At 45.0% G+C, this 144179-nt stretch overlaps 1 protein-coding gene across 16 annotated transcripts; it reads right to left on the reverse strand.

The window, feature by feature from the left end:
• Window positions 1-16270: 16270 nt before the first annotated feature.
• LOC109778470 (uncharacterized) lies at window positions 16271-58919 on the reverse strand. 16 transcript variants are annotated; one of them, XM_073503239.1, is made up of 20 exons: window positions 58638-58919; window positions 58143-58184; window positions 57686-58022; window positions 55157-55248; window positions 42925-43089; window positions 42446-42833; window positions 42244-42362; window positions 40015-40087; window positions 39726-39937; window positions 39585-39629; window positions 39322-39400; window positions 32000-32188; window positions 31357-31460; window positions 31169-31259; window positions 30445-30576; window positions 30073-30210; window positions 29563-29733; window positions 17733-17792; window positions 17466-17655; window positions 16271-16638 (listed from the first exon to the last, which is right to left on the reverse strand). In XM_073503239.1, exons 1-19 carry the CDS (start codon window positions 58712-58714, stop codon window positions 17521-17523), a joined length of 2649 nt encoding a protein of 882 aa, XP_073359340.1. In that variant the 5' UTR covers window positions 58715-58919; the 3' UTR covers window positions 16271-16638; window positions 17466-17520. The 16 variants fall into 16 exon arrangements, with proteins under 16 accessions (XP_073359340.1, XP_020192626.1, XP_073359343.1 ...); XM_020337037.4 differs by having other exon boundaries at window positions 29461-29733; XM_073503242.1 differs by lacking the exon at window positions 29563-29733.
• Between the last annotated feature and the right edge of the window lie 85260 nt (window positions 58920-144179).

Below are 144179 nucleotides of genomic sequence, written 5' to 3' on the forward strand. Positions count from 1 at the left end.
TCTTGTCAACCATCAACACTTGATGCTTTTTCTTGATTTCTACCTTCGCCGATTTCAGCATCGTGAAGAGCTTGGGAATCGTTTCTGTTATCCCTTGCATACTATAATTCATCACGGAGTTCTAGTAACTTAGTGATAGTGACTAGAGAACTCTGTCAATCACTATCTTATCTGCAAGATTAACTCCCACTTGATTCAAGTGATTGTAGTACTCAGACATTCTGAGCACATGCTCACTAGTTGAGCTATTCTCCTCCATCTTGTAGGCTAAGTACTTTGTCAGAGGTCTCATACCTCTCGACTCGGGCATGAGTCCGAAATACCAATTCCAGCTCTTGGAACATCTCATATGCTCCGTGGTGTTGAAAACGTTTTTTAAATCCCGGTTCTAAGCCATATTGCATGGTGCACTAAAATATCAAGTAGTCATCATACCGAGCTTTGTCAAACGTTCATAACGTCTGTATTTGCTCCTGCAATAGGTCTGTCACCTAGCGGTGCATCAAGGACATAATTCTTATGTGCAGCAATGAGGATAATCCTCTGATCACGGACCAAGTCTGCATCTTGCTACTATCAACTTTCAACTGATTTTTCTCTAGGAACATATCAAAAATAAACGGGGAGCTATATCGCGAGCTATTGATCTACAACATAGATATGCTAATACTACCAGGACTAAGTTCATGATAAATTAAAGTTCAATTAATCATATTACTTAAGAACTCCCACTTAGATAGACATCCCTCTAGTCATCTAAATGATCATGTGATCCAAATCAACTAAACCTTGTCCGATCATCATGTGAGATGGAGTAGTTTTCAATGGTGAACATCACTATGTTGATCATATCTACTATATGATTCACGCTCGACCTTTCGGTCTCCAGTGTTCCGAGGACATGTCTGCATATGCTAGGCTCGTCAAGTTTAACCCGAGTATTCTACGTGTGCAAAACTGGCTTGCACCCGTTGTATGTGAACGTAAAGCTTATCACACCCGATCATCACGTGGTGTCTCAGCACGAAGAACTGTCGCAATGGTGCATACTCAGGGAGAGCACTTATACCTTGAAATTTAGTGAGGGATCATCTTATAATGCTACCGTCGTACTAAGCAAAATAAGATGCATAAAGGATAAACATCACATGCAATCAATACAAGTGATATGATATGGCCATCATCATCGTGTGTCTTTGATCTCCATCTCCAAAGCAACGTCATGATCACCATCGTCATCGGTGTGACACCTTGATCTCCATCTTAGCATCGTTGTCGTCTCGCCAACTATTGCTTCTACGACTATCGCTACCGCTTAGTGATAAAGTAAAAATAATTACAGGGCGATTGCATTGCATACAATAAAGCGACAACCATATGGCTCCTGCCAGTTGTCGGTAACTCTGTTACAAAACATGATCATCTCATACGATAAAATTTAGCATCATGTCTTGACCATATCACATCACAACATGCCCTGCAAAAACAAGTTAGACGTCCTCTACTTTGTTGTTGCAAGTTTTACGTGGCTGCTACGGGCTGAGCAAGAACCGTTCTTACCTACGCATCAAAATCACAACGATATTTCGTCAAGTGTGATGTTTTAACCTTCAACAAGGACCGGGCGTAGTCACACTCGATTCAACTAAAGTTGGAGAGACTGACACCCGCCAGCCACCTGTGTGCAAAGCACGTCGGTAGAACCTGTCTCGCGTAAGCGTACGCGTAATGTCGGTCCGGGTCGCTTCATCCAACAATACCGCTGAACAAACTATGACATGCTGGTAAGCAGTATGACTATTATCGCCCACAACTCTTTGTGTTCTACTCGTGCATATAACATCTACGCATAGACCTGGCTCGGATGCCACTGTTGGGGAACGCAGTAATTTCAAAAAAAATCCTACGATCACGCAAGATCTATCTAGGAGATGCATAGCAACGAGAACGGGAGAGTGTGTCCACGTACCCTCGTAGACCGAAAGCGGAAGCGTTAAGTAACGCGGTTGATGTAGTCGAACGTCTTCGCGATCCAACCGATCCAAGTACCGAACGCACGGCACCTCCGCGAACTGCACACGTTCAGCTCGGTGACGTCCCTCGAACTCTTGATCCAGTTGAGGCCGAGGGAGTGTTTCGTCAGCACGACGACGTGGTGACAGTGATGATGAAGTTATCGGCGCAGGGCTTCGCCTAAGCACTACGACGATATGACTCAGGTGTTGAACTGTGGAGGGGGGCACCGCACACAGCTAAGAGATTGTATGTTGTTCTTTGGGGTTCCCCCTTGGCCACGTATATGAAGGAGGGAGGAGGAGGAGGCCGGCCAAGGAGGGGCGCGCCTATAGGGGGAGTCCAACTAGGATTCCCAATCCTAGTTGGAGTCCCCTTCCTTTTCCAAGAGGGGAGAGAGGGAAGGAGTAGGAGAGGGAGAAGGAAAGAGAGGGGGGCGCCGCCCCCTCCCTAGTCCAATTCGGACTTGCCATGGGGAGGCGCGCGGCCACCCCTTGAGGCCCTTCTCTCCTTTCCCGTATGGCCCATTAAGGCCCACTACTTCCCCCGTCGAATTCCTGTAACTCTCCGGTACTCCGAAAAATACCCGAATCACTCAGAACATTTTCGATGTCCGAATATAGCCTTCCAATATATCGATCTTTACGTCTCGACCATTTCGAGACTCCTCGTCATGTCTGTGATCTCATCTGAGACTCCGAACAAACTTCGGTCATCAAATCACATAACTCATAATACAAATCGTCATCGAACGTTAAGCGTGCGAACCCTACAGGTTCGAGAACTATGTAGACATGACCGAGACACATATCCGGTCAATAACCAATAGCGGAACCTGGATGCTCATATTGGCTCCTACATATTCTACGAAGATCTTTATCGGTCAAACCGCATAACAACATACGTTGTTCCTTTTGTCATCGGTATGTTACTTGCCCGAGATCCGATCGTCGGTATCATCATACCTAGTTCAATCTCGTTACCGCAAGTCTCTTTACTCGTTCCGTAATGCATCATCCCACAACTAACTCATTAGTCACATTGCTTGCAAAGCTTATAGTGATGTGCATTACCGAGAGGGCCCAGAGATACCTCTTCGATATACGGAGTGACAAATCCTAATCTCGATCTATTCCAACCCAACAAACACCTTCGGAGACACCTGTAGAGCATCTTTATAATCACCCAGTTACGTTGTGACGCTTGATGGCACACAAGGTGTTCCTCCGGTATTCGGAAGTTGCATAATCTCATAGTCTGAGGAACATGTATAAGTCATGAAGAAAGCATAGCAATGAAACTGTAACGATCATAATGCTAAGCTAACGAATGGGTCTTGTCCATCACATCATTCTCCTAATGATGTGATCCCGTTCATCAAATGACAACACATGTCTATGGTTAGGAAACATAACCATCTTTGATAAACGAGCTAGTCAAGTAGAGGCATACTAGGGACACTTATGTTTTGTCTATGTATTCACACATGTACTAAGTTTCCGGTTAATACAATTCTAGCACGAATAATAAACATTTATCATGAAATAAGGAAATAAATAATAACTTTATTATTGCCTCTAGGGCATATTTCCTTCAAGAACATCGACACCGTCAAAACCAAGCTACATTTGTGCAAGCACAAGAACGGCAACGTCAACGCCAACGAGAAGAAGAGGAACGAGCGCGACAACACCAGGATGCACAAGATGCCGAAGCACAACGTCAAGAACAACAACTACGTGAAGCTCAAGCACTTGAGGCGCAACGTGCCCTTCGAGATTCAAGTCGAGCTGTAGCCATGCGCAACTAACAAGCTCATGAGCAACAAGAAGCGCTTCATGGTGAAATTCAAGAGAGGATTCATCAATCACGTGTGCATCGTCAAGTTCCTCAAGCTCCTCGTCAACCTCAACAAGCTTCACCACAAGCTCATCAAGAACATCAAGTTCACCACGAGCAAGATAACAATGGACATCCTCCCAGACAATAGCAACATGAGGCCGACAACCCTCCTCGCCAAGAGCAACATGAGTTTGTCAATCCTCAACGACATGGGCGTCATCATCCTCGACCCCAACACAATGAAGAACAACGCTACGGCAAGCTCAAGTTCACCATGCCCAAGTTCACCAGAAGCAATGACCCCGAAGAATACATATCATGGGCATTGAAGGTCGACAAGATTTTTCGCTTGCACAACTATGAAGAAGAGAAGAAGATCGTGATGGCATCCCTTGAGTTCCAAGACTACGTCCTCATTTGGTGGGAACAAGTCCTTGAGCGCCGAGCGGCAAGAGGTGAACCACCCATCACTATTTGGGCGCAAATGAAGGATGTCATGAGAGCACGCTTCGTGCCTACCTACTACAACCGCGACCTCTTCAAGAAACTCCAACTACTCAAGCAAGGAACCAAGAGCGTTGAAGAATACTATAAGGAAATGGAGATTGCCATGATACGAGCCAATGTCACGGAAGATGATGAGCAAACTATGGCACGTTTCTTGAATGGACTCAATCATCCTATCAAGAAGATCGCCGACTTCCAACCATACTCGAACCTCATCGAGCTAGTGCATCAAGCTACCAAAGCGGAACGTCAAGTGCAAGATGACTTCAAGTACGCCAAGTTCTCATCCAAGTCCTACGTCTTCTCCAACAATCAAGCTTCAACGACTCCAACACCTTCTACCTCAACCAAGCCACCTACAAGCAACGGCGACAAGTCAAGTTACAAGAAAACTTCAACAACCTCAAGTCGTCTTCCTACTACAAGCAACGTCAAGCCGAGAGCTTCATCATCATCTACCCCAACCGATGAGACCATCAAGACGAGTTCCTTCAAATGCTTCACATCCGGCGGACGAGGCCACAAGTCCTTTGAATGTACAAACAAGCGCACCATGATCCTCAACGACGACGGAACATATGACTCCATGAGTGAAGGAGAAATGGAAGCCCTTGAGAAAGTGTCCATGCACCGGCAAGTGAACGACGATGAAGATGATCAAGTCTTTTGTGACGAAGATTCGAGCCCCGCTCTCGTTGTCTCCAAGGTCTTGACTCTTCAACAGCAACAAGACGAAGACCAAAGATGCCATATCTTCCACACCAAGGCCGGCATCAATGGAAGGTCCATCAAGGTCATCATCGATGGAGGGAGTTGCCATAACTTAGCAAGTGAAGAACTATGCTAAAAGCTCCAATTGGCCAAGATGAAGCACCCTCACCCCTACAAAGTTCAATGGCTAAGCGACAACGGCACTCTCCAAGTCGAGCATAGGGTACAAGTCCCCTTCAAGATCGGAGCATACGAAGACACTTTGGAGTGCGATGTTGTTCCTAACCGTTTGCCACCTCCTTCTTGGACGGCCATGGCAATCCGACCGAGGTGTCATCCACAACGGGCGTACAAATCACTATAGCTTCAAGATGAAAAGAAAGGAGTATGTGCTACGACCTATTTCTCCAAGCCAAGTGATCGCCGACAAGCAAGCCACCCATCGTGGAGAGAATGGTGAGAGAGCGAACCACCAAAAAGAGAGTGAGTGCCACAAGCCAAAATTGAGTGCCTCCACGATGAGCTACAAGAAGAACTTAGTCCTATTTGCCACCAAACGTGAGATGAGAGAAGTGTGTGAGAACCCATCAAGTGTCATGCACTATGTCCTCTTGTGCAAGGACGAGGCACCAAAAGCTAACACCTCTCACAATCTACCTTTAGTGTTATCTTCTCTATTGCAGGAATTCCAAGATGTTTTCCCCGACGAGCTACCTCCGGGTCTACCTCCACTACGAGGCATCGAGCACCGCATCGACCTCATCCCTGGAGCACCACTTCCGAATAAGGCCCCATATCGCGTCAACCCCGAAGAAACCAAAGAAATACAAAGTCAAGTAAAACATCTCATAGACCATGGAGATGTGCATGAAAGTTTGAGTCCTTGTGCCGTACCGGTCATTCTTGTGCCAAAAAGAGACGGTAGCTTTCGCATGTGTTCCGATTGTAGACCTATCAATGCTATCACCGTTCGCTATAGGCACCCCATTCCACGCCTTGATGATATGCTAGATGAACTTAGTGGTGCCACTATTTTTTCCAAAATTGATCTCAAGAGTGGTTACTATCAAATACGCATACAAGAGGGTGATGAATGGAAAACCGCTTTCAAAACAAAGTTTGGTTTGTATGAGTGGTTAGTTATGCCTATGGGTTTATCGGAAGCACCTGGTACTTTCATGCGTCTTATGCATTATGTGTTCCGACTTACATTGGTGAGTTCGTTGTGGTCTACTTCGACGATATCCTTGTTTTTAGCAAATCTCTCAAAGATCATGTCACCCACCTTCGAACCGTGTTGCAAACTCTTCGAAAAGAGCGTCTCTATGCTAACATGGACAAATGCCTTTTGGCGTTGATAAGCTTGTTTTCTTGGGTTTTGTAGTATCTTCTAAGGGTGTTCATGTTGATGAATCTAAAATCAATGCTATTAAAACTTGGCCCCAACCAACCAACTTGCAACAAGTGCGTAGTTTCCTTGGTCTAGCCGGTTTCTATCGTAGATTTGTGAAGGATTTTAGCACCATTGCATCTCCTTTACATGCTTTGAGCAAGAAGAACGCATCCTTTGTTTGGGGACCATCTCAAGATAGCGCATTTAATGAGCTTAAGAATTTGCTTACTCATGCTCCCGTGCTTGCATTACCCAATTTTGACAAACCCTTTGAAATTCATTGCGATGCTAGTGGTAATGGCATAGGAGGTGTGTTAACGCAAGAGAAGCGCCCCATAGCATACTTTAGTGAGAAACTTTCTGGAGTGCAACTCAATTACCCCATCTATGACAAAGAGCTATATGCTTTAGTGCGAGTTTTGTGTGAATGGGAACATTACCTTCGCCCTCATGAATTTGTCATCCATACCGACCATGAAACACTTAAGTATCTTAATGGTCAAACTAAGTTGAACAAGTGTCATGCTAAATGGAGTGAGTTTATTGAGTCATTTCCTTATGTCATCAAGAATATTAAAGGCAAAGAAAATGTTGTGGCGGATGCACTTTCCCGTATATGCATGCTTGTTACTAAACTTGAATTGAATGTCATTGGCTTTGAGCACATAAAAGACTTGTATGCGCATGATCCTACTTTTGCTATTCCTTATGCCAAGTGTTTGACGCATACATCTTGGGAACGCTATTACATCAAAGATGATTATCTTATGAGAGCTAACAAACTTTGCATCCCCGAGTCTTCTCTTCGTTTGTTGCTTTTGCAGGAATCTCATGGAGGAGGACTAATGGGACACTTTGGACGCGACAAGACACTTGCTACGCTCTCCAAGAACTATTTTTGGCCCAAGATGTTTCGCGACGTCAACCGCTTCACCAACCGATGCTCTACATGCCGCATAGATAAGTCTAAAGCTCAATCTCATGGACTCTATATGCCTCTACCAATTCCATATCAACCATGGGAGGATATTAGCATGGATTTTGTGCTTGGTTTGCCTAGAACTAGAAATGGAAAGGATTCCGTGTTTGTTGTTGTGGATCAATTCTCTAAAATGGCACATTTCATACCATGCAACAAGATAGACGATGCTTCACATGTTGCAAATCTCTTTTGTAGGGAAATCTTGCGACTACATGGAGTGCCAAAGACGATTGTCTCGGATCGCGACGTCAAGTTCTTGAGTTTCTTTTGGAAGACCTTATGCGCCAAGCTTGGAATCAAGCTCTTGTTCTCTTCGGCATACCATCCTCAAACCGACGGCCAAACGGAAGTGACGAACTGTACACTCTCCACTCTACTACGTGTGTTGACAAAGAAGAACATCAAGGAGTGGGAGGAGTGCCTACCAATCGCCGAGTATGCCTACAACCGTGCAAGACATTCGACTACCGGCAAGTCCCCCTTCGAGGTCGTAGTACTCAAAAGAATCGCCACAATACACCCGGACAATTAGAATTCAAAAAAATTTGTCGTTATTGTCGCAAGCATACGACTCATCACGAAATAAAGAAATAGGAACACTGGACATGGACCGAACTGTCTCACGACGTTCTGAACCCAGCTCACGTACCGCATTAATGGGCGAACAGCCCAACCCTTGGAACCACCTACTCAAAATAAAAATAGATGTTTTACTACCAGTCACAAGCTTTATGTTAGGCGCAGTACTCATGCAGGAACTTATGAGCAAGAATTGTTACGGCTTCAACGCATTGTCCCCATTGGACATTCTTCCTCTACCACTACAAGAGCGCACCAACATGGACGCGAGTGCACGAGTGAACTTTCTCAAGAAGATGCATGAAGATACAAGGCACACCATCGAGCGCCAAGTACAACGACTCGCGACCAAGCTCAACGTCAACAAGCAACCCATGATATTCAACATCGAAGATCTTGTGTGGCTACACCTTCGCAAGGACTGCTTCCCCAATGAACGCAAGTCCAAACTTGTACCACGAGCCGATGGACCCTTCAAGGTGCTTGCACGCTACAACAACAACGCCTACAAGATCGACATCCCACGCGACAAGTACTCCGTGAGCGACATCTTCAACGTCAAAGATCTCTCCCCATACCATGGTAATGAGGATTTTGATGCGAGGTCGGATCTTTCCCAAGGGAGGGGAGATGATGCGGAGCATCCTATGGTCATCCCCATGGACCTACCATCGTCTCACCAAGTGCCAAGAGGACCGATGACACGAGCACGAGCTAGAGCTCTCGAGAACGAGGTGACTTCCTTCCTTAGTGATATCACATATGATCCACTCGAGACATGGCTACTACCCAAGTCCGAGATGTTGTGCATGATTAGGTATCAAGAGGACCCTTCCGAAGATGCACGTGAAGACGGACAATTCCCCAAGTTCATGGACGAAAAGAACCAACGGAAGGAGTCAAGAACAGCTTCCAGACCCCGGACATCCGGCCATGACCCCGGACATCCGGCCCCTGAAGCATTGCCCACAGTAGCCGCCAAGCCGCCAAGTACCTACAGGCCCCGGACATCCGGCTCGAAGCCCGGAAATCCGGCACCCTCTATCCAGAGAGCACAGAGGCCGACTCCGCCAGTCCGGACATCTGAACCCCCAGCCCGGACATCCGGCCCGTCCCGAGCCTCCGGACATCCGGCCCATCGCCCGGACATCCGGACCCCGCCTATCCAGAGAGCATCAAGGCCAGCATCGACCACCTGGACATCCGGCGCCAGCCCGGACATCCGGCACCTCGCGAAGGCCCGGACATCCGGCCCGACGCCCGGACATCCGGCCTCCCCTGTCTGCGCACAGTGTAAGGGCCGAGGCCCATGTACCCCTTCGCCCACCTAGACTATATATACTCCTCCTCCTCCCTCTTTCTAGGGTTAGCGTTGTGATAGCTCATTTGTGAGATAGAGCCTCACTATCCATACGAATCTACTCCTTGAGAGAGCGCGACCCCTCTTCGAAAAAGATCCATGTTGGATTCAAGACCCCCTCTTGGGTGGCCCCATCAAGACCTCCTCACGGAGAAGAACCGGTTACCCTTTGTATCATCCTTTGTTGATCGTGGATCTTGTATCTCCTCTTGTGTTTCGAGGATCTAGCATATGTGTGACCATATCTTGTTGGTTTGAGTGATTCTCTTGTGTTTTCCCTCGTGTTTCCCCTCGTGTTCTTCGTGTTCTTAGTTGGGATCCGCTCCTTTCGTGAAAGATCGACCGTCTAGGGTTCCACCCTACATCAACATGCCTAAGTTCTCCTGAAGCAATGATCCCGAAGACTGCCTCTATTGGGCATTGAAGGTCGACAAGATATTTCGTCTTCACAATTATGAAGAGAAAAAGAAGATTGACATGGCCTCACTTAAGTTCCAAGACCACGTCCTTATTTGGTGGGAGCAAGCCATAGAGCGGCGCCAAGCTAAAGGCGACCCACCCATCACAACATGGAATCAAATGAAGGAGATCCTGTCGCCGCCATCAGCCACACGGGCTCCACCCGTCGGCGCCTTCCGACGACGATGGGTGGGGAGAAAGGGTTGGCACCGGCAGTTGCGGGTGGGGAAGCTGCCCTCATGTCGCCCTTCGTAGGGGCGATCGATGGGTGCGGGGGAAAAGAAGATGTGTAGAAATAGAAGTCCCACCAGAAAACTCATAAGAGATGCTTGATCGCAAGCATAGTTAAAAAAGGCATGCCTAAGCGGCGCTTAAGCGCGCCTAGGCTCTAGGCGTTGGCAAAACGCATTGCGCATAACTACGCTTAATCTGCACATAATTGCGCATAAGCATACGCTTTGGTCAGTAAAGCGTAAGGCGGTGGCAAAACGCACAATTTACGCCTGGTGCTTTTTTGAACTATGATCGCAAGTAGAGTTAGTCCGCAAGGTGGGCTCAAGTCGACTATGATGAGGAACACTAGATGAGAAGAAAGAAAACACATGCCAGATCTGTTTGGCTACTTCTAGATGCTTCCACTCTAGTGTAGTATTTCTTTCCTTTTCTTTTCTATCCTATCTACTGTTTTCTAGAGTCTTCGAGTTGTGAGTAGCTATGAGTAGAATTGTGAAACTTACATAATGTTTTCAAGAGTACTCCAGCTATAAATAGAAGTATGTGAAGGCTTCCCAAAGCCCTATAAATAGAGGTCCTCGCCTCTACTTTGGAGGCAGACTATGTACCCCTACCTATAATAGAACTTGTTGTTCTTATCTAAGATCTTGAAGTAGATCTTGTGCCCTAGGAGTTCTGGATTGAACTCTTGCTGCCCTATCAACCTACATTCGCCTCTAGAGCGATATCTAGCGCAGCACGTTGAAGTTGTTCCTTCAACACTTGTGTTGTACACATTGTAGCAGCAAGGTGGAGTTGCTCCTCCACAAACTTTGTGCTGCTTCAGGTGGTATCAGAGCCTCGTTGACCCATACTAGTTCTTGATGTCCTCTTCGAGAGTAAGTTGCAGCAAGCAATGGAGCAATTGGAGAAGAGGATGGATGCTGCTGAACAACAAATCAAAGAGCTGCGTGAAGATCTTAATAGGAGATTTGACCAGCTGGTTGAGATGATAAGAAAGGGTGTCCCCCCTGCTACCAATGAAGGAGATTCATCTAAAGAAGAGGAAGATGTTCATCAAGGAAGAAGGAGAGGTAATCTTGGAGCAAGACCGCCACGACAACATGTTGTTCAACGTGCTTCAAGAAGGCCAATTTATGTTGAGGCTTCTGAAGGTGAAGAATATGATGATGCCCTTGAAGAGCCAAATCTCTACGCATATCGGAGAGCACCCAACCCTACATATGCAAGAGATACATACAAGGTGAAAGCTGAGATCCCAAGTTTTAATGGAAATGTTGACATTGAAGGGTGCCTGGATTGGTTATATGAAGTGGAGACTTTCTTTGAGGTCATGGAGGTTCCGGAAGATCATAGAGTTCCTTTGGTCGCATACAAACTGAAAGGAGGAGCCGGTGCATGGTGGCATCGCGTTCAAGAGGAGCGCAGGCTCAGAGGAGAACCTCGTGTTAGAACTTGGCGACAAATGAAAGGCCTCTTGGAAGGGAGATTTTTGCCCGCTGATTATGACCAGATCCTATTTATCCAATTTCAAAATTGTGCTCAAGGAAATAGGACTGTTTCAGATTACACGGAGGAGTTTCTAAGGCTACAAGTGAGGTGTAACCTTGCTGAAACTGAAGAGCAACAAGTTGCAAGGTACATCAATGGTCTCAATGATGCTATTCAAGATCGATTGATGATGCAACAAATCTGGTCCGTTGATCAAGCACAAGCTCTAGCCTTAAAGGCCGAGAGGTTTGTGAGGATGAGAAAGACAACTAAGGCTCCATATCCTCCATATCCTCATACCGAAGGCTCATCTAGGAGCCAACCTAATAGAGTGAAAGAAAGACCACTCCACCAAAGACAAAACAGCCCATCCCGAAGCAAACTAGAGGCAAGGGTAAGGCAAATGAAGGCCCAAAGTGCTATAAATGTGGTAAAGAGGGACACATATCCAGCGGCTGCCCACTAAGGAAATTTGTTAACACGACTATCCATGATGGTGAAAGCAATGAGGAAGAATACGAATCTGAAGATGTAGACGGACAAGAGGTTTGTCAAGAAGAAGGTGAAGAGGTGGTATGTGTGATCTAGCGTGTCCTATGTTCCACACTACAACTCGATGACACACAACGGAAGAAAATTTTTGAGAGCAAATGCACGGTGAATGGCAAGGTATGCAAACTAGTGATTGATAGTTGCAGCTGCGAGAATCTTATCTCCCAGAAGTTGGTGGACCATTTAAAGCTTGAAACCCATGATCATCCAAATCCCTACACTATTGGATGGATCAAGAAAGGAGTGAATATGAGGATCACCAAACAATGCAACCTGCCACTTTCTTTGGGTAAGCATTATCGCTCAAATGTGTTGTGTGATGTGGTTGACATGGATGCCAGCCATGTTCTTCTTGGAAGGCCTTGGCAATTTGATGTGGATACTACACACAAGGGCAAGGAAAATTCTTACTCTTTCATTTGGAACAAGAGAAGGATCATTATCTTACCAAACAAACCCGAAGGTAATACCTCTAAGGAGGAGGGGAAAACTATGTTAACTATCTCCCATACCTCTCATGAGTTTATGGAAGACTTGAAGGAGGCAGATTTGTGTGCTGCACTTGTTGTAAAGGGAGAAGAGCACCTGACTGTTGAAATTCCAGCAAAGGTACGTGGTTTATTGGCAGAATTTCAGAACATACTTGGGGAGCCACATGGCTTGCCACCGATGAGAGGAATTCAACATAGAATTGACTTAATTCCGGGAGCAAGTCTTCCTAATCTTCCACACTATCGAATGAGCCCAAAGGAGCATGGTATATTGAAGGAGAAAGTGGAGGAATTGTTGCAAAAGGGGCACATTCGAGAAAGTATTAGCCCATGTGTTGTACCAGCCCTACTCGCGCCAAAGAAAGATGGATCTTGGCGCATGTGTACGGACAGTAGAGCCGTTAACAAGATCACCGTAAGGTATAGATTCCCTATTCCGTCTGGATGATATGTTGGATCAGCTTAGTGGAGCAAGAGTGTTCACAAAGCTAGATTTAAGAAGTGGATATCATCAAATCCGTATAAGACCCGGGGATGAATGGAAGACCGCCTTCAAGACAAAGGAAGGGTTGTTTGAATGGCTAGTCATGCCATTTGGACTCTCAAATGCACCAAGTACCTTTATGCACTTAATGAATCAAGTCCTTAGACCCTTCTTATCCCACTTTGTTGTGGTCTATTTCGGTGACATCTTGATCTATAGCAAGGATGAGGATGAACACTTTGATCACATTCGGAAGGTGCTAGAAGTACTAAGGGAAAATGAGCTCTACGTCAACTTGAAGAAATGTGTTTTCCTGCAAACACAACTTCTTTTCCTAGGATTCGTCATAACATGTGACAGCATTCGTGTTGATGATTCTAAGGTTGAAGCAATCCGAGAATGACCAACTCCTAAGACCATTTCTGAGGTAAGAAGCTTTCATGGCCTTGCAACTTTCTATAGGCGATTTGTTAAGAATTTCAGCACTATCATGGCACCAATTACCGAGTGTTTGAAGAAAGGAAGGTTCCAATGGGCAGAAGCAGCTGAAGCTAGCTTTAATGAGATTAAACAAAAGCTATCACAATCTCCTGTCTTGGTACTACCTGATTTCAACAAGACTTTTGAGTTGGAGTGTGATGCAAGTGGAGTAGGCATTGGAGCTGTCCTATCTCAAGAAAGGAAGCCCATTGCTTTCTTTAGTGAGAAGTTAAGTGAAGCTAGACAGAAATGGAGTACCCATCAGCAAGAATTATACGCCGTTTTCAGAGCCTTGAAAACTTGGGAAGTCTATTTGCTGCCTAAAGAGTTCATTGTTTATAGCGACCATCAATCCTTGAAGCATTTTAGAAATCAAAAGCATGTTGACCGCATGCTAGCAAGATGGGCAGCATATCTTGAGAGATTTAACTATCTCATCGTGCATAAATCTGGAATAACTAACATAGTGGCCGATGCTTTGAGTCGTCGTGCATGCCTCTTGACTTCTTTTGAAGCTGAACTTCCGGGCATGGGTCAAATAAAGGAGTTGTATGAGGGTGACGAAGACTTTGGCCATGTTTGGGTAAAGCACGCAAGGGGCCAACCATTAGGTGATGACTATTTGATGCAAGATGGATATCTCTTCAAAAATGATCGTTTGTGCATTCCAAGAAGTTATCTACATGACAAGCTGGTTAGAGAGCTCCATTCAAGTGATCTTAGTGGCCATGTTGGACGGGACAAGACTATCGCTAACCTGGAAGCTCGCTACTTTTGGCCATAACTAAAGAGAGATGCTAGAAAGTTCGTTCAACGGTGCCCCGTATGTCAGACCTGCAAGGGCCAAGTCCAGAACACAGGGTTATACATGCCTTTGCCTGTTCCTGTTGCTCCATGGGAGGACATTTCTATGGACTTCGTCTTGCGCTTGCCAAGAACAAGACGAGGAAGTGATGCTGTATTTGTGGTCATGGATAGATTCTCTAAGATGGCTCATTTCATCCCATGCCGCAAGACAACGGATGCTCATCATGTGGCAAACCTATTCTTTCGAGAGGTGGTCAGACTTCATGGAGTTCCAAGGTCCATTGTCTCAGACCGTGATAGCAAGTTTCTTGCTGCATTTTGGCTCACTTTGTGGAAGCAATTCAACACTGAATTGAAATTTTCTAGCACTGCTCATCCACAAACAGATGGACAAACGGAAGTGGTGAACAAGTTTTTGGGTAATCTGATCCGTTGCATTTCTGGAGAAAGAAAGGGGCAATGGGATTTGGCTTTATCTCTTGCATAGTTCTCCTACAATAACTCCAAGCATAGATCCACAGGAAGGAGCCCTTTTTCCATTGTCTACACTAAAGTTCCAACACATGTGGTGGACCTGGTGAAGCTGCCATCAAGGGGAAACTCAAAATCAGCATTGTCCTTTGCTGATAATTACACCGAGTTATTTGAAGAGATTCGCGGCGCGTTGGAAGCACAAAATCAGAAATATAAACAACTTGCTGATTGCAAAAAGAGGCCAAAATCATTCCAAGTCGGTGATAAGATGATGGTCTACCTCCGAAAAGAGAGGCTGCCTTTAGGTGTTAAAGGAAAACTTAGGCAGCGAAGGTATGGGCCCTTCTCTATCATGAGAAAGATAAATGATAATGCTTATATGATAGATCTTCCAAGTGACATGGGTATCTCCAACACTTTCAATGTTGCGGACTTGACTCTCTACCATTCAGAAGAAGCGCTCTATGAAGATAACTCGAGGGCGAGTTCCAAACAACCAGGGGAGAATGATGAGGAACACTAAATGAGAAGAAAGAAAACACATGCCAGATCTGTTTGGCTACTTCTAGATGCTTCCACTCTAGTGTAGTATTTCTTTTCTTTTCTTTTCTATCCTAACTACTGTTTTCTAGAGTCTTCTAGTTGCGAGTAGCTATGAGTAGAATGGTGAAACTTACATAATGTTTTTTAGAGTATTCCAGCTATAAGTAGAAGTATGTGAAGGCTTCCCAAAGCCCTATAAATAGAGGTCCTCGCCTCTACTTTGGAGGCAGTAGAGGCAGACTATGTACCCCTACCTATAATAGAACTTGTTGTTCTTATCTAAGATCTTGGAGTAGATCTTGTGCCCTAGGAGTTCTGGATTGAACTCTTGCTGCCCTATCAACCTACATTCGCCTCTAGAGCGATATCTAGCGCAGCACGTTAAAGATGTTCCTTCAACACTTGTGTTGTACACATTGTAGCAGCAAGGTGGAGTTGCTCCTCCACAAACTTTGTGCTGCTTTTATATGAAATCACACCCACTGCAAAGTTAATTGATCAACTAATGCACTTTTGGCGAACTAAGTCTAACTCACATGGTTAGGTTACTTGTGGTGAAACCAACCCACTAGGGTTCAAATCCTAGACTTTGCACTGCTGCTCGCATTTTAGTTTAGGCTTTCCGACGATGTTTATTCTGTGTGAGTAGATGTTCCCGTCGACTACATAGGCTCCTATAGTATTTTCATCAATCTAAGATGATGTGCCAGCTCAGTCTCTCAAAGGAGCTCATAGGGGTAAAGTGTGCATGCATGTGTTTATAGAAGTGAGTGTATGTGTGTATGTATGAGCGCCTACGTCTATTGTGTCTGAAAAAACTAAAGCGATTTTGCGACATGTACGAAATTGCAGGTCCTAGGCAAGTTCATGTATGAACAGCTAATTATCTCAAATATAAATACATGGGCTTACATGACAACATGTGATGCACAAATATCTAGCTAGGTATTCGATCCACTTGTCAAAATGCCTACTCTACAAAGCCATTATGCAAAAGGAACTTGGACGTTGATCATAAATGCTGAGTGGGCACCAAATACTCTTGTAAGTTGTAACTGTTAAGTATGGACAAAGATCTACGAAGGCATATAACTTTAGGAAGAATAGCCCCTCAACGTATGCCCATGCATCGTATGGTTGTAACATGTGTAGCTGTACTCCCATCAGCATGCACTGAGAGGTCTTCTAGGAGTAGAGTATAAGGAAACGAACCCTCCCACCTCTTGTTCAAAAACACTACACAAATGTTGAGAAAATGGTTCAGAGCATCATCTGTATAGGCAAAAGCGCTACAAAGGAACAACATCTTTAAGTGAAACAAAGAGCCTTTTTGAATTTGAAGTCTCGGAAGAAGAGGACCTATATGAGTTGTATCTCTTTGTAAAAATCATATACTCTGGTCCCTCTTAGTTGAAGCATGCTTTGTACTCCCTCCGTACAGACGGACACAAGCATGAGTTGTACTACTTTAGTAGTGATCCAAACACTCTTATACTCCCTCCGTTTCAAAATAGATGACTCAACTTTGTACCAAAGTTAGTACAAAGTTGGGTCATCTATTTTGGAACGGAGGGAGTATTAGTTTACAGACTGATATTATGTATGTTGCAGACTTTAACATGTATGTATAAGTGTAACTCAGAAAAATTATGATGTTTTGAATGTATTTTTCAGAAGAAAGTAAAAGTTATCATTTTTTCACATGCACTGTTTGCAAAAATAAATCCTCCCTCCAATCCATATTAATCATTGAAGCTGGTTTAGTACAAAGTTGTACTAACTTTGACCTAACCCAGTGTCAATTAATATGGATCATAGGGAGTAAATACATGTACAACTTCTGTTAATGCGCATTACGAGAGGCTGTGTTGTGTTGTGAACCTACAATTAGTAGTCATACTTAGAGAAATTCATCGCAGGCAAAGGACAAACATTTGTAAGCAGATAGTGTGGTTAACTAAGTGGAGCAGTTTTAGTTCTAAGGAAGCCAGAATGCAGGCAGTTACTAAAAACAAGGAAATGAAGAAATGCAACAAGCGTGCACAAGTCAAATTGTTACTTACTCTTTACAGAAAAGACAATCAGAAATATACTTGTGTCCGTCTGTACATGGTCAGCTTATTTCACTTGGTCACCTCTCAAACCTATTGCGTCAGAAATATCTTCACTGCTGCCTTCAGGCAATTTCATTTCCTTCACTTCCTCAAGCTGCCTGAGGAGATCTAACCTCTCGGGGCCATATGTGGATGGGATCTACAATACACAAATATACACTTACATTTACATGTTGCAACGAAGGGAGTAACAAGGGTTTGTACAGAGTTACAAACCATGGAAGGCACATATCTCTGGATGAAAGCCAAAATAGCAGCATGCCCAACAGCAGTAACCTGGAAACAAAGGCACCTGTTTATAATGCTCTGACATGGACACAACTGCACTAAAGACGAAATTCACAAGCTAAGAAATATGATTCAAACTCTTAGGCACACAAAACAAAATCCTTGACCATCACAACTTGGTGTTAAACGAGATTGGATTGTCTAGTCAGTATGGATAACAATGGATGAAGCAAAGAGATTACAGGATTATGGCACAAAACTGGAAGAAAGAAACAGTATGGACCTCTGGAGACTTGTTCTCCTACACCTTGATTTGTGGGAACGCAATCAGTAGGGGAGGATTAGATTAGGATCAATATGGGAGCACTTGGGAGCCATTGAAGGGAAGATGCAGCTAGGGCTGGAGGCCCTAGGTGCAGATGTTATGTGTGAGGAGCCGAGGGGCAGAGAAAGAAGGGGTGTCTTCTAATTCTCTGCTTCATTAAATCTCACGGTGGCTACCTCATTTTTATTTTATATATAATATATAGAGGGTCTGCCTTACAAACCGACTCTGAGTCTCTGACTATTGAACAAACCTATGGTCTATTCATAGTTTCATACGGACTAACCTATTGCTTTCCTATCAATAGTAATAAGTCTACCTAAGGACTCTAATAGGAATTCCTCCTGATGATGTGTTCCCCTAATCTGGAGGATTACCAGGAGAGGCTCCATCTTGTATTGGTGTTATCTCTGAACTAGACTGCGGAGGCACCGAGTGGCAACCATGACCATGACCCGTATATGTCTGCCCCTACATAACATCTCTCCTTCCGTCGACGAACAGCTCGTCCTCAAGCTGGAACGCAATATAAAGACGCTTGAAAGCTTCAACATCTTCCCATGAAGCATCTGAAGCTGGAAGGCCTTCCCGCTGAATAAGCACTTGCCACACACCTCTGTACAGCTTGGCTCGAAAGACCTTGGCTGGCGAAGGAACCACACTACCATGGTTTGCGGTGGCCACCGAAAGGTCTTCCTGAGGGTCCTCTCTCCAGATTCAGTGGTTGACTTCAGTGGGGAGTCATATATGGGTCATATACGAGAGGGCAGGGGCCCCTCTCCAACAGCTTCAGTGGGCAGCCGCGGTCGCACATCGCATGTAGCTGCTGGGATCGTGGAAAAGTGATGGCAACAACACATAAGTGACGTCGATGGTAGTGCTACTCGAGCACCCTAGGTCTGACATGAGTTAGTTATACCTCGCAATGGCTATGTTTTTACGTTGTTACCTTGTTGAAGGCATCGCTCAGATATATGGAAAATGGCTTTCGCGCAGCTTTACATATAAAGCAACACAGCCAAACTCATGGTGATGAGGAGAACCTCTTACAAAGCAGATCGAAAGAAAGAAAGAAAGAAATACAGGAGAATCCACACCCTACCACAAAGCACCCTAGACTACCGACGAAGAAGATGACTAGCCACCAGGGGAAATCACCGGACCTCAGTCCACCACACTCACCAAGCTGTTGTCGGAGAGGGCCCCCTGCCCTCCTGCTCCGGATCGTGGAGCCCGAACCTGCAAGCGAATAGCGAGGACCGTGGGTGCAACCACCCACGCCAGAGTCGAGGAGACCTCAAGTCAGGATCCGAATAAGTCTGCCAATGACAACTCGGTGTGCTGGAGGAAACCTGGGCTCCACGACGACACCCTCAGGAGGAAGACGAAACTGCGCGTCATCGCCGTCGAGACCAAGTAGTCAGTCCGGAAGTAATGCGCTCCCTTGAGTTTGTCCAGAAGTTCTTCCACTACAGGAATAGGATACTTGTCCTTAATTGTTCCTTTCGATAGTCCACACATGCGCCATGATCCATCATGCTTTTTGACAAGGATGACTGGTGCTGATAACGCAGAATTGCTTAGGCGGATGAGCTATTGAGCTAGGAGCGCAGAGCATTGTCGTTCTAACCCATCCTTCTGTAAGGCTGGATATTGATAAGGCCGCACCAGCATGGCTGTTGTGTCAGTGTGCAAGTGGATGCGGTGGTCGTGACTGCGCTCAGGAGGAAGACCTGTGGGATCGTCTAAGAGGGAGTCAAACTCGAGAAGAAGCTCCGTTGGGAGGTCCAGGGACTGGCCCAGAAGTTGTTGCAAGGCGAATTGGGTTTGTCAGTATGACCTCCCCATTCCATGCAACTTGATGGTCGGCCACACCAGAAGGACATCCGGAGACGTTTGAAATCCCAAAGGACGGGACCCAATATGCCCAGCCACTGCACACCGAGGACAACATCGAGCCCACCGAGTGGTATTGCAAATAAGTTGATGAAAAATGGCTCCATGCCAATGACACTGTTGATATTAACCTCAGTGTATCTGCACTTGATTTTTTGCTTTATTTCCTTGATTCACATAAGGACGGTCATATGCATGATGGATGTTTGCATGCTGATCGTCTCTCACCAGAAACGTGCTGAGTTCACGTTCCGGTGGTTAGTTTTTTTGGTTCCTAGTTGATAGGCTTAGCTGGTAGCTTATGACTCGGCACGATTCAGGCTCGTGGGATGGCACGCACAACTGTTGGATCGTGGCGAGCTTTCAGTTTTCTGTTAGCGACTGAATAAAAGGAAAGACAGAAAATGACGCAAGTTTTTACGCGTCGCAAAAGCTCTTTCTCTGTGGCTGCGTTCCTGCTCTCTGTTCCCTTCCACCTCGTGTGCGTGTGTTGTATCATTCAGAGAGAAAAGATTCAGAGAGAGAGCGACTAGATCACAGCCTCAAAACCAACAATTGGTATTCAGAGCTTTAGGGTTAGGACCTTGGGCGTTTGGCGGCGGTGATCGGAGGTGGTTTTTGGCGGCGGCGATGGGGGATACGTCTCCCAAGAAAGTCGACGGGAAGAGCAGCAGCGCCGGCGGCAGAAAGTACACGCCACCGGCGGCAAGGAAGCCCAGCGCAGGCGAAGAAACTGCCGTGGTGCTGGCTGCATCGTCGAGAGCCACAAACGTGCCGATACAGTATCCGATGCTGACGGACACGAACTACTCTCTGTGGGCCATCAAGATGAAAGTGTTGATGAAGGCGCTCCGCGTCTGGTCGGCGATTGACGGCTCCGGCGATTACGACCAAGCGGCGGATGAGGGGGCCTTTGCGGCGCTCTCTCAGTCCGTCCCAGATCATGTTATGCTGCAGGTTGCAGACTGCAACACCGCGCAAGAGGTGTGGGAGATGATCCGATCTGCGCGCGTCGGGGAGGATCGCGTGAAGAAGGCGCGCGCGCGGCAACTGAAGAGGCAGTTCGATCGCCTCGACATGGCGGACGGGGAAACTATCCCGGAGTTTGCCAGGAAACTCACCACGTTGGTGAGTGAGATCCGCTCCCTCGGCGTCACCCTTGGGGAGGAGGCCGTGGTGGAGCAGTTGTTCAGTGCTGTGCCGGATCGCTTCGCCGACATCGTCAACACCATCGAGCAGTGGGGCGACGTCACCACGATGACGGTGCAGGAGGCCGTCGGACGCCTCACGGCGTTCGAGGAGAACCAGCGGGGGCGCCGCCAGCGCCGTGGCGACAACAGCGAGCAGTTGATGCTCGTGACCCGCGCGCTGGAAACCCTTATGAAGGGGAAGAAGTTCGTCGACAACAACGGGGCCTCCAGCTCTGGTGCAAAGAAAGGAGGCAGCCAGAGCGGTCGCCAAGGCGGCGGGCAGGACAAAGGCCGTGGTGATCGCGGTCAGAACAATGGAAAGGGCAAACAGAAAAAGTATCGTAAGTTTGACATCTCAAAAGCAAAATGCTTTAACTGTGATGTGAATGGACACTTTGCCTCGGACTGTCCGGAGCCGAAGCGGGAGCGTGCAAACCTGGCGCAGAAGCAAACTGATGAAGATCCAGCCTTGCTCATGACCAAGGTGTGTGAACTTGTTGAGAACACCGAAATCACAAGAGACAAGGTCATGTTGCACGAAGAAAAAGTTATGCCGAAACTGACAGGGTCATCAGACAAGTCTTGGTATCTTGACACTGGAGCAAGCAACCACATGACAGGCTGTCTGGACAAGTTCGCCGAGCTGGACCGAAAGATCACCGGTTCAGTTCGATTCGGAGATGGATCAGTTGTGGGCATTGAGGGATGCGGCTCAGTTCTCTTTGTTGCACACAACGGCGAGCACCGGCTGTTAATTGAAGTTTATTTCATCCCGAAGCTGAAAAGTAATATAATCAGTCTAGGGCAGCTGGATGAATTTGGTTGCAAGTACTCCGTCGATGAAGGTTTGATGACTGTGCTGGATAAAGAGAGAAAGGTCCTTGCAAAAGTTAGAAGAACACCAAACAGGCTCTACATACTGAATATTGAGCAGTCTGACCCAGTTTGTCTATTGTCCAAGACTTCAGAGGTTCCCTGGTTGTGGCATGCACGCTATGGGCATATAAGTTTTCATGCTTTGAGACTGCTAGCAAAGGAGGCCATGGTGCGTGGCTTACCAATGATTGATCAGATTGATCGTTTGCGTGAGAGCTGCTTGGTTGGCAAACAAAGAAGAGCTCCATTCCCTGCTGAAGCCTCATACCGAGCAGATCGAGCACTTCAATTGCTGCACGGGGACCTTTGTGCTCCTATCTCCCCTCCAACCTTTGCCGGGAAGAATTATTTTCTGCTGCTAGTTGATGACCACACAAGGTACATGTGGGTTGTGCTGATCAGAAGCAAAGATGAAGCACTTGAGGCAGTTAAGAAGATAAGAGCAGCAGTAGAGGTTGAACTTAATCTGAAGGTGATGGCACTCAGGACAGATCGTGGAGGGGAATTCATGTCAAAGAATTTTGCTCAATTCTGTGAAGGCCTTGGGATCAAGCACTACTTGACGGCGCCATACTCTCCACAACAGAACGGCGTTGTTGAGAGAAGAAATCAGACTGTTGCTGGAATGGCTCGAAGCCTTCTGAAAGCCAAGGGAATGCCTGGACAATTTTGGGGTGAGGCAATAGCTACAGCAGTCTATCTACTGAATCGTGCACCAACAAAAAACATGCACGGGATGACACCTTATGAGGCCCTGTACAAACGAAAGCCTAATGTCGAGCACCTTCGTACATTTGGGTGTATAGGGCATGTGAAGAAAGTTGGACGGCACCTCCCAAAGTTGGCCGACCGGAGTACTGAAATGGTGTTGATTGGGTATGAACCAAATAGTAAAGCATACAGACTGTTCGACCCACACATGAAGAAGCTGTGTGTGTCTCGAGATGTTGTGTTCGAGGAGGACAGATGCTGGGAATGGACCACCGACGATGCTGAGGGGATCTCGGAGACTTTCTCAGTACAGTATAATGTACACCTTGATGATGCTTGTCATGTAGCCCAGCCAAAGCATACTGTTCACCATCCGACAAGAACAAGTCTGAAGGAGAACAAGCTGGCAGATGAAGAAATAGCAGCAGGGTTCAGACCAGAGGATTTTGTTACCCCAGCTAGAAATGAAGCACCTACTGGACCTCGGTTTGTGTCACGTCCGACCGGTGCCTCGACACCGACGAGCACCGAGGGACCACGCAGGTATCGCCTCATGGAAGAAGTCATCGAAGAAGCACCATTTGCAGCTGTGCCGGACACATGCCTTCTTGGTATAGAAGAACCTGAATCTGTGTTAGAGGCAAGAAAGGAAGAGGCATGGAGAGAAGCCATGGACTCAGAACTCAGGTCAATCGAGAGCAATGAAACCTGGGAACTCACTGACTTGCCAAAGGGACAGAAAGCAATTGGTTTGAAATGGATTTACAAACTAAAGAAAGATCCCGATGGCAAGGTCATCAAACATAAAGCAAGACTGGTTGCAAAGGGCTATGTTCAGCGTCACGGTGTAGATTATGAGGAGGTGTTCGCCCCTGTTGCACGACTCGAGTCAATCCGGCTTCTCATCGCAGTTGCAGCACAACAGAAATGGGAAATACATCATATGGATGTTAAGACCGCGTTTCTGAATGGTGAACTGAAAGAGGAGGTGTACGTCGCTCAACCCCCTGGATTTGAGATCAAAGGGCAAGAGCAAAAGGTTCTGAAGCTGCACAAAGCCCTCTATGGCTTAAAGCAAGCGCCTAGAGCATGGAATGAGAAACTGGACAGAACTTTGATTGATTTGGGATTTGAGAAATATCCACTTGAGCTTGCAATGTACAGAAGAGAAAAACTTGCTGTTGGAGTATATGTGGATGATCTTATAATCACAGGACCAAGCTCAACTGAAATAGAAAAATTTAAGGAGCAAATGAAGAACATGTTCAGTATGAGTGACTTGGGGCTCCTGAGTTATTATCTTGGCATAGAAGTGAAGCAACTGCCAAATGGAATTTTTCTGAATCAATCCAGTTATGCGGGCAAGATCTTAGAGAAAAGTGGGATGATCGACTGTTACTCTGCTCAAACCCCCATGGAAGCCCGCCTGCACTTGAGCAAGTCCAGCACCTGCAAACCAGTTGAGCCAACAATGTATCGCAGTATTATTGGGAGCCTGAGGTACCTGACACATACTCGTCCTGATATAACTTATGCAGTGGGCATAGTTAGCAGGTATATGGAGAAGCCTGCTGCAGATCATTTGGCTGCTGTTAAGCACATCCTGCGGTACATAAAAGGTACTTTGAACCTTGGTTGTTTCTATGGAAGAGAAGAGGGAATGACCATGCAGCTGTGTGGATACAGTGATAGTGATCATGGTGGTGATGTGGACGATCGAAAGAGCACCTCTGGAGTATTATTCTACCTCAACTCGAGCCCTGTGAGTTGGACATCACAGAAGCAGAAAGTAGTTGTGATATCTTCTTGTGAAGCAGAGTATGTTGCTGCTGCTTCGGGCGCCTGTCGGGCAGTGTGGCTGAGCAGATTGCTTGCAAGTCTGACAGGAGATGAGGCGGATCAGGTGACACTGAAGGTGGACAACCAGTCGGCTATTGCATTAAGCAAAAACCCCGTGCACCACGAAAGGAGCAAACATATTGATATTAAGTACCATTATGTTCGTGAATGCGTCGAGAATGGAACCATAGCAGTTGAATATGTGCGCACAGTTGATCAGCTAGCTGATGTGTTGACGAAGCCACTTGGAAAGCTGAAGTTTCTGGAGCTCAGAGACAGAATTGGGATGCGCACACTTGAGCAGATACTGCAAGGTTAAGGAGGTGATTGTTGATATTAACCTCAGTGTATCTGCACTTGATTTTTTGCTTTATTTCCTTGATTCACATAAGGACGGTCATATGCATGATGGATGTTTGCATGCTGATCGTCTCTCACCAGAAACATGCTGAGTTCACGTTGCGGTGGTTAGTTTTTTTGGTTCCTAGTTGACAGGCTTAGCTGGTAGCTTATGACTCGGCACGATTCAGGCTCGTGCGATGGCACGCGCAATTGTTGGATCGTGGCGAGCTTTCAGTTTTCTGTTAGCGACTGAATAAAAGGAAAGACAGAAAATGACGCAAGTTTTTACGCGTCGCAAAAGCTCTTTCTCTGTGGCTGCGTTCCTGCTCTCTGTTCCCTTCCACCTCGTGTGCGTGTGTTGTGTCATTCAGAGAGAAAAGATTCAGAGAGAGAGCGACTAGATCACAGCCTCAAAACCAACAGACACTGCTAGTGTTACAGTAAACACCGCTGCTGATCACATGTTCGCCATTGGCAACTGCAACCCGGATCCCAGCACGGAGGTTAAGTACCGCACCCACTTTGCCGATTAGCTCCTCGGTGAGAAAGATATGAGTCGAACCGGAGTCAACAAGAGCAAGAAGGAAGACACCACCGATGTCGACCCGAAGTTGCATGGTACTGGAGCTCCAGATACCCGTAAGGGCAGCAAAATTTGTGGCGGTTCCTCCTGTTGGGTGTTGTTAGTTGTCTCCTCGTCATCATCGGACTCACGTATGATGTGACGCATGAATAGCTTCTTATAACGGTGCCCTATTTTCGTCGCAATTGTAGCAGAGGCCCTATCATCGGCGCTCCTCCATCTCAGGTGGTGTCAAGCATTTGAATGCTCGTGTTGATCCTGTGACGCCAGCAGATGATGTAGTTCTTGCTCCTGCTATGGTAGATGAGCTACCCGCGTAAGTTATGGAACGACTAACCCAGTCACTTGCTAGAGGACCACTTGCTGGAAGATCGAGGACCTGTGTCCAGGGACTCCAAACGCTGAAAAGCACGAGTTACACTCGTAGCTTCTTCTAGATCAAAGAGCTCCCGGAGCTCAACATGCATCCTGATCGGATCTTGCAACCCTGCAATGAATATTTGCATTTCATGCTGGAGGGATAGGTTGGTCGTGCATGCCGAGAGGTTGAAAAAATTGTTGATGTAGTCCTCCAGGTACCTGCACCCCTCGCAACTCGATCAAATCCCCAATGAGGTTGCGCCAAGTGGATGGCCCAAAACGCTTGCTTGCAAGAGCAGAAAAACGATCCCAACCTGGGCGACTGTCCTCAGCACGTAGAAGGTGCATGTACCACTTGCGGGCCTTGCCAGACATGTGATAGGATGCCATCCAGACCTTATCGTTGGGGTGTGTGTCCTAGGCTCCAAAAATTGCTTGCACAAATTTAGCCAAGTTAGAGCATCTACAGCCGGACTTTGCAAATCCCGCCCCCTAAACGTCCACCGACGAGCCCAGGCGTGACCCCGAACAGCGCCGGACGGCCCCTCATATGTCCTGTCGGACAACCACACTCCTCATATCAAAACCCTCAAATTCATCATATGTCCTGTCGGACAGCCACACTCCTCATATCAAAACCCTCAAATTCATGCAAATTCATGCACGTCGATCATACACATGAATATCACACATAAATAACATTTGTTCATAGGGAAAATACATAGTTCAAACATAAAATTTATTTGAAGTGCATATTCAAACATTAAACTTTTTGGGTTTCCTCCTTGGTTTTCATTGTGGGTCAACATATGCTCCACAAGATCATTGAGTAGCTACACGTGCACCTGTTGATCTCAAAGATTCTGATACATATGCAGAAAATTCAGACTCTGATCTGCATCTTGCTTCGGGATGTGGACTTGTTCTCGAGACTTCCTGAAATCATGGATTCAGGCTGCCCCTTCACCCTCTCCTCCTCGACAATCATATATTATGCAAAATTACACAACATGTCATCAGCTGCCACAAAGTCTCTGATTCCCACATCATTGCAGCTCCACGAACAATACCCCAACAAACTTGGAGCACTCTGAATGCCTCTCCACTGTTAAGCTTCATGCACTAGCAAACGCAACCAAAAGTCTGAACTGATGGGAAGGGCTAGGCAATCCAATATACACTTCCAACACCCCCTCTAACGTGACACAGGAAGTCAACATGTGAATAGACTCATAGGTATGGCTCAAGAGGCCTATACATGGACAAAGAGGGGGGCAACAACATTTTTTTTAATAAATTGCAAAAGCCAGGACTTGAACTCAAGACCTTAGACCCTAATACCACGTTACGCTTCATGCACTAGTCAACGCAACCAAAAGTCCGAACTGGTGGAAAGGGCTAGGCAATCCACATATACACTTCAACATCCACATCCTTCTTAGTTGCTTCTTCCATTGTTGCAAAGTGACTTTATTTGTTGCCATGGGGATCGAATATGGTCTTCACAAACGCCGCACTACTGAGGATAGATACCATCGGCAAGGTAGTACCCCATGTTGTAGTCGTGCCCATTGACTGTGTAGTTGCACGGTGGCGCTTTCCCATTACAAAGTCTCCTGAACAGGGGAGATCGCTGGAGCACATTGATGTCATTGTGAGAACCAGGCATGCCAAATCCGCAAGTCCCTTGATGCCACTGCGTCGAGTATGATGGTGGTTTCTTTTATCTGACCTTGGTACATCTCGCGTAAACCTTTTGAGGCAGTTCTTCCAAAGTCAATGCATGCAATCAACTGAACCGAACATACCTGGAAAACCGCTCCAATAGCCATCAACCTTGCTGTGTCTTGCACATTTGGTTTTATCAGATACTCTACTCCAAACACCTTCACCATTATTCGGGTAAATCTCACAGTGGTCTTCAGGCATGTGCTCTCTCCCATCCGGACCAGTTCACCAACGGCATAGATGGCGGAACCTAATGCAAGTATCCTCAGAGCAACCGTGCATTTCTGCTTAGGAGAGAACGAGAGTTGTCTGCAACAATCCTTGTTGAGCCTGAAGTACGAATCATGTGCCTCCACTCCCTCCACCACGCGCAAGAACAAGGGTTTGCGCAAACGAAAGCGTCGACAAAAAAATTATCAGGGACTATTGGGCCGGGCTTAAAGTAGTCCTTATAGAGCAGCCGTCCTCCATCGACCCTACCCTGGTTGAAAACTCTTCTCCCTTTGATCATACCCTTGAAGTTCAGAATGCACCCCACCTCCCTGTCCATTTCCTCTTGGATGCTCATGATCATCATCATCTCGGCATCTCCGTCCGACTCCGACGAATCGAAGAACTCCTTTTACATTAATTCATCAAGTTCCTTGTTAACCCTCCGAATCTATCATTTTGCCTATCATTTTGCCTACAGAAGAACAAAAAAGACTGGTCGGACAATTTGCCGAACACATGGAGGGCATGGTACAGTCCGAGAATAGCCAGACGTACCACTGGGGCGGCGTCCGAGGCGGTAACAATGTCTGGGGCGGCGCCGAGGGGTCAGGACGGCGGCAGGGCTAGGGCCGGCGCGGACGAGGGAGAAGAGAGGAGAGGAAAAGGGTTGATCCAGCAAGGTCGGGGGGGGGGGCGGATTTGGTGAAATTTGTGGTGGGTCCTGTCTGTCAGATCCGCCAGATCCGACGTAACGGACGCGCCCGGGCCTCCCCATATCCATCCTAGATATGGGTTGGATATGAGGTGTGCCGGTCAGGAACGATTTTGTGACCGATCACAGACCAGGCCGTCCGCGGGCGCGTTTGAAGAGCCCGGTTGTAGATGCTCTTAAGGCATCCTCCGTTCTGCCAAAGGATGCGAACGACATCTTGAAGACGCCAAAATGCTGGTGGCCTTGCTCTCCTCAATCGTACGAGGTGGGCAGATCGCCGGGGCCCACCAGCTTGTCTCCAGCGGCTGCACTCTCCGCGTCTTCCTTGTCGGCATCCGTGCCGATTGGCTGGCGTCTTCAATACGTGCCAGACGAGTACCATGGCAGTCCAGATGCTTGGCGAGGGAGTCAAGCAGGCCATCATGGCTGTCCAAACGAGCAATGGTGTCGACAAGACGTTGGTTCGTCGCAGCCATCAACTTCATGAGCTGCATGAGCTCTTGTTTCCAAGCATCGTCACTGTCGTTGGTCCCCATGGAAGAAGGAACGGCTGGCTCTGAAACCAAAATGTCACAACTTGATTTGTGGGAACGCAATCTGTAGAGGATTAGATTAGGACCAATACGGGAGCACTTGGGAGCCGTGGAAGGGAAGATGCAGCTAGGGCTGGAGGCGCTAGGTGCAGATGTTGTGTGTGGCTACCTCATATATAGAGAGGATCTGCCTTACAAACCGACTCTGAGCTCTGACTCCATGTCTAATACGAACGAAACTATGGTCTATTCTATACGGACTAACCTGTAGCTTTCCTATCAATAGTAATTCCACCTAAGGACTCTGCTTGCAGTAGCAATCCCCCCATCAATAGGAATTCTTCCTGATGATGCGTTCCCCTAATCTGGAGGGTTACCAAGAGCGGTTCCATCTTGTATTGGTGTTACCTCTGAACTAGACTGTGGAGGCGCCGGGTGGCAACCACGATGCTTATATGTCTGCCCCCATGTAACATGTTCAGAAGGTACAAATCCGAAAGAAATACTCACTGGTAGAAGCATGAGTATTCCTATTGGAACAACAGATGCCAAATCTGTCAGGGTTCTCTGAAGAGCCTGCTTCTCCTTCTGAGTTAGTTCCTCCCCAATAAGAGATCTTTTCAGTAAACCCATAGCAGCTCCTGTGTCAATTGCTAAGAGCTGTGTCCCTTGCAACACAATCTGTGCAGCACAAAGAAGATGAAATAGACTTTAACCCTTTAATACTATTATTAGTTTAATGCAAGGAATGAAAAGAGGCAACAGCTACTTAGACTATTAGATTCCCTACCAAAATAATTCGCAATCATATCACTCAATTAATACTGTTGTGTGTTGTCAAAATTTATCACCATAGAAAATATTAACACCCTGTGATGCCATCAAGCACCGTTAGTGTCAGAAAACAACACAAAATCTGGTAAGAAATGGCCAAATGCACAAGTTGTTTTGAATGTTTGTGGAAGTAACTATGTTACAGGATTTTCTTATGCAGGATGAATAAAATTCAAATTGTCATACCGTTGTACTCTCCTTAACTTTCTCTACCGATTTTGTAATAACATTTTCTTTCTTGATTACTGAACCAGAAGGCCCTGACAGAGGGGTTGCTGACTCAGAAGGGCTCATTGTTTCATCTGGAACCTCCGTTTCCTGGAACTGAAAATAGGACATGGCTGGATGAATAACTCGTCAAAGCTGAAGAAACTTCTACAATAACAAAGCCAGCCATTATGGTATGGTCATGGTATGTAACAGAACTGCAAATAGAACATGACTGATTGATCGTCATGTCGTTTCCATGGAGGTTGCAGAGTCTCAGGTTCAAGTGTTGGCTCAAATACCAACTGCATTCTCGTTTGCTATCTAAAAATATATCTTAAACAAGCATACCTCCTCTTTTCTAGCACCATCTGTACTCTTCTGCACTCTCCTTTCTAACTCAATCAACTCACGTCTCAACTGTTCGAAGCGGCGGATGTCATTTGACTCCATGTCTATTTGATCCACCTTGGTAGCAGAAGCCTTCCACAAATGAAAAAAACAGGGAAATCCTATAAGAAAGTTTACATGGTGCAAGAAAACATCTTTTGAGATAAAATTGTTGAAGATAGATATTATTTTCCAGTAATATGTACTTCTTACAAAAACTCATTTGCATAATAGGTGATGATGACTAGAAGAAATGGCGCGCTCCGCCGCGTCCAGCTATAGGAGCATAGTTTGCTGCTGATTTTAGTTGTGCCAGCCCCACGTAATGTCATTGATGGGTAAGGCCTGTGTATGTGTGTTGCCTATTTTTTCTCTTCTTTTACGTGTGTGGGCGGTCAACATGAGTTGGAGACTGATTGGTAGCCAAAATGTGGGCGCTTTCCTACGAATAATTAAACATGGGCACTGATATGGTGCGGGGAATGTAGTCAGAGGTGTGAACGTGTGTGGGGCTGCGTGGTGACTGCATGCTGTCCCAGTACCAGCAAAGCTGTGTCCCCCCCCCCCCCCCCCAATTGCGGCAGCTCAATGACCCACCCAGCGACCCCACAAACCATAGAGGAGAATCACGCTGCCCCGAATGCAGAGAAATGATGTAGAGAAGATATAATGCACAAATTCATACATCCTGATCCACAGCTTCTTGTGCTGGCACAATTTTCCTTCCTGAAGTCGTACCAAAAATGTCCCAAAACGGACGACGATTGTTCTCCATCCTAACATAATAAAAATAACAAAAACCGGAAATCATTTATTTTCACCGTCAAATCACCTATCACAACCATAATGGAATTAGTTACAAGAGAATATCACCTATTTACTGGTTTTTGTGGTGTTAAAACCTCATTAACCATGCTGCCCGTCTTTCCGTGTTCTCCCTCGCCAGCAGGAGGTAACACTCTGCTAATAGTATCAGCCTAGCCAACCATCAAAAACTTTAGCACATGTATCATGGTTGTGTAAAATCGTTATTGTCTCACCCTATGATATTATTGACTATACAATTGGGGTTCATGTTTGCGTGCCTTACTGGAATGGTAGTCAACCATCAAAAACTTTAGAGTCATGGTAGTATTACTGGAATCAACTAAATAACTTCATGTTCATGATATAAACCATGTACAATTGCAGCATGTGGAAGGATGGACAAACGTTTTCAAACAAATAAATCATCCCCAGAACCAGTCAGAAAGGAGCTCAGGAGCCTAAACTACTTCTATTGGAAAACCAAAAGAAATGAGATCTAGTGTTCTCTTCAAAAAGTGCAAGGAACAATGAGTCCTTCATAGCCACCATAGTTGGTGGAATGCTCCTCAACCCTTATGCAGTGAAATACCTCAAGAAATCACTGTGATCACGTTACTTGTATGCAAGACTGACTATTTTCAAATAGGAAAGTACATGTCTACTGCAGATAATTGCAGTAGAAGAAAAATAGTAAAAATACTAAGCTCACCTCCAGATATTCTGCTTTTGCTCGAAAGGAAGCCTCAAGAAATTCTGCTTCCTTCTTCAGTCTTCTGATCATTTCTAGATCAGAACATGCAGCCTTTAGATCCTCCTTACCAGAGTTGGAACTGGAAAGATGCAATTCTTGAAGCAAATTTTCTAACTTAACCAAAGCTTCCTCGACACTTTCAAGTGACTGCAATAATTGAAACTATGATCATCAAGCTTTACCAAGAGATAGCATTATTCAGGGAAGCGTAACTCCCACTTTGCACCAAGTAGATTGCCACGTGTGGCACACATCACCACTTTTTGCAACAATAAACACAAAACACCATGGTAGAGGGAGTAATATTGCACTTTGCACCACCTCTGGAACACCGCTGCACAGATCATAGCACTTCTAACTCCTATGAAGCCCTCTGTTCTCTCCCAAGATTGGCATGGTCCTCCTTTCTTTCCTCACCAGCTCCGCTTTGCACAAGATGAGATTCCATAGAGCCTTTCTTCCCTCTTGTTGAGACCTTGCCCTGCTAAGGCTACTACATGAAAAATAGGATGGGGCAGAACTAGAAGGCAAGCCTTACATGTGGGGCCTTGGTTACTGGCTCACAAGTGGTTCACATATGTAGATTCCCTTAGGCGATGAGAAGTAGCAGGGAGGTGGTACATGTTAAGGAGTATTAGTATTGGTCTAGGAGTCCGTATTAGGCTCTGTGTCCTTCCCTGTACCCCAAGTCTTGTGTAATAGTCCCTCCGTCCCAAATAACTGTCTCAATCTTAGTACAACTTTGTACTAAAGTTAATACAAAGTTAAGACACTTATTTTGGGACGGAGGGAGGGGGGGGGGGGGGGGCACCGTGCAACTCGTGCTTTATCCCTGAATTGATCTCAGTCTCCCCTGTTGGTTCGTGCGCATCTCATCTTCTCGCACACTGGTCACGCCAGGTAGCCATCCCGATTTGGATCACCCATCTCCTCCTTGGACTGGGCTGCTACTTCCTTTTCCTGTACTAGCGCTCGTGACGAGGAGCTTGTAGTCCCCAGATTGACGTTCCCTCCTCTCCCCAAGACGGCTGCTGATGTCAACTTCAAGCTCCCGGTTGCCGCTGCTGTTCACCAGGAGACTGCCCAGTGCGCCGCTCCCGCTCCCTGCTGCACCTGCTCGCCACTGTTTCCTCTGACCACTGGACCTGCTAGCTGGCACTGGGCCTTTCTCCACCGTTCGCTAAATCTGCAGTCTGTGGTCCTTTAGCCGCCAAAAGGCTCCCCCTATCCAGATCCGTTGGCTGTAAAAAGAAATAGGCACAATGTCGTCATCGTCGGGATATGTTTCAGTCCCTCGTGTTACCAATGGTGGAGACCATCCTCATCGCCATCGCCTTGGCCTCTTTTTGCATTGAAAATCTGCGCCCATTCTCTTGCCGCCGAGCTTCTTTCACCGCCGGTTTTCTTGGGCTATGATTTTATGCGCAATGCTTCATTCCTTTGATGTGCCATCTTCTTTTGACAACACATCTTCTCTTTGATACTTATCTTGTATCTTCTACTGATGTGGTGTCTTCCTCTGATGCGCCATCTTCTCGTTATTCCTATTGGCTTGACTTGACAGGTTTTAAAGACTCTCCATGCTACAACGACACTCTCAAGACGCGGATTTTGGATTATTATTTTCTTCTAGTGTTACACTTCTTCAAATGCAATGCAATTGCATATGCTTTGCATTTAAGGGTAGTGTGTATTAGTATTCCTATTGGCTTGACTCGACAGGTTTTGAAGACTCTCCATGCTACAACGATACTCTCAAGCCGTGGATTTTGGATTATTATTTTCTTCTAGTGTTACACTTCATCAAATGCAATGCTATTCCATCCGCTTTGCATTTGAGGGGAGTGTTAAGGAGTATTGCTATTGGCCTAGGAGTCTGTATTCGGCTATGTGTTCATCCTTGTACCCCAAGTCATGTGTGATATATAGTGTTATGTTATGCTCCAAATTCAAGTATAAAGAGAAAGGCCAACTTCTGACGAGCGAGCGGAGTGAGGCCTGTTGGAGCAAGATCACCACAACAATGTGCAATTCAGCGTACTTCAAGAAGGCCATTTATGTTGAAACTTCTGAAGGTGAAGAATATGATGATGCCCTTGAAGAACCTGATCTCTATGCATATCGGAGAGTACCCAACCCTACATATGCAAGGGATACATACAAGCTGAAAGCTGAGATCCCAACTTTTAATGGAAATATTGATACTGAAGGGTGCCTTGATTGGTTATATGAAGTGGAGACTTTCTTCGAGGTCATGGAGGTTCCGGAAGATCGTAGAGTTCCTTTGGTCGCGTACAAGCTGAAAGGAGGAGCCAGTGCATCGTGGCACCGCGTTCAAGAAGAGCATAGGCTGAGAGGAGAACCTCGTGTGAGAGCTTGCCGGCAAATGAAGAGTCTTTTGAAAGGGAGAATTTTGCTTGCTGATTATGATCAGATCCTATTTATCCAATTTCAAAACTGTATTTAAGGGAATAGAACTGTTTCAGATTACACGGAGGAGTTTCTAAGGTTACAAGTGAGGTGCAACCTTACCGAAATTGCAGATTACAAGTTGCAAGGTACATCGATGGTCTCAATGATGCTATTCAAGACCGATTGATGGTGCAACAAATCTGGTCCATTGATCAAGCACATGCTCTAGCCTTAAAGGCCGAGAGGTTTGTGAGGACAAGAAAGACAACTAAGACTACATGTCCTCATGTTGAAGGCTCATCTAGGAGTCACACTAATAGAGTGGAAGAAAAGACTGCTCCACCAAAGGCAGAACAGCCCATCCCGAAGCAAACTAGAGGCAAGGTTAAGGCGAATGAAGGCCCAAAATGATATAAATGCGGTGAAGAGGGACACATATCCAGCGGTTGCCCATTGAGGAAATTTTTTCAAGAAAACGCAAAAGCTTTGATTTCTTTGCATTGAAAAGTGAAAAGTTAAGTTACAGACGTCCGCCATTGAGGAAATTTGTTAACACAACTATCCATGATGGTGAAGGAAATGAGGAAGAATACGAATCTGAGGATATAGATGGACAGGACGTCTGTCAAGAAGAAGGTGGAGAGGTGGTATGTGTGATTCAGCGTCTCCTATGTTCCACATCACAACCTGATGACACACAACGGAAGAAAATATTTGAGAGCAAATGCACGGTGAATGGCAAGGTATGCAAATTAGTGATTGATAGTTGTAGCTGCGAGAATCTTATCTCCCAGAAGTTGGTGAACCATTTAAAGCTTGAGACTCGTGAATCCAAACCCCTGCACTATTGGGTGAATATGAGGATCACCAAACAATGCAACCTGCCACTTTCTTTGGTCAAGCATTATCGCTCAAATGTGTTGTCTGATGTAGTTGATATGGATGCCAGTCATGTCCTTCTAGGAAGACCTTGGCAATTTGATGTGGATACTACACACAAGGGCAAGGAAAATTCTTAGTCTTTCATTTGGAACAAGAGAAAGATCATTATTCTACCAAACAAAACTGATGGTAATATCTCTAAGGAAGAGGGGGAATGTATGTTAACTATCTCCCACATCTCTAATGAGTTTATGGAAGACTTGAAGGAGGCAGATGTGTGTGTTGCACTTATTGTAAAAGGAGAAGAGCACCCGGTTGTTGAAATTCCAGAAAAAGTACGTGACTTATTAGCAGAATTTCATAACATACTTGGAGAGCCGCAAGGCCTGCCACCAGTGAGAGGAATTCAACATAGAATTGACTTAATTCTGGGAGCAAGTCTTAATAATATTCCACACTATCGAATGAGCCCAAAAGAGCATGGTAATATTGAACGAGAAAGTGGAGGAATTGCTGCAAAAGGGGCACATTCGAGAAAGTATTAGCCCATGTGTTGTACCAGCCCTGCTCACGCCCAAAAAAGATGGATATTGGCGCATGTGTATGGACAGCAGAGCCATTAACAGCATCACCGTAAGGTATAGATTCCCAATTCCCCGTCTAGATGATATGTTGAATCAGCTTAGTGGAGAAAGAGTGTTCACAAAGCTAGATTTAAGAAGCGGATATCACCAAATTCGTATCAAACCCAGGGATGAATGCAAAACAGCCTTCAAGACAAAGAAGGGTTGTTTGAATGGCCAGTCATGACATTTGGACTCTCAAATGCACCAAGTACCTTTATGCAATTGATGAACCAAGTCCTTTGGCCCTTCTTATCCCACTTTGTTGTGGTTTATTTGACATCTTGATCTATAGCAAGGATGAGGATGAACACTTTGATCACATTCGGAAGGTGCTAGAAGTACTAAAGGAAAATGAGCTCTACTCAACTTGAAGAAATGTACTCCCTCCGTTCCAAAATAGATGACCCAACTTTGTACTAAAGTTAGTATAAAGTTGAGTCATCTATTTTGGAACGGAGGGAGTAGTACTTATCAGCAAGAATTGTATGCCGTTTTCAGAGCTTTGAAAATTTGGGAACTCTGTTTGCTGCCTAAAGAGTTCATTGTTTACAGTGACCATCAATCCTTGAAGCATTTTAGAAATCAAAAGCATGTTGATCGCATGCTAGCAAGATGGGCAATATATCTGGAGAGGTTTAATTATCTCATCGTGCATAAATCTGGAACAACTAATGGAGTGGCAGATGCTTTGAGTCTGCGTGCATGCCTCTTGATTTCTTTCGAGTCTGAACTTCTAGGCATGGATCAAATAAAGGAGTTGTTTGAGGATGACGAAGACTTTGGCCATGTTTGGGTGAAGCACACAAGCCGTTAGGTGATGACTATTTGGCGCAAGATGGCTATCTCTTCAAAAATGATCATTTGTGCATGCCAAGAAGTTCTCTACGTGACAAACTGGTTAGAGAGCTCCATTCAAGTGATATCTTAGTGGCCATGTTGGACGCGACAAGACTATCGCTAACATGGAGGCTTGTTACTTTTGGCCACAACTAAAGAGAGATGCTGGAAAGTTTATTCAGCGGTGCCCCATATGTCAAACCTGCGAAGGCAAAGTTCAGAACACAGGGTTACACATGCCTTAGCCTATTCCTGTTGCTGGGAGGATATCGCTATGGACTTTATCTTGGGCTTGCCAAGAACAAGACGAGGGAGTGATATTGTGTTTGTGGTCGTAGACAGATCCTCTAAGATGGCTCATTTCATCCGATGTCACAGGACAATGGATGCTCATCATGTGGCAAACCTATTCTTTCGAGAAGTGGTCAGACTTCATGGAGTTCCAAGGTCCATCGCCTCAGAACGTGGTAGCAAGTTTCTTGCTGCATTTTCGCTCACTTCGTGGAAGCAATTCAACACTAATTAAAAATTTCCAGCACTGCCCATCCACAAACAGATGGACAAACTTAAGTGGTGAACAAATTTTTGGGTAATCTGATCAGTTGCATTTGTGGAGAAAGAAGGGGCAATGGGATTTGGCTTTATCTCTTGCAGAGCTGTCCTACAATAAAGCATAGATCCACAGGAAGGAGTCCTTTTTTCATTGTCTGCACTAAAGTTCCAACACATGTGGTGGACCTGGTGAAGCTACCATCAGGGAAAACTCAAAATCAGCATTGTCCTTTGTTGATAATTACACTGAGTTATTTGAAGAGATTCATGGTGTTTTGGAAGCACAAAATCAGAAATATAAACAACTTGCTGACTGTAAAAAGAGACCAAAATCATTCCAAGTTGGGGAGGCGATGGTCTACCTCCAAAAAGAGAGGCTGCCTTTAGGTGTTAAAGGGAAGCTTAGGCAGCGAAAGTATGGGCCCTTCTCTATTACGAGGAAGATAAATGATAATGCTTATGTGATAGATCTTCCAAGCGACATGGGTATATCTAACACTTTCAATGTTGCGGGCTTGACTCTCTACCACCCAGAAGAAGCGCCCTATGAAGATAACTCGAGGTCGAGTTCCAAACAACCAGAGGAGAATGATGAGGAACAATAGATGAGGAAAATAACAATAAAATCATATATCAAATCTATCTGGCTGCTTCTATGTGGTAGTATATATACTACTTTATCATTTTTAGTCTGTTAAATGTACAATCTAAAATACTCCAAAGCGAGGTACATGAAAAATTTACAACTGAGCCCATAGTCTTTACTATATTTGTGAAATATGTACACATTTGTACGTAAAAAGGAGTATGCAAAAAATATGATGCATAGACGAATTTAGGTATATACTCCTGGGAGTACATACCGCTCCTCATATACCACATAGATGAATTGGTTATACCTCTTTATCGTTTTTAATATACTTCATTAACAATTACTCCCTCCATCCGAAAAAGCTTGTCCCAAGCTTGTCTTTCAAATGGATGTATCTAGCATGCTAGATACATTCATTTGAGGGACAAGCTTTTTCGGACGGAGGGAGTACTAGATACCCAGAATGAGTTTGATGAAAAGTTACATTTGAGACCATATATTTTATTTTATTTTATTTACAAGTAAATTGCATTTTTGTACGTAAAAAATGTATACAGTACATATTGAGGGCTTCGATGATATTTATTCATGAAACTTGTATTGAGGTACATTAGAATAATTAATAAGGTATATTGAGAATGATAAAGAGGTATAATATTTGTTTAAGATGTATATTTGTACGTGGGGGCACATACTTAATAGAGATAAGGTGCATCCGTAACAGTATGAAGTGCAATTTTATTCCCTCTACCCTGGTACTTGGTGTTTATTGCTACAAAACAGGTGCAGTGTGAGACAAGTGACAATCTACCAGTAGAGTGCAATTTATACTCTCCAGGGAATCACCATTATAAATTAAAAATGATTTCAATGGTACAGTAAGTACAAAAGAGCTCATAGAAATCAATTGCTTATGTTTTTTAATGAGTTCTCCAAAGGAAACAGAAAATTACCTCAACCTAAGTCTGTACAAGAAACATACCATATACCACATCTAACATATGATTACTGTCCATTGGAAGAAAGCTAACGAAGAGAAGCATATATGTGTAAACTGGATCCATCCTCTCTCTCCACTAGATCTTAAAATACATCTAATGAGACATGTAGTTTATATTCATAAAGGAATCTCATGTACAGAGCAGGGCATCTAATTATCTGCACAACAGTTTATTGTAGAAATTTGATAATCGGACTTATAACTTTGAAATCCCAAGGACATTGATATTTAATATAATCAGTAATATATTTCCAGTAACATCTCAGAACATATAGAAGGAAAAGAACTTCATCAATACAGAAGAACATTGCTTTAGTTGGGGTTTGCAAAACAATGAAAAACATAATAGCAATCCAGAAGTGGATTCTATAACAAACACCTTGTCAATGGAAGCTAGCTCAGTCGCATCAACCAATACTCCAGTTTCTTGAAAACTTCGGTCTTTAGGCATATTATTTCTGTCATGTAGCGAGTAAATATATCATATAAAATATGGACATTCTACACAATATGTAAAATAAGCATATATCAAATATTCCCTCCATGTGGAAATAAGCATATCAGGTATTCTAGAAATAAGTGACCACGTCGCTTATTTCCGAACGGAGGGAGTAGCAGATACGACTGGACATTCCTGCTTACTTTGCTATGTCAAGCTCAGTCATGCAGTCGCTCAACATGGCATGCCTACCAAAATTTGTTGACATGTATTAATGTTAGTTGCAAATCCATATCTGTAACATAAGGTGAGAGAATTATCGCCAAAACTGAAGGTTGACATACCCCTTAGATAGGAATCGTGCTGCCTTTACATTTAAGGGGTTCTCAAGCCATGAGCTATACTTTATAAAACTAGTCATCCAATAAGTGCAGACATTTAGCACCCTTGATATCAGTTCTCTTTTAGGCATTTCTTCTCTGCCTTGAGTATCAACTATTGCCGTTGGCACATCTTCATAGTAAAATGGAAGCCACTCAAGCTCTTCACAAACAACCTGAAGACAAGAAAGTCATATTAACCATTTGAAAAGCGAATTAGCATCAGAGCTCACTCTGTTGCATGCATACTTACCTCCACATACAACTGATAAGAACTAATCGAGGACAACTGTGGATAATATAGGACGCTCCCACCAATAAGGTACCTGGATGACCATAAGCTGATAAGTTAAACACTAACATTTTTTTTTTGGAGAAAATGCAAAGCTTGCTTCTTGATGCATCGATAGAAAGAAAGATTTACAATCATACAAGCCTAAAAGTAGACCGAAACTATTGAGCACATAAGACAAGACTAAAACAAAAAACATTACACCACCAAATAAATCCCGGCCTAGATGCCATCCACACAAGCAAACACGACGCAAACTCCATGACAGGAAGCGAGATTCCAACTCTGAGGAGACACAAAGTTGGGTCGCTCCCGCTCTGGAGCAGACAGATGGCGCTGCAGACCGCCGGCCTCACACGGCCGCCGGCACCGCCAGTTTTCAAAGCTGCACCACCACACATCGCCACATCCCCTATCTGTTGCAGCATATGCCAGCATCCGTAAATTGAAACCCATCGAGTGCCCCCATGCGACCAAAACGCCACAGCATGGGATCCTCCACGGTCGAAACCCATCGAGTGCCCCTATGCCACCCACGGTAGCCGCATTGGCATGTTGCGAGCGTACCTGGATCTACCAGATAGAGCCAAAGTGTACTCCACCGCGCAAGCCAACCTAGGGTCAGACCTCCAAGAACAACGCCTCCATGAAAATGGTGAAATCTTCAATGCCGCATCGTCAACCCGGCAAACCAGATCTAGGTTTTCACCGACGCCATGGACTTGGGCTCCTCGACGATGCCAACAAGGAGGTGACGGCCCCTGAGAACGCCCTCAGAGGCAGCACCGACAAAGGTCTTGTAGAGCTTTCGCTCGAAGCACCAAACCACAACTCACGCCTCGGCTACAACCAAACGAAGACACAACAGCAAGAACCTAGCACCGCCTACAACCATGCCAATTTGTTAGCATGGATGGCCCACCACCCCGCCAACAGAGGCCAGCACACGTTATGCATCAGGATCAGCATGGACCAACCATGGTTCCGCCTACAAAAGGAGCCAGCCTATGGCCCAGAGGGCCCGTGCATCAGCCGACCGAGATCTGCAGCAAGAGGCTCAGATCTGCGATATGAAGCCAACGCACATAGCAACACCCACAGCCACATCAAGCCAAGCTCCACGCCGACCGCAAGGGAGGCGGAAAGCTAGTTGCACGAATCCAGGCACTGCCGGACAAGGTACCAACCGACGCCATGCCGCCAACCACCGCGTCAGGGCACCAACCAACGCCAGCCTCCCGACGGATGTCGGACCACCCACACACAGCAAGCCAAGCCAGCCAGCACGCCAAGCACGCCTCTGATACCACCAACGCCGTTGTCTCGTCTGCTGCCGAACAAACCAGCGCAGCCAACCAGACCAGCCAGCACTGCTCGCCCCGATGGCCGCAAACGACCCTCAACGAACGACCCATAAAGCATACCCAGGCGTCGCAGTGGCACCACCATCCGGTTTCTGCGCAGACATGGCAGGGAGCAGCACTACCTCAAGAAGCGGTCTTGCAACCCCTAGGAAAGATGAGTGGCCATACCAGCATCTAGGGCGCACCGGCCAGCACAAAGGGGTGGACAGATCTGGCAGCAGCGCGCCAGCCCAACAGGCCACCACATGCCAGCCATCAGAAGCAGTTCAAGGTGCCTTGCACTGGTAGACCGCCACGAGGGCGTCGTTGCCGAACACCACAGCACAACCACCGTGTCCTCAGCCCAGATCCAAGGCGATACAAGTGCGAGAGAGGAGGACGAGAGAGGAGGACAGGAGCTGCCGGTCGCCGAGCCACCTAACACAGCTAGCTATGCCAGCCACGAATCGCTGCCCCGACGACTGATAGCCACCTCAAACTGAATTTGGATCACCGGAAACAGAGCTCCATGTACTGCACTCAGGCTGCAGCATGTCAACCTCCAAGGATGAGGGGCCGCGAGAGAAGGGGCAGGGAGGGAGGGAGGAGTAGACCGAGGAGCCCCGCCCCGCCACCGGCTGACCGGCGGCAACAAGGAGGGAGGTGCTGGAGATGCCATTTAGCGGCAGTGGAAGTCGCTAGAGCGGTTCACTTCCTACCTGATTTTGGTCAAGACTACAGCTTATGTAGTACTCCCTCTGTAAAATTCACGTCTATCGCACCTTACAGAGGGAGTAAAATTCAATTTCACTGAGAGAAGATTATCTAAAATTCACATCTATCGCACCTTACAATACTATTGATAGAATCATTTGAATCTGTATGACTTTTGGAAGACAGGTATACTTGTGTACTTCTGCCTAAAGCAATGAAAAAACCAAATATCGCTAGGTCCTTTTCCAAAACCTGCAGCAAGAAATAAACAAATTGGGTTAGATCAAATCAGAGAGGATTTTAAGACTAGAAATGAAATATTGTTGGGTTCCAACCTCAATAGTTTCACTTGTTGTCAGTCTTGACCATATCTTTTCACGATCAAGAGCCCTTAGTAATTGTTTCTGAACCAGATCAATCCAAAATGATATCTCAAGTCCATGATCATTAGCAAACTTAGGAACAGCAGCACGAGGACCAAAATTGCACAAGAATTCTCTCTGAAGACCAATATCTTTCGTCAAGGTATACGCTTTACTTATAGGAACAAATTCAAGAAGCATATCCAGGAATCGGCCAATAATATCAGGGACCATGGAGAAAAACTGCTGACAAGAAACTTTTGCTGATCCTAGCTTCGTAATAGCAGCAAGACAGAACAGACCAAGCACAAGCAAAGAAAGGTCACTTTCACTAGTATCCATTGGCTTGCCTTCGCTGCATCTAAGAACATACAAAACAAACATATATGTGAGCCACATATTACGCATTGTACAGTAAACATATTACATGAAAAGAAATTGATAAAACATACATTGCTGTTGCAGAATTAAATCGTCGATCATTTTCAAAAGTGTTCACAAATGTCCTCACCACCAATGGATTTTGATTAGATGAATACCACTGATATAATGAAGGTTCCCTTTTAGCCAATTCATTCTGTATAACACCATCTAGAGAGCTGAGAAGGCGGGATAAACTGCAACCAAATATACATCGGTTACGCGAATTTATTATCAAATCCATTGTCAAATTAACCCTGAGCTAACAAAGCACAAATACAGCCTTCCTAAACAAAATATAAATACAGCCTCACATGGTAAACCTTGGAAGTTTATTTCTTCATGAATCATGATAGATCAATTGATGAAGCAACTTTGTTAGGAAGATTCCAGTCAGTTTAGAGATCGTATTGAGCTTGAATAGATTTACCAGCTTGTTGGTCAATTCTTGTCTACTATATAAAAGGGCCAACCCCTCTCAATAAAGCAAATAAGAATATTGTCATTTACTTTTATCTACTTTTCAGTAATTACGGTTATGTCAGTAGCAGGTCCTTCCACGAGTACTATCTAAAGATAGAAAAGCAGTTTTTTGCTACAAGATATTTAATGCTCACACACGTATGAAACATATGTAGGAATTGAATCACTCAACCCCCCCCCCCCCCCCCCCCCCCCGCCTCTTCCTGAGATATGCTTCACACACTCTCAGAGACACACAGAACTACTAGTAGTGAGCCTTTATTGATAGTATCTCGTACACCTAACACTGAAGCTTAGCTCTCTCTCTCTCTCCCGCCCTCCCTCCCTCTGAGAAAATCACTCAGCTCCTCTCTCACTTTCTCTGTGTTGTTTATCACATGTACAACACAAGCTGTTTTGGTGACTTGTTGCCTCACACAGCCAAAGCCTTTTTCTTGTTGATGCACTACAAGCTTATCTTACAAAGATGGCATACATGTCTATTTATAGGCTACATCAACCTGACCTTGACCTCCAAGGCTCCAAACGGACCTGAGCAATACAGCTCAGAAGCAGCTAGCTATACTACTCCACCACCAGTACAAACAGCTGATTTACTGCTGTCATTTATAGCTCTAGCGCAGAACAAGCACAAACCAAATTGACTACTAGCCGACTGCATACTTTTCTCTACTATTAAAGGGGAACCTGCCGTTGTCGTCATGATGGTTTGACCTCATCCTTCCCACGTACAACAACCATCGACCGAAAAACTCTCAGGCGCAAGGGCCACGATCGTAGGATCCCGCACGGGGCAGAAAAACGCTGGAAAAAAAAAAGAACCACACGTTCTCCATCTCCTCCACGATCTCCATCTCGACTTTCTCGAGATCTCTCACCAGAAAATGAACCACCCGGCGCCTCCCTCTCCCCCCATCACCAAAACTGCGGGTGGTGGTATGACCGCAATCCAATGCAAGGGTGGGGAGGGAGGTCGGGGGGGTCCGTGGTGTGGCGCAGGCCGAGGAGGAAGAGGAGAGGTACGCTGGCGGTGGATCAGGTCGAGGATGAGGAGGGGAAGTGCGGTCCGGTACTGTGGGCAGGTGCTCGCCGGAAAGCCACGCAGATGGGCGCCACCGCCATCAACTCGAGCAGCACCGCGGCCACCACGCTCTGCCTCTTCACGCGTGACGATCTGAAGGGTGCGCCGTGTGCTCTTTTTGGTCTGCGATTTTAGTTTTAGATGCACGAGTGACGGCGTTGCGACGCGTTTGCGGCAGGAGCTGCGGTGCGAGGAATGGATCTGGGAGCCCTCCTGTGCGAGAGGGCGATGGCGACAGTGACTCCTCGAGTGTGCGTGGATTTGGCGTGTGGTTGGCCTCGGCCTAGCGTGGTAGTGGCCCGAGGCATGCGTGGTTACAGTCGTTAGATGGTTCTCCGCCACAAAAAAGGTATACCACTTTCTAGCCTTGTCATTTGATTTTAAGTAGTCTTCAGTCACCTATTTCTGCTTTCATTCCATATCGGTATTTGTACTTTGGACCATCGTCAAACATTATGCTCGTTCTTTGGATCCTAATAATGGGCACACATTGTGGATGGCTTAACTGGCTCTATAGAGGAGGTTTGATCTGAAGTACTCTATTCTTTGTAAAGGTATTCATTAGAGTGCAACTAATTCAATGTTTACCTGCGAGCATAAACTTGGTGTCCAAGCACCTAGAATAGACAGGAAAGAAAAATATGGTGATCCGGCTCATGGTCATGGTGCCATTACTTGAGTGATATACATTTCTCTCTATATTTTAGAAGCAGCAAACTCATATTTTCTTACATTTGTTTTTCTGGTCTTCCCAAGAAGCTGAGGTTTAGTAACAGATGTCTCAGGAAATAATATGGACGGAGATTACTTGATCTTGACAAAGGCATCATCGCCACAAATAAGTACTCCCTCCGTAAAGAAATATAAGAGCGTTGAGATCACTAATGATCTAAACGCTCTTATATTTCTTTAAGGAGGGAGTAGTTGATGCCATCATTCATGAAGTCTGTCCAGGATGACATCAAGGAGAAATATAAGGCCTCTTCCTCGTTGTTGATGTCGGATCGATAAAAAATGATGATTGCAATGCTACCTCCTATTCAGTCTTGCCATGTTGATGCATGCACGCTATTGCTCACATTCGGGGCACTGTAATTACCTGCAGGATTGACATACGCCGCACTTAACTCTCCAAGTACAGTCAAATTTGCAAAGCCTCTGAGGAAGTTATTTATCTTGATGGCATGCTTTCATTGGAGATGACAATGCATATGATTTATTAGTAAAGGGGTGTATATGGACGTAGATCAGATTAGTTCTAGGTGGCATTATTATGGGTGTATTTCGATATCTGTTGTACTTGAAAATCACGGAACAACCCCTCCATCTTGAAAGGATTTGTGGGTGTTTCCATTTTGTTTTATATCATAAATCATCAATTACATTGCTGCCGTAATATTGTGAAGTTAGCAAATGCATGCACCTTTTAGCTTTCTTGATGTGGCAGCTTGCCCGTGTGTTTTGGGTTACATTAAATAGTGTAGATACACCAGTGTTGTTGAATCACATCAGTCATCCTATTGAAAGTCAGTAGGCTCCCTTGTGTACTCAATGGTGTTTGTGTTGCAATAACTGATCAAATATTTTACCTGGATGTATATCGAGTAGGATTATACGTCTATCAAATATGATTTCAACATTTAATGAGTCGAAAAGGTCAGTGTCAGCATCTAAATATTCAGTATCCACCCTTGAGTTTGATACACGGTTTATATACTTATGTGTGTTTTCTCCTGCAGATTGGTATTACTAATATATGCTTATACGCTTTTAAGGTCTCGAGCATGTCCACTTCCAGAGGCCCTTGGGAATAAACTATCATTTGAGATAGCTGCTGGACTGAAAGATCGAGTATAATCATGATTCCGATTTGTCCTTTGCCAAGTAATGTCATTCCTGTATCAAGTGTAATTATACAGTCTGAATCTTTCAGTCGCATACAACAAAGTGTGGTGGGAAAACTCATGGTTGTAAGTCAGCACGTTAGTTTGGTTCAAAAAAAAGTTCAAAGTAGAAAGATAGGTCGATGGTGCATTTTCAGTACTTTCGAAAGGTACCGCATTTTCATTTGTCTGTCCTGGTAAAGATATAAACAGTTTGTTCTCCTTGGAAAATTTGCACTATGATAAATGTTCTAACTACTACAGATATCACCTGAGATTTTTGCATTTGCTTTCTCCCACTGAGTAGTCAATAGTGCATTTTCCTGTTGCCCGATTTCCAGTTTGTGGTTATATGATGTATCCATTATTTTACATGCCTATAACTTGTACAACTGAATGTGGACTTTTGGGAAAATTTTACAGTTAAACTTAGACCTCTCAGTTATAAATATGTACTCTTCCATATTTGCTTTCTCACTGGATCACTGAATACCATGGCATATTCTTGCTTGTCATGGAGCAATATCATAATTTGTTCCACTGGGAAAATGAGAAAATTGGCACTATTGTCTCTTGTTTGCTGTTCTTTAGTGAGAGTTGTGGGAAATTGATTGCACCTTTCCTTGCAGGGAGCAGGACATACTCAGGCACTGTGGAAGGATTCTGAATTATTGTTTATTAAACGCTGCATATGATTCTGCAACTGGAAAATTTGCACTATATGTTTCTTAATTAGTCATTATCATGTACCTTAGCAGGGAGTAGTAGATGGATGACGTAAATAGATGCATTAAAGTAGTTGGTTCTTTTCCCCGAAAAAACAAGTAGTTGGTTCTTTTTTGGTGATGTAGAGCTAAAGCAACCTATAGACTGGTAAACATTTTAAATCACGAAGTGGATCTTGTACTTTGTAAAATGAGATTTGCACAAGCTGAGAGCTGCGTTGCTGAGATATTCTCCTCCCCCACCAGTTGGTATAGTGCTGAATCCAGGGGAGAAGCAGAATAGAAAACCCTTCTCTTGAGCGCTGACCAATAAGATTAGTTCCTTTTTTTAACTACTAGCAGATAAGGCGCTTCCTACACATGAACCAGATTCTTGCACTCTCATGTTGATCCTTATTGTTCTTCAACACTGGGATACTTTTTATCTTTATCTTACATGCACTTTGGACATAACGACATTATGTATTTTGTTGTAACGCATTGCCATGAGGAATACGGAATTAACATAGATATTCAATCTCAAGTTTCCTTAGAAATCCAATTTCAATAGGATCCCCATGCCTCATTAGCCCCTACGGATCAATTGCAGTTGAGCAATCACGAATGAAAACGAGCAGGTGTATAATATCCCATCATCTCTCGCAATATGCGAGGACCGTTTCATATACTCCCTCCGTCCCAAAATAAGTGACTCAACTTTGTACTAGCTTTAGTACAAAGTTAGTACAAAGTTGAGTCACTTATTTTGGGACGGAGGAGGTATTTTCTAAAGTTCTAAACAGGTGCCAAAACCATGGTAAAACAAGATGAAATTTTTTTGAAGTGACGACGGTGTGCTTGAGCAGGCGTAGATGAAGAGAATAGAAAATGAGGGAAGGAGGGACAGAAAGAAAGAAGTTGCTTAATCTTCTTACAAGGAGAGTGTGGTTAAGATGACATGACAACCGCCTAGGAAATAAGCAAGAGATAGTTATTGCTATATGGAAGGAAACTACACGTCGTCATGCTCAACAAACTTTCAAATTATAACATTTTTATCACTTTGTGTATATATCTTGTTATCCCTGTTAGGAAGTATTAGTATAGGTCTAGGAGTCCTTATTAGTCTATGTTTAGTTTCCCTACACCTCAAGTCTTGTGTAATATATATATGCCCCTTGGGCCTTCAATAAAGATAAGTTGCTTTCCTAACATGGTATCAGAGCCTAGGTTTAGGTCCCCTCCGGCGCCGCAACTCGCCTCATGATCGGTTTTTTTTTCTCCCGTAATCTATCTTCGATCGATCCCTGGATCGATCTCATGCCGCTGCTGCCATCGATACTAGATCGATCGAGTCCAGAAATAACATGCCCGCTGTTGCTCCCTCCAAGACGTGCGCTGACTACCGCCTCACCCGATCGCCATCAAGATCGACGCCCAGGCCGCTCCATGCCGCCCGGCAAGCCTACTGGATCGATGCGCCGTTGGGCCTCTACACGTTCACTATTGGGCAGCCATGGGCCGACTCCTGGATTTGGACCCTCAACAAACGTCCGTGTTCTTCATCGACGGCCGCTCCTGCCCTCCCAGATCGACGTGCCCTACAGCAGGTCTCCCATCCGGATCGATGCACCCGCCTGTTGGATCCCGTCGCTGTACGCCTGTATGCTTTGCATCCATCTGATTCGGGCCGCCTGGCGGCCTTCTGTCCAGATCGAGCAGAGCCACCGATGGTCACGTCTCCAGATCGGGTGTGCTGCCGTTTCTCCGTTTGCCTCGTATCGATCTTAACTCGTGCGACTCATTCTAGCTACTCTCACATGTCCTGCTGTACTGCTGCCCTTTTCTGCTCTAGTCGCTGCTCTGCGCTGCTGTGGAGCTCTCCTTGCTACGCGTGCTAGCTTCTGAAAAGTCCAATGTCTTCTGCATGCATGATGGCTTTTGCATCGTTTTCTCATGTGTGCTTTCCTTCTAGCTTTATAATTTCCGCTGCGTCCACCAAATCCGTTGATATTCTGTGTTTCTCATTGTCCTCTCTATAGGATTTATGTGGTCTCTCTTTGCATTGTTGATCTAAGCCCATTCTATTGCCGCCGAGGTTCTTAGCCGCCGGTTTTCATGGGCCATGATTCTTTAAGCAATGCTTCATTCTCTTGATGTGCCATCTTCTTTCGACAACCCATCTCCTCTTGATACTTCTCTTGTATCTTCTATTGATGCGGTGTCTTCCTCTGATGTGCCATCTTTTCTTTATCCCCTTTGGCGACTCAACAGGTTTTGAAGACTCTTCATGCTACGACGACACTCAAGACGCGGATTTGGATTATCATTTTTATTTCTAATATTACACTTCTTCAAATGCAATGCTATTGCATACGCTTTGCATTTGAGGGGGGGTGTTAGGAAGTATTAGTATAGGTCTAGGAGTCCTTATTAGTCTATGTTTAGTTTCCTTACACCTCAAGTCTTGTGTAATATATATATGCCCCTTGGGCCTTCAATAAAGATAAGTTGTTTTCCTAACAATCCCGTGGCAACGCACGGGCATTAAACTAGTACTAGGTAAGTGTTGGCCTGAACCGACCTATACTAATGCCTAGTTAATTAAGCACAACACACAAGGATTATATCTAACATTCTCCCCCTAATCCTTGCGTGCTACCTTGGCCATTCCAGTCCTTGCTTTAAGCTCACGACTAGTCACGGCACCAAACCATGCTTTATCAGCCTCACACTTAACTCTTCTTTATGATGACATCACACCACTGCCACCGGCTTCACACCGACTATCTATCGGCATCACACGAATACACTTCCTGTGACAATGGCATCACACCGACCCCGCCTAACGATAGCTTCACACTACCGTCTTTGTTGGCCTCACATCCACGCTTCATATGACAATGGCATCACACCACTGTCATTTGTGCAGAGTCCCTAACGGCATCACATCGCCAGGAGTGCACTAACCTCAACTCTCGCAGGAGCAAGAAGTACTTTGTGTTTCTTCTTTGGACACTCATAAGTATAATGTCCAAAGTCATCACAGCTGTAGCACTGCACCTCGCTTTTATTTTTGCGTCCACGGCCACGGCCTCTCATCATGAGAAGTTGCTCCTCTACACCACTCAGCTCCAGCCCCTTGAGGAGCTCCTCATGCGCCTTGAGTGACCCAATGGCCTCCTCCGTGGCCATCTTGTTGATGCCACTAAACAGCGCAATCGATGAAGCAACTAGGATGAATTTGTTGGAGACGGCTCGCAACAGCTTCTTCACGACATACTTCTCCATCGGGTCTCCAAGCTCACGAATATGCCCCACAAGTGTCGTGAATTTCGCCGCAAAATCATCCATGGACTCTCCATCAGTCATCTTGAGGTTATCAAACTCCGAGCATAAGGATTGAATCCTTGCTTCTTGAACACGCTCTACACCCACATGCATGGAGCATAGCGCTGCCCACATATCATAGGCCGGTCTCCTCTCCAACAGGTGGCAGCGGCGCGTCGACGGTTGACTGGGACATATTTGTCAAGGCCAGCTCCTGCATGCTCTCATCAACCTCCTTGGACGAGCTCTCAGGATCAATGGCATCCCATGCACCATTTGCTTGCAAGAGGTACTTCTCATCGCCCACGCTGCGTAGTTGGTCCTTGTCAGTATGGGAACGTAATCCTCCCGGTTGCACTCTCAAAGACACACACAGAACTACTACTAGCAGTGGGACTTTATTGATAGTATCTCATACACACACACAACACTAGCAGCGAAAAGGTTAGCTCTCTCTCTCTCACAACACAAGCTGTTTTGGTGACTTGCTGCCTCACACAGCCAAATCCATTTCTCTAATTGATGCACTACAAGCTTACCTTACAAAGATGGCATGCATGCCTATTTATAGGCTACATGGACCGACCTTGACCCCCAAGGCTTCAGACCGATCTGAACAATACAGCTCAGAAGCAGCTACCTATATTACTCCACTACCAGTACAAACGGCTCATTTACTGATGTCATTTATAGCTCTAGCACAAGACAAGCAAAAACCAAATTGACTACTAGCCAACTAAATACTTCTACTAGGTAAGTGTTGGTGTAAACTGACCCATAATAATGCCTAGTTAATTAAGCATAGCACACAAGGATTATATCTGTTCGGAAGTATTAGTATTGGTCTAGGAGTCTTTATTAGTCTACTTTTACTTTCCTTGCACCTCAAGTCATGTGTAATATATATATATATGCCCCTTGGGCCTTCAATAGAGATAAGTTGCTTTCCTAACATGGTATTAGAGCCTAGGTTTAGGTCTCCGGCACCGCAACTCGTCCTTACAATCCAATTTTTTTTCTACCTCGCGATCAATCTGTTGGTCGATCTCGTCTTCCACCGTCGTTCCCATCGGGCGGGCCGCCGCTGCTCCTCTCTCCGGCCGGCTACTGCGAGCCTGCCGCATCTCGCCCTGCTGTCTGCAGCGTCTGCTCGATGCTTTCCTCTGTTTGCGGGCCTGCATGGCCTTTCCGCGATCGCCTCACAGCCCATGGCGCCGCTACCAACAACCGTGCCTCAAATCGGACCCAAGCTGGGTCATCTCCACGTCCGCGCACGTGATCTAGAAGCCTGGCACAGTCGCAATCCTGCGCGCTCGCACGTGCTCCAGATCAGTCCCGCCTCCATCAGAGTCGCCACCACCTGTGTCTGCTGCTGCTGTAGCTGGCTGGGTGCGCCTCACCGCTCGTGGATCCCGTCCAAGGTCGCCGATCCGCTGGTCAACTCTGTGTCAATCCACCGGCTACGGTCCTACCCGGCTGCTTCCTTGCCCGATTTGGGTGTCCCGGGCTGCTTCTGCACCTCCAGCCTACTGTTGCTGCTAGTGTGCTGCTGCTTCTCAGCGTGTTCCTCTGCATGCTGCCGCAAGCTAGTGCTATTTCCAATTGGGTCTGATTCAGTGTACGCGTGATGATCGCATTGTGTACGTGGGCACTTGCCCTTCTGTTACTCAGTTGTTTTTGGCCTCGCCGCCATGATTTTCTTCCGCTGCTATCGCATCTACTCCAGTATGTGTTCCCAGCTTTCTAGTTTTCTTTGTTTTCCGCTGCGTCCACCAAATCCATTGATATTTTGTGTTTTCTCATGTCATGGGAGTCCACCAAACTTTTGTCCGTCAGCCTTTTTCAATAGGATTTTTGTGGCCTCTCTTTGCATTGTTGATCTAAGCTCATTCTCTTGCCGCCGAGCTTCTTTCGCCGTCAGTTTTCATGGGCCATGATTCTTTAAGCAATGCTTCATTCTCTTGATGTGGCATCTTCTTTTGACAACCCATCTTCTCTTGATACTTCTCTTGTATCTTCTATTGATGCGGTGTCTTCCTTTGACGTGCCATCTCTTTGTTATCCCCTTTGGCGACTCGACATTGTTAAGGAGTATTAGTATTGGTCTAGGAGTCCTTATTAGTCTATGTTTAGTTTCCTTACACCTCAAGTCATGTGTAATATATATATGCCCCTTGGGCCTTCAATAAAGATAAGCTGCTTTTCTAGCATGGTATCAGAGCTTTCGGGTTTTTTTTCGCACGCGCAACTCGTGCTGATCCGATCTAATCTCACGCCGCCACCAACCCCCTCTTGGCCGGACGCTACCTCCCCTCGCCGTGCCGCCCTCTTCCTATGGACATCTCGCGCCGCCCTCCCTCCTTCGCGTGCCCTGCCAGGGTCCTCCCTGGTCAATGTTGTCTCCAGATCGGGAGATTGGGCCACCCCGGTTAACTCTGCCTCCAGATCGGGCTGGTTTGGCACCCTCCAGAGATCGGGCTGGATCGGTCAATATCGTCGCGCAGGATCTCATTGCCCTGAAGATCGCCGCCGCCTCGGTCAACGTCGCCCCCATGCAGGTCTCCTGCGCTCGCGCTGGCTACTCTCCAAGTCTGCCACCGGGACGATCGGCCCTCCCGCGCGTGAAGACCGTCGCCGCCGCGTGACAACCACCATCCCGATTCATCAGTCTCTGCTCTCTGCACATGTGTCCCGTGTGCAGCCGCTTCTCACTCGCGTGCGTCCGCTCATACAGCCGTGTAGCCGTGTTGCTCTCCTGCTTCTACTTCCGTGTGCGTGGCTGCTGCTATCTCCTGCTATGGTGGCTGCTGCTGCTGCATGCTTGTCTGCGCTGGCTGCTGCTAAACCTCGTAGCACTCATGCATCTCTGCTTGCTCCTCTTTGCTGCTCTTTGTCGGCATCTTACATGCACGACTTCCTTCATAATCTCTTTTGCAAACACGATGGCTTCATCATCTTCGTCTAGTGTGTGCTTCCTAACTTTCTAGTTTTTAGTTTATTTTCCGTTGCGTCCACCAAATTCGTTGATATTTTGTGTTTCTCATGCCATGCGAGTCCACAATAGCTATGTCCGTCAGCCTTCTTCTGGTCATTGTCCTCTGTATAGGATTTCTATGGCCTCTCTTTGCATTGTTGATCTAAGCCTATTCTCTTGCAGCCGAGCTTCTTTCGCCGTCGGTTTTCATGGGCCATGATTCTTTAAGCAATGCTTCATTCTCTTGATGTGCCATCTTCTTTCGACAACCCATCTTCTCTTGATACTTCTCTTGTATCTTCTATCGATGCGGTGTCTTCCTCTGATGTGCCATCTCTTCGTTATCCCCTTTGGCGACTTGACCGGTTTTGAAGGCTCTTCATGCTACGACGACACTCTCAAGATGCGGATTTGGATTATCATTTTTTTCTAGTATTACACTTTTCAAATGCAATGCTATTGCATACGCTTTGCATTTGAGGGGGGGTGTTAAGGAGTATTAGTATTGGTCTAGGAGTCCTTATTAGTCTATGTTTAGTTTCCTTACACCTCAAGTCATGTGTAATATATATATGCCCCTTGGGCCTTCAATGAAGATAAGTTGCTTTCCTAACAGACATGTTTTGAAGACTCTTCATGCTACGACGACACTCTCAAGACGCGGATTTGGATTATCATTTTTTTCTAGTATTACACTTCTTCAAATGCAATGTTATTGCATACGCTTTGCATTTGAGGGGAGGGGGGGGGGGTGTTCGGAAGTATTAGTATTGGTCTAGGAGTCCTTATTAGTCTATGTTTACTTTCCTTGCACCTCAAGTCATGTGTAATATATATATATATAACAATATCTAACAATAGAGAAGTTGCTTTCCTAACAATTGTTACAGTATACGTGGATTGCACTAGCCCTTTCCATCAGTTCGGACTTTTGGTTGCGTTGGCTAGTGCATGAAGCTTAACATGGTATCGGAGCTAAGGTCTTGAGTTCAAGTCCTGGTTTGCGCAATTTATTAAAAATTGTTGTTGCCCCCCTTTGTGTCCACGTATAGGCCTCTTGAGTCATACGTGAGTTCCGCGCGCCGTCGCTCTCTTCCGGTTGCACGTGTTGACTTGTCTTCCCTGTCACACGTGAGAGGGGGTGTTACAGTATATGTGGATTGCACTAGCCCTTTCCATCAGTTCGGACTTTTGGTTGCGTTGGCTAGTGCATGAAGCTTAACAACAATATCCAACAATATATACTCGCTTATTTGCACAAAAACTTGGGCATTCATTAGAAAACCCTTGCACCAAAGTGGTGCCGCCCCTGATCCATGGTATAGCTATTGTGTCACATAATTCACATATTATCGATCTAAATGTGGTCAAACTTGAATCTTGGAATGGGTGGGCCATAGATGAGTACTATGTAAAGTAGAAAACAGGATTCGCTTCATGATATTTAAATTGTAGACTCGGTGTGTGGTTGCTAAATTGTGGTGTGCTCAACTTATTTATAGTCTACTGCGGATAGAAGTAGCTGTGTAAACAGGAAAAGGATGGCTAGCCAAACCAAAGGATAAAATAGGTAAGAGCTGATTATGCAAAAGGGATTATCATAATCCACCACAACACTGAACTCAGTAATAGAAACACATATATACTCCATCTGTAAACAAATATAATTTTAGGTCACTACTTTAGTGATTTAAAACGTCTTGCATTTGTTGACAGAGGGAGTAAGTAATAAGGGTAAGCTATGAGCAATTTTCGGCCAAATTTTGAGAAATTCGGTATGAAAATCAAGATAAAAGCTAGAGGACCTACCTCCTTTGAACAAATACATTAATATCTCTATCTCTGCCGTTCCCCCTTGATGAAACATCGATAACTGCTTGCAGTAACGAGCTAACAGCAGCCTGCAAACAATTTGTGTAATAATTGAGGGAGAAGAAAATTCAAATCTCACCAAAAAATTGTAATCTGCAGCTGGCTTATTGAATGATATCCATGTGGAATTAAGAAATACTCCCTCTGTTCACAAGTATAAGATGTTCTAACTTCTTTGTAAATCGGATGTATATAGACACGTTTTAGTGTGTTCACTCATTTCAGTCCGTATATAGTCCATATTGTGAACGGAGGAAGTATTAAAATAAAGCATGTCAGTTGTGGTGCTTGGACCTAAGTTGATTAATAGTGGCAGCATCTTCACAAGTTCACACATATTTTCCAGAGCAAAATCACTTCCACCAGGAAGCTTGTCACGCAGCCATAGATACTGGGCCCAGCCGGATAAATCCTAATTGCTTTTATTGCTTTCCAAGTCAAGTTAGTTTGGTTAGTAAGGATTGTGTTTAGATACTTCCTTGTTAGTTGAGTCGGTTCAAGTCTTTTGTAAACTACTGCCAAGCTGCGCTATAAAACTAGGCAATTAGCGTGTAATCAGGTATCAAAGAAAGAAACAGAAAAAAAAAGGTTTACCGGCGCCAAAACCCAAATACCATTGCCCCCGTCGAACATCCCACGATTATCCCCTCCACAATCTAGGTCATGACAACTTGGCATGAGACGAACCGATTCTCCAATCCCCACCACCATCCCCCATGGTCACCAAGATCACCAAGCTTCTGGATGAGAAGTTGTCCGCCCACCAGAAAGAACTTCTGGGTGAACTGAAAGGCACTGTCTTCAAGAAATTTAAAGAGGGCACTGAGAAATCAGGGAGCAAGCAGCAGCCAATCGCATGGGCACCGAGCGCCTCAAGTGGGTGGCTCCGTCAAGGGCCAGTACAGGGATAACCTGAAGACAGACACCATAACAGCCTGCCCACAACTGAAACCGACGAGTGCAAACCCAAATTTCACAAGCTGGAGTTCCGAATCTTTGACGTCTCCGAAGACGCACTGCCATGGCTCACTCGTGTTGAGCAAATGGGCAAGGCACACCGGAAAGTGCAAGGAGTGGCTCACATCCTACCATCTGGCGAGGCACGGAGGCAGGCATCACTATGGTACCGACGCCTCAGACGTGCACATAGCGCGCCTCCCTGGAGGGAGTTCAGTTCAATGCTGGATCGGCGTTTTGAGCCAAAATCCGGAACATCGAGCTGGCAGGGATTAAGAACCTGCATCAAATCGGCTCCGTCGACGACTATGAGGAGCAATTTTTAACTCTCATGTGCAGGTGCGAAGGACTTACAGAGGCACACCAGGTGGAGCCATTCATGGTGAGTCTTCACAGGTCGATCCGGACCGACATCAAGCTCATGTACCCAGCGACACTAGAGGATGCCATGGATCATGCACGCGCGTAAGAGGAGTGTGACACGCGAGAAGACAGCAAGAGAGAAAGCTCTCATGCCCAAGGGAACCACTAGGGAGGTGTCAAGCCATCTACTCCAGAACATGCAGCTCCTCCCAAAGCGATGGTGGCGTTACCCAGCAAGCGGCAACTCATGCGGCTATCACGAACGAGCGGCGTGCCAAGGGCCTCTGCTACAACGGTGACGGCAAGTACAACCCCGGCCATCGCTGCAAGTGCTTTTATGCTTGTTGGGTGGGTGTTTCCGAAGACGAGGCACCAACTGGACACAAGCACTGGTTCCGTTGTCTTCTTAGGCAGACTATTGCTCTTTCAAGCTGAAGAACGAGCTGCTTGTCGAAGGGGCGAGTGATGTCACGCCAGCCATGGGATACTGGGCCAGACAGATAGGTCCTAAACTCCTAATTGCTTTTATTGCTTCTCAAGTCAAGTTAGTTTGGTTAGTTCAGATTCTGTTTAGATCTTTCCTTGTTAGTTGAGTCGGTTCAAGTCCTTCCTAAACTACTGCCAAGCTGCATTATAAAGCCAGGCAATTAGCGTGTAATCAGGTATCGATGAAAGAATTAGAGAAGAGGGGATGTCTACCTCACCACGGCTCCAAAAACCAAATATCCTCGCCCCCCTCCTTCCAACGTCCCACGGTTATCCCCTCCGCAACCTAGGTTGTGACAGAGCTACTACTGTTTTAATACACACTAGTGGATTCAGTTACAATTGATAACCCATCCATAATTGTTTTAGCCACCTAACATACAAAATAACCGCCAAGTATATAAACTGACTACAACAGAATTGTACTCAATAATTCAAGAAGAAAAATTGGCTAACAACAGAATTACCTGAATGGGCTGAAGAAGCAAAAGAAATAAGGATGCATGTAACAACTACGGTTTACACAAAATACTCATGGCTGTTCTCTGAGTGGAATGGGGAAAAACTCAACAAAAACCTATTAAGACTACAGAGATTTATCACTCTCTTCACGCAAAGCACAAAGGCAAAATTTACATCTGAAGATTGTTAAGTTTCTACCTGGTAAGACAGCGATTTTATCCATGCATTGTTATCGACACCAAGCCACATCTTTGGGAACCAAGAGTTTATTGATGATTTGCTGTGATCAAGGAAAGCCAATTCAATAGATCTCGCAGCATCATGTATTGATTGGACAAGGCCAGTGCTTATGTCTTCATTTTGCAATGCTTTATCCAATTTCACCCTTATTTCCTTCATTTGACTTGCTGGATCAACTTGTGGTACTCCATTAACAGACACACCACTGCCATCATCTTGAGAAGCCAATGGAATACTGTGAACCCACCTTCCAGTTCTCTGAAAGGCTATCCTCTGTCTCCTAAATTCTAACCATCTAGCACTCAAAATGATCTTCTCAAATTCCGATGGTGAACTTGTTAAATAGCACTTTCTCTTAGAAATTTGGGAATGGAATTTTTGACTCCTTAGATCAACAACACTTCTGCATACGAACCTGAATCCGTATACTTTGTCCAGGGTGCAAATCTTTGATGTGCTGTAAACATACCCATTTGATCAGTTAATAATCCAAAACAGTAAACAGAACTGTAAAATGAACTTCATTATATCACAAATATTTGTCCACTAGTTCCACCCATCAAACCAACAGAACAGAAGCCAAAACAAGTTTTGGAACCCGATTCGCAAGTCATTTTTGACGATGAGACTGTGAGACCACAATGCTACAGGCATCACCTTTGCCAGCAAGCTACCAGACCAACAAGGCAGAAATTTCCAGCCTACACACAACCCCGAATCACCCGCCCAACTCAGAGACCAATTCAACAAACCACAAGCAGTCACACCTACACCTCCCAATAGCAAGACTAATCTGCGCATTCCTGCGCAATACCTCCCACCAGTGAGCTAACAGTAGCAACTAGCGACTAATGGGACAGCTAGCAAAGCCTCGGAAAGACATAGAACGAGATAGAGAGAGAAGTCCGACCTGGCTGCGCAGATGGCTGCCCTCGGCTCGCCGCCGAGGGTGAAGTGTCGCGGCTGCGACGCCACGGCGGTCGCCATCAGGGGCTGCTACTCCTCGAGGCCGACGACGAGATCGGCGCGGGATTCACGAGCTTCACAACAAGCGAGGACGAGAGGGATAGGGTTTATATCTGGAGGAAAGCTGCGGTGGGAAAGAACTCAACCGAAGCAAGGCTTCCAGGCGATGCGAGCGATGAGGGGGGAAAGAGGGCCCCGGAAACGATAGGCACCGGGAAGGGCCACTTGGCTTCTCCCTTTCTTCTTCTTTTCCTTTTTCTGGGAGTGTCTAGTTTTCAGTCGTGTGTTTTTCGGTTTGGTTTTGGTTGGATTTTTTCTTCAGTTCTGTCTAGACAAGTCTATGTAGTAGTGATTTAGCTTTTTATAATCCGGTCTTGCCATGTAAAAATGGACCATAAAATTTTGCTTTTATGTTGGTCCTCGCCGAGATTTGACCCGACAATTTTGATAAGATTCCTCATTCAAAGATGAGGAACTCATAATTGTTGCAATCATGCAAAACAAGTGTGGTTGCACGCTGTGGATATTCACTTTCAGGACGTTAATCTTTTCTCATGATTTTGCAAACGCTTTCAGAACCTTCACAAGCACGATTTTATACAGGAATGTACCTTCGACCCAAGGTTGTTCCGCATATGCAACCGGTGCATTTATTTATTTTTCGGCATATTTGTCACTCTTCGTGTCTCATTTAAGTTTTTCATCACATGTATAGAATGTATCATCCTCTTTTTTCGTGCATAGCAAATGCTCTAGAGGCATGTGGTAGCTATTTCTTTCCTAAGAATAAATAGCGTTAGTGTTCCTGGTTTACATCCTTATCAAAAGTTGCCCTCAGTATTTGGTATCAGGTGGTCTTACTCATGAGTATTATCGGCTAGCAAAGTCCTTCGTCTTACATAATCTTAGAAGATTTGTGTGTTGTGATCAAGGTTTTTTGTGGTCAAAATCTGAGATCTCCAAATACCAAAGATAGTGTTCGATTACTTGCAGTCGGAGAGCAAAGGGGGTATTCGGGTATGCTTGGACACATCGACTACATGCATTGTAAGTGAAAAAATAGCCTTATTATACGTAAAGGATTTTTTTTGTTGGCCATAATTGTGTACCAATAATCATTCTTGAAGTTGTTTCTTCACACAACCTTTGGATTTGGCATTCTTTCTTTGGTTTACCAGGATCTCATAATGATATAAATGTTCTTCTCTATTCACCCATGTTTGCAAATCCAGTTGAAGGGCATGCTTCAAAAGTGAATTATACCATCAATGGTCACAACTACAACATGGGTGTTACCTTGCAGATGTCATTTATCCCCAATGGGCCACATTCGTGAAGACAATTCCAAATCAAATAGGTGAAAGGAACAAACTTTTCTCCCACATGTGCCTCTGGGGGTTCAGCAAGCTTGTTTTGCAATTGTATGTGGATCAACAAGGTATTGAAATCTGGAGATACATGGAGAAGTTACAACAACTTGTATCATCCTGCATAACATGATAATACAAGATGAGTGTGGAAGTCGTGTAGACTACTGCTACAAGAATATGGGAGAACTGGCCACACATTCTCACCAAGAGCCAGCTGCATTGACTCAATTTCTTCAAGTTCAGGGTGATATTCAAGACAAATAAGTTCATTGTCAGCATCAACTTGATATAGTTGAGCACATGTGGTGCGGAGCACACTACCGTCATCACCATGGACGTGGCTCCATCGCCAATGAACAGGCGCAACACATATAGCAGGGTGAACTCTATCCTTTACGTGTGTCTACTTGGTTCTCAAATGATGGTATACTACTTGACCATCCTCCCTCGTGCGTTCATAGGTTTGAGCTAAGCTTCACACTTGTCGAGGAGAGTCCAATCACAAGAGCACGCCTACACCATTGATGACCCACAAGTATAGGGGATCAATCGTAGTCCTTTCGATAAGTAAGAGTGCCAAACCCAACGAGGAGCATAAATAATTGATAAGCGATTTTCAGCAAGGTATTCTCTTCAAGTGCTCTAAGTAGTAGTAACAGATAGTTTGGCATCAAGATAATTGGTAACAAGTAGCAAGTAACAATAGTAACAAAGGTGCAGCAAGGTGGCCCAATCTTTTTCGTAGTAAAGGACAAGTCGAAAGTACTTCTTATAGCGAGCAAAATGTTCTCGAGGACACATGGGAATTTCATCTAGTTACGTTCATCATGTTTAGTTGATTTGCGTTCACTACTTTGATAATTTGATATGTGGGTGGACCGATGCTAGGGTGTTGTTCTTACTTGAACGAACAACCCACTTATGATTACCCCCTCTCGCAAGCATCCTCACCTACGAAAGAAGAATTAAGATAAACCTAACCATAGCATGAAACATATGGATCCAGATCACACTACAAAAAAAAAAGACACATCCGTGACATTTTGGGCCGAACGAAAAAAAATTGTCATACTTATGACACTTCTATGACGATAATTGTGACAAAACCCGGTATCATCATAGATGTGGTGGGGTCCTACTTCTATGACAAAAAATCATGACAGAAAATGGGCTTTTCGTCCTAGGCGGGCCGGAGACGCAGCTGCATGACATTCTTTGGGCCGTCCATGACGGAAAAAACCGTGGTAGAAGCGAGGGCGAGGAAAATATCGGGGTGTTCCCAGTTACAGTGGGTGGTCGGGGCCGAGCGATGCGCGTTTCTCTCATACACGCACGCGCGTGGGTACGAGGCGTTGGGCTCTAACTGAACCTGAGCGAGGCGTTGGGCTCTAACTGAACCCGAGCGATTGCACTACAGGCTACGCCTTACTGAACCCGAGCGATCGATCGATGGCTGTTAACTGAACCCAATCGAGCGATTCCTTCGCTACTGCTGCTAACTAAAGCCGATCGATGCTGCCCTGGATGAACAGTGAGCGTTGCTGGGGGGGTTTGGATGAACAGTACCCGGTGGGGGTGGATGAGCGGGACCCCGTGGTGTTGCCTCTGGATGAACAGGACCCCGATCGATCGAGCCGGTTGGGGCTGGATGAACAGGACCCCGTGGAGGGCTGGATGAACAGGACCACCCCGTAGAGGGTTGGATGAACAGTGGACGGTGGAGGGCTGGATGAACAGTAGCCCGTGGAGGGGTGGTTGAACAGGAGGCCGTGGAGAGGGCTGGTTGAACAGTAGCCGGTGGAGTAGCGCGCGGTGGAGGCTGGATGAACAGGAGCCCGTGGATGAACAGTCGCAGGTGGAGGCTGGAGGAGGTCGACGGTGGATGAACAGTAGCCCGTGGAGGCTAGAGGGGGTCGACGGTGGAGATGAACAGTATCCCGTGGAGTCCCGTTTTGCGGTACGCCACACCCCTCCCGATGAACAGGACCCCCGTTTCGACCGTAGCGCTCCAACACAAGTCCGTTTCCTCCGTTTTGCGGTACGCCACACCCCTCCCGATCAACAGGAACCCCGTTTCGACCGTAGGAGGTCCGTTTCCTCCGTTTTGGGGTACGCCATACCCCTCCCGATGAATAGGATCCAGTTTCGACCGTGGCCGGTCGAACACAAGGCCGTTTCCTCCGTTCTGCGGTACGCCTGGCCTCGTTTCCATCGGTTGTTCCGTCCAAGCCCTCCCGATGAACATGACGACGCATTCCGTTCCGACCCAGCCGGTTGCCTCCCCATGAACACGACGACGACGCAGTTTCTCCGTTCCGTCCCAGCCATGTACACGAGCCCTGGCCGTACGTATGCACGAGTAGGCGTTCGAGACCCTGCCCGTATGTACGTATGTGGCCGTATTTTCTTTCTTGCACATTGGCCGCTGTACGTACGTGTACATGCTACGTGCGCGCCTCTACTACGAGACGTGCGCGCCTCTACATCGACCAGTATGTACGTACATGTTCGCGACCAGAATGACAACACTACGTACGCTTCGACCAGGTGGGTCCCGACTGTCAGGCACTTCCTTGCCTGCGAAGATGTAGCTGGTGGGTCCCAGCAGTCAGGGGCGAATCATTTTTTTTTGCCCGGACGCACTTCCTTGCGTGCGAAGATGTAGCTGGTGGGTCCTAGCAGTCAGGGGGAAACGTTTTTTTTGTGAAATACGGTGGCCCGTCCGGTGGGTCCCTGCTGTCAGGTGGAGGAATAATTATTTTGCGCGTAATAAGGAGGCACTTCCTTGCTGCGGCCGTGGACCCAGCTGTCAGCCTCTCCACGTACAGTACTCTTCCGATGGAAGTCGGTCGTTGACCACATTGACCACGCCGCGCCGAGAGCACCAAGGTGGTGGACGACGGCGAGGCCTAAGAGGGATGGCCTGGCCAGCGGTGCGAGTAGTAGGGGGCAGTGAGGCCTCCGCGGCATCGCAGCCGGCCATGGAAGGCAGGAGCACGAGGCACGATCGGCGCTGGTTTGGGCGGCTGAAGCAAGAAGACCAGAGGTTGAAGAAGCACTATGGCCGTTGGATGGACATCGTACGGTCACTGGAGCTATAATCGTGCATATTGACTAAGTTGACAAAGCCCTCCGTCCCCGTCAACTTAGTAGGCCCACAAGTCAGCCTCCCACTATACTGGGTCCCAGCTAGCAGGGGGAGTATTCATTTTTTTGTGCGTAATATGGAGGCACTTCCTTGCGTGCGAAGATATAGCTGGTGGGTCCGAGCTCTCAGTGGCGGTAATGTTTTTTTCGCGAAATACAGAGGCCCTTTCGGTGGGTCCCAGATGTCAGGTGGAGGAATCATTATTTTGCGCATAATAAGGAGGCATTTCCTTGCGTGCGGCCGTGGACCCAACCGTCAGCCTCTCCACGTACAGTCCACTTCAGATGCATGTTGGTCGTTGACCACGTTGACCAGGCCGCACCGAGAGCACCAGGGCGATGGACGACGGCGAGGCCTAGGAAGGGAACGACACGGGGTCAGGGAAGACTCGGCAGTTGTTTCCCACGGGGAGGGGAGTACGACTGTACGAGGGTTTACTAGTTCTTCTGCCGTCGCCGGAGAATAACAGCAGGTGTGGGTGAGTAGAGGGATGGCTACGCCAGCGATGGGAGTACGGTGGGGCGGTGAGGCCTGCGCGGCAACACAGCCAGCCGCGGGGAGGAGGGAGCAGGCAGTCCCGCCGGCGCTTGTTTGAGCGGCTGGAGCAGGAAGAGCGGAGATTGAAGAAGCACGACGGCCGTTGGATGGACATCCAACAGTCACTGCTTGTGCGTCAACCTTTTTTTAGGAAAACCTCAAATCCGTGGAAAACTGCATACAACCCATCTGCCATTATTTCTAATAATTTACAGCCCATTTGCTAATTCTTAAGGGTTTTTTGGAGCCCATATTCTTTTTGTTAGCATTACAGCCCATATTGTGGCCACGGTTAAAAAATTATATGAAATTTTGCATATTTCGGTGCGGTCTGAACTGTTTTTAATCCCGAAATTTCGAGTCACGTCAAACTGATTTTAAAAATAAATATATATCAATATAAAATTCAACAAATTGTCCACGCATAAAAATCAATGCAATTTAAAATCTCAAAATGAAAAAAAGAAATTTGAAACTAATTACCGGTTTGATGTGTTCTAAAAATGTACAACCCATTTCTCATTACCGATAGGCCATTTTCTCGGCCAGCCGAATGAAAGCTCTCCTCGTCTTGAAAGATTTGCAGCCCAACAGGCCTGACAAAGCGACTTACTTGGCAAATCACAAAAAAACTGGGCTATGATCGTGGACCCAGCTGCGGTCGTGGACCCAGCTGTCAACCTCTCCACGTATAGTACTCTTCCAATGGAAGTCGGTCGTTGACCACGCCGCGCCGAGAGCACCAAGACGGTGGACGACGGCGAGGCCTAGGAAGGGGACGACGCGGAGCCGGGGAAGACGCGATAGTGGATGTCCATGCGGAGAGGAGTACGAGGGTTCACTGGTTCGGCTGCGGTGTGAGGTTGCCGTCGCCACAGGGCCTAGCTAGCGGTGGGAGTAGTAGGGGGTGATGAGGCCTCAACGGCAGCACAGCCGGCCACTCGAGGCAGGAGCAGGCGGTCTCGCCGGCGCTGGTTTGGGCGGCTCGTGCAAGAAGAGCAACGATTGAGGAAGCAGCAGGACCATTCGATTCAAATCCAACGGTTACTGCTGCTAGAATCGTTTGTTGACTAAGTTGACAAGCCCTGTGTATGTGTCAACTTAGTAGGCCCACAGGTCAGCCTCCCAACCGGTGCGCCCCAGATGTCAGTGGGAGGAATCTTTTTTCGCGTAATAAGGAGGCAGTTGATTGCGTGCGGCTAGGCCAGCGGAGGGAGTAGGGTGGGCCGGGGAAGCTTGCGCGGCATCATAGCGGGCCACAAGAGGAGGGAGCAGGCAGTCCTGCCGGTGCTAGTTTAGGTGGCTGGAGCAGGAAGATCAGAGATTGAAGAAGCACGTCGGCCGTTGGATGGACCTCCAACAGTCACTGCTGCTAGAATCGTGTGTTGACTGACAAAGCCTTGCGTAAACAAGTCAGCCTCGAAATCTGTGGTGTGTACAACCCATTTGCTATTATTTTTATAATTTTTACTCATTTTTTAATTCATATGGAATTTATTGCAGCCCGTTTTCCATTTTTAGAATTGCTGCCCATTTTCTGGTCAGTACCAAGGTTAAAAAATTAACTAAATATGTGGGAAATTTTGAAAATTCGCAAATTTTTGCTGGGGAACAAAATATTCTTAATCCAAAAATTAGTAGCCATACTAAACAAATTTAAAAATAAATTAGTACTATGTCATGTTAAATCCAATGAAATACGTATAAGATATCAGTGAAGAACAAAAACAAAAAAAGAAACTAATATCCCATTTGCTATAATTTTTTGGAATTTTCAACCCCTTTTGATATTACTATTAACAGACACTGACCATACTCTTTGGCCAGGCCGGAATGCATCCCTCCTCGTCTTGAAAAGATTTGCAGCCCAGTAAGTCGGAGAAAACAAATAGGCCTAGCTTGGGTATTCTTCAAAAAGAAATACTGGGCTACCTATTTTCCCAAAGAAAAAACTGCTGGGCTGGTCATGTTGTTAGACGGGCCACAGAGACCGCACAACCCAGTTTATAGCGTGCTCCCCCAAATTACTACTAAAAAAAGTTGTGCAATGCTGTCGTTAATTGACTATACGTTGAAAATAATGTGGGTCCCAGATATCAGCAGGGTGAATTAGAGTAAAAAACGAGGGGTTCATCTGAGTAGTAAAAGAGGCGCTTGCTTGTGTTCGGGAGTGGACCTGGTGGGTCCGTACTGTCATACTCACAACTACAGTCCTCTCCCGATTCACTATGTTGACAGGGACCGTTTCGAAAAAAAAACTATGTTGACAGGGCCGGACGGCGGCGAGCGCACCAAGGCGGAGGATAAAGTGTTGTCGCCAATGTGCTGGGCTGGGTTGGACATTCTTATTGAAAAATAAAAATGGACCGGATCTATTTACGACGTTGACTACGATTTGCATGGGTCCGCTGGTTGCAGGAAGAAAATGCTGGGAGAAAGAAGGCTGGTCGCTATCTTTGCCGAAGAATAATATCGATTGAATGTAACGACACTATCATAGGAAATAATATCCTCGTGTTAAATCGTGAATTTAAAGAACTGGTGTATGAGCATTTAGCTTTATTTATTTATTTACTTATTTATGTTTAGCGGACCATGAGCATGTACCTAGGCCGGATTCATGTGAGAGCCTCCCTTCCAGTTAATTATGGGCTTCTCTATTGGGCCTTCATCAGTGGGCTGCATGTTATCAACAAGTGGAAAATGTGTTCCGTACGAAAAATAGTATGCGCTACGTACGGTACGGGGCACTAAAGGATCGAACCGTGCAACGACTTCCAAAACATTGTGTTTGTCGTTCTAACAACACATTTATTCAACTAACAGACGAAATATACTACTGATTGTACATTGAAAACAGCAGCAGCAGCAACCAGGGTGGGGGTGCAACAGAAGCAGTAAACAGGCCAGAAGAGTGAAGACGCAGCTCTTTCTTCCAATCCAAACATCAGCCATCATTAGAAAAGGGCTACCAAAAAAGAACAAGTGTATGCATCAAACTAAATAAAGATCCTACTACACCAAGTGTACGCATCTAACTAACTAGCTCAGTTAGACGTTACTATTTATTAAGTTGTGGAGATTGGCTGACGGCTTGAACCAGATGGGTGCTTGACGGGGGAAACTCCAGCCAGCAGGTCAAAGTCTGATACTTGTGATCCTCTCTCCTACTTTGGGCTGCAGAGCGTGGCGGCACATATCAGGGTATGGTGCATGCAGAGACGCATGGTACGTTGTGTACTCACAGTTTTGCCTGATGAACGAAACCGCGCTGCCATCATGATCCTTGCCGTCGGTTATCTCCTGGTTAATCGGATAATTCAGTCTGACAAACAAAGAGCATGTACCAAGGCTACTTATCAACCTCCAGTCAAAAATTCCTGATGGCCCAGAGAAGCTGGGATCCTGCTCAAAGACCTTGCAGTGACTGTGATTGTATTCCGCGAAATAACATGTCCGGTACGTGCGAACGATCATCAATCGTTCGTCGTCGTCTGATCGAGCCAGGAACCACCTGCAACTGCCATGCCGATTTTCTTTGAAAGGTTCTGGGATTAGGAAGGGTAGGGACACCAGGCGGCCTACAGCATCATATCAAGTTGGAGTCAAATAACCCTAAAAAAGTTGGAGTCAAATAAAAAAGGGCTCTTGATGTAGTCAATCTTAAGAACAGCATGGTATGAGCATGAATATTTTTTTAGTAAATGTTGACAGTAATATAAGCAAGCCATCATGATATCATAGGAAAGTAACATACTGCTGTAAGAGCCGTTTGTAGCGATGACTGGAGTAGGCCAGCAATACGTCCATAGAAGGAGTCGATAGCGTAAATGAAGCCCTTGTGTTCAATGGCATCAGAGAACCATGGAGGATGTATGATCCTGCGATGGACGTGTAGATTTATCCACTTACCGCAGTGACCTGTCAGATAGGCGAGACCGCGGTTGAAGAACGCAATTAGCCTGAAGTCTTTATAATTCGCAGATCTTGTGGGCACTTGGCAGATTACAACCTTGAGCAAATCAAACTTGGTATCATGTTGGCTATTGTAAGATTCCGAGTATTCTGGGCTGCGGTGCCAAAGCAGTGCAGTGTTAATCGAAGGAAGGGGGATCAATCCCGGGTGTAGACCTCCACGAGCATCCAGCTGCCGCGACCGTCGACGAGCACCATCCAAGACGTGTTCATGCCGACCCAGTACATACCGTTAATGTAGTTGAGGGTGACGGGGATCGGATCGCAGTGAAGGGGGTTGATGCTCGCCACCCTACGATCATTATGCTGCGTGACACGCCATTTCTGAAGATCAGGCGGCATCAGCAAGCAAGGAGCTGGCTTAAAAAGCTCCGGCCTGAGGGCTTTGAGTAAATACAGCCCCAACGAGCACGCAGCGAGCGGCATGGTACTGAGATTTTCCACACGCGAAACAATGAGCTTGATTACCTCTGTGGGGAGCGAATTCCAGCCACTCTTTCGGCGGACACTGCTCGGTTCTGCCATTGTTAGTGCTTGGGTTTCGGACGAGGGGGGGAGGCGCCTTAGCGGGGATGGAAGATTGGACGAGGGAGGGAGGCGCCTTAGCGGGGATGGAAGAGCGGACAAAGATGGAGAAGCGAATATGTGCTGCGGGAAGTGGACGGGTGATGATGACTACAACACGCCGCTTGACTTACGAGACACATACCAGCAGCGTAGGGTCATATCGAAGTCAGACAACTTGCTTGAGTGATCACAGTACTGGTAGTCCCTACAGTACCTGCTACTATGCCCTAACTTGCTTGAGTAGAGTAGTAGTGGAGTAGGACTCTGCTCTACTACTAGCACCGGAGGAGTAGTATGTTCTAATCTAAAATAGTTACAAACTTCAATGCCCGAGCGTGGAACGACTACGAACCGCCATCGGTGCTAACTCCAATCCCCAGCAAACGTTCGCTGGGAGACATGGCAGTTGCAAACGCCCGCGACGCAGTTACAATACATGTGTAAGGGTGGCGGTTTTGTCAAATACTATGGCTTAAAAACAGGCCACCGTCGGATGGAAATCTGACGGTTACGTGGGATTTGCCAGGATTGAGCTCGTGCCGAACAATCGCCAGATATCATTACTAAAAAAAGGTTAAAACACCCGGGGCTATAACTTGCATAGGTTGACCACTAACAATGATACTAACATAGTTGTAAAATGGTCAAAGACCGAGTCTACGTGGTGTTTGGAATTATATGCAAAAAAAATTAGCAAGATGCCCGTGCATTGCACGGAACATCAAGATGTATTTTTTTACAAAACACCTGTTGTGATTGACACATGTAGGAGTAATCCCATGTGTAAAAACTAATGATATCTTGAGAATTTTATCGGAAAATGGTATGTCGACCATTTCATCGAAAAAATGATATGTCAAGAAAGATGATAGAGGTGAGGAGGAGTGGGGCGTGGTGGTGACTGGTGGTCGGACTGGGCGGAGGCATGGGGATGGACGGCGCCGGCAGCGGCCACCATGCCAGATTGTTCCAGAGACTTCCTTTTGTAATTGCTCAGCAATGAGGTTGTGGGAGATAAGGATGAACGAGGCAAGGTCTTATCTGTAAATGTGGAGAGAGGTGCGGGTATCTTTTGTAAATTTGTCATAGTTTGCTTTCTATCCGTCAGATATAGATCGGACAGTCTATATTATAAGATGACAGGCACACCATCATCACCACCTCGGTTTTTTCTCTACTCCTACTCCTATAAAAGACTCAGTTGGTGATGATGGTGTGTCTGCCATCCACCATTTCTGACCATTAGATCTGCATCTAAGCTGTGATGTAAGTTGTGGACTTTTGCAACAATTCCCACTTCTCTGCTCCAGTTTACACAAAACCCCTTAGTATCTTGAAACCAACCACATTCCTCCCTTACTTCATCAAAACAGCCCAAAGAATATATTTGGAGTGAAACATAAGATTTTTTTAGTGATATGTATGTCAAAAGTAAACTGTTTTCTTTCAAATTTGTGAATATGTATTATTCTACTTTGGATCCGTTGCAACGGACGGGCTCATTGTTATAAAGGTTTATATCTTGCATTCTCCGCAACCAACACCTAGTGTACTGGTCCGGGCCGGATGCTCGCAGCCCGATGACCTGAGTTCGAATTCTGTCCTAAACTTTAGCTTTTTATATTTTTTTAATATATACTACTTCTTTCGCTACTGTACTAGTAGTGGAACCCAAGAGTACTTAGAATACAGGATTAAGGATGGATTTGTTTCTTTTTAACTTTCTGTACGAATCTGTAGCCAGCCTGCAAGTCATGTACACTGTACTGACAGTGGAACCCACAGAGTACTTAGAATACAAGATTAAGGATGCAATTAACTTTTTATAGAGGGAGAATCATACACACAATTAACTCAAATGGATTGGACGTGTCTCTATTATTCTCCAACGGCAACCGGCAAATTTCCTCCCGCGGGCCGGAGTAGGTTTCTCAGTTTGCATGCGGGTTTAACGAAGGGGTTTGATGGAGGCGAGGAGGCGTGTTCAGCCGGGCGTGCAGTGGACGACGCAATACTATTCGATTTGACAACTACAACTAGTATATTATAAAAACAAAGAAGAGTAGTAGAGATAGAGATAAGAATAGAGACTAGGGAGGAGCACCATCTACTGCTTCGTGGGCTACTCCTGCGCTCCATTCGGCGGCCGCAACGTCCCCTACAACCACTCCCTCCCGCGCTCCATTCAGCGGGCGCTGTTGAAATTTGGGGAGCGCACTCTCGTGACTGCTAGCAGCGACGACTTCACCGACGACGACTTCTTCCCCGACCTCGGCAACCTCTTCCTCAACAACATGGGCGACAACCTCAACGCCAATGGTGCTGCTCCCGTTGCACCGTATGTGTTTCTGTCCTTCCCGTTCGAAATCGTGGTAGAATTCATGTTTCTAGTCTGTGTCCTAGATTCGATCTGTTCATCTACTATGCTAGTCTGCATGATTAGTTTAATCTCTGTTATAGCCGTCATGATTTATTTTGTGCTTATTCGGACTAAATCTCGTAGTAACTTGCTCATATATACAACTGGCGAAACGTCCCCTACAGCCACTCCTGTTTCATGGACAGCCTAGTCGATGCCTCCAAGGAGCCCTTCGTCTACTGCTATGAGTGCCCGATGCCGTTTTGGGGCTCGCCGGCGGACATCGTGCATCACCTGACGCAGGCGTGCGGCGATCACTACTGGCCCTTGGCGAAGAACATCAAGTACAAGACGTGCTACCCGTTCACCGTGCCGGAGTCGCTGGAGGATCAGCGCCGCCTGCTAGTCTCGGAGGAGGACGACAGCGTCTTCCTCTTGATCGTGGGCACCGGCGAGGCCCGCGCAGGCCGCCGCCACATCTCTGTAGTGTGCATCAGGGGCGACGCCGCTGATGCTGACACTGACACGAGGCTGATGTACGGGTGCGTGCTCACTAGTACTACCCCTCGGAGGTACGTGGGCGGCGACACTGGCTACGTCAAGCTGACTTGGACTCTGCCGAGCTGGGACCTTCCCGCCGATGTGGACATGGAAGACACACGGTATTATTTGACCCCCAACAATGTGCACGGGGACTCCAAGGAGGTTCACCTGGACATCTGCATTATCAAGTTAAATGTTGATCATTAGTCTTCGCTCAATGTAATCCGCTGTCTAAGTATGTGGAGACTTCCATGCATGATCTTGCTCTATTGGAGTATCGCGCATGAATAAAAGTGTATCCATTTATGGTTTAGTCTAGAATCTTCCATGTATGAATTTTTACTACAGTGCTGGTGAAAGACTTATGATGCACCATTTCTTACATATCCTCTACCCCCTTCCAAGTCATCCTGATTTAATCCCTCCGTCTAGGTGTATAAGTGCATGGTTAATACTTAAATAGTATAGCCAACTGTTGACTATAAGAAAGTGCCATGTCATCTGTAGCCAACATGTATAACAATGGATACTCAAAAACTAATTCTTGAAGATCATTTCTTGCAAAGCACAATAAGAGTTATTTCTTCACAAGTTTTGGATGCAGGTTGAACAGTTGAACGCTTTTGTTTGCAAAAGATACTTTTTTAATCTATTTCACCCGGATGTTTGTGAGCTCTAGAGATGAAATAATATACGAACAAACCTATCGATACCCGTTACACATGAGATGACCCCCACATCCTTTGTCAAAATAAACAACTCCCCGATCAATGCATTTCACTCTTTCGTGCAATGCACGGGCACCTTACTATAGATTAGTACGACCAAAAATTGAACTAACATTATATATAGTACGATAAATGATGATGCATGTCACCTAAAATTATATCATTGAAAACTATGTTCAAATATGAATCCAACGATATTGTTTTTGTTGACATGCACTAACATTTTGTCAGTTAAATCTTCTGTCAAATTCAATGGGGGATAAACCACGACCGATGTAGTACTCCCTCCATTTCTTTTTAGTCTGCATATAAGGTTTGGCCAAAGTCAAGCTTTGTAAAGTTTGACTAACTTTATATTAAAAAATATAAACATTGACAATATAAAATCAACATCATCAGATGCATCACGAAATGTATTTTCATACTATATAGTTTTAATATTGTAGATGTTCATATTTTTATATATAAATTTGGTCAAACTTTGTGTAGTTTGACTTTGATCAAATCTTATATGCAGAGTAGAAAGAAACGGATGGAGTACTAGTGTAGAGGGCAGCGCTGCACGGGAGTCTCACCCCGCTCGTGGCGCGGCAGTAAAGCCGTCATATCACAAAACCCAACCACTCCCAGTAATAAGTGGCCTGGTAAAATAAACGGACAAGCAACATCACATCCCTCTGTCTTTTTTGCATTTCATCTCTCTGTATTTAATTTCTCCGGTTCATCTCGCACACTCGATCCCTAGCTACTACTCCTAGTATCCCTAGCTACTACTCCTAGGGCCAGTTCTTTTGGCGGCTTCCCCAGCTTTTCCCATAAGACTAGTCACAGTGGAGAGTAACATTAAGGCGCCTCACTCATTTATTTGGGCTTCTAAACTACTACTAATAGTATCTTCGTCCTGGTTTATTCCTCACCATTGTAATTTGTGCTAAATTTTGACCAAAGATTTAACTGATAAAATGTTAGTGCATGTGACATGCACTAACATTTCATTAGTTAAATTTATGATCAAAATTTGACACAGATTACAATGGGGACCAATAAACTAGGACAGAGGTAGTAGTTATGGGATTACTAATCTAGAAGCCTAAAAGAACTGGCCCCTGGTACTCCTACTAGTAGTAGTACTCAAGTTGGAATTCCAATTGCACGGCACAACTTGTTAGGCAAAAAATTCGATACAGGGTGTAGGAAGCGGTTTGGGAATTTGCATGCCTTTCCGACCAGTGAGATACTCCGTACAAAGTACGACAGAGAAATAACCACAGAGAAGGAAGCTAAAAGTAAACAATCAAACGAGCATTTTTGCATTTGTTTTGCATTGAATCGTTTCACAAGCTTGACTAGTGTTGTTTTTCTACTTTTACAAAAACCGCATCGTAATGTTACAACGTGCATTTGCACGTACATAAGTAATAGTAGTACTCCCTCCATCTAGGTGTATAAGTCTTCCCTCCTTCTTGGTCACGGTGCACAACCAAAGATGACTTATTGACCTGGACGGAGGGAGTAGCACAGTCTACAAGCATATATAGAGAGAGACGTGTAGTGCGATAGTATATAGTAAAGTTTGTGCTATATGCACATACTTACAAAATGCGTACGAATACACAAGGTTTCCAAACTTTCCCTCTTACGTACTTAATTAATTACGCTAATAATTCCTGAACGTTCGGGATTTATCATTTGCGTCCCAAAACTAATGAGATCGCCTTACGAAACAAAAATTATACTCCTACTAAAAGCCACGACGCTTGCAGGAGCGCTTGCGGCGCGCCACGAGTGCCCTGGTGCACGGCCGTTTCCCAGCGCGCCGACACAACGCCTCTTCCTCAGCCTCGCAACTTGCGAGGTGCTGATTGGCGGCTTGCCGGCGGGCGAGCGCGATCTCACCGGTGTGGTGATCCGGCGCCAACAGGTACTCCTCCTCGCTGGAAGGGTACACCCGGTCCACGTATCGCCAAGCGTAGATGAGGCGCTTGGGCCCGACTGCACTCAGGGCTTTGGCACGGGCGTCCTCTGCCACCCTCACGGCCCTCGCATGAGCCTTCTGCCAAAGAGCCAATTGCCTGACTCTGTCGGACGCGACATAGGCCTGCCAGGCAGCTTGTCCCGCGGTGCGCTTCTCTTCCTCGACCTTCTTCTCCGCCTCTATTTTGGCGTGCTCTGCTGGAGGCAAAGCCTCCCACAAGGCGACATCCATTTCTTTCCAAAGCTCCTCAAGGCTGGGGGCTCGGTGGGCGGCGCGGCGTTCTCCTCGTAGCGGGGAGCCGACGCGTCCTCCGACGCGCGTGCTGGCGAGATTGGGAACACCGACGCGTCCACCTCGACGTGTCGCGGCGAGGAGCAGAACGCCGACGCGTCCTCCTCGACTAGTGGCGGCGAGGAGCGGAACACCGATGCGTCCACCTCGACGCGTCGCGGCGAGGAGCGGAACACCGAGCGTCCTCCTCGACTAATGGCGGCGAGGAACGGAATGGCGACGCATGACCGTCTGTGCGGTGCAGCGAGGGGCGCCTAGGGCTTGGGAGGGGCGATGCCATGGTGGTCGACGTGAGAGGGAGGGGAGGAGATAGCGATGAACGTGAGCGTTCTTCCGAATGTCGTGGGAGGCGCAGTATTTATAGCGAGCAATGGCACACCTACGTAAGATATGGACTGAGCTGCACTGACTTAATTGCAGGTCCAGTTGCGTCACTGACATGTGGGCCAGACCCCTGTTGGGCCCATATGTCAGTGACCCAATGCATCTGCAGTTAAGTAACTGAAGCAGCGTCCTGGAAGATACACTACTAGGGAAAACCCTAGCAGTAGCGCGGGACGTCGCGCTACTGATAAGGCACTACAGCTAACGTGTAGCAGTAGCGCATGTCGTCCCACGCTACTTCTATACATGGATAGAAGTAGCGCGCTTTAAGGAAGAGCGCTGCTGATAATATCTGCAGTGCTTTTTACAGGGAAGCGCTACTGGTAAGGCGGCGCTACTGCTAACTTTGTTCCCCTCGCTACTACTAGTTTTATTAGTTTTTTTCTGCATATTTGTTTTGTATTTGAATAGGCTTTATACAATAATCTTTAGCATATCATACACATACAAATGTAATCATAGCATATACATACAGCTAGTCTCATCAAATCATGTCATCATCATAATCATCATCCAACACAAAGTGGTCTCTCGTCATCATCTCGAAAATAGCGATACAAGTCTCGATGATATACGCGAGAAGAACTATCACTTTGAGTGAGAGCGGAACTATGCAGTACATGAGTTCGTATCCCTCTCTCGCATTAGCGTGAACCTAAACTAACTACTGTCGTTGCTCGGAAACCAGAAACCGGTACACCTGGGCCTGACACTCCGACCACTCGTCGTATATATACTCCTGGCATAGCACTTCTTCGCCATCGATGATCTATGCACCTGCATCATCACATGAGTCGATGATATGCAACATATATAGTTGAGCAACAGAAAGAGACAGACTTGGCAAAAATAGAAGCAACATATCATAAGCATAAATAACAAAGTTGATCGTACCCAAAATGCCCTAACTAGAGTGATCGTCGCTAGTCGAGGAGGACGGTTTAATCAGATCACAAATAAAGTAGGCGCCAGTATAGATATATTATTGAGTGCCATCGTCATCCTCATCCATGGCGATGTCATCAGCGACTAATGGAGCCTCTTCCTTACCCGTCCGCTATCACGCAACCCGACACCCGACGCTAATTGGGTAGGTGGGGTGTTGATGTTCATACCTTGTTGAGGCTGCGTGCTTGTGGGTGTGCTCCCGGCCGCCTCCAGACGAAGCAGACTCTTTGGCCACAACTGGACCCACCCATTGCAACAATCACCAAGCCGCCGCGGGGTCTCGTCGTCATCCCCCACTAGTACCAGAGGAGGCAAATTCTCGTGGCCCGGTTTGACACTAGCCACGGAAACCTTGAAGACGTTCGGGGGGATCGGCCGGCTGTGGAACAATGGTTCCTTCGGCTTCATTATCGTCGCCTTCCCCACGTCCACCTTCTGGTCGCCGATGGTGTACAATATGGTGCACGGGGTTTCGCCGGCCTGCAAAGAAAAGTCTGCGGCGTGAGACATCCGAAAGGCAACGAAAACGGGAGATTATACATTTATTGAAGGGGGCCGGTGTGATAGATACCATGAGGGCGTCGAGCTCAGCCAAAGACGAAGCACCGCCGAGCACGTCCGGTGCCGGAGCAGGTGTGGGAGCAGGTGCTGGTGCAACGCTAGTCGAGCTGCTCCCCAAGAAGTCAGCAAGGGGAAAGTCCGCTGCATTTTTTCAAATTTTGCCTGGTCCAATTGAAAACGGCCGGAACCAAGGAAGTAGACATATCTACAACCACCTGTTTTGCGGCAGCTACCGCTGTTGCGACTATCTGAGATGATTTCTTTTCAACCACAATCTCAACCTTCTTGTCGATGTTTTCTTCAGTTAACCTCCGTCTTTCCTTTCTCACCTCCATGGTCTCGCGGTAGTACTTCTTCCACGTGGCGCCGTCTCCGACACCGTGCACGCATCCATACGACAGTCGAGTCTCCACCGGGAGTCATTTCAATATGTTCAACGCCCGGTTGAATGGAGTTTCCCACTTGGGCCTCGCCAACGCCTCAGACGGCAAGTCGCTTTTGGCCGCAATCCTGTGCTGCTCTCTCCGCAAAAGGCACAAGGATCGTTTACAAATATGACTAACGTGCAGTCGAATTGATCAGAAACTAAAATTACCAGCAATCTCATGAACTCCGTCGTGACCGCGTTCGTCTCGAAAACCTTCTTCACTAGGTCCCAACGGTGCCGGGCCCTGAGGACGTCACGCTCCTGCGGGACGGTGAACTCCGCCAAGGGGTCTGGGATGCCCAGACTCGCGGCTTCCGCGTTCTCCTTGGCCCATTTTGACCTCTTCCCACCGTAACCACGGCTTCCGAGGTGGTGGCTCCCAATGTTCCTCTCTTGAAGCCCCTTCATGTACTTAGACTTTTTTTGGCAGCTTCGGCCTCGCAAGCCGCCTTGAATATTTGAAACTGCTCTTCCGTGATTGTCGGATTATCCTTTACAATCTCAGAGTAGGGTTCCTTCTTGTCGATGATCCTTGCTTTCACCCTTGTTTTCCAGGCGGCCAACGCGTCGCTAAACTTGGTCATGGCGTGTTTGTTTATCTTCTTCATTGCCGGGTCCTTATCTGGATCTTTATAATCCTTTTCATTCCGGCCCGGGAACAAGAATATCTGGTGAAACTTCTTTAGGAGGGAGGGCCTCATATTATCTATCTTCTGTAGTTTCTCATCATTGATGGTGGCGGTTGTCCATACGATGCAGCCTATTTGATTGTCGTAGCACGCGCGTGCTTCCTGGGGCGCTTTTGGCTCAAAATTGCCGCCGTCCACCTCCGTGACCACCAGTCTAGTAGTCCTGAGCTTGTTAGGAAGCCGTTGCCTCTTTGCTTTCGGTTCTACACCGGCTCTGCTAGTCTCGGCGCCGGTCTCAGTCTGAGCGCCGGTCTCGATGCCGGTCTCAGTCTCAGCGCCGGTCTCGATGCCGGTCTCAGTCTCGACGCTGGTCTCAGTCTCAACACTGGTCTGCGTGTCGGTCTCAGTCCCCGATGCCACCGGTGGGCCCAGCAACAACATTGGTTGATCGTCGGCAAGGCTCAAAAATTCGTCTGCCGCATCGTCGCAATCACCAGAACCCTGTCCTTCATCGTTGTTAGCCATGTTTCCTATGATTAAATCTAGTCAATTAATTCTAGACCTAATAAAATGAATAATGACATAAAAAGGCCTATTATTTTGCGGGAACATTGACCCCTTCCCGGTGCGGCAAATCCCGGGCACTCGATATGTCCTAGTTTGTAGCACAAGTCATGCCGAAATTCACGGAAAATTTCGGCATGACCTTTGCTAAAAAGTGGACAAATCGAGAACCTGAAATTTGCAGGAACGGAAATGAATCAACATTCTAGCAAAACATAGGCCACTCGGCTTCATTCCCTGGAAACAACAAAAGGCCACTTGGGCACAATCGAAACATGTGCAAACACAATTGAGGAATTTGCATATATCCTGACCACTTCAAATTTGCATGTCCTAGCGTTTGACACTACAAGAAAATCTACACAAATCTCATGCTCTCTCAAACTCAATTCAAAATATAGATTATATTTAGTTAACTACTGAACTAAACTTTACTCTAAACTAAACCGTACTGCCCTAATTAACATCTTGTTAAACAAACTCAATTCAAAAACTAAACCCTACTGAACTAAGTAACATCAACATTATCTACTACTTAACATCTATTATTACCTTAACTAAAAACATCAACATTATCTACTACTAACATTAACATCTATTAACTAAAAAGGATGGGTGGGGGGGGCTTACAGAGAGGGGAGAGACGGTGGCGGGGAGGTGCTCGGCGACGGAGGTAGGGGCGGCGAGGGCGGGCTCGGGATCGGGACGCGGCGGTCCTGGCGGGCTCGGGGGCGGTGAGGTCGAGGGCGGCGGCGGCGAGGTCGAGGGAGGCGACGGTGAGGTCGAGGGCGGCCCGAGAGGCGGCGGCGGTGAGGCTGGGCGGCCTCGGGCGGCGGCAGTGAGGATGAGCGCGGCGTCGACGCCGGCAGGAGACGACGGTGAAGTGGGGGCGACGGCGAAGTGGGGCGAGGGATCGATTTGGGGGAGAAGTGGTGGCCCGGGGGAAACCATTTTTGGTTAAGTAAAAAATAACGGCAGCGCGTTACAGAAAACGCGCTATAGCTAAGTTAGCTATAGCGCGTTTCAGTGAACGCGCTACTGCTACGTCTTCATCATTTTTTCCCTTTTTCATTTTTTTTTCATTTTATATTTTTTCCTTTCTCCTTTTTCTATTTCTTTCATTTTCATTTACTTTTCTATTTGTTTTTCATTTCATTTTATTTTCGTTAGCAATAGCGCTTTAGGAATAAACGCGCTGCTATAAGTATATTAGCGGTAGCGCGGTTTTTGGAAGATCGCTACTACTATGTGTAGCCCATCGGCTAAGTGATTGGAATTTTAGTAGTAGCGTGTTTTCGGCGACACGCGCTACTGATATATGTCCATCTGCAGCGCGCTTATTTTGCACGCGTTACTGCTGTCTAGCAGTAGCGTGCTTTTTTAACAAGCGTTGTTGCTAAAGTTCTGTGTATAACGTTTTCCCTAGTAGTGATATGTTGCGTGATTAACATAGTACTCCCTCCTTTCCGGCTTATAGGGCTCAATTCAAAAATCTCACCAACCAATGTAGATGGTGAGTGGTGGAATACTTTTTGTAGTTTGCAAAAGTACCCAATTAATGCTCTTGTTTTCCTCAAAAAATTATGTTTACGAATGCATTAATTGCAATGCATGCATGCATAAAATACATGCATTGGTCAATTTTCTCTTAATACTTGCGTGCAAAGATTTAATGCACCTTGGAATCTGAACATGTGATGGGGAACAACCAAATTGAGCCTTATAAAATGGAAAAAACTAAAATTTTGAGATAAACCCTATAAACCGGAAAGGAGGGAGTAACAGCTACGTGGGCATATTTGTTGGAGTAAATTACGGGGGAGGGAAGGGGTGGAAATATTGCGGGTCACAACGGATTGGACGAGCGCGGGGGGAGGAGAGTCCTGCATGCAAATTTTTTCCACACGGGGTGGAGTGGTGGGACCGCCGAAGGGAGAAGGAGAGTCTGGCAGGCATATTGTTTCCACACATGGAGAGGAAAAGATTTGGAGATGAAAGGGCTTCCTGCAGGTATGGGGAACGGTGCATAATAAGTCTCATCTTGCATGTCGGGCTAGGTATAGTCTCAAGTCATTAAAAACATACACGCTCCACACATGTTCATATTTCAAGGTGCACTAAATTATTGCATGCGATGGTTAAGGCTGGCCATAATGGTGGTATCTTAGCTGGTATCATGCACACGGGAATAGCAAACATGCTGATGTGGCAAAGAATTAAAGAAGAGAGGGGGGTTAGAGTAACTAGTGTTCATGCATGCATTGGTAAACACATTTTTTTGTGAAGAACGACAACATTAGTTGAGTACTTTTGCAGACTACAAAAATTATTCCACCGCCTCTATCTTGCTAAGAGTAGGTGAAGTTTTTGAATCGAGCCCTTTAAACTAGAAGGGAGGTAGTAGGTCTCTAATAGCTAACCTTGGCCCTGCTTGGATCCATGTGTTAGAGTTAGTTCAACTAATCTCAAAAATCTAACCCACCCAAGAGGTACTTATTTGGGTTAGTTCTTCTCGGGACACTAAAAAACACATTTTTCTCTCGCTCTCCCCGCAGCAGATCCCTCCCCACTTCCTTGAAGCTTCTCGTCCTCTCCCTCCCTCTCTCCCTCCCTCTCGCACCGCCCATGAAGGCACCTCCGTGCTCCATCTAACCCTGTCATCCAAACACCTCTTTCGCTAGAGTTACTTCAGGATTAGAATCTTTAACTCATCTAACTCATCTAATAGTAGTTCTTATACTCATTATAATCAGTATTGTAGATATTGATATTTTTAGTATAAACGGTTGACGGAAGTAAAAAGGACCAGAGGGAGTATCATGCATGCGGAGTAGGCAAAAAAATTGCTCATTTATAGCCGGTCGAAGTCTCAAAGGGCGCGACTGCGCGAGGGAGGCGAAGGTCGTGGGAGGCGCGACAGTTGACGGAATTAATTGAAGTTACACACAAGCCGGCATGGAGTGCGAACAAGCAGAAGCTATACCGTTAGGCCTACGATATGGGTCTAGTAGACATGACATCTAGTGGGTCCCGCATAGTTCTCGAGAACTCTTTGGGGGCTTGCAGCTGTTTATCCACCGGGCAAGCCAGCAACCCCACGCCATTCGCACGCCCTACTCGTCCCCGTCTTCTACTAGTACAGTACCTTGCAACAGTTCGCTCCCAGTCGTCCCGTCCTTTCACATTACGGCAGTTCCACTAATCCTAACCCTCCTCCCAAGTCCATGGCGTCCCAAATCTCCATGATCGGCGGTGAGTAGAACGTTAGAACCATCACCGGCGATGAGTTCGACGTCATCTACACCCGTTCTTCCGCAACAGTGAAATAATGCCTTGCTCGCTTCAAACGCATGTTCGGAAACTCAAATGACGAGTGGGTCGCTGGGCTAGATGTTGAGTACACCACAGTCCTGGGAAGCAAGAAGAAACTAAAGGAGGCAGAGAAGAAGAAGCCCGACGTGATCCAGGTTTGCGTGCATGACTTATGCTTGGTCTACCACATATGCCATGCCGACGTTGAGTGCGAGGAATTTAAGAAGTTCCTCAAGGGCGGCCGAGTCAAATTCGTTACTGTAGACTTTAGGAACGGCAAGGAAATCCTGGGTCGAATAGGCCTCGTTGTAGGCCAGCCCTTCGATCTCCAGAAGGCAAGCCTGGTGTCCTCCTCTCAGCCTTTAATGCTGACCCTCGCAGCAGCCATGATTGATCGTTCGTACGCTAAACTGAAGAAACCTCACCACGAGTTTCATCATGCATGGGAGTCGAAGACATTAGATGAAGATCACATCCTGTACGCAGCAATGGATGCCTACCTTTGTTTAAATATCTACAAGGGTTGGATGAAGAAGCAGATCCCGATGTCCGGTTCAAGCAAAGAAGCGTCAGCGAAGAGGAAGATGAAGCGGGACGAGGACGAAGTCGAGGACGTGGACTCAGACTCCGAGTAGGTGGCAGTGCCGTCGCTCATGCTGGTTCTACTGCACTGTCAAGCGGACTAGTTGCTTAGTTTATTTTCAAGGGTGTGTTGTGCTGAGGCCCTAGCAGAACTATGTTTATATTCTTTCTCGTTATTTGAACTCTTTAGTACGTACAGTAGTACTAGTACTATGTCTTACTACTGTTCTTCTTGCAGTTGGTACTACTGCTCGTATCTTCGTGTTCCTACTGTAGTTAATACGTTCGTACTAGTAGTATAATTTGGGTCAGTCGATTTGTGAAAGAAGTTCGACGGAGTGAAGGAAGAAGATGGCAGGGTGCCCATGATATATCTTATGAGTGTTGGGTGTGGAATGCAGTTCACCGGAAAAAAAATGGATCGTGCCCGGGGTTAAACGGATGGTGGGGGTGGGGGGAGCATGGCGGTGGCAGGCGGTTCAAGGGAGGGCGCGGCGGCGGCGGCAGGAGGTTAGGCATGTGGCGGGCTGAGAAGATGAACCGTGCATCTATTTTGGAGGTTGAAGAAGCCCTTCTAGCCATCCATTGTGCATCAAACGGCTCACAAGAGTTGACTGACCCAAATTGCTCCTTCAGATTGCAGGATCCACGTGGCATTCAAGGTCTCGAAGGTAGATTCCGCGTCCGCACCCGGTTTGTGGGCTCGATGCGCGCGCGACCGGCTTCCGCCGCGACAGCCACCATGCGCGCCTCCTCCATGCGGGCGGAGACGACAATGACACGCTAGTTCCTCCTCGCTGGCGTGCTAGAGCACGCGCTCGTCCTCCTCTTTGTACGCTGCATGCATAGACGCGACTCCACCAGCTGCTCGCGTGCTTGGCAGCGCGATGGCATCGCGAGGAGGGACTGCAGACGACGTGAGCGGGCGAGCCTTCGGCTTGGCGGCGACACGGCGATGATGGGCGAGAAATTGTTGGCCGAAGCAGGCGGGCGCCGGCGACATATTGATGAGTGCACGTATGGGGCTTAGTTTAGTTTTATATAGGGTTGGTCAAACTTAAAAGAAAACCGTACTAGTACACGTAAACATTAGACTTAGGCAACACTTTTATTAGTTACCACAACCATGATACGGAATCCTGTGCAAGCGCGTGAACCGCAGCCGCGCGGTCGATCGAACAGTGCGTCACCGTGTCGCGCTCGAAGGACATCCACCGAACCTTTTTGTGTGTGTGAAAGCAATCCCCGAATATTACTCAACTTTTTTTCCGGGAAAAGTTCTTGATGCTACAATATTTCCATATATTTGAATTTAGCTCCAGTTCGTGTTTATTTGGATTTGGACGTTTTAGGTGCGCCCTAGTTTTTTTAATACTGATTTTGTGTGTGTGGCTGAGAGAGAATGTGCGTATGTGTCCATATGTGTGTTGTGGCGGAAGGGCAATGTGGAGACGGTGTGCGTGTGATAGAGACATAGAGAGGTGTGAATGTGCAAATGATCATGCATGAGTGAGACATAGACAAATGCCGATACGTCGTGTATACATGAGAGAACGGTCTTCTATTTTACTTGTGTGTGTGTGTGTGTGTGTGAGAGAGAGAGAGAGAGAGAGAGAGATAGAGAGAGAGAGAGAGGAGCATCTGTAACACAACAACCATCTCTCTCAATTCGTTCGTCCCTCGCACGATCACATGTAACACATGCATCAACGCGCACATTTTGACACCCTCACCCGGCCCCTGCCCACCTCAAGGCCCGCACATAACTCTTTATCTCGCACGCACAATCTCTTCGTGAATACCCTGTTTAGCAAGTAGCTTTCCGTCACATACACACACATTTCTCTCCTTAGGTTTGTTTTCTCTCAATATCTGACACACACACACACACACAAACACACACACACACACACACACAGCACACAGCACGCACGCAAACCCCCTCCCCCGAGCACACAATTCATCCCCATCCAAGGTTATATGGCGACCACTCTCGCTTGTGCTTCTCTGCACCCCAGCATGCACAACACCTCAATCTTCAAAGAGTGCATCAAGGAGATCGAAGATGACGACCACACTGCGCTAGAGAATGCGGGGCCATTTGGAAGCAAGATGATGTGACGACGGTTGACTGACTCCTCCCCCCACCCTCTCTCTCTCGCACAAAATTACCAATCCCTCTCTCCCCCGCACAAATTTATCAATCCCTCAACCCACGAGATCCTTCCCCTCTCATCCATGTTTTTCCAGCTCTCTCATCAAACCCGTTGTCTCTTCTCCTTCCACCTGTACAGAATCCGGATGCACACGCATCTCACGTATATTACATGTCTCCATCTTTCTCACAGACCTAACTTCTTCCTCTCTCTTTCTCTCTCTTTCTCTCTCTATCTCCCTCTCTCTGTTTCGTTAGTTTTGTCTCCTACCCTCTCGTCCACATACATACAATCTTTCCCGCCCTATCTGCTCCATCTTCGCAAGCTCTCTCTGCACGTTTCATTCACACATTGGGATATGTTCAAAATGTTGCTTTTATAATGGCTGATGTAGAGTTATTGTTGGTTTTGTTGCATCCTACAAAGTAATAACTATGAAATGCATTTTGATTGTCATTTGATTGGGATTATGCGAGTTTGAGCATGTTGTGAAGTACTATAGACCTCGTATACATCTTGGAATTCGACAATGATTGTAACTATTGAATTGTATAGACCATTACATTCGAAGTCAGTAGCCTGATATATTTATTTCACAATTTCAACAAATGATTAATTCACTACATACTAAGAAAACAAATGTGTACACCCTCCATTTTTATTTAAGTCTGCGTATTAGCATTGGTCAAAGTCAAGTTTTGTAAACTCTCAGAAAGTTTATAACAAAAAATATTAACATATACAATAACAAATAAATACCATTAGATTCATTATTGAATGTACTTTCACATCATACATATCTGTTATGGTAAATGTTTATATTTTTCTATAAAAAGTTTGACTTCGGTCAAACCTAATATGCAGAGTTTACTAATACTACTCGCTAGTTGCTTAGCCGAATCACCCAACACGCCACACGGGGAGTTCAATGTCACAAAATTTTGAGGTCGGCGGGAAAATCTCCCGCGACCCTGATTCGAGCAGTGGGAAGTTACCATCATAGCCTTCGGAACAGGCCTACGGATGACGGTTGGTAGGGGGTTGTTTTCGTAACTTCAGGTTCACCCTACCCAGCCAACCCCACCCCGGCACCCATAGTAGTACACCTGAATACTCCCCATTTTCTATCCCCACCGCAAAATAGACTTCTCCACGGCACCGCAGCCTTCGTGCTCCTCCCCTTCTACATCGGCGCACTCGTCCACCGCAACGCATCTGCCTCATCGACGACCTCCTACGCCGCACTGGAGCCGGTCCACCGTCGCCATCGTACATGGAGCCTCTTCCCCGGCACCGTCTTCCACGGTCTCGGATCTGCTTCCCGGAAGCCGACGCCAAGCGCAGAAGCACCACCGTCATGGACAATGAACTGACTCCCGTTGCCGACCATGACTCACAGAGGCCGCCGTGACCATCGTTCTCCTCCTCGATTGGTAATGTGTGTATTGAATCACTTAGCAGTACATGTGCAGTTCCAATTTTGTTCACACCTACCCTTCAAATTTCCTGGGTGCTATTGTTCCCGTAAAAGTAATTGGTTATAGCCTCCATTCAGAATATTAGCTTGTAATTGTGCGTCGCTCCTGTATCGCGCTGTGCTTGGGTAGGTATTTCATCTGCAACCAGTAGTGTGGCAAATGATGGATTTTTTTTTAGAACTAGCAAGATGCCCATGCGTTGCACGCATCGAGATGCATTTGTATGAGTAGTTTATCTTGTGGGAGAAAAGGATGAACGAGGGAATGCCTCATTTGCAAATGCGGAGAGGGGTCTGGGTATCTTTTTGCAAAATTGCCACAGTTTCCTTCCTATCCGTCGGATATAAATCGGATGGCCTATATTGCAGGATGGCAGGAACACCATCATCACCAACTCTGTTTTTATAAGAGTAGGGAAAAACTAGAGAGTAGAGAAGTAGAGATAAATATTAAATATAAAATAAATATAACATTAGAGAAGAGAGTAGAGATAGCAGAGACGTTGGGAAAGGATTGCGCGCGCGGGAAAAAGCGGCCGGGTGTGCGCTAGTTTTGGCGCGCGGCGTCCGGCGCGCTTTATAAAATCCAACGCCCTACCACTGCTCTGTGCCTTGCCACCGCTCTCTCCCCGCTCTGTGCCTCGCCACTGCTCTCTCCCCGCTCTTTCTCGCCTCGCCACCGCCGCGCCACCATGCCGCCGCGTCGCCGGGAAACTTGGGGATACCGCGGCGTCCGCGCGCGCCCCTCCGGCGACTTCTCCGCCGAGATCCGGTTCCGCGGGATGCGCCTTGGCCTCGGCAATTTCGACACCGCCAACGAGGCCGCCCGCGCGTACGACGCGGCGGCGTGGAGCCTCCGGTGGCCTCATAGAACATTGAACTTCCCCAACGTGCCGACGCGGGAGCGGGCACATGAGCTCGCGCCTCTGTCGCGGCTTATCACCGATGAGGATCGTCGCAACAACTGGAGGCGGGAGCACCGTCTCGGCATCACCGAGATGGACGAGGAAGCCATGGCGCTGTGGCGCCAACGCTTCCCGCGGGACATCATCAACGAGCGCGAGTTCTACGAGCAAAGGAGGGCGGAGAGGGATAAGAGGAGGGCGGAGCGAGCCGCCTATCGCGAGGACAAGCGTAGGCGAAAAGCGGACGCTCAATTCAACATGAGGCTAGGAGCAGGGTCGCCCTGGGAATCCGACGATGATCGGAATCTTCACGCCTACAGTTAGACGTCGGAGGAGGACATCACCGAGGAGGAGTCAGATGACGAGGAATAGTTGAATAATCTATTTTTTATGTATCTATGATGAGAACTATCCTCTACTCTCTATCTCTACTTCTCGATCTCAGCACTGTAAACGCTTTTTTAAAGCGCCGCGCGTTGTGATTCTGTTGGAGATGCTCTAACATGGCAGACGAGTGCTTTAATGTTGCCCACAAGATGCGCGAGTATTACTAGTAGTATATTTTTCTTGCCATGTTGATATTTTAAAACCACGAGTGTGAACATGCAGAGGAGCAATGAAGACCAAACACGGGATATTGGGGACATCTTCAAGGAGCGTGGCAAGTTAAAGAGGAGCTGCACCGAACCTGTAAAACAAGCTTTGATAAGTAACACCCTTTCAATTACTTTCGTTTAGCCTCGTGTTCTTTGATGTGTATATGTTGTAGTTTCTGTTTCTCTTAATCCTCGTGTTCTTCGATGTGTCATAAGAAGAGTCTTAATCGTCCTAATGCTTTCGTTTTTAGCTTGATGTAGGAAGTGGGTGTTCTGACCTTGTAGTCTGTTTTTATATTTTTTTCCTTTTGAATTCACTTCTCCCAGTTCTATTTATCTGGCTTCTAGTAAATGGATCTGGGTTGCTCTGAGTAATTATCTAAAAAAGAAGTAACTTCATGTCAGGATGCAGTTCCTGCGAGGAGGGAAGTATGGTCAACCTCGAGATCATGTTTCCAGAATGAGGCTAGATTACACACAAGGTGCCAGTTCCCTAATGATGCTGGATTAGACACAAGGTGCAAATTCCGAGATGATGCTGGATTACACACAAGCCAGGTGGAGTCGTCACCTGTTCGTGTCCTTGTGGCTCTAGTAAAGGCTGAAAGAAAGCGTGCAACAGCCCTTGAGAATGTAACCGAGTTCCTGAAGAAGCGAAAAGAGCAATCAGATGCTCTCTTCACCCATGCCAAAGAAGAGATGGAAGAAGCCAGAAATAAGCTACCAGAGGCAGAGCAGGCTAGGCGTCTCCTGCTATCTAAAACTGCTGTCAATACAAAATTTCCTTCATAGTAGCTAGGTTCAAATGTTTATCCAGTCAGCATGCCTGTTGTGATGTCCGTGCATCTACTGATGTGGCACAAAATATTTTTTTTCGGGTCATGTAATAACAACAATTACTTTCCAAACAATAACAGACGAAGCATTGGACATGGTATAGTTCACGCGCAAGCCCGACATTCCAAGTTCAACTTCCACATCAAACTCATGTTCACAGATATCTCCACATTCATACATAATGTCCACAAGCATAATTCACTTCAAAGCCAAATTTTTTTTGAGGAGAGTTATGAATAAAGAAAAACCTCTAGTTCCTGCTACCAGTGCAAGCACAACAAGTCAAGACCATGCGTAATTAATTACATTTTGATCATTTTTTGTGTTCTAAAATGCCGGCCGGCTCGCGGAAGGACGTGTTGCCGGCACACGCGCGGATTCAATGAAGGCAGGCGGGGCAGTCTGAAGCCGGTTGCATGCGGTGAGGAGGCGTGTTCAACCGGGCCTGCAGCGAGTGGGGCCCTCTTGGCCAGCGTGCCGGTTCGATGCCTGCGCTATGAGAGGTCGTGTCCGTGTCAGAGCAATCACTCCCTCCAGTCCTTTTTTGTTTGTGTATAACAAAATCTTGTTTTCCATTCACATTTTACAAGTAAAATTCGTGGACAAACTTTGACCCAAAATACGATGGGGACTAGTAAACCAGAACAGAGGTAGTAGTTTTTTAATCAAAGAAGGGTTTCCCCCTTCCGATTTTCATTACTGAAAACCAACATCTAAATGTAAACATAGTATTTGCCCTAGAACTACCAGGTTGAACATCTCGCAACATAAACCCATACAACCATACGCCAAGGAGGTACGTATTACTATGAATTCCATTTTCTCTCCATACTAATCGTTCTAAAAACTACTTAGTACTTATAACGCGCCATTGAAAATCAGAACTCTTAACCCCGCTAAAAAATGATATTTTAAACGTGGCTACTCGATCTGTGGCAACTGGCGAGCCACCGCCTCCAAGTCGTTCACCTGTGGTCCCGACCATCAACTCCTACGGATCAAATTATCACGCGAGCTGACTATTCCTACAAAGGTGTGCTCCACTATGTACCCGGTACCCGCGAATGCAGCAATCGTGCACCTAGGGTTTTAGGGTTTATTTGTTAACGTTGCCTTTACGTAACACTCATGTGTGTGAGACAGCGGGAGACCGACTGCGTGCGTGCGCCTCTTCTCTTCGTATATGTACTCCACCGTTTGTCTGGTGTCCCAAAAATTATAATAACTACTAGCAATGTGCCAATGCATTGCCACACGATCTGAGTAGATTAATACATATTCACCGATTTGATAGAAAAAAAGTCTAGTTTTGAAATACGTATATCACTAAAAAAATGTTATGTTTCACTCAAAATATATTCCTTTGGCGGTTTTGATGAGATAAGGGAGGAATGTTGTTAGTTTCAAGATTCGAGAAGTGGTATATGTCTAATTTCTACTCTTACTAGCAAGATGCCCGTGCGTTGCACGGAACATCAAGATCTTGTGGGAGAAAAGGATGAGAGGGAAGGCCTTATCTGCAAATGTGGAGAGGAGAGCGGGTAAATTGCCATAGTTTCGTTCCTATCCGTCAGATATAAATCGAACGGCCTATATTGCAGGATGGCAGGCCCACCATCATCACCAACTCTGTTTTTATCCCTACTCTTATAAAAAGCATAGTCGGTGATGATCGTGTGCCTGCCATCCTGCAATATAGGCCATCCGATCTATATCTGACGGATAGGAAGGAAACTATGGCAATTTTGCAAAAAGATACCCACACCCCTCTCCACACTTGCAAATAAGGCCTTCCCTTGTTCATCCTTTTCTCCCACAAGATAAACTACTCATACAAATGCATCTTGATGTTTCGTGCAAAGCATGGGCATCTTGCTAGTTGTTGCAAAAAGCCCATGTGTGTGTGAGAGAGAGAGGGAGAGAGGAGGAGGACGGAGTGCATGTGTGACAAAGACACAAGAGTGTGTGTGCGAGAGGTATCGGCTTAAAATGAGGCGATAGTGTGTGTGTGCACGATCGAGAGGGCGTGTCTCAAGAAGGGAAGAAAAATATACATAGATACAAGGAGCAGGAGAGAGACATGTATGCAATAGTGGAAGCACGAGTGTGTGGGTGTATAAACCTATCTAGAGGCTAGTCGATAAATGTTTGTGAGAGAAATACGAGTCGGGGGTGCGAAAGCGAGAGTTTTGTGTGTGTGTGTGAGAGATGGTAGTCGGGAAGGGGAGTGGAAGCAGGAGTTGTGTGTGTGTGTGAGAGAGAGGGGGGAGTTTGTCTGATCGGTAAACAAATGAATAATGTCAGTCTGGGATGGAGACGAAAAGGAGACCGCAACAAATGTTGTGTCTACAGGAGAGAGAGAGAGAGTAATTTTAGTGGTATGATTCATATCTAGAGACATATAGGGTGTGTGAGAGAATCCCATAGAGAGAAAGACAAAGTGAAAGACGATTGGAGACTGTGTGTGGCGGTGAAACAGAAAGCTTAGGTACCTAGTGATACGAGAGAATGGTAGAGACGTGAGAGATAATGGAAACCATGTAATGTATAATGATAGGGAGAGTGTGACACTTCGCAAGGGAGACGTCGAGAGACCATGTTTGCAAGGATAGGAGAAACATGAAGTGAGCGTGCGGGTGAGCTGGAGAAAAGAGAGTGATAGCTACATGAAGGATCATGCATGCGAGAGAGATGGGCATGAAAGGAGTGAACATAAAAGGGATTCAAATATTTGAATTCGAGATGATGATACATGTAATCCATACTCGAACCAAAATTGATCTATCAAACATGCATACTCATATGAATTCACGTGCATCTATGTTATTTAATATGTAGATATTACTGATCCATACATTTTAGTAGAACATAATTTGATTTATTTTTTGAATTCAACCTTATGATTCTGAGATCATTGTATTTGTAAATCATATTATACATATAAAGGAGCAGAATTCTTTGTTGTGCTTTTGAAAGTATATATTAAAAAAATGATGTATATAGAATTTTATTCCAATCAAAAATGGATCCTGCCCGAAAAAATAGAATACAAATGGGATTCGAATTGAGTTGGCACGGTAAACGTGCACTCTGCAAAATTTGAACGAAGCGGGGAAAGTCGCAGTAACCGCCCGAAACCAAAATCTGCGAGATGGAAATTACTACTGCCTATCCCTGCCACGCAAAGCCTATCTGCTCGATTTCTATAGGTTTCGATAGGGGTAGGTTTGTAATTTCACTCAAACGTGACATAACCGCCTCTCACCCGGATTCATACACGATGGGCGCCAAAACACAGTGTGTCCTCGGCCGAAATCGACTCCCTCCCCGATTCATACACGGTGGGCACCAAAAACAAACTCTCGTCGGCAAATATTCGGTGTATGCGAGATTACCATCCTATCCCCAACCGACTAATATTGCTGTGATGTAGGAAATTTGAAACGGGGGCTAAGTTTGTAAATTTCCTCGCATTTGAGACAAGCGCGCCCTAAAGACATGGCTCCCCCTTCCTCTCCACCTCCATTTCCCCATTCGTACTCCGTGGGCGCCAAAACACCCTCTCCACCCCAGCCTCCTCCGTCCGCCACCCCATCCACCGCCGTCCTCCTGCACCATGCCGGAGCTGATACCCCGCCACCGCCGTCCATTACAAGAGATCGACCTCTCTCATCGACGACTTCGGACCGGGATCCTTGCATCCCGTCCTCCCGCTTCATCCCCACCGTCGTCCACCTTGTCGGCGCCGCTCCTACGACCGTCTCGTCCATCGCGCCCCGCCGCCACCGTCTACCCTCCTATATCTGCTTCCATGCCGCCGACAGCCATCGCTACCGCAACACCGTCAAATTCTCAGCAGATGCATACACGGCGCCGCACTAGAGGCGGTACTCTTTCGTATCTGCTCAACTTATTTATCGCAGCAAGAAAATAGATCGCCACTGCTTTACTCTGATTTCTTGTCCATCACTTACTTGCTAGTTGAAAGCAAACATTGGTTGCGAAGTTGCCTTTGTCCGGTTTGCACCTTCAGATCTGCCATGGCACGCTCAACACTATACTCCCAATGCTTATGGTTTTCGCCTTTTATATTCCACACTAGTTAAATCACAGTAGACTAAATTTCAAAAATGGGTTAGTCAATTTTTCAGAGCTCGCCGGAGTTCGCCGGTGCGAACGAAGGGGCTCGGGTGGGGACTTTGGTTGGGGGGGGGCGGTGGTGGGGCCTCGCCGAATGAAGAAAACTCGACGCGGGTGGGGGCGGGGGTGGGGGGTGGCGGTGGCAGAGGAACACGTGCGGTGGGGGCTGATGGTCCGGCCGGCGGCTCATGCGGTGTTCTGTATGGGAAGAATCAGAGACGAGGAAGAAGAAGGGTTAGGAGACGTAGGATCTTCATCCAACCGCCTGAAATGGTCGACTGACCCAAATGACAAAAGTCACGCGACTTGCATGCAGACATGCCTTTATATTCAGTACCATCATCGTACCTGCTTAGCACTGCTCCTGAATCCATCAAGCTAAACAACGTGGCACTCATAATTCCAAACTTGTTGCTCAAGTACGAATCTGATATGATGCTGATATTACTAAAACAGATAACATTTAATTGGTCAGCTAATGTTCCTACTTTACTTTTGAAAAAGCACGTGCACCACATATAGAGAGACAGCAGGGAGTTGCTTTCTTAATGCGCTCTGGTTCATCATGTGTGGGCACTGCGCAACGAACATTTTATTATCCAAAATCTGCTTGCTCTTCTTTAGCATGTTCCTCTTCCGTTCTTCTTTAATAAGTACTCTCTCTGTTCCTAAATACAAGTCTTTGTATAGATTCCACCATGGACTACATATGGAGCAAAATGAGTGAATCTACACTCTAAAATGTATCTGGATACATCTGTATGTGATCCATAGTGGAAATCTCTACCAAGACTTATATTTTGGAACGGCGGGAGTATGATAGTAGTACAGTATGTTCCTTGTAGTGAAGATGAGCAGGGACATTTGCAGTGTAGAGGTCTATACGGTCGGTTGGTATGGACACTTTGAACTCGTCGGGCCTCTTTGATTCGTAGGATTTTGTAAACATGGGAATAGGATTTGTAGTGGCCTGCCCACTTGAATCCTATAAGAATAGCAAGGAAATGTGGGGAGCTGTGTCGCCTTTAAGAGTTACACTGATATTAATAGTACCGCACCTTCAGTTGAAGAGAGATGGTATCCGAAGCCTTTCTAGCCGTACCGGCAATACTAGCACATATATTCCAGCAAGTTCCACTTTGCTGATTTTACTATGATGCTTACGGTTTTCCCGTTATATCTACACTATGATCTGTGTAGCTGCTTTGTGTCGCACTAGCAGCAGTCCACTCTTGAAGCTAAATACCGCAATGACTTACAAAATTGGCACCAAGGCATTGAGTGCCATTCTGGATGCAATGAAACTCATATGCTCTCCACCTGTTGATTCTTGTTCAGAATATGATCCTAATGACTATTCTAACCTCGACGAGTCAAAGGCAGATGGCCTGTCCTGTTCACCCATCAAGGTGCCTGTTCTAATTTGGCAAGGTTTTATTGATTGCGCGTATCTTGCATATGTTGTCTTGCATTTCTTTTACTTTGTTGCACCGCCATCTGCTTAGTTTACTCATCATATATGTCGAGATGCCATGCCCATCCATTATCAATACATATTCCATCTGTCATCATACCATGTTTTTCCACTCAAATGTTTTTCTTGTGCATCATACATAAAAAAGGAAGAGGGTGATTGCCGAACCTGAAGGAGCACCAGCAAAGTCCTTGAAAAACGTGGTTGTACCGGAGAAATCAGACAACACCCCACTTATATTGGCTATACAACCAGTGACACAAAACATAGGACTGACTCCAGCAGACTGTACCCATACTCATTGGCCACACCACTAGCCGCACCACACAGGACCTGCACTCCAGCAAAAGGTATGCCGATTTCAGTTGCCATAGCACCAGCCGTACCACAGAAAAATCCCACTCCAGCAAAAAGTACAACAAGTCCACCAGCCGAAGACCTATGCCAACTGTAGAGACGGCCAATTCCTGCAGATTAGAACCCCATTCCAGTTATTCCCAGTTTAAAAGACAATGCTTTCAATGTTGTTAGGGACTACGTGCATATATTCCCATCATGGGAAGATTATAGTGAAGACAAGCACCATTTTCACATCTTTCTGTCCCACTTACGTGTAAGTGCTATTATTCATGGTGATTATTTTCCTGTTTTCTGCTGATTGAACACATCAATGATTTACATTACATTGTTTTAAGTAGGCGAGGGTCAATCTGGATAGTCATGACGAGCAAAGCTTGCATGTGCTTTTCAAGGAAGCATTGCAGCAGTATTGGTGTTACCTGAGGAAATCACACTTTGATGGCAAGTCTATAAACGAATTTCTGGTGAAGTCTCCTGTGCTAAATTTAGAAGACATTGAATGGAAAAACCTTGTTATGCACTGGTCTCGTTCTGAGGATGAGGTACTGTCTATGATATCACATGACAATTTGAACTTCTACTTTTTCGCATGTGCCTTACGGATCTTTTTTGCAGGAAATCTGCTCGAAAAAGAATTCCGGTTTGAAAAGAACGACAGGATATCACAAATATGCTGCCCGCTGCTTTGCTCTTTTTAGTACCTGTTGTCCTGTATCACTGTACTTGCATACATACCTGGTTCATTATGTGACAACAGTATGCATGATAGCTTGCTTATCAATTGTTCGCTCCAAATTATCCGATCTGTATGAATGGTTACATTAGTGTAGAATATATCCAATGCCAATGAATTTTTTTAGCTCTGCATTGTTCTTGTAAGTACTATCCTTTATCAGTGTACTTATATTGTCAGGTAGTTGTTCATCTACCATCACTCTGCAGCTTATTTTCCTTTGCCCTCCATTTTCTACACATAAGATATATATTTACTCTTACCATAAGGTTGGATAACACCGATGGTACTGAAGAAGTTTAGCTCTGCATTGCTCTTGGCTGTACCTTTTGCCTGTATCGCTATACTTACATTTATAGCTACTTGGTTATGTAGCATCACTCTTCATCTTATCTTAAATATTCTCCATTTTTTCTTATATTGTCACATCTATATTTACTCTTAACAAAATGTAGAATAAAGGCAATGCTTATGAAGAAGATTCTGTGGTCAACTTCTTGAATTGCCCCCCCAATCAGCATGGACAAGGGCTTTATAGAGCCTGCCTTCACCAATAATGTAAGTTTGTCCTTCTCAAGCCTTCAAATTTTGTTGTGTATATTTGGTTAGGCATGACTGCAACAGCTGTTTATTTTTGGTGTTTGCATTAAATTGCATGTTTAAAGTTTATTATGTAGTTCATAAACAAAAGTTTGTCCTTCTCAATTTAAGTTTTCATTTGTACAACCAAGTTCCTTCTTCATACCATGTAAATTAAACTATACAGAGCAAGTGATCTTCTTTTGCACTGCATGTATGCTTCTGTTCTTGATCCGTAATCCAGTGGTGTGGTGAACCTACCCACTACAGCACAATGTCATATTCTGCAATGTCTTAACTATGAACAATGTCATATCATTCTACTATTATTTAAACCGTCTCTTTATTTGCCAATTTGAAATGGGATAAATTGACAGCACACTAACCATTGATACTTATGAGTTCTTGATCTGTAATCGAGTGGTGTCGTGAAGCTGCCAACTCCTTCACAATGTCATTTCCTGCCATGTCTTGACCTGAACAATACCATATTGTGTTAATGCAATTTTAAACCGTGTCACTTTATTCGTCAGTAAGAAATGTGATGAATTGTCAACACTGATACTTTTATGTGCAAAACCCGTCATCTGTCTGCTTGTTTATCTTTCATAGTGAGGAGGATATAAGTGTTAAACAAGCGCAGTCTCATCAGCTTGCTCAGCTGCTTGCGCTGCAGCTCCCCAGCAGGGCTAACCTTTCTTGAACTCTATTGAAGTGCTATCGGTTTTGTATATTATTTTGTCGGCGTGTTTAGTTGCACCGGTGGCGATCTTTGATGCCCCGTGTATGTAATCTGTTGTCTGCTTGTGCTTTATTATCATAGTGGCGAACTTTGATGCCCAGTGGATGTAATATGCCGTAATTTCTTTATTGTATAGTCTAGGTTTTTTCTTATTCACGATGCTGCAGTTATTTTACTGTATATATATCCCGTCTTCATAGTAAACCGGCCAAATCGTAAAATTACGGTACATAATCGGGCCGTCATGCAATTACGATGTATGATCCGCATCATGGGCGCCGTCATCTTGGTCTGTTAGAAGGCCTAAATGTAATCTGGCCCACTAGTAGAGTCGGGCCTTTAATAGGCCGAGTAAACCGCCGGCCCTCTTTTCGCAAGAAAACTCAATGGGCTTTTAGGAGGCTGAGAAGTAGGTTGGGCCTGAAACGTGCCGAACAACTCACGGGCCGGCAGAAGCCCGAAATGGACCCCGACCCATGATTGTGCCAATCAAATCACAGGCTTTTAACAGGACAAAATTGTCTCGGTCCTTGTTTGGCCCAATCAGATTATCGGCTGCGAGCAGGTCGGATGCAAACCGGGCCGTAGTTAGGCCCAACTATATGACGGGCTTTTAACAAGCCGAAATTAATATAGGGCCGAAATGTTAAACGGGCCCTTAACAGGTCGAAACTAATATCAGGCCGAATTACTAAATGGGCCTTTAGTAAGTGGGCCCAAAAGCATAGCGTCCAGTTGACGGGCTGAATCTAATATGGGCCATAATTTAGCCCAAAGCCTCTTAAAGGGTCGAACCTGATCTGGGACGTAATTTGGCCCAGAACGTGGTAGGCTTTTAACGGGCCGGATCTCATATGGGCCATTGTTAGGCCCGGAACGTGGCAGGCCATTAATGGACCGGATCAAATATGGGCCGACATTTGGCCCAAAACATGGCAGCCAGTTAATGGGCCGGCCTACTAGGGTCCTGAAAATCTTGTGGGCCTACAGCTGGGCCGGCCCATTAATGTCGGCGAAATCTCGTGGGCCTTTAGCTGGGCCGGCCCATTATGGTCCACAAACTTGTGCGCCTTCACCTGGGCCGGCCCATTATGGCCCGCAAAAATCTTATGGGCCTTTACCTGGGCCGGCCCATTACGGCCCGCAAAATCTTGTGGGCCTTTAGCTGGGCCAGCCCATTATGGTCCGCAAAATCTCGTGGGACTTTAGCTGGGCCGGCCCATTATGGTCCGCAAAATCTTGCGGGCCTTTAGTTGGGCCGTCCCAATTAAACTTTATGGGCCACTTTTGGGCCGGTCCACGTGTCAACATATCATAGGCGCATCTCGCCCATTGGATGAGTGACACATGTGCCAACGCGGAGCTGACACGTGTTTCCATCAGCCAATCGGAATTTTACACATGGAAAATCCCCATTGGTCCGGGCTATTAACGGGTTATCGGATCCAAAACCGGACCCGATAGCTTAACGGCGTTCCGTTACGATGGATGCCACGTGTCGGTTACCCTTGACGAAAGCACTTCTGTGACGCGCGATTTATCGTCATGGAAGTGGACACTTCCGTGATGATAATTTTGGTAATGTCATGGAACACTTCTACGACAACACAGGTATGACTATCTTGATTCTGTCAGAAAATTGTCATGGATGTACATGCATGACAGAAAACGTGACCTACTGTGACAAACACGTATCATCACGGAAGTGTATTTTTTTGTAGTGTCAGCCCCTTACGAAATAATTTATAAACTAGGGTTTAAGCTTCTGTCACTCTCGCAACTCATCATCTACTTACTACTCCTCAATGCTTCCCCTAGGCCCAAACATGGTGAAGTGTCATGTAGTCGACGTTCACACGACGCCACTAGAGAAAGAACAACATGCACATCATCAAAATATTGTACGAATACCAACTTTACATGATTACTTATAACAAGACTTCTCCGGTGTCCTCAAGAACAAACGGTACTACTCACAAATCATATTCATGTTCATGATCAGAGGAGAATAATATATGGTTAACAATCAGAACATATGATCTTCCACCAAGTAAACCAACTAGCATCAACTACAAGATGTAATTGTTGGGGAACGTAGCATGCAATTTCAAAAAAATTCCTACGATCACGCAAGATCTATCTAGGAGATGCATATCAACGAGAGGGGGAGAGTGTGTCCACGTACCCTCGTAGACCGAAAGCGGAAGCGTTAGGTTAACGCGGTTGATGTAGTCGAACGTCTTCACGATCCAACCGATCTAGTACCGAACATACGACACCTCCGAGTTCAGCACACGTTCAGCTCGATGACGTCCCTCGAACTCTTGATCTGGCAGAGGGTCGAGGGAGAGTTCCGTCAGCACGACGGCGTGGTGACGGTGATGGTGATGTGATCCGCGCAGGCCTTCGCCTACGCACTATGACGCTATGACCGGAGGAGTAAACTGTGGAGGGGGGCACCGCACACGGCTAAGAGAACAATTGATGTGCTTTGGGGTGCCCCCTGCCCCCGTATATAAAGGAGGGGAGGAGGAGACCGGCCACCAAGGGGCGCTCCAGGGAGAGGGGAGTCCTACTAGGACTCCGGTCCTAGTAGGATTCGGCCCCCCTTTTTTTCCTTCTCCCGGAGGGGGAAAGGAGAGGGAGTAGGAGAAGGAAAGGCGGGAGCCGCCCCCTTCCCTAATCCAATTCGGCCTCCTCCTTTGTGGGGGGTGTGCCAGCCCCTTGTGGGCTGGTTAGCCTCCCTCATATGGCCCATATGGCCCATATCTTTCCCCGGGGGGTTCTGGTAACCCCTCCGGTACTCCGGTATGTACCCGATACACTCCGGAACCCTTCCGGTGTCCAAATACTACCTTCCAATATATCAATCTTTACCCCTCAACCATTTCGAGACTCCTCGTAATGTCCATGATCTCATCCGGGACTCCAAAAAAACTTCGGTCACCAAAACACATAACTCATAATACAAATTGTCATCAAACGTTAAGCGTGTGGACCCTACGGGTTTGAGAACTATGTAGACATGACTGAGACACATCTCTGGTCAATAACCAATAGTGGAACCTGGATGCTCATATTGGTTCCTACATATTCTACGAAGATCTTTATCGGTCGTACGTAATGACAACATACGTTATTCCCTTTGTCATCGGTATGTTACTTGCCCGAGATTCGATCGTCGGTATCATCAGACCTAGTTCAATCTCATTACCGGCAAGTCTCTTTACTCGTTCCGTAATGCATCATCCCACAACTAACTCATTAGTAACATTGCTTGCAAGGCTCATAGTGATGTGCATTACCGAGAGGGCCCAGAGATACCTCTCCGATACTCGGAGTGACAAATCCTAATCTTGATCTATGCCAACCCAACAAACACCTTCGGAGACACCTGTAGAGCATCTTTATAATCACCCAGTTATGTTGTGACGTTTGATAGCACACAAGGTGTTCCTCTGGTATTCGCGAGTTGCATAATCTCATAGTCAGAGGAATATGTATAAGTCATGAAGAAAGCAATAGCAATAAAACTTAACAATCATTATGCTAAGCTAACGGATGGGTCTTGTCCATCATATCATTCTCTAATGATGTGATCCCGTTCATCAAATGACAACACATGTCTATGGTTAGGAAACATAACCATCTTTGATTAACGAGCTAGTCAAGTAGAGGCATACTAGGGACACTCTGTTTTGTCTATGTATTCACACATGTACTAAGTTTCCAGTTAATACAATTCTAGCATGAATAATAAACATTAATCATGATATAAGGAAATATAAATAACAACTTTATTATTGCCTCTAGGGCATATTATCTTCAGTAATCAACACTATTAGCAACCCACAAGTACCAATATGATGTTTTGAGATAAAGATTGAATACAAGAGATGAACTAGGGTTTGAGATGAGATGGTGCTGGTGAAGATATTGATGGAGATGAGTCCTCCCATGTTGAGAGGATCGTTGCTGATGACGATGGCTTGGATTTCCCCCTCCCAGAGGGAAGTATCCCCGGCGAAGTCGCTCCACCGGAGAGCAAAAGTGCTCCTCCCCAGGTCCCGCCTCGAGACAGCGGCGCTTCGTCCTAAAAGTCTTATCTCAGTTTCTTCTAGGGTAAGTGGCTTCATATAGGAGGAGGGCCACAAATGCCTGCTGGTGGGCCCACAATCTCACATGGTGCGCCTAGAGGGGGGCGCCACTTGAGCTTGTGGCTCACTGGTGGGGCCCCTCCTGGTGACTCTTCTTCCCATATATATATTATTAATTCCAAAATAAGTCTCCATAAATTTCAGGTCATTTGGAGCTCCGGAGAATAGCTATCTCTGCCATAGCTCTTTACAGGTCTAGAATTCGAACTATCGGCAATTTCCCTCTTCATATAGATCTTGCATAATAAGAGAGAAAATGCATTAGAATTGCATCATGAAGTGAAATATTGACCTAAAACATTATAAATAGCAGTAAGAAAATGATACGTCTCCAACGTATCTATAATTTTTGATTGTTCCATGCTATTATATTATCCATGTTGGATGTTTTATATGCATTATTATGCTATTTTTATATCATTTTTTGGGACTAACCTATTAACCTAGTGCCCAATGTCAGTTGCTGCTTTTCCTTGTTTTTGTCTTTTACAGAAAATCAATACCAAACGGAACGAAACTTTTTGAGAATTTTCTTGGACGAAAAGACAACCATGAAGCTTCAGGAGGAGGCCATAGGAGCCACTAGAGGGCCACAAGCCCTAGAGGCGCGCCCCCAGGCTTGTGGGCCCCTTGGGACTCCCCTAACCCTAATTCTAGCTCTATAAATACCCAAATATTCCCCATATAACAGAGGCCACACCAAAGAAACTTTTCCGTCGCCGCAAGCTTCTGTTCTCGTGAGATCCCATCTTGGGGCCTTTTCCGGCACTCTGCCGGAGGGGGATTCGATCACGGAGGGCCTCTACAACAACCTTGTTGCCCTTCCGATGATGTGTGAGTAATTTACCATGGACCTAAGGGTCCATAACTAGTAGCTAGATGGCTTCTTCTCTCTCTTTGATCTTCAATATATTGTTATCCTCGATGTTCTTGGGGATCTATTTAATGTAATCTTCTTTTGCGGTGCATTTGTCGAGATCCGATGAATTGTGGATTTATGATCAGATTATCTATGAACATTATTTGAGTCTTCTCTGAACTCTTTTATGCATGATTAAGATAGCTTTGCATTTCTCTCCGATCTATTGATTTGGTTTGGCCAACTAGATTGATTTTACTTGCAATGGGAGAGGTGCTTTGTGATGGGTTGTATCTTGCGGTGTCCTCACCCAGTGACAGAAGGGGTAGCGAGGCACGTATTGTATTGTTGCCATTAAGGATAAAAAGATGGGGTTTTATTACCATATTGATTGGATCTATCCCTCTACATCATGTCATTTTGCTTAAGGCGTTACTTCGTTCTTTTTAACTTAATACACTAGATGCATGCCGGATAGCGGTCAATGTGTGGAGTAATAGTAGTAGATGCAGGTAGGAGTCGGTCTACTTGTCACGGACGTGATGCCTATATTCATGATCATTGCCTTAGATATCGTCATAACTTTGTGCTTTTCTATCAATTGCTCAACAGTAATTTGTTTACCCATCGTATGCTTTCTTCAAGAGAGAAGCCTCTAGTGAAACCTATGGCCCCCGGGTCTATTTTTATCATTATATTTTCAGATCTATAAAATCAAAACCCAAAAATACCTTGCTGAATTTATTTACTTTTGCACTTTTATCTATCATTTATACCTATCTCCATCAGATCTCATCCTTGCAAGCAACTGTGAGGGGATTGACAACCCCTTTATCGCGTTGGGTGCAAGTATTTGTTTGTTTGTGCATGTGCTATCATTGGAGACTTGTGTGTTCCTCCTACTGGATTGATACCATGGTTCTTAACTGAGGGAAATACTTATCTCTACTTTGCTGCATCACCCTTTTCTCCAAGGGAAAAACCAACGCAAGCTCAAGAAGTAGCAGGAAGAATTTTTGACGCCATTGCCGGGGAGGTTCTACATCAAGACTACCAAGTACCTATCATAAACTCTCATCTCTTGCATTACACTATTCGCCATTCGCCTCTCGTTTTCCTCTCCCCCACTTCTAAAATGTTTTCAGAAAAACACAAAAATATTTGCCTTTTTATTCACCCATTCTTCCCTTTCGTCTTTTCGATTGCTTTTTGTTTGCTTGTGTGCTAGATTGCTTGCTTTGTCACGATGTCTCAAGAAAATACCAAGTTGTGTGACTTTTCCAACACTAATAATGATTTTATTAGGTTTGAGTGTTGACAAGCTTGCTTTCTTTGGTTTTGTTGCGTAATCTAAGGGTGTTCATGTAGATGAAGCTAAAATTGATGCTATTAAAACATGGCCACAACCAACCAACTTGCAACCAGTGCGTAGTTTCCTCGGCTTAGCCAGATTCTATCGTCATTTCGTTAAGGACTTTAGCACTATCGCATCACCTTTGCATGCCTTGAGTAAGAAGAATGCATCATATTTTTGGCGACCATCCCAAGATACCGCATTTCATGAGCTTAAGAATTTGCTTACACATGCTACATTAATTGCTTTGCCCAATTTTGATAAAACTTTTGAAGTGCATTGCGACGCTAGTGCTAATGGCATAGGAGGTGTGTTAATGCAAGAAAAGCGCCTAATTGCTTATTTTAGTGAGAAACTTTCCGGAGCGCAACTTAACTATCCCATCTATGACAAAGAGCTATACCCCTTTGATAGAGGCGAGGGTGTCCTCATGTTTCGATGAGATAATTACTATCGATTTGGTGGAGTCGACTTTGATGATCCGACTACAAACATGCACGACGTTGCGCCTTAGCAATCGCTAAATCAATCTCCTGAGGTTACTGAAGATGCTGGAAGAACGATCAGCCTTACCATATAAAAGTCCAAATGTCCATGCTATAAAGAAAAGAATATGAGATGACATGTTAGGCAGCATTCCACATCAAAAATTCAGTTTTTATCATTTACCTACTTGAGGACGAGCAGGAATTAAGCTTGGGGATGCTGATACGTCTCCAACATATCTATAATTTTTTATTGTTCCATGTTGTTATATTATCATTCTTGGATGTTTTATAATCATTTTATAGTCATTTTGTATCATTTTTTGGTACTAACCTATTGACATAGTGCCAAGTGCCAGTTGTTGTTTTCTACATGTTTTTTAAATCATAGGAAATCAATACCAAACAGAGTCCAAACGCAGTGAAAGTTTTTATGGATTTTTTGGGACCAGAAGACATCCAGTGGGACGGAGAAGCGCCTGGGGGGGGGTGCTCCGAGGGGAGCAAAATCCACCAGGGCACGCTTGGAGGCCCAGGCGCGCCCTGGTGGGTTGTGCCCACCTCGGGTGCCTCCCGAACCGACTCTTTGCTCTATAAACACCCCAATATTCCAGAAACCCTAAGTCGACGAAAATCAATTCCAGCCGCCGCAAGTTCCAGAACCACCAGATCCAATCTAGACACCATCACGGAGGGGTGCATCATGTCCATTAGTGCCTCTCCGATGATGCGTGAGTAGTTCTTTGAAGACCTACGAGTCCGTAGTTAGTAGCTAGATGGCTTCCTCTCTCTCGTTTGATTCTCAATACAATGGTCTCTTGGAGATCCATATGATGTAACTCTTTTTGCGGTATGTTTGTCGGGATCCGATGAACTTTGAGTTTATGATCAGATCTATCTTTCTATCCATGAAAGTTATTTGAGTCTTCTTTGATCTCTTATATGCATGATTGCTTATAGCCTCGTATTTCTTCTCTGATATTTGGGTTTTGTTTGGCCAACTTGATCTATTTATCTTGCAATGTGAAGAGGTTCTTTGTAGTGGGTTCGATCTTACGGTGCTTGATCCCAGTGATAGAAGGGGAACCGAAACGTATGTATCGTTGCTACTAAGGATAAAACGATGGGGTCTATTTCTACATAAATAGATCTTGTCTACATCATGTCATTATTCTTATTGCATTACTCCATTTCTCCATGAACTTAATACACTAGATGCGTGCTGGATAGCGGTCGATGTGTGGAGTAATAGTAGTAGATGCAGGCAGGAGTCGGTCTACTTGTCACGGACATGATGCTTATATTCATGATCATTGCCTTAGATATCGTCATAACTTTGCGCTTTTCTATCAATTTCTCAACAGTAATTTGTTTACCCATCGTATGCTTTCTTCAAGAGAGAAGCCTCTAGTGAAACCTATGGCCCCCGGGTCTATTTTTATCATTATATTTTCAGATCTATAAAATCAAAACCCAAAAATACCTTGCTGAATTTATTTACTTTTGCACTTTTATCTATCATTTATACCTATCTCCATCAGATCTGATCCTTGCAAGCAACTGTGAGGGGATTGACAACCCCTTTATCGCGTTGGGTGCAAGTATTTGTTTGTTTGTGCAGGTGCTGTCATTGGAGACTTGTGTGTTCCTCCTCCTGGATTGATACCATGGTTCTTAACTAAGGGAAATACTTATCTCTACTTTGCTGCATCACCCTTTTCTCTCCAAGGGAAAAACCAACGCAAGCTCAAGAAGTAGCAGGAAGAATTTTCGGCGCCATTGCCGGGGAGGTTCTACATCAAGACTACCAAGTACCTATCATAAAATCTCATCTCTTGCATTACACTATTCGCCATTCGCCTCTCATTTTCCTCTCCCCCACTTCTAAAATGTTTTTAGAAAAACACAAAAATATTTGCCTTTTTATTCACCCTTTCTTCCCGTTCGTCTTTTCGATTGCTTTTTGTTTGCTTGTGTGCTAGATTGCTTGCTTTGTCACGACGTATCAAGAAAATACCAAGTTGTGTGACTTTTCCAACACTAATAATGATTTTATTAGGTTTGAGTGTTAACAAGCTTGCTTTCTTTGGTTTTGTTGTGTCATCTAAGGGTGTTCATGTAGATGAATCTAAAATTGATGCTATTAAAACATGGCCACAACCAACCAATTTGCAACCAGTGCGTAGTTTCCTCGGCTTAGCCAGATTCTATCGTCATTTCGTTAAGGACTTTAGCACTATCGCATCACCTTTGCATGCCTTGAGTAAGAAGAATGCATCATTTTTTTGGCGACCATCCCAAGATACCGCATTTCATGAGCTTAAGAATTTGCTTACACATGCTACATTAATTGCTTTGCCCAATTTTGATAAAACTTTTGAAGTGCATTGCGACGCTAGTGCTAATGGCATAGGAGGTGTGTTAATGCAAGAAAAGCGCCCAATTGCTTATTTTAGTGAGAAACTTTCCGGAGCACAACTTAACTATCCCATCTATGACAAAGAGCTATACGCCTTTGATAGAGGCGAGGGTGTCCTGATGTTTCGATGAGATAATTACTATCGATTTGGTGGAGTCGACTTTGATGATCCGACTACAAACATGCACGACGTTGCGCCTTAGCAATCACTAAATCAATCTCCTGAGGTTACTGAAGATGCTGGAAGAACGATCAGCCTTACCATATAAAAGTCCAAATGTCCATGCTATAAAGAATAGAATATGAGATGACATGTTAGGCAGCATTCCACATCAAAAATTCAGTTTTTATCATTTACCTACTCGAGGACGAGCAGGAATTAAGCTTGGGGATGCTGATACGTCTCCAATGTATCTATAATTTTTGATTGTTCCATGTTGTTATATTATCATTCTTGGACGTTTTATAATCATTTTATATCATTTTTTGATATTAACCTATTGACATAGTGCCAAGTGCCAGTTGTTGTTTTTCTGCATGTTTTTTAAATCACAGGAAATCAATACCAAACGGAGTCCAAACGCAGTGAAAGTTTTTGTGGTTTTTTTGGGACCAGAAGATATCCTGTGGGCCGGAGAAGCGCTTGGGGGGGGGGGTGCTCCGAGGGGAGCAAAATCCACCAGGGCACGCTTGGAGGCCCAGGCGTGCCCTGGTGGGTTGTGCCCACCTCGGGTGCCTCCCGAACCGACTCTTTGCTCTATAAACACCCCAATATTCTAGAAACCCTAAGTTGACAAAAATCAATTCCAGCCGTCGCAAGTTCCAGAACCACCAGATCCAATCTAGACGCCATCACGGAGGGGTGCATCATGTCCATTGGTGCCTCTCCGATGATGCGTGAGTAGTTCTTTGTAGACCTACGAGTCCGTAGTTAGTAGCTAGATGGCTTCCTCTCTCTCGTTTGATTCTCAATACAATGGTCTCTTGGAGATCCGTATGATGTAACTCTTTTTGCGGTATGTTTGTTGGGATCCGATGAACTTTGAGTTTATGATCAGATCTATCTTTTTATCCATGAAAGTTATTTGAGTCTTCTTTGATCTCTTATATGCATGATTTCTTATGGCCTTGTATTTCTTCTCCGATATTTGAGTTTTGTTTGGCCAACTTGATCTATTTATCTTGCAATGGGAAGAGGTGCTTTGTAGCGGGTTCGATCTTACGGTGCTTGATCCCAGTGATACAAGGGGAACCGACACGTATGTATCGTTGCTAGTAAGGATAAAACGATGGGGTCTATTTCTACATAAATAGATCTTGTCTACATCATGTCATCGTTCTTATTGCATTACTCCATTTCTCCATGAACTTAATACACTAGATGCATGCTGGATAGCGGTCGATGTGTGGAGTAATAGTAGTAGATGCAGGCAGGAGTCGGTGTACTAATCTTGGACGTGATGCCTATATAATGATCATTGCCTGGATATCGTCATGATTGTTTGAAGTTCTATCAATTTCCCAACAGTAATTTGTTCACCCAGCGTTTGCTATTTTTCTCGAGAGAAGCCTCTAGTGAAATCTACGGCCCCGAGGCCACTTCTTTATTATATTTGCCTTTGCGATCTATTTTCCTTTGCTTTTATTTTCCGATCTATTAAACCAAAAATACAAAAATACCTTGCTGCACTTTATTTTATTTGGCGTTCGATCTATCAATTTATTACAACTTTCTCCCGTCCGTTTGCCAAATTCTGGCGTCGTTACCTGAAAGGGATTGACAACCCCTTTAACACGTCGGGTTGCGAGTATTTGTTATTTGTGCGCAGGTGCTATTTACATAGTGTTGCTTGGTTCTCCTACTGGTTCGATAACCTTGGTCTCATCACTGAGGGAAATACCTACCGTTGCTATGCTGCATCATCCCTTCCTCTTTGGGGAAATACGACATAGCTTCAAGCAGCATGAAAAGGAATTTCTAGCGCCGTTGCCGGGGAGACATCATCAACATCTACCAGGTTCCTAATCACAAATCTCATCTCCTTGCAATTTACATTATTTGCCTTTGCCTCTCGTTTTCCTCTCCCCCACTTCACAAAAATTTGTCGTTTTATTCGCCTTCTTTTTCGTTCGCTGTTTTCTTGCCGGATCTGTTTTTGAGTGCAATCTTGTTGCGTAGTCACAATGACTCAAGAGAACATGAAGTTGTGTGATTTCTCAAATACCAACAACAATGATTTTATTGGCACTCCGATTGCTCCTCCCGCCACTAGTGCGGAGTCTTGTGATAATAATACTGCTTTGTTGAATCTTGTTATGAAAGATGAATTTTCTCGTACTCCTAATGAGGACGCCGCGCCCCATCTTAACACATTCGTGGAATTATGCGATATGAAAAAGAAAAGAAATGTGGACAATGATGTTGTGAAGTTGAAATTATTTCCGTTTTCTTTGCGAGATCATGCAAAAATTTGGTTTTCTTCGTTGCCTCGCCATAGTATCGATTATTGGAATAAGTGCAAAGATGCTTCTATTACTAAGTATTTTCCGCCCGCGAAAATTATTTCCCTTAGAACCCAGATCATGAATTTCAAGCAACTTGAACATGAGCATGTTGCACAATCTTGGGAAAGGATGAAAATGATTCTATAGAATTGCCCAACTCATGGGTTAAATCTTTGGATGATCATACAAATTTTTTATGCGGGGTTGAATTTTGTTTCTCGTAATCTTTTAGATTCCGCTGCGGGTGGTACTTTTATGGAAATTACTCTGGGTGAAGCCACCAAATTGCTTGATAATATTATGGCAAATTATTCACAATGGCATACCGAAAGAGCTCCACTAGTAAAAAGTTAATTCGGTTGAAGAAATTTCTTCTTTGAGTGAAAAAATTGATGATCTTATGAAATTGGTTACTAATAAAAGTGCTCCTATTGTTTTTAATGATGTGCCTTTGTCTACTTTGATTGAGCAAAATAGTGATGCCGTAGATGTGAATTTTATCTCGCGAAACAATTTCAATAACAATGCTTATAGAGGTAATTTTAATCCTAGGCCTTTTCCTAGTAATTCCTCTAACAATTATGGTAATTCCTATGGAAATCCTTCTTATAATAATAATAGGAATGCCTCTAATCTTGAGAATAATATTAAAGAATTTATCAACACTCAAAAAGTTTTCAACACTACAATGGAAGAAAAGTTGAATAAGATTGATGATTTATCTAGAAGTGTTGATAGAATTTCTCATGATGTGGAAAATCTCAAGATGATTTTTTTGCCTAAGTTAGAGGAATAAATTAAATCTCTTTATGTTTCTATGGATGAAAGTAAGAAAAGAACTGCTATGCTTAGAGCTAGAAGAGAATTTTTAGAAAAAGCGTTTTCTAGTGATTGCTTTCACAAAAGTGATGAAGATGTTAAAATGATTGGTGTTTCTTCTACTGATTCCTTGTTTAGTAAAATTAAGATTGATGGAAAAGGGACTAGAGAAGAGTAAAATTTAGCTAGAAGGCGTCCCGATAATTCGGAGGGTGAAAATCCAGTTGAGAAAATTGATAAAAGTGGGTTTGAAGAGGTCAAGACTTTAACTAGTGATGTGCCCACTCTTTTGGATTACAAAGACTTTATGATAGTTGCTATTTGATTGATTGTCTTTCTTTTTTGCAATTCACGATTAATTCACCCCATGCTTATGAACAAAATAAAGCTTTTACTAAACATATTATTGATGCTATGATGAAAGCTTTGGAAGAAAAGTTGGAATTAGAAGTTTCAATTCCTAGAAAATTACATGATGAATGGGAACCTACCAAAGTCAAGATTAAAAATTATGAGTGTTTTGCTTTATGTGACTCGGGTGCTAGTGTTTCTACAATTCCGGAATCTTTATGTGATGTGCTTGGTCTTACCGATATTGAAGAATGTTCTTTAAATTTGCACTTGGCGGATTCTACTATTAAAAGGCCTATGGGAAGAATTAATGATGTTCTTATTCTTGCAAATAGGAATTATGTGCCCATAGATTTTATTGTTCTTGATATTGATTGCAATCAGTCTTGTCCAATTATTCTTGGTAGACCGTTTTTACATACTATTGGTGCCGTGATTGATATGAAAGAACGCATTATTAAATTTGAATTTCCACTAAGGAAGCGTATGGAAAACTTCCCTAGAACAAGAATTAGGCAACCATATGAATCAATCATGAGGGCATCTTATGGATCTAGAAACAAAGATGACAATACTTAGATCCTTGCTTTATGCCTAGCTAGGGGCGTGAAACTATATCGCTTGTTGGGAGGCAACGTAATGAATAAAATTTATTTTTGCTTTTTGCTTTCTGTTCTTGAGTGTTTGCACAATTATGATAGTGTTATGATAGTGTTTTTTGTATTTTAATTAGTGTTTGTGCCAAGCAAAGCCTTTAGGATTATGTTGGGTGATAGTAGATTTGATCTTGCTGAAAAACAGAAACTTTTGCGCTCATGAAAATAATTCTCGTTTTTAATAGAAGAGAGCTTTTGAGTTGATTCTTTTTGCAGAAGATTAATATACAATTTTTTTCACGTGGTCCTAATTTTTTCAGAATTTGTGGAGTTACAGAAGTATTCGAAATATCCAGATTGCTACAGATTGTTCTGTTTTTTACAGATTATGTTTTCTTTGCGGTGTGTGCTTCTTTTGATGATTCTGTGGTTTTCTTTGATGAGTTTTTGCCATAGAAAAGTTGGAATATAGTAGATATAATGCAAAAATAAAATATGAATTGGTTTGCTAAAGTACTTATAGTTGTGATTTGCTTTCTTATACTAACGGATCTCACGAAAGTTTTGTTGAGTTTTGTGTGATTGAAGTTTTCAAGTTTTGGGTGATGTTACGATGGATGAAGGAATAAGGAGTAAGAAGAGCCTAATCTTGGGGATGACCATGGCATCCCAAGCTATTATCCAAAGAGAAGCAAGCAACTAAGCTTGGGGATGCCCCGAGTGGCATCCCCTCTTTCTTCTAACGACCATCGGTATTTTACTCGAAGCTATATTTTTATTCGTCACATACTATGAGTTTTGCTTAGAGCGTCTTGTATGATATGAGTCTTTGCTTTTTTTGTTTTGCTTTTTAAGTCTTAAATACTTCCTGGACACACCTATTTGAGAGAGCCAAAATTATGCCATGACTTGTTCGAATTGATCTCTATGCTTCACTTAAATTTTTATGAGCTATGGAATTGCTCTAGTGCTTCACTTATATCTTTTTGAGCACGGTGTGCTTTAGTATTTTTGAAGAATTCTCTCTTCCTTCACTTAGATTTGTTTGAGAGTTAGTAATTTTTTTAAGAAATTCTCTCTTGCTTCACTTAAATTAATTTGAGAGAAAGAAATATTATGCTCATGATCTTCACTTATATTTGTTTGAGCTTACCAAAAGCAACCCATGAAAATTAGTTCCAAAGTGATAGATATCCAATAATGATGTAATAAAAACTTTCATGAAGATCATTGGACAAAATAAACTTGATTCCTTGTAATATTTTTGAGGTATGATGATGTGATATGTGAGTCATGTTGATGAGTAATTGTGCTTTAGTAAAAATATTGGTGTTAAGGTTTGTGATTCCCTGTGCAAGTACGAAAGTCAATAGTCATGCAATGAAATTATATCCTACTTATGGTGCATTATTCGGTGTTAATTATGCTTAATGCTCGCTTATGAGATTATTCGTTTCTTGGTTGGTCGCTTCTCAATATTTTGCTAGCCTTCATTTTGCACTAAGTATGATCACTACTTGTGCATCCAAAAACCTTTAAACCAGTTTTGCCACATGAGTCCACTATATCTACCTATATGCGGTATTCTTTTTCTGTTCTAAGCAAATTTGTATGTGCCATCTCTAATTTTCGAAATAAACTTCTCTTTTGTGTGCTTGTACCGCTCGCGAGGCGGTGAGGGGTGGCTAATATTTTCCATGCTAGATGTGTTATTCTCACGATGAGTGTTTATTCACTTGTCATTGCACGAGAGTAAGGCAAAGGTATTAAGTATGCCCAGTCCCGAAATGAAAAATGAATTTACTTTATGTTGTCAAATAATAAATTCCTTGGAAAGTGTTGGTATGGAGGGCACCCGTGGATACGGGTAGCCATGGAAAGTGAAAGTATGGTGGAAAAAGGAATAAACTTTACTTCCTGTTTGGGAACCGCCTATGATATATCTAGCATGGAAAGTGTTGGGAACTCTAAGTCATTTTCGTTGGTGGGAAAACTATGCCTCCCAAAATGTTTTTATCTCTAAGTTTTTCGCTTTGAGCTCTGGCACCTCTACAAATCCCTACTTCCCTCTGTGAAGGGCCTCTCTTTTACTTTATGCAATTTTTTATTTTTTATATTAGTCTCCATCTTCTCTTATAAAGCATCAACTAGGAGGCACTATGATCGTACTTGAGCATTGGGTGTAGCTAATATGCGAGTGTGTTTCATCAATGGATCAATGATTGAGCATGATGGGCTAGGGATAACTTATTTTAGCATTGATATTTTGAAAGACATGGTTTCTTGTTGATATGCTTGAGTATTTAAGTTACATGGCAACACTAGACTATTGCTTTGAACCATATAAAAGTCCAAATGTCCATGCTATAAAGAAAAGAATATGAGATGACATGTTAGGCAACATTCCACATAAAAAATTCAGTTTTTATCATTTACCTACTCGAGGACGAGTAGGAATTAAGCTTGGGGATGCTGATACGTCTCCAATGTATCTATAATTTTTGATTGTTCCATGTTGTTATATTATCAATCTTGGATGTTTTATAATTATTTTATATCATTTTTTGGTACTAACCCATTGACATAGTGCCAAGTGCCAGTTGTTGTTTTCTGCATGTTTTTTACATCGCAGGAAATCAATACCAAACGGAGTCCAAACGCATCGAAACTTTTTGTGAATTTTTTTGGACCAGAAGACGTCCAGTGGGTCGGAGAAGCGCCTGGGGGGTGCTCCGAGGGGAGCACAACCCACCAGGGCACGCCTGGAGGCCCAGACGCGCCCTGGTGGGTTGTGCCCACCTCGGGTGCCTCCCGAACCGACTCTCTGCTCTATAAATACCCCAATATTCCAGAAACCCTAGGGGAGTCGACGAAAATCAATTCCAACCACCGCAAGTTCCAGAACCACCAGATCCAATCTAGACACCATCACAGAGGGGTGCATCACATCCATTGGTGGCTCTCCGATGATGCGTGAGTAGTTCTTTGTAGACCTACGGGTCCGTAGTTAGTAGCTAGATGGCTTCCTCTCTCTCATTTGATTCTCAATACAATGGTCTCTTGGAGATCCATATGATGTAACTCTTTTTGCGGTGTGTTTGCTGGGATCCGATGAACTTTGAGTTTATGATCAGATCTATCTTTTTATCCATGAAAGTTATTTGAGTCTTCTTTGATCTCTTATATGCATGATTGCTTATAGCCTCGTATTTCTTCTCCGATATTTGGGTTTTGTTTGTCCAACTTGATCTATTTATCTTGCAATGGGAAGAGGTGCTTTGTAGTGGGTTCGATCTTACGGTGCTTGATCCTGATAACCCACAATTATAGGGGATCGTTTGTAGCCTTCTTCGATAAATAAGAGTGTCGAACCCAACGAGGAGCTAAAGGTAGACAAATATTCCCTCAAGCTCTATCGATCACCGATACAACTCTACGCACACTTGACATTTGCTTTACCTAAAACAAGTATGAAACTATTTTACAAGAATAAAACTACGAGTACTTTGCGAGAATAAACTACGAATAAATTGCAAGGTAATAAAAGTGGATAGCTTGTGTCAACAAGAAAGTCATTTGTCCCTAGGCAATCGATAACAAGTACCGGTAATCATTCTTGTAATTTTATATGAGGGAGAGGCATGAGCTAACATACTTTCTCTACTTGGATCATATGCACTTATGATTGGGCCCCTAGCAAGCATCCGCAACTACTAAAGATCATTAAGGTTGTGAAACCCAACCATAGCATTAAGTATCAAGTCCTCTTTACTCCCATATGCCATAACCGACCTACTCGGGTTTAAGCGTCTATCACTGTCGCAACCCACCATAAGCAAATCATGAACGTATTGCAACAGTCTACAACGGGGACCCCTCACGCTTGCGCGAGAACAGAGGGCACCATAGGACAACACCATAAATAAAATATACAATCATACCAACCAAGATCACGATTAACCCATAGGACAAAACGGATATACTCAAACATCATAGGATAACCATAGATCATTGGGAAATAATATATGGAGTTGAGCACCATGTTTAAGTAGAGATTACAGCGGGGAGAAGAGGTGTTACGCCGCTGCATAGAGGGGGAGAAAGTTGGTGTTGACGGTAGCAATATTGTTGATGTAGATCGCCGTCACGATCGTTGCCCCGGCGGCACTCCGGCGCCACCGGAAGCGAGGGGGAGAGAGCCCCCCTCCTTCTTCTTCTTCCTTGGCCTCCCCCCTAGATGGTAGGAGAGTTCCCCCTCTAGTCCTTGGTCTCCATGGCAGCGGAGGGGCGGGAGCCCCTCCGAGATTGGATCTCCCTCTCTGTTCTCTTCTGTTTCACGCTCCCCAGATCTGGCCAAAAACCGTTTCTTATATTCCCGGAGATCCGTAACTCCGATTGCGCTAAGATTTTAACACGATTCTTTTTCTGGATATAAGCTTCCTTGCGCCCTAAGTAGAGCTCCAACCGACGTTTGAGGAGGGCACAACCCACCACCACGCGCCAGGGGCCTCTTGCGCTCCCTGGTGTCTTGTGAGTTGTGTGGGCCTCCGTTTGCGGTGATTCCAACTCCCAAAACTCACATATATTCCAAAATAATTCTCCGTGAAATTTTATTGCATTTGGACTTCGTTTGATATGGATATTCTGTGATACAAAAAATATGAACTGACACTGGGCACTGGATCAATAGGTTAGTCCAATAAATCATATAAAAAGGTGCCAAAAATATGTGAAACTTGTATAATATTGGCATGAAACAGTCAAAAAATATAGATACGACAGAGACGTATCAGATCCCAGTGACAGAAGGGGAACCGACACGTATGTATCGTTGCTACTAAGGATAAAACGATGGGGTCTATTTCTACATAAATAGATCTTGTCTACATCATGTCATCGTTCTTATTGCATTACTCCGTTTCTCCATCAACTTAATACACTAGATGAATGCTGGATAGCGGTCGATGTGTGGAGTAATAGTAGTAGATGCAGGCAGGAGTCGGTCTACTAATCTTGGACGTGATGCCTATATAATGATCATTGCCTGGATATCATTATGATTATTTGAAGTTCTATCAATTGCCCAACAGTAATTTGTTCACCCAGGGTTTGCTATTTTTCTCAAGAGAAGCCACTAGTGAAATCTACGGCCCCTGGGTCTCTTCTTTATTATATTTGCCTTTGCGATCTATTTTCCTTTGCTTTTATTTTCAGATCTATTAAACCAAAACTACAAAAATACCTTACTGCACTTTATTTTATTTGGTGTTCGATCTATTAATCTATTACAACTTTCTCCCGTCCGTTTGCCAATTTTTGGCGCCGTTACCCGAAAGGGATCAACAACCCCTTTAACACGCCGGGTTGCGAGTATTTGTTATTTGTGTGCAGGTGTTGTTTACGTAGTGTTGCTTGGTGCTACCTCTTGAGCATGCGTTGGTTTTCCCTTGAAGAGGAAAGGGTGATGCAGCAAAGTAGCGTAAGTATTTCCCTCAGTTTTTGAGAACCAAGGTATCAATCCAGTAGGAGACTACACGCAAATCCCTCGTACCTGCACAAACAATTAAGAACCTTGCAACCAACGCGATAAAGGGGTTGTCAATCCCTTCACGGCCACTTGCAAAAGTGAGATCTGATAGAGATAAAAAGATAAATATTTTTGGTATTTTTATGGTATAGATTGGAAAGTAAAGATTGCAAAATGAAATAGATCGGAAACTTATATGATGGAAAATAGACCCGGGGGCCATAGGTTTCACTAGTGGCTTCTCTCAAGATAGCAAATTCTACAGTGGGTGAACAAATTACTGTCGAGCAATTGATAGAAAAGCGCATAGTTATGAGAATATCTAGGCATGATCATGTATATAGGCATCACGCCCGTGACAAGTAGACCGAAACGATTATGCATCTACTACTATTACTCCACACATCGACCGCTATCCAGCATGCATCTAGAGTATTAAGTTCATAAGAACAGAGTAATGCATTAGGCAAGATGACATGATATAGAGGGATAAACTCAAGCAATATGATATAAACCCCATCTTTTTATCCTCGATGGCAACAATACAATACGGGCCTTGTTGCCCCTGCTGTCACTGGGAAAGGACACCGCAAGATTGAACCCAAAGCTAAGCACTTCTCTCATTGCAAGAAAGATCAATCTAGTAGGCCAAACCAAACTGATAATTCGAAGATACTTGCAAAGATATCAAATCATACATATAAGAATTCAGAGAAGAATCAAATATTGTTCATAGATAATATTGATCATAGACCCACAATTCATCGAATCTCGACAAACACACCGCAAAAAGTATTACATCGAATAGATCTCCAAGAGAATCGAGGAGAACTTTGTATTGAGATCCAAAGAGAGAGAAGAAGCCATCTAGCTAATAACTATGGACCCGAAAGTCTGTGGTAAACTACTCACACATCATCGGAGAGGCTATGGTGTTGATATAGAAGCCCTCCGTGATCGATTCCCCCTCCGGCGGAGTGCCGGAAAAGGCCCCAAGATGGGATCTCACGGGTACAGAAGGTTGCGGCGGTGGAAATAGGGTTTCGTGGTGCTCCTGGATGTTTCCAGGGTATAAGAGTATATATAGGCGAAGGAAGTAGGTCGGTGGAGCCACCAGGGGCCCACGAGGGTGGGGGCGCGCCCTCCTACCTCGTGGCCGCCTTGTTGCTTCCTTGACGTCCACTCCAAGTCTCCTGGATTGCGTTTGTTCCAAAAACGATCCTCGTGAAGGTTTCATTCCGTTTGGACTCTGTTTGATATTCCTTTCTGCGAAACACTGAAATAGGCAAAAAACAGCAATTTGCACTGGGCCTCCGGTTATTAGGTTAGTCCCAAAAATAATATAAAAGTGCATAATAAAGCCCATTAAACATCCAAAACAGATAATATAATAGCATGGAACAATAAAAAATTATAGATACGTTGGAGACGTATCAAGCATCCCCAAGCTTAATTCCTGCTCGTCCTCGAGTAGGTAAATGATAAAAACTGAATTTTTGATGTGGAATGCTACCTAGGATAATTCTCAATGTAATTTTCTTTATTGTGGCATGAATGTTCAGATCCGAAAGATTCAAGACAAAAGTTTAATATTGACATAAAAATAATAATACTTCAAGCATACTAATAAAGCAATCATGTCTTCTCAAAATAACATTGCCAAAGAAAGTTATCCCTACAAAATCATATAGTCTGGCTATGCTCTATCTTCATCACACAAAATATTTAAATCATGCACAACCCCGATGACAAGCCAAGCAATTGTTTCATACTTCTGATGTTCTCAAACTTTTTCAATTTTCACGCAATACATGAGCGTGAGCCATGGACATAGCACTATATGTGGAATAGAATGGTGGTTGTGGAGAAGACAAAAAAGGAGAAGATAGTCTCACATCAAAGGCGTATCAACGGGCTATGGAGATGCCCATCAATAGATATCAATGTGAGTTGAGTAGGGATTGCCATGCAACGGATGCACTAGAGCTATAAGTGTATGAAAGCTCAACAAAAGAAACTAAGTGGGTGTGCATCCAACTCGCTTGCTCACGAAGACCTAGGGCATTTTGAGGAAGCCCATCATTGGAATATACAAGCCAAGTTCTATAATGTAAAATTCCCACTAGTATATGAAAGTGATAACATAGGAGACTCTCTATCATGAAGATCATGGTGCTACTTTGAAGCACAAGTGTGGTAAATGGATAGTAACATTGTCCCTTCTCTCTTTTTCTCTCATTTTTTTGTTTGGGCCTTTCTCTTTTTTTATGGCCTCTTTTATTTCTCTTTTTTTAGTTCGGAGTCTCATCCCGACTTGTGGGGGAATCATAGTCTCCATCATCCTTTCCTCACTTGGGACAATGCTCTAATAATGATGATCATCACACTTTTATTCACTTACAACTAAAAAATTACAACTCAATACTTAGAACAAAATATGACTCTATGTGAATGCCTCCGGCGGGGTACCGGGATATGCAATGATTCAAGAGTGACATGTATGAAAGAATTATAAAGGTGTCTTTGCCACAAATACGATGTCAACTACATGATCATGCAAAGCAATATGATAATGATGAAGCGTGTCATAATAAACGGAACGATGGTAGTTGCATGGCAATATATCTCGGAATGGCTATGGAAATGCCATAATAGGTAGGTATGGTGGCTGTTTTGAGGAAGGTATATGGTGGGTGTATGATACCGGCGAAAGGTGCGCGGTATTAGGGAGGCTAGCAATGGTGGAAGGGTGAGAGTGCGTATAATCCATGGACTCATCATTAGTCATAAAGAACTCACATACTTATTGCAAACATCTATTAGTTATCGAAACGAAGTACTACGCGCATGCTCCTAGGGGGATAGATTGGTAGGAAAAGACCATCGCTTGTCCCCGACCGCCACTCATAAGGAAGACAATCAATAAATAAATCATGCTCCGACTTCATCACATAACGGTTCACCATACGTGCATGCTACGGGAATCACAAACTTTAACACAAGCATTTCTCAAATTCACAACTACTCAACTAGCATGACTCTAATATCACCATCTTCATATCTCAAAACAATCATAAAGAATCAAACTTCTCATAGTATTCAATGAACTTTATATGATGTTTTTATTATACCTATCTTGGATGCTCATTACTTTAGGACTAAAATTTTAACCAAAGCAAATTACCATGCTGTTCTAAAAGACTCTCAAAATAATATAGTGAAGCATGAGAGATCAATAATTTCTATAAAATATGTAGGAGATATGCCCTAGAGGCAATAATAAATGTTATTGATTATCTCCCTGTTCATAATTATGTTTATGTTCCATGCTATAACTGCTGTGGTTCCCGAGCCCGTATATCCATAAAGGCTCTGGGGAGAACCCATATGCACGTGTGGAATAATAAACGGTAAAATGTATTCCTAGTCGTGCCTCTAAGACTAGCTCAAGTGTTGCATGGTGATTATGTTTTCCCAATCATGGGCATGTCTATGCCAAGCAATTTTGAGGGCACAATGTCAGGAAGGACATTTGTGTTGAATCGACCCGAATTGATGTTATGCTATGAGATACATTCGTCACAAGTTAATGGTTTATAACACAGAGTGTCATGCCCAATATGCGATACTATCCTAAAGAGACTCGAAGGCCCCACCAAGGATAGAACCGCATATTGAAACGCTTTAGCAAGGTGGATATCATTACATCAACATTACATAATACTTGAGGATACATACAAGGCATACCAATGCCGCAAGAATACATCAATACATCATACAAGAGATCAACATCCGTCTATGGATGAAACATAAACAGAAACTCAAACGACATCCACCCTGCTAGCCCAGGCTGCCGACCTAGAACCTATCCCCTGATCGAAGAAGACGCAGAAGAAGAACTCCAGAAAAACAAGTAAACATCGCTCTCGCGTCATGATCATCGCAAAACCTGTACCTGCAACTGTTGGTGTAGTAATCTGTGAGCCACGAGGACTCAGCAATCCCATTACCATGGGTAACAAGACTAGCAAAGCTTAATGGGAAAGGAAAGATAAGGTGGTGAGGTTGCAGCAGCGACTAAGCATGTATGGTGGTTAACTTACGCAGATGAGAGCGAGAAGAGAAGCAAAGGAACGGTCGTGAAACTAGCAATGATCAAGAAGTGATCCTAAACTCCTACTTACGGCAAACATAACCCAGAAACCGTGTTCACTTCCCGGACTCCGCCGAGAAGAGACCATCACGGCTACACACGCGGTTGATGCGTTTTAATTAAGGTCAAGTGTCAAGATTCTCTACAACCGGATATTAACAAATTCCCATCTGCCACATAACCGCGGGCACGGCTTTCGAAAGATAATACCCTGCAGGGGTGTCCCAACTTAGCCCATGATAAGCTCTCACGGTCAACGAAGGATATTCCTTCTCCCGGGAAGACCCGATCAGTCTCGGAATCCCGGTTACACGACATTTCGACAATGGTAAAAAAACCAGCAAAGCCGCCCGATGCGCCGACATCCCGATAGGAGCTGCACATATCTCGTTCTCAGGGCAACACCGGATGAGACATCCTACGAGTAAAAACAGACCTCGAGTTTCCACGAGGTGGCCCCGCAGTCTACTCAGTTCGGACCAACACTTAGAGAAGCACTGGCCCCGGGGGGGTTAAAATAAGATGACCCTCGAGAGAGCGACTCCCTAGGGAAAAGAAATAGGCTGGACAAATGGTAAAACCAAGGTTGGGCCTTGCTGGAAGAGTTTTATTCAAAGCGAACTGTCAAGGGGGTCCCATAAATCACCCAACCGTGTAAGGAACACAAAATCCGGGAACATAACACCGGTATGACAGAAACTAGGGCGGCAAGAGTGGAACAAAACACCAGGCATAAGGCCGAGCCTTCCACCCTTTACCAAATATATAGATGCATTAACAATATAAGAGTTATTGTGATATCCCAACATAAACATAAACCAACCTGGAGCAATCTTCATCTTCACCTGCAGCTAGCAACGCTATAAGAGGGGCTGAGCAAAGCGGTAACATAGCCAAACAACGGTTTGCTAGGAAGGGTGACAAAGGTTAGAGGTTCATGGCAATTTGGGAGGCTTGAGGAGCAAGTGATAGGTAGCGCAGCAAAGCGATAGAACGAAGCAACTAGCATAGCAATGATAGTAATGAGATCCAAGGTGACGGCCATCTTGCCTGAAATCCCGCTAGGAAGAAGAACGAATCCATGAAGAAGATGAAGCCACGAAGACGAACGAATCCTCACGAACGCAACGACACGGGAACTATCGAGAAGAAGCACACAACAAGGTAAACTCACCACACAAGAACAAGGCATAATGCTCAATCAAGAATGATGCATGACAAGGCTACATGAAGCTACTCATGACAAGAGATGATGCATACAAGAACAACACATCAAGGCAAGTTTAAATGAGGCCGGAATCAACATATAACAAATCCGGTAAGTCCTCATATGCAAATATCAAAATTGGTCCAGAACTAAATAAACCTTATATTCAAGTTTTTAAACAGCAAGTTAAAGAGCACCATGATGATCTACACGAAATTCTAGTCAAGTTACATATAAAGTTCATTAGATTCGGAGCTACGGTCTAGAAGATATGAGCAAAACAAGTCAAACATGACATTGATGCAAAACACATACAAACATCAAGCAAACACCTCAAAATAAGGATGCAACATGAGAATATGAGACTACATGCAAAACCAAGCAAGTTTCATATATAGCATGCTCGAAACGGAGCTACGGTGCAACACATACACTCCAAACAATACATGGCAACAATCTGACCAAAACAGCAACTAGGCATATAGCAAGTATCAAAACAACATGCTACAGCAACTCAACTTGAAAAAAAAGGCATGGAAATAATGTACAGGTAAAGCACAACAAAACATGAGCACTGAGCTATCTCCAGAAATTACTAGAACATGCTCAAAAGGACATGGCAAGATTGCAAATAATAACAGGTTCACAGACTTAGCAGAATAACTGGACATGGCAGAAATAACATCAGGTAGCAATGTTCAGAGCACAACATCAACATGCTACAGGAACTTTACATGGCAAAACAAAGCATGGAATGAATCTACTCAAAGCATATGACAAAAGTCCCTTAGTGACCATAAGCCAAAAAGGACCAGAAGATATGATGGCAAGCATGTAAACATAGCAAGTTTCGTTATCAGGTTCCAGACTTAGCAGAAAACAGAGCATGGCAGAAACAATAATATGTAGGCCTCTTTGTGAGCTTGATGCACTCACTACAGAGCAATGCATGATAAACCAAGTATACCTACAGCAAGATGGCATGTTTATGAAGCTAACCATGGAAAGAGTATAAGCATAGCATGTATGGATCAACTATAACAAGCTAGGCAAAAATGAATATCACGTAAACAATCTGCCAGAAATATTTTATAGCAAAAGTAGAGCAATATTGAGTCATGCTATGGCACTCCATAATTGCAAAAAAGGGCAGGAATGGATCAATTACAACTATATCTACAAAACATCCTTACTGAACATCACCAAAATATGCATGGATCTTTCTGTAGCATCAAGTTTACATGGCAATAAAATAACAGCAGACAAGGACTTGGAAATCACCAAGTCCCTGAAATCAGAAATATTACGGGGCCTACTTTGCATGCTTGTGCTAGTCACCAGAGAGATCACAAAAATACAAGGACTACACCACTGGAAAGATAGCATGGCGTACTTCAAAACACATGTAGAGCTCATGCTCAAAAGATGCACAGATTAAATGATACAAAAATGACAAATCTCCAAGTTCTGTTAAGAACCTGAGATTAACAGCAACTAGCCCTCTTCCAACAGAGATTTGGGCATCAAGATGACCTCTAATGAACATGGTGCAATTGAACAAAATGTAGAGCATCACGAGGCGAACAAATTGATATATCATACATGCATAATGGATCTATATGCATGAAGTTACACTAGGTCAAACAAGTGCACATGAGATGGAAAAGTCTAGGACTTGGTCAAAAACAGAAAAAAAAACAGGTGAGCGACATATAGCTAAATGACGCCCAGGGCATGGGATAGGGGGGCGGCTCACCCTGGGCTTCGGCCCACGACGAGGGAGGAGGCAGGCCGGCACTGGGGACGTGGACCGGGCCGATGGCGCCGGCTGGGCCTTGGAGGTGAGGCCGGCCCACGCGGGGTCGACGCGGCTTGCGGGCGTCGTCCTCCTGGATCGACCCCGAGCAGGGACTGGGGCGGCGGTGACCCGTGGACAACGGCGATGGGGAGGTGCTCCGGCGAGGGGCGGAGGCCGGGGATGTCCGGATCTGGCGGATCCCGGCCGGATCCATCCATTACCGGCGGCGGAAGCTCGACGGAGCTCGTGGGGCGGCGCTGGAGAACGACGGGAGGTGTGGACGTGGCGGCGGCGGCCTTCGGGCGCTAGTCGACGGGGAAAGGCGCCGGCGACGGGATCCTGCAGGGGCGGCGCCGGTGACGAGAGGTTGCGGCGGGGCTCCGGTCGACGAGGAGGGTAGCGCGGCGACGGAGGGCGAGGTGCGGCGGTGCACACGGGGAGCCGGGCGGCGCAGCGCTAGGGCTCGGGGAACGGGGCGCACGCGGCCTCGGGCGCGCGGCGGCGGCGCGGACGGGCCGAGCGGGCCCGCGATGGGTCTGCCGGGCCGCGGCGCTAGGGAGGCGAGGGGAGGACACATGGCGGCGGGGCACTGGCTAGGAGCGCGGGGGCGGCTGAGGTGGCGCCCTAGGAGTGGCTGAAGGGGCGTGGCGACGGCGGCGCCAAGTGGCGGAGGTGGGTTTGCTGGCACGGAATGCGAGGAGGGAGGCGGCTGGAGGTAGGGGAGGGACTAGGCTGCCCAAAAATGGAAGGAAGGGGTCTATATATAGCAAAAGGGGCTAGGGTTTGGGGGTTTTAGAGCGTTTCGGAGCCTCCGATCGTGATCCGGCGGATCCGATCGCGAGGGGGGGGGGGCTAGGTAGGGCTAGATGGTCTGCAGGGAGGCTATGCAGAAGGACAAGATCTGTAGGAGAGAAGAGAGAGAGGCCCGGTAACAATTTCCGGAGACCCGAAAACGTGCGACGACGGTACCGGCAACGGTGCCGCTACAAGTTTAACGGTAGGGTCATCAAACGGACTCCGAATGCGACGAAATTTGAAGGGCGGTCTGTCGGTGCTATACCAAGGCCACTCGGCAAAACTCGGTCCATTCCAAGAACGTTCAACACCCACACACGAAAAGAAGACAAGAGGGGGCGCCGGGTGACAACGGAGTGCCGGATTGCAAAACGGACAACGGGGAAAATGCTCGGATGCATGAGATGAACACGTATGCAAATGCAATGCACATGATGACATGATATGAAATGCAGATGATGACATGGCAAAATGTAACACGCAAGCAGATGACATGGCAACGACAGCGAACAACTGGCAGACACCTGGCGCATCGGATCCGGGGCGTTACACAGAGATAGTTAATGTTTGCATAATTCCTTAGACCATGAGAGTATCGAGTTTCTTCATGCTTGCTTCATGAACTTTGGGGTTTGTTAAACGTCATCCGTAACTGGATGGCTATTACAGCGGCTTACGGGTTCATGGGAAAGTATGTTAAGTGACTTGATAGCTCGAGATTGGGATTTGCTCCTCCGACGATGGAGAGATATACTCGGGCCCTCTCGGTGTTACGGTGTCCATTATCGTCTGGCCAGACACTTTGTGATTTGATCACCGGGATGCCGGAACACGAAATGAGAAAAGAGAACAAAACCGGTAACGAGGTAACTAGCATAGTGGACAAGTTGTTGATCCACGGGAATGCCAACATTTCTCACCTCGGGTATTTGTAACATATTGCGAAGCAACAGGAATAGCACACGGCAACTGGAGGTTCACTCGAATATTTATTCGTGTGGGTATAGGGGTCAATATGGGTGTCCACGGCTCCGATGTTGATCATTGATCGGAAGGGGTTCCGGGTCATGTCTATACTTCACTGAACCTATAGGGTCACACGCTTAAGGGTCATCTATCTGCTGAATACTAGACAGGGAGTCTGAGAGAAAATCACCGAAAAAGTTTCGGACAGCGGAATCGTACCGCAGAGAGAGGTCATCGGATAAGTTTCGATGATACCGAAAAGTTGTTTCGGGATACACCATTAAGTCAAATTGGTTTCGGCACATGCCTGATAATTCTTGGAGGATGCCAGAATCATTCTGGAAGCTTTTTGGAATTTTCAGAAATAAAAACCGAAAATGTTTCGGAGCTGCCGGTACCGCTTTGGTTGTTTTTCGCAGATGAAATTCACTAATCTAACGAATCCAAAATCATTTTAGTGGGTACTGGAATTATTCTAAGACCCATAGAAATATTTTCGAATTTAATGGACGCGAAAAAATTGTCTTCATGAATAGTGAAAACGCATTCTTGTTTGCTTTTCGCAGATGAAAATCACTAAACCGAAATTGTTTCGGAACGCGTTGAAAATTATTTTAGTGGGTACTGGAAATGTTCTGAGCCCACATAAATATTTTCAGTTCGAACAGACGCTGAAATATGTCATCATGAATAGTGAAAGTGCTTTTTGCTTGGCTTCTTGGAGAAGCCACCTTGAGGGCCTTTTTGGTATTTCCCCCCTTGGCTTCTTGGGGAAGCCACCCTTGGGCTTGGCCTATAAATAGGAGTGGAGAGGGCTGCCTAAAGGACCATCCCTTGCTCTCATACACATGCCATGCATTATCTGGCTTCTTCCCTCCCTCCCACGAAAAGAGTTTCGTAGAGCCGTAAGGCTGTCTGGGTTCCGGCAGGAACTAGTTCTGGACGGCGAAGCCCTGCCGGATAGATGACACCGTATGTGTGCAACTCTGTAGAGAGATCGTAGTTTCGGTCTTAGTTCGTGAGTGCCTCCCGAAGGGCTGTCCGTGTGACCGTCCGAGTTTCGAAGGTCCTCCCGAAGGGCTGTTCGAGTGACCGCTCGAGTTTCGAAGGTCCTCCCGAAGGGCTGTCCGCGACACCGTTCGGGGGGCTGTTCGACCGCCTCCCGGAGGGCTGTCTGAGGAGCAGATGAGGGTTTACATCCTCGCGGTTGGGAGGTTGTAAATCCTAGCTGCGGGGATCTGCACCGCCGATCGTCATCGACTTTACTTCCCGCTGCGCTACGAGTCGGTAACGAAAAAGATCAAACCATGTATGCAGTCTCCATAGTGGTCCTGGGCTGGTGCGTAGGTCGGAAATTTTTTGTTTTCTGCTGCGTTACCCTACAGTGGCATCAAGAGCCGTGCTATGCGTAGATGCAAGTTTCGATCTAGAATACATGGAGATGTATGGGTATTGCATAATATATTTAGGTAGTAGATGAGATCTATTGCTGAAAATTATTTATGCGGGAGACAGATGAAATCTGTGACCCGGCTTTCTTGTTGCTTCCCTAGAATTTGCGTTTGCTCAATATCGAGACAACATGGTGGAATTTGACAAAGTTCTGGCAATCCGTGATCCTGATTGATCATGGAAGTGCTATTAGTTCTTTGGGTTCTGCCGTAGTCAAAAGAAAGATGAAATTCGCAGATGAAAGGGCATTGCAGATATGATCTGCACAGGGGTCATGCGTATGACGAAGTTTCTTATGGGGCTCGAGATTTAATTATCTCGTGTTTCATACACCCCGAGATGTTAATCTAGCAACTTGAATAATCATACTTGATGATAAAACGTTGGTAGCTGCGGTTTAAGTCAAAACCTTAGAAGCCACGTAAAATAAATTTTGCATAAACCGATTAGAGGCGTCTAACTTGGTTTTGCAGGATGTGCATGTGATGTGGTATAGCAGTGCTCATACTAATTCGATTATGTATGAGATGACTATATGATGTAATTTGATTAACATGACCTGCGTGTCATGATTCGGCATGATGGCTGGAGCCATATGATTGCACTTTAATGACCTGCGTGCCAACCTTAAGTAATGCATTAATTTTATATGCTATGGAGATAGCAATATTATCTGGTGCATCGACAAGGTCGTGGCAATCTTCGCGAAGGTGAACACCGACGCGAATGCCGAAGACGAAGAAATGAAATACTTCTCCGTCAGAAAGGGCTATACCATATCATGCTATTATGAATTGCCTGAGATGTTTATCCCTTATGATGCACCCTTCTTGATTGCGCGGTAGTCGCTTTTTATTAGGGTGATCTCTCACAAAAATACCAAGTAGTTAGTGTTCTCCCAAGTGTAGCACCGTCACGGCACCTATCTTTTCGGGGTGCGCCGTGTCACACGGGTACGAACGATTAGAGAAGTGTGAGGCGGGTGAGTTGAGACCTCGCAGCGTGATCACTTGGTTGTCTTGACGTTCAGGCATGACCGTCATGAGCTCGGAACACACACATCGAAAGATGAACAAGATTCACATAGAGATGTGATTGGCAAGTTGGCCTACCGGTTGAGATTTTTCGTCATCAGTGGTGTTACACCAATGGCGAACAATTGAAATGTGGGTCTTGTATCACTCACAATCAATTTTGAGAGATATTGATTTGAGTGGGAGCGCACTGTTGAATTAACATGTTTAATTCTCAATGCAATTAATTTTGAACACTGTCTAAGTGTGGTTTGCATAATAGTTGTAGAATAATGGCTCGCATTTCCACCTTCCCTATTAAAATTGAATAGCTATTAAATATCTGGTTAAAACTTTACGATTGGTAACGTAATATGAGGATTGTCCTCAAAAGTGCCGAGAAGGACTTTGTCCTATCGCATGCTTTCCGTATCCTCCCGCTAATGCTATGGATCATGTGACTCTCGTCCTTCGATCCAAAAGCTAGAATTCTGTTACGGTCAAGTGGAATAGGTTTGCTTCCATGAAACCCAAACTTCGAAAGTTGGGATAGTTATATGATATTCATGGAACTGAAAATTATTTTCAGATACAAACAAAGCAATGTTTGTTTGCAAGTATTAGTAAAAGTGTTTACTATGCATTTGACTGTTGGGAAAGGGATCCAGAAGAACGCCTGTCATATAATGAAAGGTGAATAAAACAACAACTTAAAGAGAAAGGAAGTGTCCAAAGGGTGTTAGTATGACTTACATGCCTAGGAAGTCCAGGGCTAATGCCACTCTTAAGTTGGGTGCTTCTTCTGAGAGTAGGAGAAATACTAAAAGTTAAACTGTTAGAAGTATAAAGGCAAAAGGAAAGAAGACTGGAATATCCAGCTCATGTATGAATGTCATACAAGTTTTTGATGTATAGAAGGCTGGTCAAAGATATAGTTCTTGTGAATTATCGTTAAACATGTTAAATCACTAATTCTTGGGTATTGTGAGTTCATCACAAAAATGCCCGCTCGATTGCATTCTGTTGCAACTCGATGTAAGAACTACTATGGCCTGAAAGACTAGCTAGAAATAAGGTTAAGGTATACACAGGGAACATAGTAAATGTTACTATACCTTCCATCGGTGTATTGCCGTCTGTATTTATTTTCATAATTCATTTAGAGTTTTACAAACTCTATCCCATTGCATAAGGTATCTTGCAAGAAGGTTGTTCATAAGAGAACTTTTTATGTTCGATGTTATGAATAACACAAGGGCCATACTTTCATTATGAATGAGATGTATGTTATGAATATTGATAATAATACAATACCTCTGGGTTTACTTTCATAATTCATTTTAGAGTTTCATACACTCTAGCCCATTGCACAATGTTTGTTGCAAAAGAGTTGTTCATAAAAACAACAATTGTTGTTAAGAATTATGAATAACATAAGGGCCATACTTCCATCATCGATGGGACGTATGTTATGAATATTGATGGTAATATGATACATCCATAACACTGACGCTAAATGTCGCAAGACTAAAAGAATACCACACAAGTGTGGCACTACATTTGGTCACATTGGAGAAACCCGCATGGAAAATTCCATTATGATGGATTTTGAAGTCTTTTTGATTTTGAATCATCTGACACTTGCAACTTTCCTTCGAAAAGTGAAGTGACTAAAATACCGTTCACAGGCCATAAGGAACGAACAACAAACTTATTAGTGATCATACATTTGATGTGTGTAGTCCGATAAGTGTTGTTAGTGGTGGATTTATTTATCTTCAGAAATGACTCAAGTAGATATATGGATATTTACTTGATGAGACGTAAGTCTGGATCTTTTGAAATCATTCGAAAGATTCTCAAAAATGAAGTAGAAGTTATTGTAACAAGAAAATTATGTTTCTGCAATTTGATTGCACAAAGGAATATTTGAGTTACATGTTTAGCGAATGTCTGATGAGTTGTGAAAGGGGTTTCATAACTTGCACCTCCCGGAACACCACTGCAAGTGGAAAGTCTGTGGAGATGTAATCAAACCATTTATGACATGGTAAGGTCAAAGATGACATAAATAAATGTGCCATTATCCCTTTTAAAGTGATGCTTTAGAGACTGCGGCTTTTACACTGAAAAGAGCTACATCGGGTCTGTTGAAATGAAGCCATGGTATGGTACGCCCAACCATGTTATATCTTTTCTTAACATTTGGAATATGGGGCTTGTGTAAAAGGTTACAAACCTATTCCAAATCAGACAAGTGCTACTTTGTCGGTTATACCAAAATGTTGGGTATTCCTCCCTCACTATACCGAGGCAAATAGTTTTGCCGCGAAACGGTGTGCTTTTAAAGAGAATGGTTCTTTCAAAAAGGTGAGTGGGAGAATAGTGCAACTCGACGAGATAAACAGTATGTACGTCGTCAGATCAAAGGAAAGAGACCTTGGAAGTAATTCCAGAGTTTCCTACTACGACTGATACGGAAGTCTCTACAATAAAATGTATGAACTTCGGTCGAACTTGCAGCTGAACCACGTAGGCAAGGCTCGTGCAAACCACTCAGGTGCGCAAACGAGATATTGTTGTTAGACAACATTATACCTACGATACACAAGGAAGCGTTGATGGGCCCTGACTCCGGAATTGGCTAAATGCCAATACAACGTGAGTTAGTTTCCATATAAGTGATTCAAGATTTAAACCTTGATACACCTTTCGGAAGACTTAGAGTCTAATGAATATTTATGGAACTTAAAACTGATACGGATAAAAATGTTTTATCCATAAATCTCAACTTGTTGAAATAACAAGTTCAAGAGTTGACTATGATGAGGTTGTTTTCATCGTAGCGATGCTTAAAGTCGGTTCGGGTTGAACTAGCAATAAATACATATTTCAATCATGAGATATGAAACATGGATGATAAAAGGATTTCCATCTGATGGAAATGAAAGCTAGGACTTGTATATGATACAGTCCAAAGTAATTTGTCGATCCAGAGGATGCTAGTAGGTATGCAAACTTCAGAGTTCCAACAATGGACAGAAGAGAGCAAAATGGAGTTGGAATCTTCGTGTTTTGATGAAATGGTCAAAGGGGTTTTGACTTCATCAATGGGTAACGAAGATGCTTGTAATTCAAGAAAGTAAGTGGGAGCGTAATAATATTTCTAAAAACCTTATGTGCTTGGCACATTGGTAATTGGAAATAAATTTCTTGACACGAATTAGGACTTCATTTGAAAATAGTTTTTCGATGAAATGCTTAGGCTAAATAGCCTCAATATTAGGCATGATGATCTATGGAGATAGATTTACCTAATGGGGCTAAGCAATGAATACATATTGACAAGATGCTAAAAACCTTTTAGCATTTAAAATGCCAAGGAGTGATTCTTGCCAAAGTCACATGGAAATAGTTTTTGCAAGACTCGGTGTCCCAAAACACTGATGAGTAAAATACATGATGCAGATTCCACACACTTTTGTGTTTGGATTAATCATGTATTCCATGCTATGTAAAACAACCAGATATGTCCGATACTCCCAAGGTGTTGCGAGTATGGATACCAAAGTGATCAAATTACTGATCATGGGACAACAGTGAAAGATGTCACAGAGTACTAGAGTAAGTACTAATGACATAGTTTTCTCGCAAGCAGAGATCATGAAGAGTTCGTTGTAAAATGTTACATTGATACAGTCTTCATCTTTTCTCCATACGATTTTTGATTTAAATTAAGGGTTTTGTGTAACACACAATGTGGTGGCACAGTTAGTTGGAATTTGTTCAAACTAGTTACTGTGGCGAATTCTGTAACAAGGGCTAAGTATGTTGACGCTTTAGAAGCGACAAAGAAGATGTTGAATCATATAGTTCATTCATGAACTTAGTATAGTTCCAAGATGGCTTTTGACAATGGGACACTACTGCAGGTAGTTGCTCCATAACTCAGTCTGAGGAATCCAGGTTCGACCTGTGATTCAGATACATACAAAGCCAAGTCCACACAAAATATGAATTTTGTGAAAACGTGAAAACGCGAGGACATGCAAAGATACACACGGAACTGAAGTCGTCAGATCCGTTGGACATCAGGCTATACCACAAGCGAAGTATATTTACACCGGTGTGCCACAGGTGCGAAGTGCATTAGCATAAGCTAGATTATTGTCTCTAGTGCAAGTGGGAGTCTGTAGGAGATATGCCCTAGAGGCAATAATAAATGTTATTGATTATCTCCCTGTTCATAATTATGTTTATGTTCCATGCTATAACTGATGTGGTTCCCGAGCCCGTATATCCATAAAGGCTCTGGGGAGAACCCATATGCACGTGTGGAATAATAAATGGTAAAATGTATTCCTAGTCGTGCCTCTAAGACTAGCTCAAGTGTTGCATGGTGATTATGTTTTCCCAATCATGGGCATGTCTATGCCAAGCAATTTTGAGGGCACAATGTCAGGAAGGACATTTGTGTTGAATCGACCCGAATTGATGTTATGCTATGAGATACATTCGTCACAAGCTAATGGTTTATAACACAGAGATAGTTAATGTTTGCATAATTCCTTAGACCATGAGAGTATCGAGTTTCTTCATGCTTGCTTCATGAACTTTGGGGTTTGTTAAACGCCATCCGTAACTGGATGGCTATTACGGCGGCTTACGGGTTCATGGGAAAGTATGTTAAGTGACTTGATAGCTCAAGATCGGGATTTGCTCCTCCGACGATGGAGAGATGTACTCGGGCCCTCTCGGTGTTACGGTGTCCATCATCGTCTGGCCAGACACTTTGTGATTTGATCACCGGGATGCCGGAACACGAAAGGAGAAAAGAGAACAAAACCGGTAACGAGGTAAATAGCATAGTGGACAAGTTGTTGATCCACGGGAATGCCAACATGTCTCACCTCGGGTATTTGTAACATATCGCGAAGCAACAGGAATAGCACACGGCAACTGGAGGTTCACTCGAATATTTATTCGTGTGGGTATAGGGGTCAATATGGGTGTCCACGGCTCCGATGTTGATCATTGATCGGAAGGGGTTCCGGGTCATGTCTATACTTCACCGAACCTATAGGGTCACACGCTTAAGGGTCATCTATCTGCTGAATACTAGACAGGGAGTCTGAGAGAAAATCACCAAAAAAGTTTCGGACAGCGGAATCGTACCGCAGAGAGAGGTCATCGGATAAGTTTCGATGATACCGAAAAGTTGTTTCGGGATACACCATTAAGTCAAATTGGTTTCGGCACATGCCTGATAATTCTTGGAGGATGCCAGAATCATTCTGGAAGCTTTTTGAAATTTTCAGAAATAAAAACCGAAAATGTTTCGGAGCTGCCGGTACCGCTTTGGTAGTTTTTCGCAGATGAAATTCACTAATCTAATGAATCCAAAATCATTTTAGTGGGTACTGGAATTATTCTAAGACCCACAGAAATATTTTCGGATTTAATGGACGCGAAAAAATTGTCTTCATGAATAGTGAAAACGCATTCTTGTTTGCTTTTCGCAGATGAAAATCACTAAACCGAATTTTTTTTGGAACGCGTTGAAAATTATTTTAGTGGGTACTGGAAATGTTCTGAGCCCACATAAATATTTTCAGTTCGAACAGACGCTGAAATATGTCGTCATGAATAGTGAAAGTGCTTTTTTGCTTGGCTTCTTGGAGAAGCCACCTTGAGGGCCTTTTTGGTATTTCCCCCCTTGGCTTCTTGGGGAAGCCACCCTTGGGCTTGGCCTATAAATAGGAGTGGAGAGGGCTGCCTAAAGGATCACCCCTTGCTCTCATACACATGCCATGCATTATCTGGCTTCTTCTCGGCCTCCCACGAAAAGAGTTTCGTAGAGCCGTAAGGCTGTCTGGGTTCCGGCAGGAACTAGTTCTGGACGGCGAAGCCCTGCCGGATAGATGACACCGTATGTGTGCAACTCTGTAGAGAGATCGTAGTTTCGGTCTTAGTTCGTGAGTGCCTCCCGAAGGGCTGTCCGTGTGACCGTCCGAGTTTCGAAGGTCCTCCCGAAGGGCTGTCCGAGTGACCGTTCAAGTTTCGAAGGTCCTCCCGAAGGGCTGTCCGCGACACCGTTCGGGGGGCTGTTCGACCGCCTCCCAGAGGGCTGTCTGAGGAGCAGATGAGGGTTTATATCCTCGCGGTTGGGAGGTTGTAAATCCTAGCTGCGGGGATCTGCACCGCCGATCATCATCGACTCTACTTCCCGCTGCGCTACGAGTCGGTAACGAAAAAGATCAAACCATGTATGCAGTCTCCATAGTGGTCCTGGGCTGGTGCGTAGGTCGGAAATTTTTTGTTTTCTGCTGCGTTACCCTACAAAATAAACCACCACCGTGCTCTAAAAGATATAAGCGAAGCACTAGAGCAAAATTATCTAGCTCAAAAGATATAAGTGAAGCACATAGAGTATTCTAATAAATTCCGATTCATGTGTGTCTCTCCAAAAGGTGTGTACAGCAAGGATGATTGTGGTAGACTAAAAAGCAAATACTCAAATCATACAAGACGCTCCAAGCAAAACACATATCATGTGGTGAATAAAAATATAGCCTCAAGTAAAGTTACGGATAGACGAAGACGAAAGAGGGGATGCCTTCCGGGGCGTCCCCAAGCTTAGGCTTTTGGTTGTCCTTGAATTTTACCTTGGGGTGCCTTGGGCATCCCCAAGCTTAGGCTCTTGCCACTCCTTGTTCCAAAATCCATCAAATCTTTACCCAAAAACTTGAAAACTTCACAACACAAAACTCAACAGAAAATCTCATGAGCTCCGTTAGGGATATAAAACAAACCACCACTTTAAGGTACTGTACTGAACTCATTCTTTATTTATATTGGTGTTAAACCTAATGTATTCCAACTTCTCTATGGTTCACACCCCCCGATACTAGCCATAGATTCATCAAAATAAGCAAACAAAACACGAAAAACAGAATCCGTCAAAAACAGAACAGTCTGTAGTAATCCGTATCAAACGCAAACTTCTGTAACTCAGAAAAATCTACCAAAATAGGAAGGCTAGATAATTTGTTTATTGATCTAATGCAATTTGAATAAGTATTTTATCACTTTCTGGTGATTTTTAACAATTGTTTTCGTGAGCAGAAAGTTTCTGACTTTTTCAGCAAGATCAAATAATTATCACCCAAGAAGATCCTATAGGTTTTACTTGGCACAAACACTAATTAAAACATAAAACCACATCTAACCAGAGGCTAGATGAAATATTTATTACTAAACAGGAAAAAAAAAGCAAGGAACAAAAATAAAATTGGGTTGCCTCCCAACAAGCGCTATCGTTTAACGCCCCTAGCTAGGCATAAAAACAAGAATAGATCTAGGTATTGTCATCTTTGGTATGCAAATCATAAGTGTCCGTCATAATAGATTCATAAGGTAATTTAATTTTCTTTCTAGGGAAGTGCTCCATGCCCTTCCTTAACAGAAATTGGAATCTAATATTTCCTTCCTTCATATCAATAATTGCACCAATCGTTCTAAGGAAAGGTCTACCAAGAATAATAGGACATGTAGGATTGCAATCTATATCAAGAACAATGAAATCTACGGGCACATAATTCCTATTTGCAACAATAAGCACATCATTAATCCTTCCCATATGTTTCTTAATGGTGGAATCCGCAAGATGCAAGTTCAAAGAACAATCATCAAATTCACGGAAACCTAACACATCACACAAAGTTTTTGGAATCGTGGAAACACTAGCACCCAAATCACACAAAGCAAAGCATTCATGATCTTTAATCTTAATTTTAATAGTAGGTTCCCACTCATCATAAAGTTTTCTAGGGATAGAAACTTCTAATTCAAGTTTTTCTTCATAAGACTGCATTAAAGCATCAACGATATGTTTAGTAAAAGCTTTATTTTGACTATAAGCATGAGGAGAATTTAACACAGATTGCAACAAGGAAATACAATCTATCAAAGAGCAATTATCATAATCAAATTCCTTGAAATCAAAAATAGTGGGTTCATTGCTATGTAAAGTTTTGACCTCTTCAATCCCACTTTTACCAATTTTTGCATCAAGATCCAAAAACTTCGAATCATTGGGACGCCTTTTAACTAAAGTTGACTCATCTCCAGTCCCATCTTTATCAAGATTCATATTGGAAAACAAAGATTTAATAGGATACACATCAATCTCTTTTAGATCTTCATCCTTATTATCATGAAAACTAGAAGAACACGCTTTCACAAAGCAATCTTTTTTAGCACGCATCCTAGCGGTTCTTTCTTTGCACTCATCAATGGAAATTCTCATGGCTTTGAGAGACTCACACTACAAAAAGAAGGCACATCCGTGACATTTTGGGCCGAAAGAATTTTTTTTCTGTCATACTTATGACACTTCTATGACGATAATTGTGACAAAACCCGGTATCATCATAGATGTGGTGGGCTCCTACTTCTATGACAGAAAATTGGCTTTTCGTCCTGGGCAGGCCGGAGACGCAGCTGCATGGCATTCTTTGGGCCGTCCATGACGGAAAAAACCGTGGTAGAAGCGAGGGCGAGGAAAATATCGGGGTGTTCCCGGTTACGGTGGGTGGTCGGGGCCGAGCGATGCATGGAGGTTTGCGCGTTTCTCTCGTACACGCACGCGCGTGGGTGCGAGGCGTTGGGATCTAACTGAACCCGAGCGAGGCGTTCGCCTACTGAACCTGAGAGATTGCACTGGAGGCTACGCGTTACTGAACCGTAGGAGGTCAGTTTCCTCCGTTTTGCGGTACGCCAGACCCCTCCCGGTGAATAGGATCCTGTTTCGACCGTGGCCGGTCGAACAGAAGGCCGTTTCCTCTGTTCTGCAGTACGCCAGGCCTCGTTTCCATCGGCTGTTCCGTCCAAGCCCTCCCGATGAACATGACGACGCATTCCGTTCCGACCCAACCGGTTGCCTCCCCATGAACACGACGACGACGCAGTTTCTCCATTCCGTCCCAACCATGTACACGAGCCCTGGCCGTACATATGCGCGAGTAGGCGTTCGAGACCCAGCCCGTATGTATGTATGTGGCCGTATTTTCTTTCTTGCACACTGCCGCTGTACGTACGTGTACATGCTACGTGCGCGCCTCTACTACGACACGGGCGCGCCTCTACATCGACCAGTATGTACGTACACATTCGCGACCAGAATGACAACGCTACGTACGCTTCGACCAGGTGGGTCCTGACTGTCAGGCACTTCCTTGCGTGCGAAGATGTAGCTGGTGGGTCCCAGCAGTCAGGGGGCAAACCGTTTCTTTTTGCCTGGACGCACTTCCTTGCGTGCCAAGATGTAGCTGGTAGGTCCCAGCAGTCAGGGGGGAAACGTTTTTTCGCGAAATACGGTTGCCCATCTGGTGGGTCCCTGCTGTCAGGTGGAGGAATCATTATTTTCCGTGTAATAAGGAGGCACTTCCTTGCTGCGGCCGTGGACCCAGCTGTCAGCCTCTCCACGTACAGTCCACGTCCGATGGAAGCCGTTCCTTGACCACGTTGACCACGCCGCGCCGAGAGCACCAGGGCGGTGGACGACGGTGAGGCCTAGGAAGGGGACGACGCGGAGCCGGGGAAGACGCGATAGTGGATGCCCACGCGTAGACGAGTATGAGGGTTCACTAGTTTGCTGCGGTATGAGGCTGCCGTCGCCGCAGAATAACAGGGGGTGTGGGTGAGTAGAGGGATGGCCTGGCCAACGATTGGAGTAGTAGGGGGCGGTGAGGCCTCCGCGGCATCGCAACCGGCCACGGGAGGCAGGAGCACGAGGCACGACCGGCGCTGGTTTGGGCGGCTGGAGCAAGAATTTCAGAGGTTGAAGAAGCACTACGGCTGTTGGATGGACATCATACGGTCACTGGAGCTAGAATCGTTCATATTGACTAAGTTGACAAAGCCCTCCCTCCCCGTCAACTTATTTGGCCCACAAGTCAACCACCCACTATTGTGGGTCCCAGCTAGCAAGGGGTATTCATTTTTTTGTGCGTAATAAGGAGGCACTTCCTTGCGTGCGAAGATATAGCTGGTGAGTCCGACCTGTCAGTGGTGGGAATGTTTTTTTTTCATGAAATACAGAGGCCCTTCCAGTGGGTCCCAGCTGTCAGGTGGAGGAATCATTATTTTGCACGTAATAAGGAGGCATTTCCTTGCGTGCGGCCGTGGACCCAGCTGTCAGCCTCTCCACGCACAGTCTACTTCCGATGGTGTCGTTCGTTGACCAAGTTGACCACTCCGCGCCGAGCGCATCCAAGGTGGTGGACGACAGCGAGGCCCCGGACAGCAATGAGCCGGAGATGGGAAGACGCGGGAGTAGAGTCACAGACGGAGAGGTGTACGAGGGTTAGCTGGTTCTGGTGCGGTGTGGTTCGGCAGTCGGTGGAGAAGAACAGGAGGTGTGGAGGGGTGGAGGGATGACCTGGCCAACGGTGGAGTAGCGCTTCACAGTGAAGCGTGCTAAGCAGAGCTGCTAGCACCAGGAGGCGGGAGCAGGTGGTCCCGGCGGAGCTGGAGGAAGAAGACGAGAGACTGAAGATGGATACCGGTCGTTGGATGTAAATCCAACGGCTAACGATGTCAGAATCATTTGTTGACTAAGTTGACAATGACTTGCGTTGGCTTCGACCTATTGGCCCACATTTCAGCCTCCAAAAATGTGGCACGTAATTTTTTCAGAATTTACAGTCTTTTTTTACGGGGTAGGATTTACAGTCAATTTGATCTTTTTTTGAATTACAGTCCATTAGCTGGGCTGGGTGAACACATAATGTAGCGTCCATGCGGCCCATTTATGTTTTTCCTAAAAAACTACACGCCATTTGCATTTTCTCGAAATACACCATTTTGCTGGGCTGATTCTAATTATAATGTTGGGGTGGGCGCAACAATGTTATCAAAAAATAAACAGGGGCTGAGCATTTTGTTATATATATATATATATATTTAAATAATAAGTGATTTATTATTACATTGGTCCTTAAATCTTACCAAGCTTTTGTATACAATCACCAGGATTTTCGTTGCCAAAAAAATCCAGGATTTTATTGTTAAGAAATTATTTTTATAAGTTAATAAGATGTGGGATATTGTTTTCTTACATATGTAAGTATCTGTTAAATATATGACGACAATAACAATAATATATAATAACATATAAAATAATTTAAATATATATAATATAGTTAGAAGGGAAACATAAGTTGGACCAGGCGTTCCTATTCTGATATAGAAAAATGGAATAGACCTCTGCATTTTCTTCAAAAAAAATATACATAAATTGGGTTGCCGATGTTTCAGGAAAAATAAAACCTCGGATGGGAGGTCCATAGGCCGGGCGATACATGACGACCCTCAAGAAAATACAAACAGGCCTATGGACCTCCCATCCAAGGTCGTGGGCTGCGCATGTTAAAAAAGAAAGCCTAGACGGGGCAGCCCAAAACCTAGCTGATACTTGCTGCCCCAGTGATACCTGCCAGCTCCCCGGCTTTGTTGTGAATTTATCTCCTATGGTAACTACGTTGAAGCACCTAAAAAATGTAACTATTTTGACAAACCCATGGGCCCCAACGTCAGTATAGCATTAGTAGGAAGTATTTTTTCGATGAGGCACTTGCTTGCGTACGGCCATAGACCTGGTGGGTCCCGACTGTCCGCCTCTCCACGTACAGTCCTCTCCAGATTCCTCTCGTTTGTTCAGCATTTTCACAATGGCAGACGGCGGCGTCGCGGCGAGCGCACAAAGGCGCAGGAGGAGATCCGACCACCTGAGGAAGTGCCTTATTAGTAACGAAACAACTGAACTAGCCTAGTGGCCGAGTGACACTACCCGACAGCTGTTCCGCCCGGGTTCGATTCCACCTGTGCAGAGAAAATATCTCCAATTTTTTTGCCTCTGCCTTTATTGACATGTGGGTCCCAATTGTCATCTACACACACCACGTCCAACACTTGCCAAAACTTCGTCCCTCGTTTTCTCTGTTTTTTGCACACTCGACATTGTGTGGGCAATTTGAAAATAGCATATCTTTTTGACTGTGCATCATATGAAGATGTGCTATGCATGAATGTTGATCAACATGATGTTAACTGGCTAGTAGTTCCAGTTTCGACCATGAATAAAACTTCCAACATGATGTTAACACTATTTGAAAAGGTCGTGTTAATATAAATGCTCTGCCTCTGAAAGTTGCAGTTTCTTATCTGAAACTGAACTTGGAGTTTCTTATCTGAAACTGAAACTTGCAGTTTCTTCTCTGAGAATCACATTGTCTGCACTTTTATACTCCAATGAAACTACATTTTTTTAAGTGCTAAATATAGATCTCTAGAATTCATAAAATACTTCATACGCTCAATACTGCAAATCTGAAATTCAAAAGACATTCATATCTGAAAGTACTCTCTAAATACACAACACAAAACACAATTCACAACCTGCAAATACTGACAACCCTAAGCTCCTCCTGACAATTCACAACCTGCCCGACTATTGGGCTGGGGGGGGGGGCAGTCCCTCCTATTCCTCGGCGGCAGACAGCCGCCCCGTGAGACGATGTGAACGGCGAGGGCGAGGATGGCGGGGAAGCATCGTCGGGCAACTGTTTTTCTTCTCTTGCAGTTGGGTTCGGTCGACGAAGACTCCACCGGCTCGCTCTGGCACGACACCCTCACAAACGGCACCCTGTAGATGCTCGATCCTTCAATCTCTGGTGGATGCTCCATCTGGGATCGATACTCCCACCACCGCTCCCTCATGACCGAATTCGGTGAATCTGTTTTCTCCATGGCCCAGAGGAGCAGCTCTATGTACTCCCGCGTGACTCCCTCAGGGAGTATCGCCACCTTTTCGCTCTGTTGCAGATATTTGGCCATGGATGTCGCCGTCGCCGCTAGTTGGTCCTTGTTGTCAAACCAAGACTGTATCTCCAACATCCTAGCTAGCTTCACAGGGTCGCCGTCTGCGATCCTCACGTATCGGTTGTACTCCTCCATCGATCTACTTCTCCACAGCACCTTCACTCGCCGGCGGTGGTTTTTGAATGGAAGAGGGGAGGAGCAGTGCTGGTTTTAGATTAGAACGGGAGAGGAGCGACGCTGGTTTTGGATTGGAACAAGAGAGGAGGAGTGGTGGTTTTGAAATGGAAGAGGAGAGGAGCAGCGCTGGATTTAGATTGGAACAGGAGAGGAGCGGCGGTGGTTTATTAAGAGGAGAAGAGCGGAAGAGCGGTGCTGGTCTTGGAAGTATTTTTTTTGTTTTGCGTATTTTGGGTCAAAGTTTGACCACGTACTGTATTTGACAAGCAAAATGTGAATGCATGTCACCAAAATTGTATCGTTTGGTTCGTATCTGAATGTACTTTCAAATTATATTATTTTTGCAACGTATAACATATATTTTATTTGCGAAAATCATGGTCAATTATGACCCAGAATAAAAGGGAAACTAGTTAATGTGGGTCGCTTTCTTAATTGAAGGGTAAATTGATTTTGATTTTGATCCAATCACAGCGAGCTGACCCTCTCGTCCAATCCTAAATCGCTGCCGCACGCTCCTCTCCCTCTTCTCCATTGCAAAACCACCTCCTCTCCTCTCCATCATCTCCATTCAAAAACCACCGTCTCGCCTCTCCCTCTTCTCCATTGCAAAACCACCTCCTCTCCTCTCCATCATCTCCATTCCAAAACCACCGTGTCGCCCTCCCTCTTCTCCATTGCAAAACCACCTCCTCTCCTCTCCATCATCTCCATTCCAAAACCACCGTCTCGCCTCTCCCTCTTCTCTATTGCAAGACCACCGTCTCTCCTCCCATCTTCCAAAGCTAGCACCGGACCACTCAGAAGGACATTTATGGAGAGGATGCAGCAGCGAATCAGGCAGATCACTGGCGGTGACCAGTCAAAGTTAGCCAGGTTGAAAGAGATGCTTACTTGGTTTGACAATGAGTGGGAGATTTCAAGGACGGTGAGGGCCATGTGGCAATGTATGCGAAAGAGCGAGACGACGACGACGAGGGCGGCGATGTACATGTACTCCTCGGCGGCAGTCATGCCGCAGTCCTTCAAGTTCATCGATTATCTCCTCTGGGCGATGGAGCAGACAGATTCGCCCGAGGCAAAAGTCAGGAGGAGGTGGTGGGCGTACAGGTCAAAGGTCGAGCACCCAGAGGATAACGAATCGATCGAGTACGGTGTGCCGTTCGTGAGGGTGCACAGCCAGCCGGAGCCATAGGAATATTCATTCTCCCACCACAAGAGGAGGCCGGATGGCACGACGTCGCTTCCCCGCCGTTCTCCACGGTTCCCTCGACGCTCGCCTCATTTCAACGGCGGCGGTAGGGTTTAAGGTAAGCTTCACACTAACCTAATCTTCCACCCGCTCATGCTTACAATCAGTGTGACAGCTAATGAAAATCATGCTTACAATCAGTCTCCAAGTACTATGCCAATCACCCTTAAATAGCTCTGGACCTTTGGGTCAAAGTTGTGACACTGTGTACAAATAAAGAAAAATAGATTGGTGCTTCTTTCAGAAAAGAGTACTCCCTAGAAAACTGCCAATATAAGCTACTAGTATTTGGTTAGAGGATTTGCTGCCGAGAAAGATCCGTCCACAGAGAGCGCCACACATCCCACTGGTGGTGGTGGATGCCAATGCATGCATGGAGCATGGTTGGTGTCGGTAATTTTTACTTGGCACACCTCGCACTCTGCATATATGCCGGTACCATCCGTACATTTGTGCAGTTCCACCAAAATGCAGCTGAATAACCCTGTTTGCACAGATAACGAAAAAGCGTGATTACATTATAGTGGCACTAGTTGATGAAACATGCAAAATAAATAGAAGAATATATTGCGATAGTATCATAGCATGCCATGCTGCGAGGGCGAGATGGGCCCTGTGACGCCTCATACGGTATGCCACGCCTCATACTGGAAATCGTCCCAAGTCTCCTAGATACACCTTCTGCCAGTGATGAACATCAGTGTACAACGGTGGTACAAGGAGGGGCCTTGAGACATTCAAATCTCTATTTTTGTGCAGATAAACTAAAATTAAGCACCCCAGTTTGCAGAAACGCTTAAACATTAACAATGGGACTACTTGATGAAACATACATTAACAAAGAGAAGCACTTTCTTTATCTACATTGGAAATGAAATGATAGAGAGGACACTCGCTCTATTTTAACTGTATTATTACTTCATTTTATCAGTGACACTAGGGTCGAGCAGGTGGCAAACAAGGTGTACCGTGCGTCGCAAGGATGAAGGCCGGGGGTGCTTAGTCTGGGATGCTGAAGTTGGCTCTTTCAGTCCCTATCCCCCCCTGATGTTTCTCTGGTAGCATTTGGGTTGTAATCCAAACTTGGTTGAGCTGGTGCTGCGTCCCCCTACCTGCCTAGCTTATGTGGCAAACTTGTCTCCTGCTAGTACTCAGTCCGTTCTAGTAGTAGTTGCATAACTGCCCGTTTACACTGAGATGTTGTCGGATAATGGTTCTCTATGGTTGGGTTTCTTTAATGAAATCGGAGGGAACCCCCTCTTTTGATATATATATATATATATATATATATATATATATATATATATATATATATATATATATATATATATATATATATAACAGTGGCACTAGCGGTGCCAAAACATTGCCTCAAATTAATAGTGCCACTAGATTAAGGTGCAAAATAATAACATTACTGCTTTATCATGGCAGTGCCAAAACAGTAGCATAAGAGCAGGATCAACATGCACGATCTTTGGCAAACGGTCAGACCAAAAAGGAACATACCTCGTGATGGGAACCATATCTGCAGTCAACGCCATCGTAGAAGGGATGACACCAGTCACCAACATGGATGATTCAATTCATGGGACCTTTTGGTGCAGTTCACCTAAAATGAAGCAATGTCCCATGAGCTAGCAGTTTTTTTTTTAAGAAAAGGGCTCCAGCCCCGGTTCCATTTCCATCAGAAAACGAAACCCACAGAGCTTCTTCTTCATTATTTGCAATAAAATTGAGCAACATCAAGGTTGGTCGTGAAGCTCCTGGAATGTTCAACTATAATTTGGATATCATTTGTGCAGTTCAACTAAGATTAAGCGTGAAATGTATATCTCTGTTTACACAAAAAAGGTGGAAAGGAGGGTGACTAACAAGTGATGAAACATGCATCAAATGAAAAAAGCATCTTCCTTATCTGAATGGCAATCGTACAAGGACAATAGCAATTTCTAGCAGCATTGCTAGATATTAGTGTGGGCATTAGGATTAACTATGACAACCGTTAAATATGACATTACTTTAATGGTGCCATTGCTTCATTTTACCACCAACATCACATTAACAGCTGCTACAGAGTCGGTATTTGGGCACGGGAGAGTAGGCGGACCAGGACAATTGAATCTCTAATGAAAAGAAGCAACTTATCTTAATGGGAAATTTAGCAGGACATGAAAAAAAGTGCCATTGATTCATATTGTTGGAGGCATTACATTGAAAACAACATTGGTTTAACGTGTCCTTACTTTTAACAGTGCGACTGCTACATTTTACCAGTGGCATTACATAAGAGCGGCTCAGGGCAACAAACATCAGAAGAGGATATCTGGGTTGGTCCCATTTTTGTTCGGTATATAGCCACCTTATACTGTGTGAGTCTAGCAAATCTAGTGCTGGACTTACTCTGTTGACTTTTCCCCCAGTCCCCACTTTCTATCCTTTTTCAACCAATAGATCGGGTTTATATTGAGTTTGTACTGCGTTCCCTTTATTTCCCTATTAGACCTAGAGACCAGTTGGATAGCCAGTCTCTGCTACTTTTCGCCCCCATTATTTCCTCTTTCGACCAAGTCCTAGATTTAGGTAACAAATCTTCCCCCACCCCCACCCCCTTTCTTCCTTGTTTGAACCAAGTAGTATTAGATTCGAGTGCATGAACTAGTTTTACCTCTTAACAGTAAAAAAATTAGGTGGTTTTCGAACAGACGATCGATCCTATCTACGAGGGGGCCTGAGAAATAGTAAAAGATACAAATGCAGCGACGTCAGGAGCTCGGGAAGTAGAGCAAGGCCGGTTTTGAAGGAAGTTATACCCGAGGGTCGCCGAGATGTCGCTAGGTGGGCGGCGGGAGGCCGGATCTGCCCACACTACGGCGGCGAGGAAGATGGGGCGGGAGGCCCTCCCTCGCTAGCGATGCTTGGGAGAGAACGGCAAGGCACGCTGATCGGGACGCACTGACAGTGGGTTAGAGCCGTCGCCGAGGACGACCGCGTGAATGTTGCACCTTCTCACTTTCCCCGGCGGAGAGGATCCGGCTGGATCTGTGACCAGCGGTGAGCAGAGAGAGAGAGAGTGGCCACCGCTGTCGTGTTTAGATCTGGAGAGGACGAGATAGTGTGAAGAGAGCAACACTAGCAAGCAAGCGCGGAGGCTCCTGCCTATATAGTGGAGTACTAGTTTTCTTTTGTCTACCAGCCGGAGCCAGCTTGACCTCGGCAATGACTGTCGAGAAGTCTTCATGCACGTGCCCCGGAGGCGCAGTTGTCGTCATTTTGATCTGAAGCACCGGATTATAACATATAAGACGAAAAAATGCCACATGACAAGAAATCATAACCTCATTGCCCAAAGGAGAAAAGATGAATCCCGACGGACAAACTAGACGAGGATCAAAGCTCAAATTAAAGATAAACTCGTAGAAAAGGGGTCCGTCGATAGATGTCCTAATTAACATAGCCAGCTTGACCTAGATGGCAGCCGAGTAGTCTTCGTGCATGTGCCCCCAATGACTAGCCCAACTCAGTTGTCGCTGTTTAACCCTCGCAGTGATCCGAAGCACATGACACCTAATTTTGCGAGATGACAAGAAACCTTTTTTTAGATTCCTCACCAGAACTACTGCCATGTACAACACAGCCTGCACGATATGTAGACGATAGCCAATCCAGGCGTGTCTGCTGGAGTCTGGTCACATGCATGGACGAACTGATCTTCCGTGTCTTGCAGGGATCGTCCAGGTACCAACGTATGTACTCCTACAACACTTCTCTACTAGTACTATCGCTCGTCTCTCTCTTCTATTAACTCACCCGACTTGCG

The sequence above is a fragment of the Aegilops tauschii genome, chromosome 7 (assembly GCF_002575655.3).
Source record: "Aegilops tauschii subsp. strangulata cultivar AL8/78 chromosome 7, Aet v6.0, whole genome shotgun sequence".
NCBI lineage: Eukaryota > Viridiplantae > Streptophyta > Magnoliopsida > Poales > Poaceae > Aegilops > Aegilops tauschii.

What these genes read in the sequence shown, in the direction of transcription:
- LOC109778470 (XM_020337035.4), bottom strand. Translation starts at nt 58,714, where the DNA reads ATGGCGACCGCCGTGGCGTCGCAGCCGCGACACTTCACCCTCGGCGGC. An exon ending in GCAGCCATCTGCGCAGCCAG is followed by an intron (nt 58,185 to 58,637) that starts GTCGGACTTCTC and finishes GTATGTTTACAG; the next exon opens with CACATCAAAGATTTGCACCC. An exon ending in AAGTTAAGGAGAGTACAACG is followed by an intron (nt 29,734 to 30,072) that starts GTATGACAATTT and finishes TGTGCTGCACAG; the next exon opens with ATTGTGTTGCAAGGGACACA.